At 45.4% G+C, this 144,179-nt stretch overlaps 1 non-coding gene across 1 annotated transcript; it reads left to right on the forward strand.

Moving 5' to 3' along the window:
* The first annotated feature begins 23,731 nt into the window (after positions 1 to 23,731).
* LOC131837393 (U6 spliceosomal RNA) lies at positions 23,732 to 23,838 on the forward strand. The gene has a single exon (XR_009356006.1). It is a non-coding gene; the product is annotated as a U6 spliceosomal RNA (small nuclear RNA).
* The last annotated feature ends 120,341 nt before the right edge of the window (positions 23,839 to 144,179 follow it).

Consider the following 144,179-nt stretch of genomic DNA (forward strand, 5'->3'; position numbering starts at 1 on the left):
TTTGTTTTGTGAGATTAAGAGTCACTTATGGTTTGTCTCCCTCCCAATCCCATCTTGTTTCATTTATTCTTCTTCTACCCACTTAAGCCTCCATGTTGCATCACCACTTCCTCATATCAGGGAGATCATATGATAGTTGTCTTTCTCTGCTTGACTTATTTCGCTAAGCATGATACGCTCTAGTTCCATCCATGTTGTTGCAAATGGCAAGATTTCATTTCTTTTGATGGCTGCATAGTATTCCATTGTGTATATATACCACATCTTCTTGATCCATTCATCTGTTGATGGACATCTAGGTTCTTTCCATAGTTTGGCTATTGTGGACATTGCTGCTATAAACATTCGGGTGCATGTGTCCCTTTGGATCACTACAATTGTATCTTTAGGGTAAATACCCAATAGTGCAATTGCTGGGTCATAGGGCAGTTCTATTTTCAACATTTTGAGGAACCTCCATGCTGTTTTCCAGAGTGGCTGCACCAGCTTGCATTCCCACCAACAGTGTAGGAGGGTTCCCCTTTCTCCGCATCCTCGCCAGCATCTGTCATTTCCTGACTTGTTGATTTTAGCCACTCTGACTGGTGTGAGGTGATATCTCATTGTGGTTTTGATTTGTATTTCCCTGATGCCGAGTGATATGGAGCACTTTTTCATGTGTCTGTTCGCCATCTGGATGTCTTCTTTGCAGAAATGTCTGTTCATGTCTTCTGCCCATTTCTTGATTGGATTATTTGTTCTTTGGGTGTTGAGTTTGCTAAGTTCTTTATAGATTCTGGACACTAGTCCTTTATCTGATATGTCGTTTGCAAATATCTTCTCCCATTCTGTCAGTTGTCTTTTGATTTTGTTAACTGTTTCCTTTGCTGTGCAAAAGCTTTTGATCTTGATGAAATCCCAGTAGTTCATTTTTTCCCTTGCTTCCCTTGCCTTTTGCGTTGTTCCTAGGAAGATGTTGCTGCGGCTGAGGTCAAAGAGGTTGCTGCCTGTGTTCTCCTCAAGGATTTTGATGGATTCCTTTCGTACATTGAGGTCCTTCATCCATTTTGAGTCTATTTTTGTGTGTGGTGTAAGGAAATGGTCCAATTTCATTTTTCTGCATGTGGCTGTCCAATTTTCCCAGCACCATTTATTGAAAAGGCTGTCTTTTTTCCATTGGACATTCTTTCCTGCTTTGTCGAAGATTAGTTGACCATAGAGTTGAGGGTCTATTTCTGGGCTCTCTATTCTGTTCCATTGATCTATGTGTCTGTTTTTGTGCCAGTACCATGCTGTCTTGATGATGACAGCTTTGTAATAGAGCTTGAAGTCCGGAATTGTGATGCCACCAACGTTGGCTTTCTTTTTCAATATCCCTTTGGCTATTCGAGGTCTTTTCTGGTTCCATATAAATTTTAGAATTATTTGTTCCATTTCTTTGAAAAAGATGGATGGTACTTTGATAGGAATTGCATTAAATGTGTAGATTGCTTTAGGTAGCATAGACATTTTCACAATATTTATTCTTCCAATCCAGGAGCATGGAACATTTTTCCATTTCTTTGTGTCTTCCTCAATTTCTTTCATGAGTACTTTATAGTTTTCTGAGTATAGATTCTGTGTCTCTTTGGTTAGGTTTATTCCTAGGTATCTTATGGTTTTGGATGCAATTGTAAATGGGATTGACTCCTTAATATCTCTTTCTTCTGTCTTGCTGTTGGTGTAGAGAAATGCAACTGATTTCTGTGCATTGATTTTATATCCTGACACTTTACTGAATTCCTGTATAAGTTCTAGCAGTTTTGGAGTGGAGTCTTTTGGGTTTTCCACATATAGTATCATATCATCTGCGAAGAGTGATAATTTGACTTCTTCTTTGCCGATTTGGATGCCTTTAATTTCCTTTTGTTGTCTGATTGCTGAGGCTAGGACCTCTAGTACGATGTTGAATAGCAGTGGTGATAATGGACATCCCTGCCGTGTTCCTGACCTTAGCGGAAAAGCTTTCAGTTTTTCTCCATTGAGAATGATATTTGCGGTGGGTTTTTCATAGATGGCTTTGATGATATTGAGGTATGTGCCCTCTATCCCTACACTTTGAAGAGTTTTGATCAGGAAGGGATGTTGTACTTTGTCAAATGCTTTTTCAGCATCTATTGAGAGTATCATATGGTTCTTGTTCTTTCTTTTATTGATGTGTTGTATCACATTGACTGATTTGCGGATGTTGAACCAACCTTGCAGCCCTGGAATAAATCCCACTTGGTCGTGGTGAATAATCTTTTTAATGTACTGTTGAATCCTATTGGCTAGTATTTTGTGGAGTATTTTCGCATCTGTGTTCATCAAGGATATCGGTCTATAGCTCTCTTTTTTGGTGGGATCCTTGTCTGGTTTTGGGATCAAGGTGATGCTGGCCTCATAAAATGAGTTTGGAAGTTTTCCTTCCATTTCTATTTTTTGGAACAGTTTCAGGAGAATAGGAATTAGTTCTTCTTTAAATGTTTGGTAGAATTCCCCCGGGAAGCCGTCTGGCCCTGGGCTTTTGTTTGTTTGGAGATTTTTAATGACTGTTTCAATCTCCTTACTGGTTATGGGTCTGTTCAGGCTTTCTATTTCTTCATGGTTCAGTTGTGGTAGTTTATATGTTTCTAGGAATGCATCCATTTCTTCCAGATTGTCAAATTTATTGCCGTAGAGTTGCTCATAGTATGTTCTTATAATAGTTTGTATTTCCTTGGTGTTAGTTGTGATCTCTCCTCTTTCATTCATGATTTTATTTATTTGGGTCTTTTCTCTTTTCTTTTTGATAAGTCGGGCCAGGGGTTTATCAATTTTATTAATTCTTTCAAAGAACCAGCTCCTAGTTTCGTTGATTTGTTCTATTGTTTTTTTGGTTTCTATTTCATTGATTTCTGCTCTGATCTTTATGATTTCTCTTCTCCTGCTGGGCTTAGGGTTTCTTTCTTGTTCTTTCTCCAGCTCCTTTAGGTGTAGGCTTAGGTTGTGTACCTGAGACCTTTCTTGTTTCTTGAGAAAGGCTTGTACCGCTATATATTTTCCTCTCAGGACTGCCTTTGTTGTGTCCCACAGATTTTGAACCGTTGTATTTTCATTATCATTTGTTTCCATGATTTTTTTCAATTCTTCTTTAATTTCCCGGTTGACCCATTCATTCTTTAGAAGAATACTGTTTAGTCTCCATGTATTTGGGTTCTTTCCAAACTTCCTTTTGTGGTTGAGTTCTAGCTTTAGAGCATTGTGGTCTGAAAATATGCAGGGAATGATCCCAATCTTTTGATACCGGTTGAGTCCTGATTTAGGACCGAGGATGTGATCTATTCTGGAGAATGTTCCATGTGCACTAGAGAAGAATGTGTATTCTGTTGCTTTGGGATGAAATATTCTGAATATATCTGTGATGTCCATCTGGTCCAGTGTGTCATTTAAGGCCTTTATTTCCTTGCTGATCTTTTGCTTGGATGACCTGTCCATTTCAGTGAGGGGAATGTTAAAGTCCCCTACTATTATTGTATTGTTGTTTATGTGTTTCTTTGATTTTGTTATTAATTGGTTTATATAGTTGGCTGCTCCCACGTTGGGGGCATAGATATTTAAAATTGTTAAATCTTCTTGTTGGACAGACCCTTTGAGTATGATATAGTGTCCTTCCTCATCTCTTATTACAGTCTTTGGCTTAAAATCTAATTGATCTGATATAAGGATTGCCACTCCTGCTTTCTTCTGATGTCCATTAGCATGGTAAATTCTTTTCCACCCCCTCACTTTAAATCTGGAGGTGTCTTCGGGCTTAAAATGTGTTTCTTGGAGGCAACATATAGATGGGTTTTGTTTTTTTATCCATTCTGATACCCTGTGTCTTTTGACAGGGGCATTTAGCCCATTCACATTCAGGGTAACTATTGAGAGATATGAATTTAGTGCCATTGTATTGCCTGTAAGGTAACTGTTACTGTATATGGTCTCTGTTCCTTTCTGATCTACCACTTGTAGGCTCTCTCTTTGCTTAGAGGACCCCTTTCAATATTTCCTGTAGAGCTGGTTTGGTATTTGCAAATTCTTTCAGTTGTTGTTTGTCCTGGAAGCTTTTAATCTCTCCTTCTATTTTCAATGATAGCCTAGCTGGATATAGTATTCTTGGCTGCATGTTTTTCTCGTTTAGTGCTCTGAAAATATCATGCCAGCTCTTTCTGGCCTGCCAGGTCTCTGTGGATAAGTCAGCTGCCAATCTAATATTTTTACCATTGTATGTTACAGACTTCTTTTCCCGGGCTGCTTTCAGGATTTTCTCTTTGTCATTGAGACTTGTAAATTTTACTATTATGTGACGGGGTGTGGGCCTATTCTTATTTATTTTGAGGGGCATTCTCTGAACCTCCTGAATTTTGATGCTTGTTCCCTTTGCCATATTGGGGAAATTCTCCCCAATAATTCTCTCCAGTATACCTTCTGCTCCCCTCTCACTTTCTTCTTCTTCTGGAATCCCAATTATTCTAATGTTGTTTCGTCTTATGGTGTCACTTATTTCTCGAATTCTCCCCTCGTGGTCCAGTAGCTGTTTGTCCCTCTTTTGATCAGCTTCTTTATTCTCTGTCATTTGGTCTTCTATATCACTAATTCTTTCTTCTGCCTCATTTATCCTAGCAGTGAGAGCCTCCATTTTTGATTGCACCTCATTAATAGCTTTTTTGATTTCAACTTGGTTAGATTTTAGTTCTTTTATTTCTCCAGAAAGGGCTTTTATATCTCTCGAGAGGGTTTCTCTAATATCTTCCATGCCTTTTTCGAGCCCGGCTAGAACCTTGAGAATTGTCATTCTGAACTCTAGATCTGACATATTACCGATGTCTGTATTGATTAGGTCCCTAGCCTTCGGTACTGCCTCTTGTTCTTTTTTTTGTGGTGAATTTTTACGTCTTGTCATTTTGTCCAGATAAGAGTAAATGAAGGGGCAAGTAAAATACTAAAAGGGTGGCAACAACCCCAGGAAAATATGCTTTAGCCAAATTAGAAGAGATCCAAAATCGTGAGTGGGGAGAAAGGGGATAAAAAGAGGTTCAAAAAGGAAGAAAGAAAAAAGAAAAAAAAAAAAAAAGAAAAAAGAAAAGAAAAGAAAAGATTTTTTTTTTTAAAAAGAAAACACCTAAGAAAAATGTAAAAAAATATATATATATATTAGATAAACTAGTAAAAAATCGTTAAAAAAGAAAAAGGTAACAGTTAAAAAAAAAAAAATTTTACCCGAAGGCGAGAAAAAAAAAAAATGAAAAAGAAAAAATTAAATTAACTGCAAGACTAAAAAAAAATCACAGGAAAAAAGCCATGAGTTCCGTGCTTGGCTTTCTCCTCCTCTGGAATTCTGCTGCTCTCCTTGGTATTGAAACCGCACTCCTTGGTAGGTGAACTTGGTCTCGGCTGGATTTCTTGTTGATCTTCTGGGGGAGGGGCCTGTTGTAGTGATTCTCAAGTGTCTTTGCCCCAGGCGGAATTACACCGCCCTTACCCGGGGCCGGGGTGAGTAATCCGCTCGGGTTTGCTTTCAGGAGCTTTTGTTCCCTGAGCGCTTTCCGTAGAGTTCCAGAGGACGGGAATACAAATGGCGGCCTCCTGGTCTCCGGCCCGGAGGAGCCGAGAGCCCAGGGCCCCACTCCTCAGTGCGCCCTCAGAGAACAGCGCCCAGTTACTCCCGTCTGCCCGACCTCCGGCCGCGCTCCGAGCTCACCGAGCCTGCGACCGGTTCAAGGTAACACGGAGCTGCGAGCTTACTGTCGGCTCTGTCTCTGTAGCCGGCTTTCCCGTTCCAATACCCGCAAGCTCTGCGACACTCAGACACCCCCGATCCTTCTGTGACCCTGCGGGACCTGAGGCCACGCTGACCCCGCGTGGGCTTCGCCCCGGTTTAGCCTCTGGAGCGATGTCCCTCAGCGGAACAGACTTTTAAAAGTCCTGATTTTGTGCGCGGTTGCTCCGCCGCTTGCCGGGAGCCGGCCCCTCCCCCCGGGGTCTATCTTCCCGTCGCTTTGGATTCACTTCTCCGCCGGTCCTACCTTTCAGAAAGTGGTTGTTTTTCTGTTTCCAGAATTGCTGTTCTTCTTCTCTTCGATCTGCCGATGGATTTTCAGGTGTTTGCAATCTTTAGATAAGCTATCTAGCTGATCTCCGGCTAGCTGAAGCAGTCTCAGCTTGCTACTTCTCCGCCATCTTGACTCCTCCCTCCAGGAAATGGTATTCTTGAGATTGGTCTTGAAGGAGCAATGGGAGTTCAAATGGCAGAGAATCTTATTTCTTCTCACATTCTACTGGCCATAACTCAGACATATGGCTTCAACCAACTTCAGAGGAGGCTGGAAAATGTGGTTTAGTTTTAGGCCCAAGTGGTGAGGATAGATGCTAAATTCCTTCCCGTGCAGCTCCCACGGGACGAGGGGACGCCGACGAGCCTTCCCTCGGGTGCGGAACCGCTCATCTCCCTCACAAAGTGGAAAAAGGCCCACAGCTGACTACTCTCTTGCCCTGGCCCTGTTAGTGAGAGTTAAAAGCTCTGCACTATGAAGCCACGATGCAGATACAATATTTCTAGCGTGAAATGATGTCAGACAAAAATGGAACCAGGAAGATGGTGAACGGAGAATCTCACATACACTTTGAGGCATAGGAAACTCAAGCTTGCGCTCACTCTTAATCAACCTTATTGATCGACGTTTCTTTTTGATTACTGTGGCTATGTCATAAGTCTTGAAGTCAGGTAAAGTGACTTCTCCCACTTGATTCTTCTTTTTCAAAGTTACTATAGCTGCTCCAGTTCCTTTCCATGTCAATCTCAGAATCATTTTGCCGATCTACAGAAATCATTAGTGGACTTTTTTAAAAAGATTTTATTTATTTATTTGACAGACAGAGATCACAAGTAGGCAGAGCGGCAGGCAGAGAGAGAGAAGAGGAAGCAGGCTCCCTGCTGAGCAGAGAGCCCGATGTGAGGCTCGTTCCCAGGACCCCAGGATCATGACCTGAGCTGAAGGGAGAGAGAGTCTTTAACACACTGAGCCACCCATGCGCCCCATGGTGGACTTTTGATAGGCATTATATTAAACCTCTTTGTCAATGTGGAAAGATCCTCTATCTTTGTCATACTGACTTTCCTGACATGAACACAGCATGTCTCTCCATCCACGTGACTTTCTTTGATGGCTTCCATCAGTATTTTGTAGTTTTCAGCATCTGAGCTCTGTTATTTATACCCAAATATTGTTTGAGAGTTTATAAATGGTACTTTTAAAATTTTTTATTTCCATGGGTTCTTTGCTATTATGTACAAATAAAATCATTTTTTGTATATTTATCTTGTCTCTTACAACTTTGCTGGGCTCTCTTACTTGTTTTAGGAGGATGTTTTTGCAGATTCCGTGGGATTTTCTTCAGAGACCATCATGTCACACACAGGTATACGTTTGTTTTGATCACTGCCTTCTATTTCTAGTACATGATCCTAATTTCCCATTTATAATTGTAGTCTAATGTTTCCCTTTTAAACAAGTTTATGTAGAAAAAAAAGTGAGTTGGTTTACATGAAAATAGTAAATAAATCATGGTAAAACAAGTACATACATGAGACCAAAGTTGTAATCGTTGGCACGGTGTGGGGAACGTTGCGTTCTACGGTAATGCTCACACCGGCCCTACTGCACCAGGTGGGGCCACCTGCGTACAAGGAGCACTAGGAGGGAGCAGACAGGGACAGAGGCATCATCACTGCCGGTGTTAATGGAGTTTTGCCAGAATCTGTATGGCACTACCTCAATTCTTTTAAAAGTCAGAAATCGGTCAGTTAGGTCAGCTCTGGGTAAAACTTCTGAATGAAGACTTTCCACGTTAAGTTGCATAACCCAGAGCATCTCCGCCAGCGAGTCTGGTAGACCAGGGTCCTCCTGACACACTCGCGTGAGCTCCGCTCTCCCGCCGGCTGCCCTAATTAGCTTTTGTGCAAACAGCCTCATCAGATCTAATAAAAATCTCTCCCTCCGAACAAGACGTTTCATGACATCACTCCCCTTGGGGAGGTTGGGAGGATGACCTTCCCTTTGATGAACGCGGAGGATTCGCTTTTATGGTCTGCCCCTGCTAATGTGTGTTTAGACAGAGCAGGACGATCAATACTAAGGAGAGGAGGCTGATTTGACTCACCGGAGTTGAGGAAAGGACCTTGCTTCCCCCATCCATTTTTATAAATCACTTTAAAGGCCTATCGATCTTTCCCTGGGCACCGAGGGGCACTAACTCCCTGGGCAGCAGCCTGTCAAGCCCCTTAACCCTTTCTGGTATCCCGCTCCCGGCCAGAGCCATAGGCTAGCAGACACTTGGGCTGATGCTGCCTCCCCAGGCCCAGAGTCTGGCTGAACCATTCACCAAGAGTGACTTTCCCAAGGCATTTGGGAAATAAGGAGGTGCCCTTCACCCCTATCTACGCACACAGGTGTACATGCACAAGTGCACGCACACTTGCACACCACATCTCATGCACGCCTACGGAGACCCATGCAAACCCAGCACCAAAATAAAGCAAAAGCACGAAGTGCGTATACAAGCAATAGGTCTGTACACCTCCTCTGAGCACCACAACAAAGGGGCCATTCACTGTCCCTCCTACTGTATTTTGCCTCAGTTTCGCCACTCAGGAAGGTGGGACAGCAGTGTATAATGCGCTTCCTTCTGGGCCCGAATTGCAGGGACAGCTCCGATCTGAGCCTCTCCCTTCCCCTGTTCTGAGATGTCACCCACGCGTGTGACTGATGGTTCTCATCCACAGTCCCACCACGCACAGGTGCACCATGAGTCGGCGCTTGAGATGTTCCAAGTCATTATTAAAAACAGTCACTTAAAAGAGAGTTTGGGAACATCTTCCTAACTTAGAGGAGAGCTCATCCCAGGAGGAGCAGGGTCACGACGGAGCATTTGAATCCCAGCCCGCTGCCCTATGTCTGTGACCTTCCACCCCAGTGGCTTGATGCATCTCTACTTCAGCCACTCCCCGTGGCCCCTCATCTTTGGGGGGCATTGTGTGACACTGTGCGTCGGTGGGGTTGGGGTCTGCATAGGACTGTGAAGGGATGGGGTTCAGCCAGCAGCTGGGAGCCCGTGCGGACCTCAGGGTGCAGGTGAACCATCAGAGCTATGGGTGCCGGGCCGCTTATGCAGAAGAGAGGGGCCGCCTCCAGTGTCCCGACGCCTCTGATGGGGCATCTGTTGGTGCAGGGTCCAGTGGACCCTTCTCAGGGGTCGGGGCTTAGGGCTTCCCCGGGAATAAGAAACAGGAAGTGGGCAGCACGTGGGAGGGGGAGGCCGTGCTCTGCCCTTGCACTAACCTTGAAAATGCCTTCGTCACAAAAAAGCTCCAGCTCGATTGCTTTTATGGAACTAAACCCAAAACTTCTAGCAGGGACAGGAAGCAGATATTGCCAACCGCGTAAGGAAAGAGAAGGGAGAGAAACGAACAGGGAGGGAGGGGGCCCCTCTTTCCTGATCCTGCTCCGCTCCTTACCCCTCCCCCCTGTTGCTCCTCCTGCTCCCGCCTTGGTCCCTCCAGGCCACCGTCTTCCAATCTGGCAAACAGGGTGGCCCTCCCAAGGCACCAAGAGACAGGTCACCTCCCACCTTAACCCTCCATCTCCTGCCGTGCAAAGGTTAAAATGGGATCTCTTTCTTAACGCTCAAGGTCCCGGGAGTCTGGTCGTGGGGGACTCCTTGCCGCAGACCCGGCCTGCCCGTGGCCACGAGCCCCATCCAGACCCCAGAACCTCGGGGTCTCCCCAGGATGTCCCCCACACCTGCTCTCCTTCATTCACGCTCCTACCTCATCAGCCCCAACTTCAGGTGGAGAAACTGCGGTTTGGAGACACTACGGTGTTTGCCCAAGGTCCCACGCCGGGACATGTGTAAACCTGAAGGCCATGCTCTTTGTCCCACAGGAAAAGGGTCAGACGGTGAGGCCTTGCCTCGCCCGTTTGTAGCCCAGACGGAGCAAAGGCAGCACGGCCTGCGGTTCCCGGTGACCCTGGTGTGCGGCCCAGCTTCTCCCTCCTTCCGGGGTGGTCCTTGCCTGGCCACTGAAGGTCTCAGTCTCTTACTCTGAGTGCAACGAGCCACAGCCTGAGCGGTTGACAGCGGCATCCTGGGTCTCTCATAGAAGTGCTGTGGCCTTCCGCAGGCAGAGTCCCGACTGCCCGGCTTCTCCCCACCTGGGGAAGCGGGCAAGCGTTCGGGAGAGGAGGGGGGCTTGCTTGGTGCCCCTCGAGTTTCAGGGATAACTCTGATCTGCGAGGCCCCTGGGATGTGACTGACTGACTGTCCACCCTATAGGATTAGAAAAAATGCGTGAAAACGCTGGGAACCGGGAGCTTGGAGCAAATGGGGAGATTATGGTGACCAAAGCCTGGCTGCCCGGCGGGGGTGGGGGGGGGGTGGAAAAGAGGGGGATTCGCGAAAGGGAAAGAGGCAAGGCTGGGGAGGAACTGGAAAACACTGTTCCGGGCTGCATTCCAGCAGAGAAGTGCTGGTCTGCACCACAGTTAGCTCACAGAAGACTCCATACCTTGCTGTGTGATCCTGAGTAAGTCCCCGAACTTCTCTGGACCCTTTTCCTACAGCTGTAAAATCAGAACATTGGGCTGGCCTTTTCGATCTTTCCAGGCATTAGAAATCCCACCCATGTTCCCCCAAGTCTGTGCCGTGAGGCACAGTCCCTGCCGTCCTGGGGGAGGTCATTGCTCCCATGTTCAACTGAGACTCTGAGAATCGTGTTGTTCCCAAGGTTGCAGAACGAGATGGGGGGCTGTGCCAGGAGCAGAACCGGCTCCATCTGCCTCCAGGGTGGTGCCCTCCCTCCTTGCAGGCGCTGGCCTGAACTGGCTGGCCGGCCCCCCAAGCCTCCCATGCTGGTGGGAGGCCCGCCAGGCACAGCCAGTGTGTCCTCCGCGGCGGCCCGTGCCAAGCGGCCCTGCCCAGACCGCACGAGGAGCTGGCCGTGGCCTGCCAGCCTGGTTCTCATTTAGAGCAAGCCCCGGCTGCAGCCCAGACATTCCAGAGGGGACATGCAGACGCCGATCCCGCCCATGGCTTGGGAAACCGGGCTGCAGGCAGCCTCGTGGTCAGAAAGTGCCCCAGTGTTTTCCCTTCCCTGTCGACATTTTAAAAGTTGCTTAACCCCTCAAGGAGTTTGGGCCACTGTTTCGGGGGCCCTGACCCTGGCATTCGAAGCCCGGTGGCCAGGAATACACGTGCATCTGCAGAGCAGGCCAGACTGCCCAGCCGGGAGTCCAGAGGCTTCCTGGTGGAGGGGGCCTTGAACAACACAATGCCACTAATGTTGTGTCAGCTTCTGGCTGAAGTGAGGTCCCCACCTCCTCCCAGGAAGGAGCAGGTGGGACCACTCTAACTGTCCCTGGAAGAATCCTACCCTTCACACATCCTTGAGTGAGTTAATTAGAGACTGCCTCCTAAGGATGTAAGTAGTGCTCCTGAATTCTGCCCAAGTGGCAATTTGCCGTCGACATAAGGCTGCTGCCCGTGCTGAGAGCCGGCGAGGCATCGGCACGAGGCTCGGAGCTCTTCCCGGTCGACCCCTCCACCTGCTGCCCCGGCAGCTGGATTACGCTTGCTTGGTCTGCTGGTCAAAATAAATTCTTTCTCCCGCCAGGGTGCCATTTCAGCCCCCAAAGGTAGGGTTTTGTCTTCTTTTCCCTTATCTGGTTTTTTGTTTTTTTTTTTCCCTTTCTGATTTGTAAGTCCTTGCTAATGGGACCAGAGGCTTTTCAAAATGGTTCCCACCTATGGCGTTCCTTAAAAAATTAAAAACAGAATTCTCATGTGATCTAGCAAGTCCACTTCTGGGCATAGACTCAGAAGAATTGAGAAAGGGGTCTTGAATAGATATTTGTACACTCATTCCAGCAGCATTATTCCTAACAGCCGAAGGGCGACACAACCCCAGTGTCCGTCCATGGGCGAACAGATGAATGGATAAGCCTCACGCGGTCCAGCCAGACAATGGAATATTACTGAGCCTTCAAGAGGAAGGAGATTCGGTTACCTGCTCCAACATGGATGAAGCTCGAAGACACTGTGTTGAGTGACATAAGCCAGTCACAAAACACAGATCTGAGTGATTCCACTCGGTATGAGCTCAGAACCCTAAAGACACAAGGAATGGGGGTTGCCAGGAGCTGGGGGAGGGGGGATGGAAAGTTTGTGTTTAAAGGGACAGAGTTGGCTTTTGCAGGATGAAAGGTATTCAGGGGATGGACGGACGTGAAGGTGCTCAGTGTGTCCCTCAGCGGCACACCGGAAAATGGTGAAGACGACCATTTTTATGTCATGTGTATTTTACCACAATTAAAAAAAAATGGTTAAAAAAAAAAAAAAGCAACGGAGATGCCTGGGTGACTCAGTCATTACGTGTCTGCCTTCAGCTCCGGTCATGATCCTGGGGTCCTGGGATTGAGTCCCACATGGAGTCTCACATGCTGAGCAGGGAGCCTGCTTCTCCCTTTCCCTCTGCCGTTCTTCCTGCTTGTTCTCTCTCTCTCTCTCTCTCTCTCTCTCTCTCTCTCTTTATATCTTTCTGTCAAATTAATAAATAAAATCTTTTTTAAAAAGGCCATAGCTGTCCAGGCTCCCTGATCGGTGGCCTTCAGGCTCACAGGATGGCAGGTCACTCTGATGCTGCAGAAATCAGCGTCTCTACAGGACAGAGCCTCTCACACGTGCAGAGGCCGTGCCAGCCAGGCTCAAACTGGGACCTCAGGGAGAGGGAGGGAAGTGACGGGCCCAGGGACATGCACGCTGCTGCTGCCGTGGAACCAAGCAAGACTGAGGGAGGGAACCTGGCTCTGACACCACATAGCGCTCTCTCTGCAGGACAGGAAAACGTTCTGGGTAAAGGGGGAGGCACACTCCCCTCCGGGAGACGGCCCTTTAATGAGGCAGCTGGGAAGGAAGCAAGTGCCTTTTTCTAGCACCGTTATAGCCTCTCCTGCCCCAATCCCTGGGCATGGTTTGGGGAGGAGGCCAGGCCATGGGTTATGAGCCTCCTGACCAGCTTCCTTCCACTGCCCCAGAGGCAGACCATGCTGGAAGGGCACAGGCATCTCCAGGGTCTTTGTCTAACCACCTGCTCTTCTCCTTCTCCAGCTCCCGGTTACAGGCTTGGCCGAAGACCTGCTCACCCCCAACTCCAAAGATGAACACGTGACCCAGCCTGGCCAGTCAGAACCCTGGAACCCCTACCATCAACCACAGGATATATGTGTGACCCAAATCAGAGTGGACTCCAGGACTTATTCTAAAATAATTGAGGTAAACACTGTCTCTTTCCCCAAAGATAAAGGAGGGGCTAATCTCAGAGCTGCTATAGACCATCTTTGCCACCTTACAGAACATGAAGTCAACATAAAGAAAAACAGGAAAGAGAAAGAGAGCTTGCCACCATGCCTGAGCACCTGGATCTAGCCATACCTGAGGCTTCATTCATCCCCCACATTTTAATAAATTCCCTTTTCTTCTTAAGCCATTTTGAGTGGGGTTTCTGTCCCTTGCCAACAAAAGAAAATTCTATTTGATACAGAAACAGACTCTCAGAATTAATCCCTGGCGGTTTCCACCCACAACTTTGCCCTCTCCCTGTGTGGGGCTGTGCTAGCTCCTGTAACACACAACCTGAAAACCTAAGTGGTTTAACACAGCTAAGGTTTATTTCTGACTCACCTCCCAGTTCACTGCAGAAGAAGGGAGGTTAGTGGGGGGCTGGCCTGGCTCCAGGCAGCTTTCTGGAGACCCAGGTTCCTTCCAACAAGTGGACCACTACCTTGGGCCTCGCAGTATCCACTGCGGTATGTGTCTTCCCCCCAGTGAATGAGGCGCCAGAGCATGAAGAGAGGACACAGCTGTTCTTAGCAGCCCAGTCCAGAGGGGACAGTCCCCTCTGCTCGCCCTCCACAAGTGAGAGCCTGGCCCAGAGAAAAGAGGCTGTCATGGACACACAGCACCCATGTCTGCGCTGCCCCCATATGAAGCTGTTGACCTTCACAGCTAGACTCACACTGTGTGCCCCCCCCACCTCCCACCCTCCTCGACTCACCTACGGTTCAGGGTGATGATCTAGAGGGGCTTTGCCCTCCCTGAAGGTGAGGTATGACTGACATCGCAGGGAGCCAGAGCCCCAGCCACCCTCAAAGTGTTTGTGGGGTGGACGGACAGGAGGGGGCTGGGCAGAGGCCAAGGGAAGGGTGGTTGCAAAACAATGTCCTTGGCATCTAGAATGCCAGCTGTTGCCTGATGACCTCTGTCTCTCCCTCCCCCAAACTGCCTCCATCACTCCCCAGACAGGACCCTCAAATGGAGACCCAGAGAGGACTTACAGAATGCGGCCCGAACCCAGCTCATTTTACAGATGGGTAATATGTGAGTTAGAGGGCAGAGCCCAGATGCACATCTCAGGGACTCTGTCCAGGGCTCGACCCCTGGGCCATCTCCCAAGCCCTGATCCAGGAGAGGACAGACAATAGGAAGGACCCTGCATTTCCAGATCCCCTGCTGAGTGTCCCAGCTGGTGGAAGTTGCCTTTTGTATCACTCGGGTTCTAGATCCCACAGTTAGTTCCCAATTCCACCAGACAGTAACAGGGCAGGTCCCTCGGACAGGAGGCAGTGTGCGCTCAGGAGGAGAGGAGGGCAGCCTCTCCACGGAGGAGCCAGGCTGCAGGCCGGACGGAGGGGCTCCACACTGCCTATCACTCACCTCCAGGTCCCGCCTGGCTCCCTGGAGTGGATCCCACTCAGTCCCAGCAGCCAGGGAGGCAAGCATGAGCCGGCTGGGGCAGGATGGGGACAGCAGGATGGGGACAGGGACAGGGGCAGGGGCAGGGCCAGGGCCCAAGATGGGTCCAGGGGGATATGGGACATCACACATGGGCTCAGCTGCCAAGAGGGAGGAGAAGAAGGGAGAGAGAGAGAAACATGGTCAAAACAAAGGCACTGGGAAAGAAAAGCCAAGAACAAAGCCCACTAATATTACTAGTCAAAGACCCGTTTCTCTGTAAACTTTAATTCATCCACTAAATGTCAAGCGCCGTTGGCTGGGGCACCTTCTCCACACTTCCCCTGGTTATTAATGCGTACTTAGCAGCAGCGGGAATTAGAAGCTCCGTAATAATACCCTTTCCAAAACACTGCAGATGAACATTTCTGTTTGAAATTTAAGGAGAATTCTATTACGGCTGCAACACAGGATGTGAAAGGCCAACGTTGGCGGGGTTTCGCTGCCGCCGCCCCCCCCACCCCGCCCCGCCGGGGGCTGGAGCTACCGTGCCAGGACCCAAGCTTGTGGACTGCGGCCACGCGCGGTCGGGGGCAGGGACACAGCCAACGTGGCCTGTGGAATTCTGCCCCCCGGCCCCACCCGCGAGGCCTCATCCGCCTTCCCCGGGCCATGCAGGGGGGCGGCCCGCAGGGTGTCTGGGGACTGCCAGGCTCTTGCTCCAGCCCCCATCAACCCAGTGTCCGGAGGCCCCCTGGCTCGGGAGCTCAGAGTGTGAAAAATAAAGTCTACGCTTTGTCTAAACTGACCTTCTTAATCCAAGACTGGGGGGGGCGGGGCGGGGGTCACCCCTGCATTTGTTTTCATTTCTGCCCACTCTGTGAAGGAAGATGACACGATTAGGTCCTGTTACACCTCGCTGTGCCCTTCGGGGTCTCTGTCATCCCTCAGCAGGGCGCAGAGCTGGCCGGCCTGCCTGCAGTCTCGCCCTTCCCATCCAAGTCAGGAAACTCCTAAAGCCCAGATGGCACCCTGTAGCTTCTCAGCCCATTTCCTTAGTCACGAACCTAGGATCCTGCCGAGGCCGGCCCACCCTGGCCTTCCCTGCCCCCAACTCACTCATCCGGGGTTTCACCCCTCCATGCTTTGGCAGGACTGTGTGGCTCTTTGCTCAGCAATGTGTATGCTTCCTTATACCTCAGGGCCTTTGCATATGTTATCTCTGGAAATCCCCCGCTTCCTCCACCCAGCTAACTCATCCATCCTTCAGGCAGCCCCTCCTCCAGGAAGCCTCTGCCCCGCTCCCACTGCTCCCCAGGCTGGCTCAGTGCCCTCTGTGGGCCCACAGCCCCATATAATCTCCACGTAACCTCTGCCTGGTGCTGAGCCTGTCCCTCACTATGCAGGTCCTGAGGGCAGAGACTAGGTTCCTACCATTTCTGTGTTGCCAAGCCCTGGCACTGGCCCTGGCACATAGTAGCTGCCGCTCCCCACCCCCAAAATTTGCCCAGTGAATGAAACTTGCTGAATTAGGCACAATCCCTACCCCATGTTCAGGTTCACTGGTCGAGCAGGGGGACTTTGTGATGCATGGGATTGGCTAGGCAGGGCTAAGTCTCCCAAGTTTCACTCCCTGTAGCCCTCCAGTTTGGAGCGGCCCCAGACATATCCTCACAGGATGCTTGGAGGGTGGACTGAAGTGGAAGAAGCCTCTCTTCTACTTCAAGCTCAGCACGCTGGGTGACCACTTCTGTAGCTCACACCCACTGCCCATCTCCTGGCTTGCCTCAGGGTGAAGCGAGGCTGCAACTGCCCCATCATCGCCCATGCGCTCCTTCAGCTCTCTAGCCCTGGGCCACCGTGTGTTTTGCTTCTCGTTGCAGGGCCCCAGCTCCTTCAGGCAGGACAGCCAGGAGGACACCACCAGCACTGGGGGCAGCAACGTCTGCCCCCACACACTGCAGCATGGTTTCTGATTCCACCTGATTCTTGATGTCCCCACTTCCCACTTCACATCCTGCTTCCCTTCCCAAACCTCTGCTCTAGAGACTGGGAGCTCCAGCTTCGAAAGTAAGGCCAACAGATGCACAGGGACAGCGTGCACAACTCCCACAGTGGTGTGAGGCCAGCTCCCTACAGCAGACCACGCACTTGCCAATGGTTCTGCTCCTGGCTGATGGCTAGAAGAAGATGGCCCTGCACTGGCTCAACAATCAGACTGAGACATAATGAGAAGCTCCAACATGGGAAGACAACGTGAGGCAGAGATGTCGGGGAAAGTTCCAGAGAGGAGTGGCCTCTGAGCTCAACCTTGAAGATCAAGAGTATCCAATGGAGACAGCCTACAGTTCCCAGGCTGAGGAAGGAGGCCCCATCAGAGCCAGGCCTCCATCGTGTGGGAGGATGGCCACCCAAGGGTTCTCAACTCCAGCTCCCAAGCCTGCGGGGTGATGCTAACCCAGACCGGGCTGCTTGGCCTTTCCCTGTGCCCGAGGTCCTCATGATCAGAGAATGAAGGTCCATCAATCCCAAGAGAAATCTGCTCAAGCCAAACATGAAGTTGGAGAGTTGGGTGCTGGCATTTTTTATGGAGAAAAGAGTCAAGTCTGGGGTGAGATGCAGAAGTGGAGTTTGGCCAGTCTGAGGGCAGAGTGGAGCTCTGCCTTGCTTCTAAGATAGCATGGGACATGGCAAGCCCATGGCCTTGGCCCCACCAGACATGTGCCCAGGGAAAGGGATGTGGCCACAAAGAGCTCTCAGGGACCTGAGAAGATGTTCCCGGGCCTCCCTGCTAGTGCCCCAGCAACTAGGAGAAGACTGCCAGGGAAAGGCAAGCGACATGCCCGGGACAACATGGAATAGAGAGGAGGACAAGTGATGATCACCGACGGCCCAACGTGCTCCTCTTAGAAGGTGGACTCGACCCCAGAGCGAGGGGCCCCCCTAAACTGACAAAAATACATTTCTGTCATTTGGAATTAAGCTCGGTCATAAGGCTTCAAGGAGGTCCCTGGAACCCCCACAGACAGTGGCCTGAGATTTGCACAGAAACCAATCTCCAAGTTCATATTTCAAGACGATTCCCATGAGATCACCAGCGCTGGAAAGGCGACCACCACCAGAGGGACCGACTGCCTTAGGGTGAGGATTTCCAGCAGCGGTGGAAAAAGCCAGGGCAAGATTTAAAGCTAACCAACAAAACCAATTGGAAACAGCAGGGGAATTTGCTGTGAAAGTTGGTTTCAAGCTCACCCCATCCATAATTACTCACTTTGAAAGTGTCACGATTCTCCTGCCAAAATTACGGCTTCCCTCCCCTTACTAAACCCCTTTCACACCACTCCTTCTTCACTCTGCAAAAATGGATTTCACTCAAAAAAGAAATTAGAAAAATAATTGATGTAATAACCATAACCTTGAAAATACTTCTGCCAGAATTGAAGAGCAGAAGGGAAAGGAGGCCCAAAATAAAGGCATCTCTCTGGAAATCAGAAATCTAAATTAGTTCTGAGCACCGGCTACACCCACTTCCCCGCCAACTCCTCGAAGGTGAACATGAGTGATCCTGCTCCAGTTACACAGGAGACAGGACCGTGTGTTGCCTCGGGCTGTCTGGTGCCCACCGGTCCTGCCTCCTGCTTTAACGGATGGGCAAACTGAGACACACAGCTCTGCCCGTTGTCCTTCCAGGAGCCTGACAGAATGTGGCCCCTCAGCTCCTTTGAAGTCAGGTGTGGCCCGACGACTGTCTTTGGCCAATGAAATACGAGTAGAAACAACGCGGGTCATTTCTGGTGGAAGCTCTAAGCATCTCGAGGTGACTCCCCGGTCTCCCCCTGGAGCTGTTCAGGGATCATAAAGCCCCGTGTCGTGGCAATTCTTCATCAGCCTGCACTTCTGACCAGCTGTGACCAACGGAGCCCTCCTGCTAACCAGCGTTAGACACGTAGCAAGAGCCAAAGTCCAGCTGTGTTGTTTTTAAGCCACGGCGTGTGGGGCTGTTTGTTACTGCCCCAAACCTGCCTCACACTCTGTGTTGGTGCTACCGACCCGCTGCTCTAGTTTTTCTGAGAACCGTCCCTCACGGCAGAATCCACGTTTCGTTTGACTACCTTGCAGGACCCATGAAGAAAACCTACCACGTCGCTGGGCCGAGAACGTCCGTTGAATGACAGAGTGAAGACTCCATGAGGAAGTGAGTCAAAAAATGGTGTTAAGTGGCGATCCTGAATTGGGGAGACCAATCTGACATGTGTGGATAAGAACAGTTCACCCGGGGTGCCTGGGTGGCTCAGTGCTTAAGCCGCTGCCTTCGGCTCGGGTCATGATCCCAGGGTCCTGGGATCGAGCCCCGCATCGGGCTCTCTGCTCAGCGGGGATCCTGCTTCCTCCTCTCTCTCTGCCTGCCTCTCTGCCTACTTACGATCTCTGTCTGTCAAATAAATAAATAAAATCTTTAAAAAAAAAAAAAAGAACAGTTCACCCTCTGGCGATGGAGCAACATGGCCCACAGGCTCTTAACGCTGAACCCAAAATCCACCCAAGTAACTACTAACTACTGCCTCATAAAGGCAAGGCAAAGAGTCCCAGGGCACTTAGGTGAGTCACCCAAGGTCACAGCTAGCATGCGAGCTGCCAAGCTGACTCCAAAGCCCGGAATGGTCTCCAGCCTGCCTGGGCGCTCACACTCCAGGACAGGAGCCCCAGGGGGAAGCCCATGTCCTTGCTGCTCACCTGCCACTCCCAGTCAAGCATAAGCACAGGCAGAAGCTGACATGTGAGATGAGCCATGTGCCAGACGTCAATATAACGTCAACTTCAGATGCCTTTTCCAGAATGTGGAAGCCATAGGCATCAGGTAGCCTGCAGTCAGGGAAAGCACTGAGCTGGTGCACTGAGCTGGGTGTGGGAGTCCTACACTCCAATCCGATCCTGCCAGCCGATCATCTCTTCTCTGTGCCTCAGTTTCTCCTGTAGGTACAGCAGACAGGCTGGACAAATTCACCCTTAGGACCTGTTCCAGCTCCAAAGAGCTACAGTTCCTGTAATCATACCTCTGGCTGATAAAGGAAAGAAAGTTGAACCCTTTTAAGAAAATCGCAAAAGCCCTAAAATTACGTGAAAGCCTTTGAGATCCGTGAAAGAAAGGCATTTGCTAAATCCCCTCTATTATTTCCAAAGGATATTTTCTATTATTATTATTTACCAAAGGAATTTCTGGACAGAGTTTAAGTGCCTCAGAGCCTACAAAATAATCATCTCTTCTAAACATAACAAAAGGTCCTGAATATTCTTGACTGATGACTTTTCTTTGAATCATGTTCTCCACGGAACAAAGGATTTTCTTCGTTTTCCCAATTTTTCTAAGTTTAAGTAAAACACACACACAAAACCTCATCATGATTACTAACTTAAATGCTTTTTAAGTTGGCTAAAGGACCTGAGAACACATTTATAATATCGATGATTCTCGTTCCGGGCATGCTCTGTGCGATCCACTATCCCAGGAACTGGTTATTAGGAGAAAAACAAAAATGGGATGTACTTATTGAGAATGATGAGTCAGGCTCTGTGCCAAGAGCTTCACACTCATTCTCTCATTTGAACCTCTGCATAACCCAGTGAGATGGGGAAACTGACTCTAAGAGCCATTTAGCCTAAGCTGATCTAAGATCAGGCAGCTGGTAGGCGCTGAAGTTGGGTTCAAACAGGGGTCTCACGGACTCCAGAGTCCATGCTTTTAACTGTCAGGCTATGTTCACTTCATGTAATGCCGCACTGAATCCTGACACCCAGCCTATAAGGCAAGGAGCCCCTTTATATAGACAAGGAAACTGACTTGATCTGGCCCATTGTCATCCAGATGGAGTGTCTGTCAGAGAAGCCAGGATTCAAATTCAAGTCCATCAAACTGGATGGCCCTTTGCCTGACTCTACACTATTTCCAAGTAACATAGGCCTCAAGACACATGCTCTTCTTGCCTGGGCCTACCTTGTGGTCCAACACATTGATAGTGCCAACTCCCAGAACTTCCAAGTCTTCAGTGAATGAAAGAAAAAGGGAATTCTTTGCAGTGCCAATAAACATGTGTGGCCAAAGAACTGTTAAATCTCTAGAGCCAGGGGGGAAACTCTGCACTTGGTGGGCACTGCACTACTTTTGCCCAGAGACCTGGACCCTGTCAATAATTCCACTGTAGGCAGCTGCTTGCAAAGGTTAATAACTCCAACCATAAAAATGTGCGGCGAGTTGCAACTTGGCACCAGCCGCCTCAGACTGGGAGAGAAGCTAGCGTTTGCAAAATATGGTTCAAATAATCCCGCCTCTCCTTTTTTTTTTTTCCTTCTTTAGTTTTAAGAGTGCAAGAAACATAGAAGTTTTGTGGTTTCACACTAGTCTTTTTATGGTTCGAAAGACTCCAAAACAGAGTTGATTAAAAAAATGCCTCTGCATAATGCCGACCATTGTGTGGGCATTTTCAAGGAAGCATGCCATCCGGTGCTGGGACTTTGGGGACTTGGATGTTCTTCATTGGCTTAAATGAAAGGTTTTGTTCTTAAACAAAAGGGATATCCTGACTCAACAACTGTTTGTGTTCTGACCTCTGCACCTAAATCCCAAATCTGCCCACAAGAGGCAATTTGATACAAGGGAATGAGCATGGACTTTGGATCCAGCCAGGAAAATGTGATGCCTAGCTCAGTTTCTTCCTAGCTTTAGGACTCCGAGAATCTTAGGAATCTCAGAGGATCATCTTTCCTCATCTCTGTAATGGGCACTTTTTTATATTTATTTTATACCTTATATTTTATATTTATTTTATACCTTAGGGTTCCTGAAAACCTTGAACGAGATGATGTAGGTAAAACACAAAGTAGATCCACCCATTCCTTCAAAAAATAATTGTTGAGTACCTACTAAGTGCCTGGCATTATTTTCAATACTGGAAAATCAACAGTGAACAAGTCAAACCCAGATACTGACCTGGTATATCTCACATTCTTGCTGGGGTGAGACCATAAATGAATAAAGACATAAATGAGATCATATTTGATGACAAAGGCTTAAAGAGCAGGAGGTAGTGCAGTAGAGAATGACTGGGGGTAGGGGAGCAGTGCTGGACTACTTCAGCAAGGGTAACCAGTGAGGGCCTCTCTGAGGAGTTGCCACTTGAACTGAGGCTAAGGAGTATGAAAGAGACATCGAAAGGATTAGCATGTGCAAAGGCCCTGAGGCAGAATGAGATGGCCAGGTTAGAACATGTGAGGTAGTTCGAAGTAAAGGAGAGGCTACAAGGGAACACAACTGCCAGATTAGGAGACTCCTTGAAGTTCTCAACAAGAGATTGTATTGGGCTTTATTCTAAGTTCAATGGGAAGCCATCTGTAGGTTTTAAGCAGTGAAATTGCAGGATTAATTTGCATCCTGACTCTGCTAGGTGGGGACAGAATCACAGTAAGATAGGCAGGAAAAGACAAAGACCAGTTAAGACACTTTCTCAGTCTAGCCAAAGATAATGGACTATCACAGATGCAATGGAGAGGGAGAGAAGCCTATGAATCTGGGAATACAGCTTGGTAATGAAATTAGATGGAATCTGGAGAAAAGAAGCTTAACCTTTTAGAAGCTGGATAAAGGAGTATCGGAATGGTTGCCAGTGAGATGGGAAGAAACCAGGAGAGCGCAGTGTCCTAGAAGCACTGCAGGAAAAGAATTTGGTGAAGAATGGAAAGGTCACCTGAGCCAAGAGAGCAACAGGAGGACAGAGAACAGCCTACTGGATTTGGACAGATGAAGATCACATGGGTGTCTTTGACTGATACACACCATTTCTGTGAGGGAGCTGGGAAAGCAGAGACTGAAAATAAGTTCAATACATGCAAAGTATTTTTAAAATTCCTTCCTTAGAAAGGAAATTGGGTACCTCATACCTTATCTATGGAGACTAAGACATTTCTTTGATGATATTAAAAATATCCATAATCATAACAACTCATGAGCCTCACATGTCCAATCAGTATGACAGGCTGAGCAGACAATGAAAGACTATTCACCCCACATACCCCCAGTCCGAACAAATAAAAATGTTGGATATAATGTGACAATAAACTATTTAAATACAAAATCAATTTCAAAAGTATGGAAAGGAAAATCTCCGGGAGCTCAAAATGAAGATAAAACCCAAACCAGAGTCATTGGTAAAAGCTGAAGACAAAAATCTCACAAGATACTAGAACTGGTTATAGGAGCTGAAGTCAAGGGAAGAACAAGACTTGAGGCTTAAGGGAGGACAGTGTGCCTCTGAGTCCCCTCATAAAGCCAGGAACCATGAAGCATGGCATGCCCATGAAGCTCCAAGCAGAAATGTTCTAAAACTTGTCCAGAGCTGATAAAACTCACAGGATCCTGAGTAACTTCCAATGGGAAGCTACTCAGAAGGGATTCCTCCAAAACTCAAGAGAGTAAGGCTCCTATGAAAACCTCCCCCATTCGAGTTGAGCTCACAACAAAAAATTACAATCCACAGGAGCAAAAAAATCACTCTGAGGTTTAGTAACAATCAATAGACATAGCAAATGAGATAAATTCGCCTTAAAAACCAGAAATAAAGGGAAAAAACTAGAAGAAACTTCCCATATGTAAAATCTTCAAAGAGAAATAGGGAAAAATTACATACAACAACAAGATTGAATGTAAACGCAAAGTCACATCTAAAAAAGAACTAAATGGAGATTCTAAAAATGAAAAATACAATCATTAAAGTAGAAAAGTTAAATAGGTTAAATAGAATAGATACACTGAAGCAAAAATATTGAACTCTAAAACAGACATTTGGAAATCACACAGAATGCAGAAAAAATAAGTAACTTAAGTGGATAATATGAAAGAGTAATTTAAGATCTGCATTACAGAAAGAGAGCTCCTGTGCTCACTTCAGCAGCACATAAACTAAAATTGGAATGAGACAGAGAAGATTAACATGGTCCCAACACAAGGATAACATGCAAATTCACGAAGTGTTTCATATTTTTAGTGCATGGAGCCCTGGGTGTCGTACATAAATCATGAATCTTGGATTACTGCATCAAAAACTAATGATGTATTTTATGATGACTAACATAACACAATAAAACATAAAGTAAAATGTAAATTTAAAGAAAAAAAGAATAAAGAGTAGCTCCAATATATTAAGTTGAACTCTCTTTGTAGGTCTAAAATGGTTGACTATCAGCAATTTCATACAGTTTTATCTACAAGTCTAACACAAGTGGTGGAAAGGAAAAAAATAAAGAATGAGGGAGGGGCTCCTGGATGGCTCCGTCGGTTAAACATCCCAACTCTTGGTTTCAGCTCAGGTCATTGTCTTGTGGTGTTGAGATGAAGCCCCACACCAGGCTCTGCACTGGGTGCAGAGTCTGCTTGAGACTCCCCTCCCTCTTCCATTCCATCTGCTCTTCCCCCTGATTGCACTCTTTCTCTCTCTAAAAATAAGTAAAATCTTTTTTAAACTGTGGGAAAGAGACAATGTTTAGAGAGCTGACAGTTGAGAATTTTGCAGAATTAAAAAAACCACAAGTCCTCATATTGACTCAAAACAATAGAAATTAAGTGTAGTAGATCTATCAAACATCAACCATAAAGGGGGAAATGACTAGAGAGAAAAGAAAGGAAGGATTGAATGACAGTTGAATGATAACATCTTGCCATTCTTTTACAAGTCCAGAAGACAATGATACAATCTTATAAAGACTTATAGGAAATGATAAGCCCACCACTCAAGTGAGAGCTGAAAGGACATATTCAGATATACAAGGAAAAGGACAAACACATCACCCACAGACTCTTAACTAAGAAAAGTGCTATGATGAGAAAGCAAAGTCAGAAAGAAAGAGGGGAGTGCATGAAGCAGTGTGAGTCTACAAATTGGTAAATAGTTGGAAATCCAAATAAATATCAACTGAAAAGAAGTTAGAATGACTAAAGAAGAGTAAAAATATGGTAGAACTAAAATATTAAAAATATGGTAGAACTAAAATATTAACATTCTTTAAAGAGAGGAAGAATTCAGAATTTAAAGCATTCTAAGGTCATTAAGTAGGTAGGACAGAGGATATAAAGACCTACAGGTTTTGCTAAATATACACCTTAAAATTTGAGGACAACTGCTAAAAATATAATTGTAGAATGTACTTCTCCCAAATCTGTAGTTACAAAAAATTAAATCAACCCTACAGACAGGTCTAGGCACTTATTCTATAAAGGGCCAGATAGTAAATATTTTCCAATTTGTATGGTTCCTGCCAAAACTACTCAGCTCTCACTGTAATGCAAAAACAGCCACTGACCATATGTAAGTCAATAAGCCTAGCTATATGCCAATAAAGTTTTTATTTACAAAAACAGGTGGCAGGCCAGATTTGATCTGAAAGCCATAATTTGCCAACCTACTTCCATAGAAGGCAAATGAAAGGACAAAAGAGAGTAATCAAGAAAATATATATATGTAAAAAACAAAAAACTAAGTCCATGAAGAATCACAATAAAAGTAAATGCATTAAATTTATCGATTAGAATATTCAAGCTGCACAATGACACCATGTGATGCCCCGTATATACAGGTTTGAAACACAGAACAATACCATTTACCTTTTATGGCTATGCTCATGTGTAGTAAAGGTACAGAAAGGATGTTTCCAATTCCAGAGTGTTGCCTCAGGCAGGAAGTGAGAAGAATAGATTTGGAGAAGGGTACAATAGAGAATCAATATAACTGTCCAAAGATTTTGTTTCCAAAACAAACAAAAGAGCCAAAGCCAGTTTAGCAAACATTAATATTTGTTAATTCTAGGTAGTGGGTACATGGGCATTAGTTACATTACTCTTCATATTTTTAAGTTTGAAAAGTGTCTTTTTTAAGCACTCATATCTCATTCAAACCTTAGCAATCATTAGGAGAATGGTATTTCAAACTCTGTTTCCAGATGAGGAATTTGAAGTTCCACACAGGCCAGAAACTTGGAAAAATGAGACCATAATCTTCTAACTCAATTAAATGCACTCTAGATACTGCATGATGTTTTGTGGGAACTTGAAGACCATCTATTTTGCAAACACCCTGTCTCTATGATCCCCAGGACCGCTATCTTTACCAGATACTTTTTCTCTTCCAACCAGTCCTTCTGCCTCACCCTCTTCCCACCCATCCTCTGCTCTCTAGACATTTATAGTGTGAAAATACAGCTTAAATCACACCACACTCCACCTCTTCAGTGTCAGCTGTGGGCCTGAGGATATGAAAACAAAGAAGACATGGTTCTCAGTGTGGTTTAATTTTCAACTCAACCAACCCCTACCTGGGCAAATGTGAACTTCTCTAAGTCTCCATCTCTTCATCTTTAAAATGGTCATCACTAACCCTACCATACATGCTACCTAAGGCTCTTTTTTTTTTTCCAAGAAAAAAAATGAAATCATATAGCAGATAATCTGTCCTTACAGAAAAATTCCAAACTCCTGAGCACAAGGCCTAGTAGGGTTACCCAGATCACGCAGGTCACATTTGGAAAAAAAAAAAAAAATGGTGTATTGTCCTGCACACACATGGCCATCACCAGAACACCATAAGCCAATCACACACCCTCTGTAGGCCTCTGCTTCCCAGTCATTATAGAACAGGTTGGTCCAGACAATCTCTAAGAATACTTTCAGCTCTGCCACCTTGGGTCACCCACTTGGTTCCCCTGGGACCCATGAAAGCAGAGCCTTCAAGGCTTGTCCTATGTAAACATCAGCCCCAGCCATGGTGAAGAGCATGGCATCATTAGTATTGCTCATGATAAGTGGGATGTTGAGTTCCCTAGAAATGAAAAGGCTTATTTATAGAGGTGTGGGAAGGGGAGCTAGCATTCCTGTTGCTGCTGCCCACCACACTGGCCCCTGTCAGTTCCTGATAGGTCAAGTTCCTCCCACCACTGGGCCTTTGTGCAAGCACTGTCCTCTCACCGTGGAATACTTTTCTCCACCTCTTAACCTAGTTAATGCCTACTCTGCTCTGCCACCAGGCCTCAGCTCAGTCTCTGTTTCCTCATAGAAGCCATCCCCATCTTTTGGGACTAGTCAAATTCACTGATTACATGTTCTCATGGAGATCTCTGTATCAGTCATGTATTACCATGATAATGCTGTGAAACAAAACCACCCAAAGTTTAACACAATCACTGTACATTATTTCTGTGTAAGCCTATAAATCAGCCAGACAGCTCTACCAATCTGAGCCAGGCTTAGCTGGTCTTGGATGGGTTCACACTTATATCTGGGGTCATCTGGTGAGTCAGAGTTGGAGGCTGGTTCAGCTGGTATGACACTGCCATGTTCCACATGACCTCTCAGCCACAACAAGCTCACCTAGGCATGTGCTCATTTTGGTGGCAAGAAGCATGTAAGACCTCTTGATACCTACACTTGGAATTGGTACAGCCTCACTCTCACTTCATTCCATTGGCCAAAGCATGTCACAGACCATCCCATAGGCATGGGGTGGAGAAATATCTTCCACCTCTTAATGGGAGGAACTGAAAAGTCACATTACACAGGGAAGGTGGGGAGCCAGGACTATTTTTGCAATCAGTGTATCATACTCCATCTTGAAGTACCCATCACAATCGTAATTTCCCCTTTTATTCATGTGAATGTCATCATCTCACCCACTAAACTGTGTAGTGTAAGCAACAAAGCTTGGTTGTATTAAATCATTGAGATATTAGGGCTATTTGTTATACAGCATAACTAACCTATCCTGACTGATACAAATGTCTATAGCTGCCCACAGATCCCAAAACTCCAGCTCTGTTCCTACCCTGGAAAGTCAACAGAAACACACATTCCTATGGTTGTTTGGAAGTTAACACTCTGGCCCTAATTGAGATTCTTAGCAGAATGGACACTTTTACGTGTGCTGAGCATCTGTGGTATAATTGTGTTTCTTCTGCACACAGAGGGTTCTCCCAAAACAGACAGAGGGTAGTGGAAGGGGGATCAGGACTGGGCACAAAAGAATCCTTCACTTGGTGGTTTAAGTTCCACACCAGCTATTCCTCTCCAGAACCATTAACATTCACCTTCTATTCCAGGCCTGTGTCAAACCCTAGACATAGAAAGGGGAGATGATCACTTGGTGGATAATCGAGTCCAGCCCCCTGATTAAGCAGATGGTGAGCACAAGACTTTATTCCATTTGCTGGGGCAGAAACTCATAATGGCTCTCTCAAAATATGACTAAGTTAAGGCTAACTCCACCCAGCAGCCACTGATATGCCCATCCATTCAATAACTTGAACACCTGCTATATGCTGTTCCAGATCACCCTGTTCTAGTTACTGAGGATATACTGGAGAACAAGAGGGACCAGAACCTTGCCCTGTGAAGCATTCATTCTGGTGAGGAGTGGACAGAGGTTGAGAAGGTTATCCATGGTGGCAGACATCAGAATCACCACAAATGCTTTAGGTTCCACCCTTCTTCTGAATTTGCATCCATATATGTAGGAAGTTCTCCAGAAGCTGGTCCCATAGTTGGTTTGGAGGCATTTAAGGAGTCCTGGGCACCTTTCTCAGAGGAAGAGACCAGCCTCCAAGCCAATATCAAACATGGTAGGACCCACAAGTCTCAGATGAGCTCTGAGGGGCCTTGCGCAGTCCTGCCATGAAGAAACGCTCACCGTGTATTCCCTGCCCCAGCCACATGCTAACTCAGAGGAAAGAAGAGAGAGAAGCTGGGATCCCCCATTCTTAGGGGTTCTACCCCAAGCCTTCCACATAGACCACAGTGAGAAGCAGGTTGTAACTGGTGTGCTTAGCTAGCCACTTGGCTTGAAAAAGAAATCAACAGCATCTGTTGCCAGAAAATCCACAGCAGCCAAACCCTTTTTGAGGTTTGAGGGCTGCACATGCTTGAGGCTTCCAGTCCTTGGAAACCAACAGGTTCATATTGCCAGAGGGAGGGCCTTCCAGAAACATCCATATCAGCCTTGGTTGATGCAGCACTTTGGATTACTCAGACAACATCTCAAAGGCCACCTCTCCAGCCAGAGCCTGCTCCAGTGTGCTGCCCACCCTTAGCCACCCTGCAGGCCATGAACGTGGGCTCAGGTGGGTGCAGCAGGGACATCACACTGGCAGCTCAAGCAACTCCTGGGGTTTCACTTGGTTCTGCCATGCCTTCCCTAAGTCTTAATTTCTTTATGTACAAAATAAAGATGTAATAACAACCTCCCCAGTCAAGGTAATTGTGATTTTTTTTTTAAGTGAGATACATGGATATAGCTCCGACCACAGAATCAGAATGTTTGCTGACTTATAATATTAATGCCTTCATATTACAATGGCACTGAGTTCTTGCCATGAGCCAGGCATGGGGCACAGCTGTCTCTGTGCATCACTCCATTTAATCACTTAACTATACGGGTGGGCATTTTTATTATACCTGTTTCATAAACACTGAGGCTCAGAGAGATGAACTGTGGGCATGTGGTTAGAAACAGGGCTGAAGCTCTGAGTGTGTGCAAACCTCTTACTGACTCAGGAGGCTGCAAAAATAGGCAAATGGACACATCACAGGGGCAGGCTCCACTTTCACTTTTGCCCTTGACCCTGTCTTCCCTTTTCTTGTTTCAGTAGCCTGGGCGATTCCCACACACCTTCCCTTCCCAAGTGCACCAGAAGCGTGGGCCTCAAGACAGTGGGACCCCAAATCCAACGCACCCGGGCCTGTCAAAGAAGAAACATGCAAATGTATTAAGCAGGGTGGGAATGGATTTTTATGATTCTACCAAATGTCTGATAGTGGGAACATCGCCCACGACAAGTATGTATCAGCTCAAGAGAGACAGAGAGCGTTTTAGGACACCATGTGTGCCCAGCCTGGCAGTGGCAGCTTCGGGGTGGATGACAAAGCAGCCCAGAGACCTCCTCTCATGGAAGCTGGTGCCTGACTCCGAAGGGGCTGAGAGGCCCTGGCCAGGTGTTGAGGCTGGTCTCACAGCCAGCCTTGGCCACACGCTTCCTCTGAATGTCTTCTCCCTCCCAACTCACTGCCCATCCCTGCCACCCTGCCGGAGTCAACTCCTTTAGATCCCCGAGGTACAGATATGGAAACTAAGGCTCACAGAGGCAATGGGACAGGGACACATGGTTGGGTCCAGGACTTGGCTCAGGTCACGAGCTCCAGGCATAGCCCCCCCACCTTGTCTACCTTCAACAGCCCCCATGAGGCCTGAGCAGGGAACTAGGTGATGCACAGGGGAAAGGGATGCTTCCTGCTGATGGAATTGTGACAGACCTCAAATGCTGGGCACCATGGAGCTAGGACAGTTCTGCTGCACGCACACTGTATGCCCCTGCGGCAGACATTCACCCTGGTAACTCTCTGTCCACATTTATAAGTGGAGGACCGATGAGCTCTTGGGGGCTCAAGCTGGGCCATGGTGGTAAGAAAACCCTGCAGCCTGCAGCCAATCTCAGACATCAGCCAGTGTCTGCAGAGCACGCACTGCTGGCCAGGAGCTACGGAAAACCCTCCCTTCACATGATCTCATGGTCCTTGCCTTTTTATGGCAGAAAACCAGTTCTGGAAGATCTCCAGGGGAACAGAACTACCTCCCTAGCACAAACTATTTCCTTGAAATAATATGGGTTCTAAACCCCAGAGACCAAAACACTATGTCTCACTTGTCTGTGAAACTCACCATATACCAACTCACCAGCTTCCAAAGACATTTTGAGGTGTCTTATGCTGACACACTCATACTCTAGGATATCCAACAAAATTGGAAATGCCTACCAGAATGCAAACTTCTCAGAGGGAGAGATGTCACCTACCCAAATGCCTCTTTATCCCCAGGGTTTAAATATTCCTGGTGCTTAATAGATGCTCAACAAATATTTCTTGATGAACTAATGCCTGAGCTAACAATGATGGGCATTCCAGGGCATGCTCCAAGGCATATTCCCGGGCATGGTCTTGTCCAGTCTCGGTGAAAGAGGATTGTTGGGTTCCCACTTCGCAGAGGAAGCATTGGACACTGACGGAGACCAGGAGTCTCTTCACTTGAATGGCAAATCAAACCCTCTTTGCTCACTGAGTTCCTTTACATCCACAGGGCTTAGACTTCATGCCTCCTCCTCCATGACACCTTCCCAGTCTTCCCCCTTTCCCAGAACCCTTCACCAAACCACTATCTCTTCTTCTTCGCATTCCGGTGATACCAGGACCTGCTGCGTACTACCCATCTTCCTCCTACTGCTCATGTTCTATACGTCTCACGTCCCCAGAACTAACACAATGCTCAACACACAGTAGGTCCTCAACCAAGGTGTACTAACTTCATTATGTCCTCAATAATCAACTTACAGCTGAAATGTCACAGCTAGAAACAATTTTAAAGATCATCTATAATCCCCCAATTTAGCCGTCTTGATTGTGTTATCCAGAGAGTTAGCAGCAAACGAGTCTCCTGCCTCCTAACGCAGGGCCCTTCCCAACCACCAGACTCCAACCAGCACCCAGATTTACCCTCCTTTACCAGCTCCAGTGGATTAGCAGCGGTTGCCCCTGGTTCGAGTGGATCGGGTGCCACAGTCAGTTAGCAAAGTCTGCCCCTGACACAGCTGACCGTGACCGTAGACCACACTGTTCACATCAGTTAACGTTATTGTTCACAGACAGATCTTGCAACCATGACAGAATTCAAAAGTGACCCATTCTGCAGCCTTATCAGATTTCCTGTACCCAGTCCTTCTCTCCAGCTCTGCCTGTTTTTCTCTCCAACTAGTTTGGAGTATTCTTCAAGGGCAAGTTCTGAATCTGGTTAATTTCTGCACTCCCACCACCTGCACATAATACAAGGTCCTGTGAGTGTGTGTGTTGGGCGGGGATAAGTAAATTAAACTTGGTTCAACAATGATGAGTCCAGAAGGTAAGTGGGTGGACATGCAAATGGACAGTAGACTCTCAGATAACACTTCTCTAAGTGTCCTGTCTACATCAGCCTCACCAGGCAGGGAACACAGAGAGCCCGACTCCCTGGTGTTCCTGGGTACAGGACTCTCACCCACCACTTTGTGCATGAGCTCACATTTCGGGGGTGTGGAAAGTACATGCCCATCTTTCCAGCTGTGGGTTGGCACATTAGCAAAATATCCACAAAATATAGGTTTGGGGAAATCATCTTACAAATTAGAATGAGCCATTTTCCAAAATAAAAAATTACCCAATCGTTAAAGGTTTTGTTTGGGTTTTTTTTTTTTCTAATCATTCAAATATCCATGACCTTTATTCCCAGTAGTCCTGTATCTGCTGTGTTATGGAAAAAGGAAAATGTGGATTTATTTGCATTTTATAATATCCCTACTTTCTGGATGAGGTTCACATGTCAGCTATGTGTGAAGAAATACAAATATTCCAATTCAGTTATGAAAGATGAAGATTTGGAGTTCTGAACCTCCTGATTTTAATTGTTTATAAATTCTTTCTCCATACTGTGATTTGTTCAAGGTATTTAATAAGCAAATGAGTCTGTAAAAAGACAGAAAGCATATTGTTTTTCATTAAAGATGACCCTATGATCTCAAGTCTTTAAAAATATATTCTGCTTTTGCCTTTCCTAGAAGATAGGAAACACTTCGATTTTTAGGAGGGAGGAAGGGAAAAATGAAGGTGCATAAATTATAATTTAAAAACCCAAACAGAATGAAATATTTTTTAATTAAGTCTGTTTCCATTCTAGAGAGTACTAAAAGTTGCTTCTCACGGCTCCATTTGTTCCTGTGTCTGAGAACCACAGAAATGAGGTCGTATCTCACCCTGGGATATAGAACTCCTGTGTGTTGAATGGGACACTTGTCAGGACAAAAGCTGGATGCTGCTGGGACCTCAAGGCCAGGCACTGTTTCAGGTCTTGCGATCAGCTTTATCTCATTTGGGGACATTCACATTTCCATGTTCCCTTAGGTGTGTTCAATCAAACATCTACTCCTTATTCAAAATCATGCCCACAGCACCTATTATGTGCAAGGCACTGGGCTGGGCTGTGGAAATCCAGAAGAGGATGAGATCAATTCTTGCCCTCCAGACCCTGACAGCCAAGAGCAGACGCCTCCAACTCCACAGAGTACACATCAGGGGGCTCGGTAGCAGGTTGGTAGGAGCTGGTGTTGGGAGTCAGAGGTGGTATTGTGATCTATAATAAGTATATATATTTGGTCTTTGCCCCTATTTCTGGCCAGGGCTACAAAAACCCTTGTAATTTCCTAAGTGATAAGAGCTATAAAGGTGTCTTAATATTCGTAACAAACCCCCTGCAACCACGCCTATGTTTATGTTAATGATGACTTTCAGAATTTGGGAAAGCACCTAAGAATGGGGGCTGGCTGTCAGGAGAACAAGCCATGTGACTGTAGGTTGCAGTGCCCCCCGACTCTTGACTTTCAGGGAGGAAGAGAGGAGTTGGACGTTAAATCCATTATGAATGGCCAATGATTTTTTCCATCACATCTAAGTAACAAAACCCAACCCTCCATAAAAACCCAAAAAGATGGATTTGTCGCACTTCTGAGTTGGTAATCACGTGGAGGTGTGGGGAGGGTAGGAGGCTCGGAGAGGGTAGGGAAGCGCCAAGATCCTTCCACCACTCCTAGCCTGTGCATTCTTCCATCTTGCCGTTCCTGAGTTATATCCTTTTATGATAAACTGGTAACCTATCAAGTGAAATATTTCTCTGAGTTCTGTGGGCCGAGCTAGCAAATTCATAGTGCGAGGGAGGGAGTCATCATAATCTCCAGTCAACAGCTGGTGGGTCAGAAACACAGGAGAAAACCTGGACTTAGCAATTGGTATCTGAAGTGGGGGGTGAGGCAATCTTATAGGACTGAGCCTTTCACCGGTGGGGTCTAAATGAGAGGTAGATGGTGTCAGAACTGAGTTGAATCTGGTGTCAGACAACTGCTTGGTGTGGGGAAAACCTCACATACTGTAACTGGTGATGAGAAACGTAAGGATCTGGAGACCTGGGAAACATAGACACGAAAAGTCATTTTCTTTTTCAGAGGCCTTCAAAGATTTCTTTATATAGCTGATGGTGACTTTTTTTAAATAATGGAGGCAGTCCAAGATGAGGCATTGGAAAATCCTGAACTCACCTCCTCCAGTGGAAATCCACAGCTGCAATAGGAAATAATTTCCATTGAAAAAGAACTGAGAACTAACTGAACAACTCCCTCTACAACAAGGGGATAAAGGACCAAGTCAAGATGAGTAGGAGAGTCAGAGAGGTGGCTTCACCAAAATTCCCACACACACACCCCTCAGTATGGCAGTCTACACTGGAAGGATCTCATGGGTCCAGAGCCTCTCCCAGAAGAATGAGAGGTCCATGCCCCACATTGGACATCCCACTCTTGGGACCTGCACCAGACAGATGAGATCTCAAATATGTCTGGTTTTGGAGACCAGCGGCACTTATATCCAGGGAACCTCAGAGGCTATGGGCATCTGAGATAATACTTTCCAGGGGCTCACACATAAACTTGCTAATCCTGGGATCCAACTCAAAGGCAGTAGTTTGAAAGTGGTTAGATTATATAGGGAAGATACTTTTCGCTAACCTTAAAGCATCTACTGGAAGGGAAGACTCTAGTTGAGACTTTCTTGGGTTACCAAGATGCCGACATGTACCATTTTTGCACTCTCCCTTTACCTTGCAAGCACAGACACACACAGGCAAACACAGCCTCACTAAAGCTACAGGTGTGCCTTGCCCTAGTGTTCTCCCATGGCCCCACTAAGGTCACAGAGTGTACGGCCCCCAGCACTCTCCCACAGCCTCACTAAGGCTGGCAGATGAAAGAAGTCCTCATAGGGGACACCCCTTGATCCCTTGGCCCTGGTGGCCAGAGGGGTTTGCTTTTCTGGATGGCGTGAGACTGTAACAATCAGAAAGACAGCTCCTGGAAGCCTACCACACCCAGAAGACTACACAGACAGCAGACAAAAACACACCCCAGTCTGCTGTGAGAAAAACCCATCTTTTTATCCTAGAGCTTCAACCCAAGGAACAGGCTTCGGGTTTGTCCCACATCTGAAGTTACAGAGACACTCTCCAGGAACATAGGGAAACGCCATTTCTGAGCCCTCCTTCAAGCTAAGGCGAAACTAAATGACACTTTAGACTAAACGGACTTAATAGTAATACATAGAATATCCCATCCTAAAATAGCAGAAAACACAGTCTTCTCCAAGTGCAAATGGAACATCCCCCTGAATAGATCACATGTTGGGTCACAAAACAGTCTCAGTAAAGTTCAGAGTACTAAAATCATGTAAAGGATCTTCTCCAACCACAATAGTATATAACTAGAGATCAATTACAAGAAGAAAAACTGGGGAAATGAATAAACAGTATGCTACTAAATAACCAATGGGTCAATTAAGAAATCAAAAGGGAAATTTTAAAAAGAGGAAAAAGAAACCATGATACAAAGAGAAATGGAAACACAACAGTTTAAAATCTATGAGATACAGCAAAAACAGTTCTAAGGGGGAATTTCACAGAGACACAGACCCACCTCAAGGAATAAGAAAAATCTCAAACAACAATCTAACTTTACACCTATAGGAACTAAAAAAAGAAGAACAAAAGAAGCCCAAACTTAGTAGAAGGAAGGAAAAAATAAAGATTAACAATAAATGGAATAAAGAGAAAAAAAGTAAGAAATGATCCCTGAATCTAAGAGCTTATTCTTTGAAAAGATAAATAAAATTGACAAACTTTTAACTAGATTCTGATCAGAAATAAAAGAGAAGTCACAGCTGATACCACAAAAATGCAGAGGATCATAAGAGACTACTATGAACAATTACATGGCAACAAATTACACAACATAAAAGAAGCAGATAAATTGCTAGAAACATACAATCTTCTAAGATTGAATCATGAAGAAACAGAAAATCTAAATAGATGATCACCAAGTAAGGATATTGAGTCAGTAATCAAAAACTTCTCAACAAACAAAAGTCCAGACCCAGAGAGCATCACTGGTGAATTCCACCAAACATTGAAAAATTTAATAGTTGGGACACCTGGGTGTTCAGTGGTTTAAACATCCAACTCTTTATCTTTATCTCAAGGTCTTGATCTCGGAGTCCAAGCCCTGCCTTAGGGCCTACTTTAAAAAAAAAAAATTAAAATTAAAAAAAATTAAAATTAAAAACATTTATATATGTATGTACATATCACACATATATACATATATATACACACACATATATATAAATATATACACTCAAAAATACACACACACACACACACACATTTAATACCTGTCCTTCTCAAAGTCTTCTAAATAAAGAGGAGGAAACACTTCCAAACTCATTTTAAGAGACCAGCATTACCTGATACCAAAACTAGATAAGGATACCACAATAAAAGATCACAAGAAAATATCCCTGGTGAACATAGATGCAAAAGTTCTCAGCAACAAAAATATTCACAAACCGAATTCAACAACATATTAGAAAGATCATACACCATGGTCAAGTGGGAATTTATTCCAGGAATATAAGGATGGTTCAACATCTTTAATCAATCAATGTGATACACCACATTAACAAAATGAAAGATAAAAATCATAAGATCCTCTCAATAAATGCAGGGGAAAAAAGCATTTAACATAATTTAACATCCATTCATGATAAAAATTCTCAACAAAGTTGGTAGTGAGGGAATATACCACAACATAATAAGGTCCATATGTGACAAGCCCAGAGCTAACATCATGGTCAATGGTGAAAAGCTGAAAGTTTTTCCTCTAAAATCAGGAAAATGACAGGGATGTCCACTCTTACCACTTTTATTCAACATAGTATTGGAAATCCTAGCCACATCAAATAGATGGGGAAAAAGAAGCATCCATATGGGAAAGAAACAGATTACATGATATATTACATATAGAAAAACCTAAAATACCATTAAAAAATTGTTAGAACTGATAAATGAATTGAGTAAAGTTGTAGGATTTAAAAATCAATATACAGAAATTTGTTGCATTTCTCTACACCAGTAGTGACCTACCAGGAAAGAATTAAAAAATAATCCTGGGGGAGGACGAAGATGGTGGAGGAGTAGGAGAGTTGAAGATCATCAGGTCCCGGAGTTCAGCTAGTTATCAAACCATTCTTAACAGCTACAAACTCAACAGGAGAGAGAAGAGAAGAACAACAGTTCTAGGAACAGAAAATCAACCACTTTCTGGAAGGTACAACATGAGGAGAAGTGAATCTGAAGCAACAGGAAGATAGACCATGGCAGGAGGGGCCAGCTCCCAGCAAGTGAGAGAGCAGCAGAGCACAAAATCAGAACTTGCACAAGTCTGCTCCACTGAAGGACATCTCTCCAGAGGCTAAGCAGGGGTGGAGCCCTCACAGAGACAGTGTGGTCTCAGGAACCACAGGGTCACAGAATGACCAGGGGTATCTGAGTGTGGCAGAGACCCCAGGTACTGGAGCAGGGAAGCCAACTATATAGACTGAGACAAGCAGTGAGCTCTCAGCTTAGGGTTACCTTAAACTGTAATCCAAGGCACAGTCAGGCCACTGCCCTTCAAGCAGGGACCCCACAAGTGGCAGACCTGGTGAGACTCACATTCCTCCTCCAGGATGAGTGGCGCAGGAGTACGCAGCAGGAATCTGCTATGTTTAGAGACACCAAAGGAGGCTGTACAGCAGAGATTGAAACACTTGGTCACAAGCTGGGTGAGCTTGGAACACAGCTGGAGACCAGGGAGATGAAAATGACTGTTTTTCTCTGAGGGCACAATGAAGAATGGGCCCGAGCTCTTGGATCCTAGGGGGCCAGAAATTGGGAGGCCACCATCTTCATTCTCTACCTCCAAAGCTGTACAGAAAGCATTCAGGGAACAAAAGTTCCCAAGAGCAAACCTGAGCAGATTACTTATCCTGGCCCTTGGCAAGGGCAGTGTAATTCCACCTCAGGCAAAGATAATTGAGAATTGATGCAACAGGCCCCTCACCCAGAAGATCAGCAAGAACAGCCAGCCAAGATCAAGTTCACCAACCAAGGAGGACTGCAAAACTCCAGAGCTCAGGGAAAGCAAGACATAGAATTCATGGCTTTTTTCCCCATGAACCTTTAGTCTTTCAAAGTTAATTTTTTTTTCTTATTCTACTTTTAAAATTTTTCTCTTTCCTATTTTAGCATTTTTTAACTATTTTATCTTACCAATACCTTTTTTAAAAAATCTTTTTAAATTTTCATTTTTATAGTCATATTTTATCCCTTCATTGTATTTAACCTTATTTTTTGTATACATATAGGTTTTTTTCTCTAAAATTTTGGGATACAGTTTCTTCTAATAGATAAAATATACCCTAAATCTAGCACATGGCTTTGTTCTAGTCTCCAGTCTAATCACATTCTATCCTCTTTTTATTTCTTTTTCCAATGAACTTCTTATCTTATCAATTCCTTTTTTAGAATCTTTTTTTTAATTTTCATCTTTACAGTCATATTCCATCCCTTGATCATGTTTACCCTTATTTCTACATATGTATAATTTTTTTTCTTTAAAATTTTGGGTGGTAATTTCTTCTAGCAGACCAAAATACACCCAAAATCAAGTGTGTGGCTCTGTTCTATTCACCAGTCTAATACATGTTTTTTTTCTTTCCTCCCCCTCTCTGCTTCCCCCATTTGTGGGTCTCTTCTGGTTTGGTTAGTGTATATTTTTCAGGGGTAATTACTACCCTTTTACTATTTTGTTCTCTCATTCATCTATTCTTATCTAGATAAAATGAAAAGGTGGAAAAACGCACCAAAACACACACACACACACACACACACACACACACAAGAGGCAGTACCAATGGCTAGGGACCCAATCAATATGGACATTAGCAATATGTCAAAACTAGAGTTCAAAATGACGAATATCAAGATGCTAGCTGGGCTTGAAAAAAGCATGGAAGATATTAGAGAATCTCTTTCTGGAGAAATAAAATCCCTTTATAGGGAAATAAAAGAACTAAAATCTAACAAATTTGAAATTTTTAAAAAGCTATCAATGAGATACAATAAAAAATGGAGGTGCTTACTGTTAGGATGAATGAGGCAGAAGAGAGAATTAGTGATACAGAAGACCAAATGATGGAGAATAAAGAAGCTGAGGAAAAGAGAGACAAACAACTACTGGACAATGAGGAGGGAATTTGAGAGTTAAGTGATACCCTAAGACAAAACAGTATTAGAATAATTGGGATCCCAGAAGAAGAAGAGAGAGAGAGTGGGGAAGAAGGTATATTGGAGCAAATTATAGCAGAGAATTTCCCTAATTTGGTGAAGAGAACAAGCATCAAAATCCAGGAGGCACAGAGAATCCCCCTCAAAAGTAATAAAAATAAGTCAACACCCTATCATCTACTAATAAAACTTACAAGTCTCTGTGACAAAGAGAAAATCCTGAAAGCAGTTCAGGACAAGAGGTCTGTAACACACAACAGTAGAAATATTAGATTGGTGGCAGACCTACCCACAGACACCTGGCAGGCCAGAAAGGACTGGCATGATATATTCAGAGCTCTAGGCAAGAAAAATATGCAGCCAAGAATACTATATCCAGCTTGACTGTCATTGAAAATAAAAGGAGAGATAAAAATCTTCCAGGACAAAGAAAAACTAAAAGAATTTACGAACACCAAACCTGCCCTATTGGAAATATTGAAAGGGCTCCTCTAAGCAAAGAGAGAGCCTAAAAGTAAAAGACCAGAAAAGAACTGAGACAGTATTCAGTAACAGTCACCTTACAGGCAATACAGTGGCACTAAATTCATATCTTTCCATAGGTACCTTGAATGTAAATGGGCTAAATGTCCAATCAAAAGACACGGGGTATCAGAATGGATAAAAAAAATAAGACCCATCAATATGCTGTCTACAAGAAACTCATTTTAGACCCAAAGACACCTCCAGATTTAAAGTGAAAGGGTGGAAAACAATTTATCATGCTGATGAACATCAAAAGAAAACTGATGTGGCAATCCTTCTAGCAGATAAATTAGATTTTAAGTCAAAAACCATAATAAGAGATGAGGACACTATATCATACTTAAAGGGTCTATCCAACAAGAAGATCTAACAATTATAAATATCTATGTCCCTAACATGGGAGCAGTCAATTATATAAACCAATTAATAACAAAACCAAAGAAACATATCAACAATAATACAGTAATAGTAGGGGACTTTAACACTCCCCTCACTGAAATGGACAGATCATCTAAGCAAAAGATCAACAAGGAAATAAAGGCTTTAAATGACACACTGGACGAGATGGACATCAGAGATATATTTAGAACACTCCATCCCAAAACAACAAAATACACATTCTTCTGTAATGCACATGGAACATTCACCAGAATAGATCACATCCTGGGTCACAAATCAGATCTCATCTGGTACCAAAAGATTGGGATCATTCCCTGCATATTTTCAGACCATAATACTTTGAAACTAGAAGTCAATCATAAAAGGAAAGTTGGGAAGAACACAAATACATGAAGCTAAAGAGCATCCTACTGAAGAATAAATGGGTCAACCAAGAAATTAAAGAAGAACTTTTTAAAAATTCATGGAAACAAATGAAAATGAAAACACAACTATTCAAAATCTTTGGGACACAGCAAAGGCTGTCCTGAGAGGAAAGTATATAGCCATACAAGCCTTTCTCAAGAAACAAGAAAGATCTCAAGTATGCAACCGAACCCTACACCTAAAGGAGCTGGAGGAAGAACAGCAAAGAAAGCCTAAACCCAGCAGGAGAAGAGAAACCATAAAGATCAGAGCAGAAATCAATAAAATAGAAACCAAAAGAACAGTAGAACAAATAAATGAAACTAGGAGCTGATTCTTTGAAAGAATTAATAAGATTGGTAAATCCCTGGCCAGACTTATCAAAAAGAAAAGAGAAAGGACCCAAACTAATAAAATCATGAATGAAAGAGGAGAGATCACAACCAACACCAAAGAAATACAAACAATTATAAGAACAATTATAAGCAACATTACACCAGCAAATTAGACAATCTGGAAGAAATTGATGCATTCCTAGATGTAAACTACCAAAACTGAACCAGGAAGAAATAGAAAACCTGAACAGCCCCATAACCAGGAAGGAAATTGAAGCAGTCATCAAAAATCTCCCAATAAACAAGAGCCCATAGCCAGATGGCTCCCCAGAGGAATTCTACCAAACATTTAAAGAAGAATTAATACCTATTCTCCTGAAACTGTTCCAAAAAATAGAAATGAAAAGAAAATTTCCAAACTCATTTTATGAGGCCAGCATTACCTTGATCCCAAAACTAGACAAAGACTCCATCAAAAAGGAGAATTACAGACCAATATCAACCTTGATGAACATGGATGTAAAAATTCTCACTAAAATACTAGCCAATAAGATCCAACAGTGCATTAAGAGGATTATTCATCACAACCAAGTGGGATTTATTCCTGAGCTGCAAGGTTGGTTCAAAATCTGCAAATTAATCAGTGTGATACAATACATTAATAAAAGAAAGAACAAGAACACTATGATACTCTCAATAGATGCTGAAAAAGCATTTGACAAATACAGCATCCTTTCTTGATCAAAACTCTTCAAAGTATAGAAATAGAGGGTATACTTCAGTATCATCAAAGCCATCTATGAAAAACCCACAGTGAATATAATCCTCAATGAGGAAAAACTAAGAGTGTTACCCCTTAGGTCAGGAACATGGTAGGGATGCCCACTATCAGAACTGCTATTCAACATAGTACAGGAAGTCTTAGCCTCAGCAATCAGACAACAAAAAGAAATAAAAGGCCTCTGAATTGGCCAAAAAGAAGTCAAACTCTCACTCTTTACAGATGATATGATATTTTATGTGGAAAACCCAAAAGACTCCATTCCAAAACTCCTAGAACTCATACAGGAATTCAGTAAAGTGTCAGGATATAAAAATCAATGCACAGAAATCGGTTACATTTCTACACACCAACAGCAAGACAGAAGAAAGAGATATTAAGGAGTCGATCCCATTTACAATTGTACCCAAAACCATAAGATGCCTAGGAATAAACCTAACCAAAGAGGCAAAGAATGTATACTCAGAAAATTATAAAGCACTCATAAAAGAAATTGAGGGAGACAGAAAGAAATGGAAAAACATTCCATGCTATGGACTGGAAGAACAAATATTGTATAAATGTCAATGTCACCTAAAGCAATCTATACATTTAATGCAATCTCTATCAATTTTTTTTTCAAAGAAATGGAACAAATAATCCTAAAATTTACATGGAAACAGAAAAGACCCAGAATAGCCAGAGGAATGTTGAAAAAGAAAACCAAAGTTGGTGGCATCACAATTCCAGAATTCAAGCTCTATTACAAAGCTGTAATCATCAAGACAGTATGGTACTAGTCCAAAAACAGATACATAGATCAATGGAACAGAATAGAGAGCCCATAAATAGACCCTTAACTCTATAGTCAACTAATCCTCAACAAAGCAGGAAAGAATGTCCAATGGAAAAAAATCTCTTCAAAAAATGGCATGGGAAAATTTGGACAGTCACATGCAGAAGAATAAAACTGGACCATGTCTTTACACCACACACAAAAATAGTCTCAAAATGGATGAAAGACCTCAGTGTGAGAAAGGAACCCATCAAAATCCTTGAGGAGAACACAGGCAGCAACCTCTTTGACCTCAGCTGCAGCAACTTCTTCCTAGAAATATCACCAAAAGCAAGGGAAGCAAGGGCAAAAGCGAGGTATTGGGACTTCATCCAGATCAAAACCTTTTGCACAACAAAGGAAACAGTCAACAAAACCAAAAGACAGCTGAAAGAATGGGAAAAGACATTTGCAAATGACATATCAGATAAAGGGTTAGTATCCAAAATCTAGAAAGAACTTATCACACTCAACACCCAATGAACAAATAATCCAATCAAGAAATGGGAAGAAAACATGAACATACATTTCTGCAAAGAAGATATCCAAATGGCCAAAAAACACATGAAAAAGTGCTCCATATCATTTGGCATCAAGGTAATACAAATCAAAACCACAATGAAATACCACCTCACACCAGTCAGAATAGCTAAAATTAACAAGTCAGGAAATGACAAATGCTGGCGAGGATGAGGAGGAAGGGAAGCCCTCCTACACTGTTGGTAGGAATGCAGCCACTCTGGAAAACAGTATGGAGTTTCCTCAAAAAGTTGAAAATAGAGTTACCCTATGACCCAGCAATCGCACTACTGCATATTTACCCTACAGTTACAAATATAGTGATCTGAAGGGGCACGTGCACCCAAATATTCATAGCAACAATATCCACAATAGCCAAACTATGGAAAGAACTTAGATGTCCATCAACAGATGAATAGATAAAGAATATGTGGTAGATATAGATATAGATACAGATATAGATATAGATATAGATATAGATATACACATACATACAATGGAATACTATGCAGCCATCAAAAGAAACGAAATCTTGCCATTTGCAAAGACATGGATGGAACTAGAGGGTATCATGCTAAGCAAAATAAGTCAGTCAGAGAAAGACAATTATCATATGATCTCTCTGATATGAGGAATTTGAGAGGCAGGATGGTGGGTCGTGAAGGTTAGGGAGGGCAAAAATGAAACAAGATGGGATTGGGAGGGAGACAATCCATAAGAGACTCTTAATCTCATGAAACAAACTGAGAATTGCTGGGTGGTGGGGGTCGAGGGTAGGGATAGGGTGGCTGGGTGATGGACATTAGGGAGGGTATGTGCTATGGTGAGTGCTATGAAATGTGTAAGCCTGAAGAGTCACAGACCTGTACCTCTGGGGCAAATGACACATTATATGTTAATTTTTAAAATCCTATTTACAATTATATCAAAAAGAATAAAATACCTAGGAATACATTTAACCAAGGAAATGAAGGACCTGTATTCTGAAAAATATAAGACTTTAATGAAAGAAATTAAAGATGACACAAATAAATGGAAATATATTCTGTGCTCATGGATTGGGAAGAATTAATATTGTTTAAAATGTCCATATACCCCCCCAAACAATCTACAAAATCAATGAAATCCCTATCAAAATTCCAATAGAATTTTTTACAAAAATAGATGAAACAATTCTAAAATCTGTGTGAAAAGACCCCAAGTTGTCAAAGCAATCTTGAGAAAGAAGAACAAACTGAAGATATCACACTCCCTGCTTTTAACTATACTACAAAGCTACTGTAATCAAAATAGCATAATTGACCTAAGCACAGACACAGAAATCAAGGGAACAGAAGACAGCCCAGAAATAAACCCACATATGTGGTCAACTAATTTATGACAATCAATAATGGTGTTTGGAAAATAGGACAGCCACATGCACAAGATTGAAACTAGATCATTTCTTACACCACACACAAAAATTAATTCAAAATGGATTAAAGATTTGATTGCAAGACTTGAAACCATGAAACTCCTAGAAGACACATAGGCAGTAAGCTCCATTGGTCTTGTGTTGAATTTTTGGGTCTGACTCCAAAAACAAAGGCAACAAAAGCAAAGCTATACAATGTTTGGGACCATGTCAAACTAAAAAGCTTCTTCACAGCAAAGGAAACCATCAACAACATGAAAAGGCAACCTTCCAAATGGAAGAAAATATTTGCAAATCAATCACGTATCTGCTAAGGGGTTAATACTCAAAATATATAAAGAACTCAACTAAAAAACAAAATATCTAAATTGCAGAATGGGTAGGGGTACCTGGGTGGCTCAGTCAGTCAAGCAGACGACTCTTGATTTCAGTTCAGATGGTGATCTCAGGATCCGGAGGTGGAGCCCCATGTCCGGGCCCATGCTCAGTGGGGGGTCTGCTTGCCCTTCCCCCTCTCCCTTCATCCCTTTCCTCTCTCTTGCTCTCCATCTAAAATAAATAAATAAATCTGTTCAAAACTGGGCAGAGCCTCTAGACAGACATTTTTCCAAAGAAGACTTACAAATGGTTAACAGGTACATGAAAAGATGTTCAACATTACTATCAAGGAAATGCAAATCAAAACCATAATGAGATATCACCTCAGACCTATTAGAATGGCTAATAACAAAAAGATAAGAAGTAACCAGTGTTGGAGAGAATGTGGAAAAAGAGAACCCTCGTGCACTGTTGGTGAGAATGCAAACTAGTGCAACCACTCTGGAAAACAGCATGAAGGTGCCTCAGAAAATTAAAAATAGAGCTACTGTATGATCCAGGTCCACTGCCGGATATTTATCCAAAAAAAAAAAAAAAATGACAACACTAATTCAAAGAGATCTCACCACTCTCCGTTCAAGGGCAGCATTATTTATTTATATTGGGTATTTATAATACCCAAGATAGGGAAACGACCTGTGTGTCCATCAATGGGTAAGGGATAAAGAAGACGTGGTGTGTATGTGCAATGGAGTATTACTCGACCCACTTCCAACAACATGGATGCACCTTGACAGTATTATGCTACATGTAATAAATCAGAGAGGGGAAAGCACATATCATATGATTTCACTTATATGTGGAAGCTAAAACACAAATGAATGAACAAAACAGAACTCCTACAGACAGAGGATAGATTTGTGGTCTTCAGAGGGGAAGAGTGTTGGGGGGGGGGGCACAATGAGGAAAGTAAGTCAATTGTGTGAAGACAGACGGCAACCAGACATCGTGTTGATCACTTTGTAGTGTATACAATTATCAAATTATTATGCTATACCCTTGAAACTAATATCGTGCTGTATACCAATTTTACCTTAATAAAAATATTCAGAGAGTTCAGTGACGACCCCATGGCAAGCCCCACACCGGGACTCCTCAGCTGTTAGCTCATTTTATCATTTACTCACAGGGACTGACCGTCTAGGACGTGAGTAAATTTCTCAACACCCAGAACGTGTATGCAGCCGACCAAGGTCCAGCCCAGCACTTCCAGCTCCAAACCCTGGGACGCTCTCTTCCCTGCACCACGTTCCGCCTGAAGAGATGAATCCGGGGCATCTTTGAATGCCTCACTGACATCCAGCCTTCAGATGAATCAGCCTGTCTGCAGAGTGTGTATTGGAAAGAACCCGGGAACTCGCTGAGCAGTCCAATCACTTGATCTTACAAAAGAGGAAATGGGGCCCAGAGAGGGGAACTGCCTTCCTCAGAGTCACACAGCGCGAACTGCCTTCCTCAGAGTCACACAGCGCGACAACCCAAGTCTTCCAACTCAGGGCTCCACCTGCAGCTCCGCGCCACCGGCATGCACTCCCCTGCCTCCCTCCGTCTTTAATGATGCTTGGATACCAAGTCAAGAACCATCTCAGTGGAGTCCCGGCAAATATTTTCCATTTGGTTTGCAGGTTAGCGAGATTCCTTTCCTGCCTCGTGGTTTTAGACAATTTACGCTCCCATTCTCAAAACAGATTTTTATCCTAATAAAGGCTTTTATTACTATTATCCACCTGTCATTACAAGGCATTAGACAATTACAGAGCGCAGACTGGCTCTCCCGCCACAAACCTTCCCCCCCCCACCCCCGCTTTCAGTAGGGGGAGGGGCACGCATAAACAGAACATTTCATTAAAAAAAGAGAGAGAGAGAGAGACTAATCTTTAATTTTTTTTTTTTTAAGCACTGCCAAGACTGCTACCTACGCTTTTTAAAACTTTGTTGTGAAAAGTCACTGGCGTGAATGAGAGGGGGATACAAAAACGTGTGGGCTAGAAACCGTCTCCAGCCCCATTTTGATTGCCAGACGATTGACAAAATAATTTGTACCCGTCGATGCTCATGAAGGGAATTTTTACAATGGATTTGCCAAGCAGATTTTTAATTTTAATCAGTAATGAAAAAATGACAACACGGATCACAACAAGACATCAGTTGCTGAGCGGGCTTTGCAGTCCCTGTCAGGCAGCCTCCATCAAGGACCCGCACCTCCGTGAACATCAATCACCGGTTTCAAACTCCTGTACATCTTCAGGATTTAATTAGACATTTAAGTTCTTTACCCGCAATTTGCAAAATTGTCACTTACCAAAAGTGCAAGACGCTAAAAAATGTTGTGCCTGTGTCGCGGGAGCCTGTTTACCTCCCCCCCCCCCCCGCCCCCAGGGAGGACTGCAAGGTACGGCTCGGACACTCTCTCTCTCTGAGCTGCAGCTGCTGACCCACAGCTACAGATCCTTTTCACAGAGCACACACTGAAAGGCTGATGATTGTGGTAAAGAGCAGCCAGACTACCGTGGAAGGACACGAGGGAGGAGGAATGCATGTGGCGGGGGTTGGTTGTGTGCACGGGCTGATTCTGAAACCGCCTTGGTGGTGGTGACAGGCCCTGGTATGGAAACCAGAAGACCTTCACAAGCAGGTTGGTATCCTGGCCCCATCGTGAACCAGCTGTGTGGCCGAGCCAGTCCTACACCTCTCTGAGCCTTTGCTTCCTATAAGCCCAGAAATAGACGAGTAAAAATAAATAAATATCCAGCCTTCATTAAAGAGCTGCAAGAACCTCTATGAATTTCCTGTAGTGTGCTTTATTGAGGTTAATTCCACCTTGCTTAGGGGATCAGGAAACATCCCAGCCATCGAAGAGGGGTGTACCACACAAGTCATGAGGGTGGGAGACAGATCCGCATTCCTACCTACTGTGGCCAGGAGGAAGGCTCCTGACAGCCAGCCTGGCTGGCACTGTGACCACCTGTCCAGGATCCCTGGCCAGCAGCCCTGACCAAAGACACGCATGACATAGAGTATATTTTGCCATCTGGGGCTTTCATCTTCCACCTTCAAAAGCCCCTAAAGCTGGGTTCCTTTGAAATCTTTGGAGCTTGGGGGTTTTTTCACTCTGTTTGGTTTTCTGGTCTAGATGAAATGAGTATTCTTGGTTTAATTTTTCATTGAGGAGAGAGTAGGTTGGAGGATGAGCCTCCCAAGCTTCTCCCAGGCTCTAGGCTCAGGTGCAGCGCTCGCTCAGGAAGCAGATCGGAAAATAAGCAGCGCCTTCTCCTTTAAGAGAACGTTGGCTTAGTGAAGGCGCATTATTGAAAAGAACATAAAAGGTGGATTGTGAAAGCCTATTACTCACAGATAAGAAATGCACCCCAGGCAAAGCTGAGGAGCACAAACATCTTTTCTAGCTGAAGTTTCTTTCAAGTGATGGTTGCCCCCCACCCCTGAGAGTGGAGGCACGGGAGGGATGTTCTCACCTTGCACTCCAGGCTCTGGGTACAATGGACAAGCGCCCCGAAATGCAAGTGTGAAACCAATTTGCTAGTCAAAACTGACAAAATGTGTTTTGCAATTTCGCCCCTACCAAGATTACCTGTCCTCACCTGGGCGAACCCCCACTGCTTTCCTGGAGGAGGCAGACAAGGCGCTGTCTCATTCCCCGCTAGCCATCATTGCAATCTTGTTTTCAGAGTGACCACGAGGGCCTTTCCCAGAAGGAAGCAGCCTGTCCCGTCTGGACTGCAGACTCACAGAACCCACAGCCCATGAATCAATGTTGGCAGGAACAGAGCCTTGGCAAGTCCAGGCTAGGGCTCTGAGGCCGGGGCTCTAACCCTGCTCAGGTGCCAAACTGCTATGTGACACAGGCAAGCTACTGCCCTACTCTGGGCTTCAGCTTCCCCATCCAAAAATCAAAGGTACTGTTAAGACGACCACTAAAATTCCTTCCAACCCTCAATGAGCTCTGATTCTGTGAAGACATGACCTTGGATGGGTAAACACTAATCTAAGGAGAAAAAAACAAACTAACGCAAGTTTAGAATCTGTAGGTGCACCCTCAAATTCTAACTGTGCCATGACTGTCTGCCTCTGTGCGTGCACGTGTGTGCGTGCAAGAGGAGGTGCTACTCCTCATGCACCAGAACTATGACCTCCTCCAAGAAGCCCTCCCTGATTTCTCTTCCTTAGGCTTTGTGGGGAAGGGCTTGTCTGACCCAGATCAACTTATACCCACCTCACAGCTTTGCCACAGCTCCTTCCTGTGTTAGTGGGAGCCGTGCTGGGGGCTTTCCCTGCATAATGTCATGATCTCTTGACCTGTCCATCCCTCACCAGGTCTTGGACCTTTCCATCTCTTTTATGGGACCACATCCCCGGGATCCATTTTACATTTTTGCAAGTGTCCTCCTCTGGTTCCATCACTATTGCCTCTATCAGCCTGTACTTGCAACACCCTTTAGAGGACACGTCTGGGCTACCTGAGCTGCCTCACCTGCATTCAGAAAGTCCAAGTACCCAGAAGTTCACCACCCCTTGGAAGTCCCTTGGCCAGTGCCTGGCCCAGCTCCCTGTGCTCCAGTCCTAGGAGCTAAGACATACACCTGTGCTCCAAAGCACCCCTCTGGAGTCAGGCTGAGACTGGTGTTCGCCCAAAATCCTGCTCTCACGGGGCTTCTCCCTACCTTCTTCTCATCCCTGCCCCTGTCTCTTATCAGCCTCTTCTGGGAGCACGTCCTTAACATGGGGTTCTAAGCAGCGGACCATCCCCATTGCTCGGGAAGGGTGTGGCCTACAGTAGGTGCCTCTCAACAGATGTTTGTTGAATGAATGAATGTCTATGTCCCCAGGCTCAGTAAGTGTTGGCTGGTTTCGTGAATTATTTCATAGAGATGGGAAGCCAGAAAAGGCCAGAGGAGGTCTTCCAGGAGAAATCTGCCCTGGAATGTAAGCCCCACGACAGTAGAGATTTGTATCTGGTTTCATGGATCCGCAGAGCCTGGCCCATCGTGGGCTCTCGACAAGTGTTTATTGACCGGAAGAGCGAATGTAGTCTGGCCCTTTGTGGCCGACAAGGGCCACGTCCTCCAGTTAGACACCTACTCTGTTTTAAAAGAAGCCCGGGACTCAGCTTTCCAACCCGATGCTGAACAGAGCCTGGGCCCCTCCCCGCCATCGGAGCCACAGCCTGTGACCAGGACCAAGCTGAGTGCAGAACAGCTAGTCTCATCTCGGCAAAAGCGTGTTCATGGTCCGTACCCAGAAAAGACGCTGTTGGGCAGCATCACCCCGGGTGAGCTCCCTGGCTCTGGGGGAACAATGGCTGAGCAGAGCAGTGCCGGCCGGCCATGGGCCGAGGCGGGCTGGGCGGGCAGGTTCACACACTTCAGCCGTGTTTGAGAGTGCCCTTCATAATAGGGCTTTGTCCTGGCCCCAGTGAGCCAGCGTCTGCAGAGCCCTAGGAGGGTGCAGTGGCAGCCCACAGACACAAGGCCACCTTCCAGCTCAGGGAGGCCAGTGCAGAGTCTGCAAACACGAGGACTTCCAGGGAGGAGATGAGCTGGTCCTAGGACTCCGCCTGCCAACGCTTCTCTGTGGGCCTAGAGATGTACAAGGACTTACTCCCTGGCCATTTGAAAAGAAGAACATGATGTGGCCCATAAGAAAGAGGGAGAAAACCTCCATCCATTGAGCACTTGCTGTGTACCAGGGCCTGTGCCCTGTACTTTATCTTTCTTATCTCATCCTACTGCTGTGAGTGGGGAGGGCCTTGTCACAACCGGTACACAGAGGAGCCAACTAGGCTCTGAGCAGGAAAGGGACTCGTCCACCGATACCAGGGCCCCAGGTGTCTCTGCCTCCAACGTCTGTGCTCTTGCCCTTCCCCGGCACAGACGTGCAGAGGCCTCCTCCTCCCTCCCTACACACCCGCCACCCCTCACATCAGAGCGGTCCCAGCAGGATGCGTGGTGCACATGCTCTTAGCAGGGCATCCCAAATGGGATTTCTATTTTACTGAAGTCTGGGGACTAAAATCGGAGATTCTTTATGGACAGAAGTACCCCAAGGTACTTCTTGGTACTTGGGTACCAAGGATCCCCTAGTACACCTAAGAGCATAATAACAATGGTCTTGGCATAGAACAAATACCCAGTGAAGATTTCCTATAAATACTACTATGAACTGTCATCATCTTCCTCATGTTTCAAGACCCAATTCACCACTTATTGGCTGGAGAACTTGACAGAGGGGTTAGCGTCTCTAGGTCTCAGTTTCTTCATCTACAAAATGGGAATATAAGTCTCCACCATGGAAGATCATGAGGATTAAGTGAGTTCATGTGCATTAATATTCCGATGGGGTGCTCAGTGGACACATGTGCCAGCAAACCGGACCATCAAATTCCCATCAGTTGTCATTTGGCAGATCAATTGTCTACAGCCAGTCATCAAAGATAACGACAGTTGCCAGGAGTGCACATTGTGTCCACCTCCGGAGGCATTAACGTCCTGGGGAGGTAGCTTACAGCAGGTCCCCAAATCTGACTGTGTTCCCTCATCCCATCTCAGCATTCAGTAGCATATTGGGGTGGCTTGAAATTATCTAGGTGGAAGTATCGACACCATGGAAATTGGCAAATTGTTGCAAATCAGGAATTTCCTCCCAAAAAGCTGGTGGTTACACATTAACACCACATCACACCACTGATCATTTCATTTCCTCCAACAGCCTCAAGATACCTGTAAGAACCAGAACAGCACAGACACATCCCGCTGGAGCATGCAGGAGCTGAGACAACAGCTGAAATTTCAGCCGTGGGTCCAGGAGGTCCATTTCACAAGTGAGGAAGTGCAGGACAAGACCTCACTTCTCGACACCCTCTTGAGTCCTCCCGGGAAATGACACCAGGCAATTAAGATCACAAGGACCATCGGAAGGAGCCCAGCAAGTATGCACAGATGGCCAGGTGAAGAATCACAACCCCTACACTGTCAGAGGCAGAGCCAGCATCCAGAAGACATTGTACCTCGGGAAGCGGCCAAACCCTGATCCATCCCACTGAGGCAGCCAAGGGGGACAGCTCAGTCTCCCAGTGATTGATTATCTACAGGAACTATTCACGTGCACACACCAGAAATGTAGTCACTGAGCCAAGGAAGCAGTCTTGTCCTTGGTCCGAGAAGCTGTCTACTGGCCACAGGTAGGGAAAGCGTTCTAGGAAGACCACGAATGCTCAAGGGGTAGCTCCAGCCTCTGTAGGATGTGATGCTCCTCCTGGCTTCAGCCCTGTCCGCCATTCTTCTCCATGCTAGGCCACCCCTGCTAGACACTCTGCTCTTACTGCAGCCTATCCTTTTTTCATTTTTTAAGATTTTATTTATTTTACAGAGAGAGCGAATGAGCAGAAGGGAGAGGAAGAGAGAATCTGAAGCAGACTCCTCTCTGAGTGCAGAGCCCGACTCAGGGCTTGATCCCAAAGCCCTGAGATCATGACCTGAAATGAAATCAATAGTTCGATGCTTAACAAACTGAGCCACCCAGGCACCCGAAGCCCCTCCATTTTCCTGCTTCGTGGTAGATCCTATTTATCCAACACTTGGCTACATGACGGGCCCAAAGCAAGTGCTTCCCTGCCTGCCATCGCCTCATCTTCCCAGGGCCCAGGAGGTGGGCACTGCCATGTCTTCGTTCTACAGCTGAGAAACCAAGGTTCAGAGAGTTTAAATAACTCAGCCAATGTCACTCAGCTAGGTGACCTTAATAAGGACAACTGTAGAGACTCCAGGGCCAAGGAAAAATCCAACCAGTAAATTCCTGTCAAGCAAGTGAATAAGTGACGAAAGTTATGAGTTTTTTAAATTGTGAATTTTTTAAAGCACAAATTTGATCTTGTTCCTGTCTTGTGTAAAGCCCTTCTAGACAACATGACCTCCAGACTGAGCCCAAGGTCCTCGCCTGGCATCCAGAGCTCCCATGGCTGCCCCAGGAACCTGCAGCATTTTCTCCTACTGCCCACACAGCTTTGGAGGCCCCGAGGGTGCTGCCGGCACCCTCCCAGACCACCATGCTCCCTGAGCTCCCTCAAGGTCACCCAGAGAACCCTCTCCACCAATCTGCCTTGACAATCTGCAAAACCCTGGTTGGCCATCCACTTCCACCTACTTGTGGCATCCTATGAAGGCTTCCAGACCTTTCCAAGTAGAGTCGGCAACTACTTCCCCACTTCCAAGATACCACAGTCTAGCTCCCAAGTAGATGTCCATGGCCTTCCCACCTTCTCACTGATCCTTGGGGTCCTACCATCTGGAGTTGAATTGTGTCCCCCACAAAATTCCCATGCCAGAGTCCCAACACCCAGTACCTCCGCACATGATCATAGTTGGAGAGAGATTTACAGAGTTAAAATGAAGTTTTCAAGTTGAAGTCATTAGAGTGGGCTCTGATCCAATACAATGGGTATCCTGAGAAGGGGACATTTAGACACAGACACACAGCGAGAGCACCACGTGAACATGAAGACAGCACTGACAAACCAAGGAGCGAGATCAGAACAGAGTTTTCCTCAGCCCACGGAAGGAACCAACCCTGAGGGCACTTTGATCTTGAACTTCTGGCTTCCAGAACCATGAGACAACCCCTCTGTGTTGGTTTACTCACCCAGGCTGTACTTTGTCATGGCTGCCACCAGAAACCAGCCCAGGTGGAGGCAGAACTGGCCTCTCACATTTGTGCCCAACACCCATTTCAGAGCCCCTCAGGTAAGTAAAGGAACAGGTGAGTACAATGTTGTGAGGCCAAAATAATAGATTTTTGCACCAAGTTAACTGATAACTGAGGCGTTTTTTTCTTCTGCAGTCCAGCAATTTTTAAATAATAAACCCCAGAAAAATAAATGGGGCATGAAGCAGGGTGCTTCATTCATCCAAGAGCATTTATTGAACACCTACTATATACCTAGGCTAGGATTACACATATGCCTAATTCTCTGGAGCAAACTCACTGCAGTAGAAGATTTTTTCTAGCCCACCTGTTCACATGTATGCACATACACACACACACACACCAGCTATGAGTAGAATTTTCTCAATTTCAAGCTCTTCCTGTCCTAAATTTCTCTTAAACTTTTGATTCTCTGTGCTAGTAGAAGATATCACCTATCCTACTTCAAACTATACTTAGTGTAGTTCATCATTTTAGGCTTCAAATGCCAACAGTGTTTCATGACATTCTGCAAAGTACATCACGACCCTTTCTATTTTTAACCTGACAACATCAGGAGTTTCCAAACTGCCATTAAACACATACACACACACACACACACACACACACACACACACACACATTTTGTTTGTTTTGAGGGGAGTTAGAGTTTTTATATCCATCAGCAATTCAAGAAGCATTGTCCAGTCCTACTATGTACCGGGCACACGTGAGCACTGCACACAGGACAGGTGAGGCTACTGAGAGGCGAGATCGTGTCTCCACAAAGACCGCCTGGGGCCACTGCATGTGGGGCCTGTGGAGCCACTAAGGGGAAGACAGCTTCAGGAGACAGTCCTTGTCCTGTATCTACCTGTGCCCTGCCCAGAGGGCCAGCACAGCCCCGGCTACTGGTCACTTGGCTGGTAGGTGGTCAGACCAAGCCGGGGATGAGCTTTAGCTGCTCTGTCCTGCCAAAATAGGAAATTCAAACCTCGTATGAGCACATCGGTCAGGAGTGACCAGGAAAGATCCAAAGCTGGTAAGGTCAGGGCCTATTGGTTAAGAAGACAGAAGATCCCAATCTGGGGAGACCAGAGAGGCTGCACCCATGTACCTCTAAATCCTCATGCAACTTGCACTCATTATGTGCATGTCTATCTGCCTGCTGAAGTCGTGAGCTATTTGAGAACCCTACCTGCATCCGTGACCTACCCCAGCACCAGGTGAGCCCTTGGCAAATGCTGCTGGGGATGAACTATTTCTGGCCAGAGTCACAGCAGGACAAAAAGGTGGCACCTGAGCTCACCCTGAGCTCACCCTGAGCTCTTGGGGCTCTGCCTTTCCCAGCCCAGTGCGCCGACCCGCCCAGCACAGCACCTGGTCCCTTTCCCTAAGGCCCCAAGTTGGAGGAGATGAAACCAAGAGGTCCTGAGTGAGCCCTGTCCACACACGCTCGCTGGAGGCCCCCTGTCGAGATGGCGAGATCTCACACACCTGTGTGTGCTGCTGGAACTGCAGACACACACACCGCTCTCACACGCTTCAGTCCGACTTTCCTGCTGTCCCAGGCTCCATCACTCAGCAGCCAGACAGTGGCAGTGATTACCAGGATGACAGAAAGCCTGAGATGACTCCGTGAGCCAGGCACTGCCCTCACCAACCACCCCTGAGGGAAATGTCATATACCTACTGGACAGAAGAACACACTGAGGCACAGAGAAGATGAAGAACTCGCTGGAAGTCATGAAGGTCATGAAGCTGGTAGATGGCCAGGCCAGGTCTCCCCCGCAAGGACTCTGACCCCCTCTGCAAACCTTTCATCAACACTTGCCCCCCACACCAGGTGCTGTGGGCTATTGGGAGCCAGTTCTTGCCATCTGCGAGCTGTGGGACACAGAGAACATCATGGAACCTCTCTGAGCCTCAAACCCTACAAAGAACAGAGGTGGAAATGTTTTCAAGGCTTACGTGTAATGGAAGAACATTTTCTCCCACTGTGCTGGGCAATGCGTAGGAAAGGCAAATCCTCGTAGAGCCTTCAACTCGTTCTTTTCTTCCCACTCCCGACCCTTTGATCTTCAATGGACAAGGCCTCCCGGCTCATCCGGCTGTGCTGAATCCATGGGGAGGTGACCTGAGGCAGGGCTTTCTGGGTCCCCCAGGAGTCCCACCTGCTGGGCCCTGACTTGCCCCTTGGTCTCTGGGAGGGAAGGTGAAGAAACACAGTCCCCCCCACCGCACCCCTGGCATGGGACCCTTTACCCCCCTCGAGGACCCTCCACGCAAGTCTCCAAAGACACTGTTCTTCCATTTTATGAATGAAGAAACCAAGGCTTAGGGTGTTTAAATCAACCATGGACACACCAGGCTCCAGACCTAACGCAGCAGAACCCGAACACCCAACCACGCACCCTGGGATCCACGTCCGGCCCAACCTTGTGGCCCCTGCACCGTGCGACACGCCCCGGGGCCGGAAATGAGAGGCGTTCCTCGGCTGGAAACAGGCAAGAGCCGGCCGGAGCCCTGCCAATCATCCGGCAGAACATATGCATCTCGAGGACGGAACAGTTGTATGCTCTTTTTTACCCAAACTTAATATTTTGCATGTTCCTCTCTCAAACACCACAAACCTTCCTGTCGCCATGTTGCGTAAGCCCCAGAGATATTTTCTTTCTTATGTTTTACCCCACACAGCGGCTGTCTTCTGAGAAAAGAAATCGACCAAGGGACAAAATCTTGTAAATATTCCAGCCATTCACTTATCCAGCATAATTACCATGCAAAGAGCAACATTTGGGCCTCAACTCACTAGCAGATAACCAACTGCATTATGCAATTAGCCAACACCCGGGTAGAGGGGTTTGCAACGCACTCAAGCTCATGGGGGGGGGCAGTGCAGGGTGCCAGGAGCCCCGTGCACCAGGACAGATGCAACAAAGTGCCACTTGCCTCCAGGGAGATGCCTAGAGAAGGTTCATCTGGAAAAATGAAGGTGAGCTCTGACAATTTTGGGACCCACCTCCTCCCTTCCATCCAATCTGCCTTCCGCGGGCCCCGTGACTAGCTCGGGCTGCTCCAACAATACAGACGGGATGTTCTAACTGACAGACGCTTATTTCTGTTTATTCTGGAGGCTGGGAAGCCCAAGATCAAGGAGCCAGATGACTCAGTTCCTGCCAAGGTCCCTCTTCCTAGAGACAGCCGCTTTTCCCGCTGCGTCCGCCTGTGATGGGAGAGAGAGCACTCCGATGTCTCCTTCTCCTCTTGTTAGACCACCAGCCCTCGTGACTTAGGGTCTCACCTTTATGACCCTCTTTTACCTTCTCACCTCACAGGCCCTAACTCCAAATGCAGTCACATTGGGCGATGAGGACTTCGATCTACGAATTTGGGGTGGACACAGACATCAGTCCCTTGGAGGCTGAGTCTACTCCTCACCACTTGTAAATGCGGAATGAAAGCAGAGCTATGTGGATGGACCCGTAATTGTTCCAACCAGCCCCTAAAGGAGACATTCTTCTGGCTCCCTTACAGCACGGCCTAGCGAAGCTCGGAGAGGTCGGAGGTCTTGGGTTGGGTCCTACCGGCTTCAAACCTGCAACTGAAAAGCACCGGAGCTCACTCTCCCCCACCCCTGCGGCCATGCTTCTCAAACCTCCTGCACCAAAAACACTCCGAATGACTGTTAAAAATAAAGATTCCAGGACCTACCCCAGATGGATTGAATCAGAGTCTCTGAAGCTTTGGCTAAGGAATCTGGACTTTTTTTTTTTTTTTTTTAACATGCCTCCTGAATGATGTGTATAGACAGTGAGGTTTGGGAACCCTGAACGGCATGCCACCTGCTGAGTTCGTCCAGGAAATAGTGCACCTGCCAGGTTCGCAGCACCCATTTCCCAAGCCCAGCACGTCTGCTGTCACACTGCTGGTGTTTTGTTTGCTGTTTGGGACAAAGCGCATTCACTTTGTCAAAGTGCATTCACACTTCCAAGAGCCAGCCCACACCCTTTGTCCACTTCTCCCAAAGAATCCTTTCCCTCCGGTTCTGACTGAGCGTGTCGCTCTGTTCAGAGCTGTCGTGCGGTCTTTTTCTTGATCACACCAGCAGCAATGAGGCATCTTCTATACCAAATTAATTACATCCACCACCACCAAAAGAAACCCACTTAGCCCTGTCAAACCTGGAAGGTGATGGGGAAGCCCAGGTCATCCGCACGCATCAGCAACAGAAACTGTCAGATGCCAGAGGCTCCAGGACTGGACGTCATCAGCCAAGGATGATGGACTCAGGTAAACTCAGGTTCAAGTTCTGTCTGCCTTTTGCAAGCCTGTGGCAAGCTCAGCAGGGAGTCTACTTCTCCCTCTCCCTCTGCCTGCTGCTCCCCCCACCCTGCTCGTGCACTTGCTCTCTCTCTTTTTCTCTCCCTCCCTCCTCCCTCTCTCTCTCAAATAAAATCTAAAATAAAAAAAAAAAAAAAAAAAAAAAAAAAAAAAAAAGCGGGGCTGGGGCATGGAACTAGGCCTAAACATCGCTTCCAAACACGCCAGGCAGATGCAAGCATTTGGATTTACCTTGCTCTCCAAAGTAGAGCTTCTTTGTTTTCAGAGGAAGAGGAAAAACTGTAAAGAAGGTGTGGAGAAAAGTTTAAAAACAATATACAGTCTTTCAAGGTGTATTAAAAAGTGGTAAAATACTGAGAGCAAGCAGAGAAGAGCAGAGCATTTCCCGAATCCCCACAGGCTCCTCTCACTGTGGTCTAAGGCTGACTGATTCACCGTGACCGGCAGGGTCCTGGGCATCTGCCCCTTCCCTTTCTCCACTTACCTGTGTTGGTCCTACCCGAGACCCCCAGACTCCCAGCCCCTCTCCCAGTGCTCAACACACACACCCCAGGCGAGGTCTTTGCCATGCTGTCCCCTCTGCCTGGTGCTTTTCCCACGAAGAGCTACCTGTTCATTCCCTTCTCACTCCAGGCTTTGCTCAGACCCACCACAACAGCCAGGAGCTGCTAGACCAACCCCCCACACACCCCTCATACAGGGACCGCTGTCTGGCAGCTAGTGTGCTAACCTGTGTCCTCACCAGCGTCCACTTCTGCCCCGTGAGCACCTGCACTTGTCTGTTCACATCTCTAGCAACCTGACTAGGGCCTGGATACTAGATCAATACTTGGTCCATATTGCTTCATTAATTAACCACTCACAGGTTTATCTCATCTTATCCCCATGTCCAGCCTGACAGGCAGGTGTCGTTGCACCAGTTCTGTAAATAACAAAACGAGGCTCAGAGAAACTGAGGAACTGGTGCGGCCCGTACACGGCAACCGAGTGCCAGGAATTCAAATCCAGGTTTGTCTGGACATCACACAAACACCTCACCATTTTACACACAGCCTAGAGGGGATGGTGCAGAATCAATGAGCTGTGTGTCTGAGAACACACTGGACTAATCAGAAGACCAGTGAAATCCCTTTCTGAGCTTTCGATCTGGACATAAACCACAGGGAACAAACTTGTGGCTTCATATGTCACTACTGGCATCAAGAGTGCCCTTCCCGGGGCTGTGGGATGTGAGGAACCAGATCACTCTGGGGTCTCCAGGGCTGAGCCCAGAGGTGTGCACTTGGCATGGGAGAGAGAAGGGCACTGTCTGTAAAGTTGCCAGATGAGACAGAAACCTCGCGGGTCCCCACTGAGGGTTCACGAAGATGGGGAAGCAGATCTTTGCTGAGACTCTCCTCTACGCAGGCTCACTCTGCCCCTACCTTTCCCCTCCACCCCTCTTCTTGCCCTCACAGTAGCTGTGGAAGGCAGAGGTCACTGAGATCACCAAGACTCTGTGTACACACCTCCAGGGGGTGCCGTTCACGTGGTCGATGCTGTGGGTCAATGCTCCTTGTAGTGTGTGCACCATGGTCCACCTAGATATCAGCCCATTTTAGAGACAGGGAAAGAGGGGCTCAGAGATGGTTCCTGCCTTGTCTAAGGTTCCCAGCTGAGCCACTGAGGCAGGATCCCAACCCAAGTGCACCCACCCACACAGCCCACACTTAGTCCATCACCACCACACTCTACACTCTCTCCTCAAGCATATTCTTTCACTAGGGCTTTGCCGTGACCCAGGAAAAACTGTGTTATAAAGGAGCAAATTTCCCCACAGCAAAGGACTGTGACAGGGACAGCTTCCAGCATGACTCTCAACCTAAGGAACCCAGTATTTCATCGAAATCACAGCAATCTTAAAGGAAGGTAAGACTTGCCGCAGTTTACCCTCAAACACTGTACAAGTCAGCAGCAACCCACCAGATATACCAGAACCAGGGAAAGGGAGAACCTCTAGAACAGGTAGAAATGCCCCCACCCTCACCCCACACCTTTGTCAATCAGGCTCTGAGGGATCGAGGCCACCAACACGTGGTCAGATTGCCCACCCTGGGAAGTGGAGAAATCAGAGTCAGGATTCAAGCCCTCCTGACACCCACGCCAGGCTGTCTCCCCCATACCTCCTCACCTGCTAGTGTCTCATTTATACACACAATGACCTGCCTGCCAACTCCCAGGGTATTTTCCAGAACAGCCACAGTATTTCCCATCAGAACCTTGCCTCTCCTCCATCAAGGACAGCAGTCCATGTCCCCTCCCCTTGCCCCTGGTGGTTCTGGTGAGTGTCTAACAATGGAGGACAACAGAAGTGTAGCTGCGTGACCTCTGAGGCTCAGTCATAGAAGGCAAGGCAGCCTCCTCAGGTCTCACAGACCACTCACACTGAGAACTCAGCCACCATGCCATGAGGGAGCCCGAGGCACATAGAGAGGCCATGCACAAACATTCTGGCTGATCCCAACCAGTAGCCCACAGCACCCACCCGACACATGAGTGAGGATGACTTCAGGTGGTCCAGCCACTTGACCACAGCTCCTGACACATCCTGGGTGAGAACCGCCCTGCTGAGCCCCGCCACCCCCACAAAAAAAAGAAGCAATGATGGTAAGTGAGTATCGGTTTATCCCAGTAGTGGTGTGGTTTGCTGCAGCGACAGACAAGCAGAACACTCATCTTATAAAGGAGGATCGGCCTCAGAATCATGCTGTGAAACATCCAGAGAGAGAGAGGTCAAACCACGCTGTGCGTCTGACCCTCAGCTCCTTCCCAGGAGCACGTGGAAGGAGGCAGAGGCCACTGCTTTGTCCCACCCTTCACTCGATTGTTTGTGTTCCTTCAGCTTATTAAACCACTGCGACTTCTTTTACTCAGCAAAGTAAAGGAGTTGTGTTTGCTGGCATCATTTCTACACAGTTAGATGAATACAATGTAATCATGTTCTGTAATGACTATTCAGATAAAAATTATGTTCTCTCACAAAGAGTCTCTCTCCCTTTTTTTCTCTCCCAAGTCAACCCAGACTGCAAGAACTATGAAAAGTACAGCCTCTGAGATGTTATTCAATCTGTCAGATTTGCAGCCCTTCATTATAAGCATAATCATAATAAATAAAAGATAAGCTTTAGCGTATCCAAGCACATCACTGAAAGGTGCAAACCTGCCAGCCTGTCTGCCTATGATGCCTGCCGGACCATGGGGGGGATGATGGGGGGGACAAAAAACCAACAGGAGGTGGTTAAATGCACCCCATCAGCTGGGAGACTCTGGGAGCCCACCAGAACTAGTGCAACAGCCCAGGCTGAGGCCAAGCAAATTCCATCCCACACACTCTGGTTTCTTCTCAAACTTCTCCAAGGCAACAGATTTCCACTTCCTTCTAAGATTTCCTTTTGCTCGGAGAAAGAATGACAATAGCACATACTGAGTTCTTACAATGTGAGGCACTGTGCTGGCCATGCACAGAATATCTCCAAGCTTCATAACCACCCTGGAAGGTCAGTATTAGGACAGACAGCAGGGTGTGGGCTACAGAACCCAGACAGAAATGAGTTTGAATACCCTCTCTGACTATTGGTAGTTGTACAACCTCAATACTCAATAAATGAATACTTACTTACTGGATGAAAAAGTAAAATAAAAGTCTTCCCTCCTTTCCCCCCCCTCCTCCCCCTCTCTCCAGCACACATCCCCATGTATAAGTGCACATAAAAGGTTGAGTCCTGCTTAAAGACTGAGGTCACAGTTCTCAAGGTGGGGCCAAAGCAGGCACTCCTACATTATGGACCCTCACCAAAACACAGGCTCACCATTGCCCATAAACACAACAAAACCAAGCTTCATGACCTATCTTCACAGTCCTACTTCTAGGGGAGAGCAAAAGTCACAGGTTTCACCATCCCAGCAGCCTGTGGGACCCAGCACAGTGGAAAAAGTGGGGCTGGTATCACAGCACCTTGGATATCCCTAGAAGAGTTGGATGTGTTGAGGAGTAATAGAAGATTCCAGAAGATGACAGCAGTAGACAGAATGTGGTGCACTTCTGTCACCCCAGGCAGATCTTTGAAAGAATCAGAGGACCCAATGGCCACTGCTCCCCCAGAGAGCACCACGTATTTAAGTGATGTGCCACTCAAGCCCATCATTGCATTCTAATGATATTACTTATTACTAAATATCATTGATACATTGTAATTCACACATCACATCTCACATCTTAAACGACTGCCCTAAAACAAACTTACAGTGCTAGTAAGTCAGGGCCCTGGAGTTCCAAGTAATTTATAGAAGGAAGATTATTACCAGAATCCCAAACCCCACCTCAAAAGAGATTTTATCCAGGTCCCTCCTAGTGCAAACCCCTATTACATATCAGCACGGAGTCTGGTACAAATGCACTTGGCTTGTATCTGTTCACAGAATGAATGGAGGATGCATATTACATGAAGCACTAGGTGTGGTACATAAACAATGAATTCTGAAACACTGAAAAAAATTTTAAAATTTTAAAAATTAGAAAATTAAAAATCAAAAAACAAAGAATGAATGGATTAGGCACCATCATATTTTTTCTATCATTTAAAAACGGATGCCTTTTGTTATACTCTCTGAGCCTCAGTTTCCTAGTCTATAAAATAAGAATATTACCTGGTTAATGGTGTTACAAGATTAAGTGAGATAATATACGCATCTACAACAATCAATATATGGTCAATTAAGTCCTGCAAATATTTAATCACCATCATCATTGTTATTAGCTTTCGTACATTTAGCATCTGCTAAATGCTAGAGGCTTTCTAAGCTCCCTGATTCTTATAATTATCCTTCCAGGTGGATAGTACAGTTGCCTTTATTATGTAATCTTTATGAGAGCTTAGGAAGAAAAAAAAAAAGTTAGTACAGAAAAATTCAAGAACTTCCACACTGGGAGTACAGCACATCACGTCCTCCAAGGTACCCTGTCATGTCAAAACAAGACTATCCTGAATAACAAGGGCTTCTGACACATTGTTGGGCTGGCAAGGCATATGGGGTCTCCGAATCCCCCACCCCATTGCTTCCCCAAATGTGAGCTAGACCTGAAGCTAGGATGAGCCAACAATGCACAGAGAGAAGGAGTTTCATTGCCCTGAATGTGAGCACCGATAAGAGTATTGCAATTTGCTTTCTGATCCTAGGACCAAAGTCAAGGCAGAGGAGCTGAACCTAGTGATTCCTTGCAGATCTGGGAAGCTCAAGGTAATAGAAGTGTCTCCCGGTCTTTGGTGGTCCTGAATCACAACAGAACCAGTTAGAAATCTCTGGAGGAAAGCATCCCCAGTTTAGGCCTACAAACATCCCACAGGTTAAAGATAAGCAATGACCCCACAATGAAAAGTCACAGAAACAGAAGGAGGCACGTGTCCATGAGTGGCAGTGACAACAAACGACAGATGTAAACATGCAAAGATGGCAGAGATTGAATAGTCTGATACATAACATATAACATCAAGTATGAAACGTAGGACAGAAAGGAAGGGATTACAGAGATGAACAATCAACAAAAGATTATCAGGAATGACCAAACAGGTTTGAAAGATAACCAAATAGAAGTTCTAAAAGTGAACATTTTGATTGATTTTTTAAAACCTCAAAGGATGATTATACACAACTCAAAGTAAAATTTATAAGCCCAAGAGTAAGAGTCTGATTAAACTACCAAACTGCAGTACGGAGAGACAGGGAAATAGAAAAACATAAAGGGGAATGTAGGAGATATGAAAATAGAATGAGAAGTGCTAGCATATATCTAATCAGAGTCCCAGAAGGTTAGTGCAGAGACAGGTCATATTCAAAGAGATAATAGTTAAGAACTTTCAAGAACAGATGAGAAATATAAATCCAAGATTCAGGATCACAATATATTCCAAGTAAAATTCAATATTTTAAATTCCCTCAACCTTCCTATGATGAATCTTTAAAATACCAAAGACAAAAATATTTTTAAAGCAGTCAGACAAAAAGAAGAGCTAATTTTCAAAAGAATGACAATAAGAGTGAGGGAAAAGCTTTCGGCTCTAACAATGCAGCCAGAAGGCATACGTGAGCACCTTCCACATGAGGAGGTGCATTTAGTGTCAATCTAGAATTGTGTACTTCACAAAACTGTGTACCCAGCAGGGCAATAATGAAATAAAGATATATTCAGACACGTGTGGCTAATGGTAAACCAGCAGATATTCCCTAAGGAAGGAAAGCAAATGATCACAAAAAGAGCAGTACGAGATGCAAGAGGGGACAGAAGTTGACAGACATGTATGTAAAGTGAACAAAAGTGTGGGTCTAAAACAAAAATAGTCTAATTTATAAAGTTAAAGAAAATAACAGAATTAAAATACTAGAAAACAATAATATGTAAGTCAAAAAGGTGGTGATTTAATTTTGGCTATTCCTCTTATTATTCAAAAGATGCTACAATAATGCTTTATTTCATGGGTTGTTAAGCTAAATATGCATGATTTCGTGTCCAAGATGATCAGAAAAACAATAATAAGAAAGAATACATTTCAAAGCAGTATAAGGAAAAGAAAAATGGAATAAGAAAAAAAAGCAAATGGATAACTTTTTTTTAAAACTCAAAAGGCAAGAAAGAAGAAAAGGGAATGATAGAAAAAAAAGTGGAAAAAGAGAAATCACAAAAATAATAGAAACAATAAAAAAATCAATAATCTAGATAAATATAAATGGACTAAAATGACGAACTCAAGATTATCCAAAATGTTGGTTTTTTTTTTTAACTCAAGAAACACCCAGGTGTACCTACTACCTCATTAAGAACTAAAACATTATCAGCAAAACTGACACATCTTTGTCCAAGAGTACAAACCTGATCTCAAACCTATCCTCCCACCAGAAATAAAAACAGTATCCAATTCAGAGCCTATTAAAATGATCAGTTTCATATATTTCACTACAAATGTAAATATTACTATACACACACAAACACACGCACTTTTATTTCAGCACATCTCATTTTTACTCAATATTACTTTCATGAGGTTTGCCCATTTTGATACATTAACATTAGTTCCTTAATTTTCACTGCTGTATTATTTGTAAAAGGCTATGCCACAATTGATTTATCCATTTCCCCTGTTGATTGGTATTGCTATTCTAAAAGCTGTTTACATTTGCAAAAGTTTCTCTCCAAGGTAAATATTCTTAGGTGTAGAATTTCCCAGTCATGGAATGTAAATACCTTCAATTCTCCTAGATATTGACAAATTGAAAGTAGTTGTACCAGATTGCCACATTCCTGGAAATGGCAGACTAGGTAATTAGGGCCAACTTCACCACTGTAAAACCTAGGAAATATGGATAAACTTTTAAATTAAAAATCAAATGCCTGAAGGCATTGGAGAGTTATCAAGATAGTGAAGATTTATGGCCAAGGTCCAGAAGAAGAAGGAAACTCGATGAGACAAGCTGAGCATTTGGACAGATTTTCCCCTAAAGGTGCCCACTGATTCTGGAAGGAGAGGCTGAGAGGCTGAAATTTTGACAAATCATATCACTAAAGGGACAAAAATAAAAGTTCAGCGACGATTCATAAGGGGGACTTAGTAAATCACCAACACCAAAATGGTATCTATTTTTCTTATGATATTCCTTTCTTTTTCTTTGCCTTTTATGGAAGAATTTGTCGGGTTTTGTTTTTTAACTGACTTCAGAGGGGTCCACCCTATAATATGCTATCCTTCAAAAGGAATTAGCCCAGTCTAAAACATCTCCACCCCTAATTGTATTAAGCACATCTGGCTTTGCTAGTAGCCTATGCCAGAAACCAGCATTAAACCCAGTACTCAATTTATCTCTACATTTTTCGCAGTGCATACAAGGCATATAAGGAGACAAAATTATATGGCTGAAAACAAAGAGGCACTACATAAAAGGAAATTTCCCACAAGACCTCCTGGAAATAGAAGTATCAGACCCAGAATTTTGAAATAACTAGCTTATTATGTTCTAGGAAACAAAAGATTGAGGATTACATTAGAGAACCAGAAACTATAAAAATGGACAAAATGTAAATTCTATGACTGAAAAATTGAATAACTGAAATTTAAAAATCAGTGGATAGGTTTAATAACAAGATACAGCTGAAGGAATAATCAGTAAACTGAAAGATCTGTCAGAAGGAAATATCTAAAATGATGCATGGAGAGACATGAAGATAGGGGAAAAGTGTGAGAGACATATGAGAAACCACCAAAAAGTCTAACATGTGAAACTGGAGTCCCAGAAGAACAGAAGAAAGAGTGATGAAGAATCAATACCTCAAGAGATAATAGCTGAAAATTATCAAAAAGTGGTAAATTATACTTAAAAGATTCAATGGCACTATTAACCCCCAAGCAAAATAAACACAAAGGGAACCACACTTAGATCATACTAAAGCAACTGAAAACCAAAGACAGAGAAGAATCTTACAAATCAGAGAGGAGGAAAAAAGAAGCACTACTTTCAAAAGAGCAAGAATAATATTAACATCTGACTTCTCTGCAGAACAATAAAGCCAGAAGACAATAGAACACTATATACAAAGTATTGGAAACAAAATTTGTCAACATAAAATTCCCCAGCGAAATAATATCGTTCAATAATAAAGGTAAAATAAAGACATTTTCAGACTGGGAGAAGAATATTTTCAGGCTGAGAAAATACTCACCAGCAGCCCACAAGAAAGGAAATACTGAAAGGCACTCTAGCAGAAAGCTTGGACATAATTAACAATGACAAAATGATGGAAAGTTGAATGTATGGGTAGATGCAAATGAATATCAACTGTGTGAAATACAGTAATAATGACTTGTGGGGCATGGAATAAAGAACTAAAATGTAAGTAAAATATTTATAAGTAGAGAAGGGGAAAAGTAAATAAGTTAAAGCCCTCTAAAACCCTTGCCAAGGAGCACTTGGGTGGTTCAGTGGGTTAAGCCTCTGCCTTCAGCTCAGGTCATGATCTCAGGGTCCTGGGATCGAGCCCCACATCTGGCTCTCTGCTCAGTGGGGATCCTGCTTCCCCTATCTGCCTACTTGTGATCTCTCTCTGTCAAATAAATAAAATATGTTTAAAAACTTGCCAAATAGTGGGAAAGTCCTGTTTCATATTAGACAGAAGAAAAAAAAATCAAAGACTTCCACTGTAATCTCTGGGGTAACAATTGTCAAAATGTGGTTAATAGAGCCCTAGGAGTTCTGGAGGGGTCTTCAAGGTGAAAACTATTTTCATAACAATACTTAGGCATCATTTGCCCTTTTTTATCTTGTCAGCATGTGTACTGCTATTGTAAAAGCTACAGTAGATAAAAATGTTGGTGCCTTAACACAAATCACGAGAGTGGAAAGAAACCACAACACCAGTCATTGTAGTCTACATTACAATATGCTTGCAAGGAAAATGTGGGATAGGGGAGCCAATTTTATTCAACCAGCCTTCATAGAATGGTTTTTTGAAAGCATTAATTTTTATTAAATCATGACCCTTGACCACATATTTTTAACATTCCATGTGATGAAATGGGACATGGACATAACGCACAGCTACTTCATCCTAAAATAAAATGGTTGTCTCAAGGAAGAGCACCTGTGTGATTAAGTTGCAAGGTGAACTAACCACTTTTTAATCCAACACCATTTCATTTGGAAAGAACAGCTAATAGACTATGGTTATTCCAACCTGGATATTTGGCAGTCACCCTCTGAAAAATTAACAAAGTTAACATGTTACTTAAGGAAAACAATTTACAGTGTGTATTACCCATGACATAATTTGAGTTTTCAAATTAGAAATTAAAAGTTAATATTGTGGAAAACTTGTATTAGCCACCATGAACCTAGTGGTTCCCCAAGTATATAAAGACTTTTCTGGTAAGTTTAATGCTGATATAAATAAGTATAATTTTATGTCATATATTCAAGTATGTCAACATTTGGAAAACCTGCATAACTCAAAGAAGTAATATTTTTCAAATAATCAATTTAGTGTTACAAAATTATGCAGGAGAAATGACCTATTCCAATTGCAAGAGAAACCAATGGATTTTAATGAAACAAAATATTAAAAGTTCATTGATATAGTTTCAATTCAAATTATAATTCAAATTCCAAATTATACCTAGCCTTTAAGAAAACACCATTTGTAAAAGACCTCAACATGAGACAGGAATCCATCAGAATCCTAGAGGAGAACATAAGCAGTAATCTCTTCGATATCAGCCACAGCAACTTCTTTCAATATATGTCTCCAAAGGCAAATGAAACAAAAGCAAAAATAAACTTCTGGGACTTCATCAAAATCAAAAGCTTCTGCACAGCAAAGAAAACAGTCAAAAAAAACAAAGAGGCAACCCATGGAATGGGAGAAGATATTTGCAAATGACAGTACAGACAAAAGGTTGATATCCAGGATCTATAATGAACTCCTCAAACTCAACACACACAAAACAGATAATCATACCAAAAAATGAGCAGAAGATATGAACAGACACTTCTCCAATGAAGACATACAAATGGCTATCAGACACATGAAAAAATGTTCATCATCGCTAGCCATCAGGGAGATTCAAATTAAAACCACATTGAGATATCATCTTATACCAGTTAGAATGACCAAAATTAACAAGACAGGAAACAACGTGTTGGAGGGGATGTGGAGAAAGGGGAACCCTCGTACACTGTTGGTGGGAATGCAAGTTGGTGCAGCCACTTTGGAAAACAGAGTGGAGATTCCTCAAGAAATTAAAAATAGAGCTTCCCTATGACCCTGCCATTGCACTCCTGGGTATTTACCCCAAAGATACAGATGTCGTGAAAAGAAGGGGCATCTGTACCCCAATGTTTATAGCAGCAATGGCCATGGTTGCCAAACTGTGGAAAGAAACAAGATGCCCTTCAACGGACGAATGGATAAGGAAAATGTGGTCATATACACTATGGAGTATTGTGCCTCCATCAGAAAGGATGAATACCCAACTTTTGTAGCAACATGGACGGAACTGGAAGAGATTATGCTGAGTGAAATAAGTCAAGCAGAGAGGGTCAATTATCATATGGTTTCACTTATTTGTGGAGCATAACAAATAGCCTGGAGGACATAGGGAGTTAGAGAGAAGAAGGGAGTTGTGGGAAATTGGAAGGGGAGGTGAACCATGAAGAGACTATGGACTCTGAAAAACAATCTGAGTGGTTTGAAGTGGTGGGGGGGTGGGAGGTTGGGGTACCAGGTGGTGGGTATTATGGAGGGCACAGGGTATTATGTGGGTATTATGGTGCACTGGGTGTGGTGAAAAAATAATGAATACTGTTATGCTGAAAATAAATAAAAAATAAAGTAGAAAAAAAAAGAAAACACCATTTGTGAAGTTTCAATATCAGGTAAAAGAAGAAAATAGATAATATTTTGGAAAAGCTATTAAAATACTCATCTTTTAAGGAAAAAAATAGAGTAGAAATAGACTTAAAAACAGAAAAGATCAATGAAACCATGAACTGGTTCTTTAACAAGAAAAACAAAATTGATAAATTTGAAATTGAAAAAAAATTGAAATTTGAAATTGAAAATTGCTAAAGAGCCAGACCCACCAAGAAAAAAGATAGAGAAATCAAATAAATAAAATCAGAAATAAAGGTGGAGAAATAACAACCAACACCACAAAATTACAAAGAATTAAAGAGAATACTATGAAAAATTAAATGTCAAAAAATGAGACCATCTAAAAGAAATGGAGAAATGCTTAGAAATACACAATCTTCCAAAAATGAGTCAGGAAAATATAAAAAACTTGAGCAGACCAATTATTAATAAGAAAACTGAATCAGTAATTAAAAAATAATCCCAACAAACAGAAGTCCAGGACCAGGTGGCCTCACAGGTGAATTTTACCAAATATTAAAGGAAGATTTAATACCTATTTTTCCCAAACTATTTCAAAAAATAGAAGAGGAAGGAAAACTTCCAGATTTATTCTAGAAGGCCATCATTACCCTGATACTAAACAAAGACATTACAAAAACCACAGGCCCATGTCCCTGATGAACACAGAATGTAAAAATCCTCAATAAAACATTACCAAATTGAACTCAACAATGCAGTAAAGGGGTCATTCACAGGTGCCAGGGTGGCTCAGTCAGTTAAGCATCTGCCTTTGGCTCAGGTCATGATCCAGGGGTCCTAGGATTGAGTCGCATGTCAAAGTCCCTGTTCAGTGGGGAACCTGCTTCTCCCTCTCCCTCTGTTGCTCTCCTTGGTTGTGCACTCTCTTTCTCTCAAATAAATAAATAAAATTTTTAAATAAATAAATAAATAAAATGATCATTCACCATGATCAAGTGGAATTTATTCCAGGAGTGCAAAAGTAGTTCAATATTCATAAATCAATGTGATGTGTCACATTAACAAGAGAAAAGATACAAACCATATGATTATCTCAATAGAGGCAGAAAAAAAGCATTTGACAAAATGCAACATCCACTCATGATGAAAACTCTCAACAAAGTGAGTTTAGAGGGAACATATCTCAACACAATAAAAGCCATATATGAAAGGCCTACAGCTAACTTCATTCTTAATGATGAAAAACTGAAAGCTTTTTATCTAAGATTAGGAAGAAGACAAGGATGTCTACTCCCACCACTGCAGTTCAACATAGTACTGGAAGTCCTAGCTGTAGATATTAGATAGGAGAAAAAAAAATAAAAGGCATTTAAATTGGTAAGAAAGAATTAAAACTGTCACTATTCACAGATGGCATAATATTATGCATAGAAAACCCTAAAAACACTGCCAAAAAACTATTTTAATACTAATAAATAAATTCAGTAAAGTTTCAGAATACAAAAATCAATATATGGATATCTGCTGTGTTTCTATACACTAATAATGAACTATCAGTAAGAGATATTAAGAAAATATTCCCATTTATAATTACATCAAAAGAATAAAATTCCTAGGAATAAATTTAACCAGGGAGGCAAAAGATCTGTACTCTGAAAACTACAAGACATTGATGGAAGAAACTGAAGATGATACAAACAAATGGAAAGATATACCATGTCCATGGATTGAGAAAATAAATATTGTTAAAATGCCCATACAACCCAAAGCCATCTATAGATTCAATGCAATTTTTACCAAGATACTAATAGTATTTTTCATAGAACTAGAACAAATAACCTAAAAATTTGTATGGAACCACAAAAGACCTCAAATAACTAAGCAATCCGGAGAAAGAAGAGCAAAGTTGGAGGCATCACAATCTCAGACTTTAAGATATACTACAAAGATATAGTATCAGAAAAGTCTGATACTGGCACAAAAATAGACACGTAGATAAATAGAACAAGATAGAGCCCAGAAGTAAACACAGACTTATTTGGTCACATAATCTATGGCAGAGGAGGCAAGAATATACTATGGGGAAAAGATATTCTTTCTGATAAATGATTTTGGAAAAAATGGACAATAAATGCAAAACAATGAAAATGAACCACTTTCTAACACCATACACAAAAATAAACTCAAAATGGATTGAAGACCTAAAATGTAAGACCTCAAACCATAAAATTCCTAAAATAAAACATAGGCAGGAATCTCTTAGACATCAGCCTTAGTAACATATTTATGGATGTGTCTCCTCCAGCAAAGGAAACAAAAGCAAAAATAAGCAACTGGGACTATATATACACACACAGAGAGAGAGAGAGAGAAAGAGAGAGAGAGCTTTTGCACAGTAAAGGAATCCATTAACAAAACAAAAAGGCAATCTACTAAATGGGAGAAGATATTTGCAAACTATATATACGATAAGAGGTTAATATCCGAACTACATAAAGAACTCATAAAATTTAACATCAAAACAAACAATCTGATTAAAAAATGAGCAGAAAACCTAAATAGACATTTTTCCAAAGACACAAAGTTAGGCCAAAAGACATATGAAAAGATACTCAGTATCACTAATCATCAGGGAAATGCAAATAAAAACTATAATGAGTTATCACCTCGCACCAGTCAGAATAGCTATTATCAAAAAGACAAGAATACAACTGTTGGCAAGGATGTGAAGAAAAGGGAACTCTCATACACTGTTGATGGGACATAAACTGGTAAAATCACAAGGAAAACAGTATGGAGTTTCTGCAAAAAATTAAAAATAGAACTACCATATAATCCAGTAGTTTCACTTTGAAGTATTTACCCAAAGAAAATAAAAACACTAATTTGAAAAGATATATACACCTCCATGTTTATTACAGCATCATTTACAATGCCAAGATTTGAAGTATCGATTGATAGATAAATGGATAAGGAAGAGATGGCACATATCTACATTGGAATATCACTCAGCCATAAAAAATAATGAAATCTTGCCATTTGCAGCAACATGGATGAACCTAAAGGGTATTATGCTAAGTTAAATAACTCAGAGAAGGACAAATACATATTATTTCATTTATATGTGGAACCTAAAAAAGAAAAACAAAACAAACTAATGAACAAACAAACAGACTGTTGAACGCAGAAAACAAACTGATGATTGCCAGAGGGGAAGTGGATGGGGTGGGGGTTGGGGGGAATGAGGTGAAGGAGAATAAGAGGTATAACTTCCAGTTATAAAATTAAAAATTGGGGAGCCTGGGTGGCACAATGGGTTAAAGCCTCTGCCTTTGGCTCAGGTCATGATCTCAGGGTCCTGGGATCAAGCCCCGCATCAGGCTCTCCGCTCAGCAGGGAGCCTACTTCCTCCTCTCTCTCTGCCTGCTTCTCTGCCTACTTGTGATCTCTGTCTGTCAAATAAATAAATAAAATCTTTTTAAAAAAAGATTTTTAAAATATAATAATAAAAAAGTCACAAAGATTAAAAGTACAGCATAGAGAATGTAGGCAATAATAATGTAATTATGTTATAAGGGTGACTACATTTATTGTGGTAAGCACTGAGAAATGTCCAGAATTGTGGAATCACCTGCTGTACAACAGAAAGTAATATAAAACTGTATTGTCAACTATACTTTAATTTTTAAAAAGTAAGATAAAACAAAATACTCCTATTTTTTTTCCAACTACATATCTGAATAAGGGCAGATTTTTTTCATGTATCTTCCCATCACAACAAACTATATGCAGAAGTAGATATAAAGATACAACTCTCTTCTATTAAGCTATCCATTGAAGAAATATACCAAAATGGAAGACAATGCAATCTTCTCAATTATTTGTTTCAGAAAAAACGGTTATTTTTCACAAAAATAAGTTATTCCTACTTACTAGTCTGTATTACTGTTACTTTTAAATGAATTAATAAGTATTTTAATTTTTTTCAGTTTTCAATTATAACACAATAAAATATTGATAGGTGTAATCAAGACAAATAATTTGGGGTTTCTCAACAATTTTTCAGAGTATGAAGAAGTCCTGAGATCACGCAGTTTGAGAATCATTGTTCTAGAGTAACCATTAAAAGAAGGTATAAATACTGTAAAGGGAAGGGGTAAAAAGAATTAAAAAAAAAAAAGACTCAGTGAATCTGAAAGGCAAGAAAGGAAGAAGAAACAGCACACAGAATAGACTATATCAATTCTTACATTTAAGTATAAATGGACAAAGCCTGTGAGACATGATTTAAGAAAAAGACATGGTCTAAGACATGGTCTAAGTATTTACAAGATACACATTTTAAAATATAAGGGATACAGAAATGTTAAAAGTAAAAGGAGGGTATGATATCTCAATGCAAATCCTAGGCAAGAGAAAGCTGGTCAAACTCCATTCTTATCAGACAACATAGACACCATGGAAGAAAATGTGACTAGCTATAAAGAGGGACACTTTAGGGCGCCTGGGTGGCTCAGTGGGTTAAGCCGCTGCCTTTGGCTCAGGTCATGATCTCAGGGTCCTGGGATCGAGTCCCACATCGGGCTCTCTGCTCAGCAGGGAGTCTGCTTCCTCCTCTCTCTCTCTCTGCCTGCCTCTCTGCCTACTTGTGATCTCTGTCTGTCAAATAAACAAATAAAATCTTTAAAAAAAAAAAAAAAAAAAAAAAAAAAAAAAAAAAGAGGGACACTTTATCAAGTACAAACTCCAATTTGCCAGGAAGATATACTAATTCTAAATATGCATGTACCTAACAATATAGCCTCAAAACATATAAAGCAAAAACTGATAGAGCAGAAAGGAGAAATAAACAAAATCACTATCACAGTGAGAGATTTTAGCACATTTTTCAGTAACTAATCAAACAAGTGGACCAGTTTTGAATAACATAATAACTGATTGGACTTGACATTTCTAGGACACTGCACCCCACAACTATAGAGTATACCTTGTAAACATTTACCAAAATTGACCCTATGCTGAGCCGCAAATCAAGTTTTAACACATTGGAAAGGATTAAAATCCCACAGAGCATGTTCTCTGATCAAAGTGGAATTCAAGTAAGCATGAATAGCAAATTAAGTAGGAGGTTTTGGGAAATTAAGAATTTGGGAGAATTAAGAAATACATTTCCAAGACATATTCTGAACTGAACAAAAAAAAATCACAATGGAAATTACAAAGTATCTTATGTGAATGATAATGAAACATCTTTATGAGCCATGTGAGGACATATGATGGTAATTTGTGGATTGCAGAAGAGCCATGCTTAGGGAGAAACTGGTAGCACTTTAAAAGTATATATTAGAGAGGAATAAAGGTTGAAAGGCAACAATCCAAATTTCTCTCTCAAGAACTGGGAGAGGAAAATAGGAAATTAAGCCCAAAGAGAGTGACAGAAGTGGATGCTGAACACTCTGGGGTCTGTCCTCTCCTGAGGTCTGCAGAGGGCACTGCCATGGGGAGCCTGTGTGAGGCTGGGGGGTGTGGCAGAGAGTCTGCCCAGCAAGACTGCTGACTCAGTGTCAGTTCCAGCCACCTTCTGTCTTCTGCCCATTATCCTTTTCTGCCAAATATTCTCGCTAACCTAGTACATATGGTTTTAATTTACATTTCCCTGATTTCTAAGAAGGTTGAGACTCTATTCCTAGGTTTGGAGCCTCACGTAGTTTCTCTTCTGTGAATTGAAGTTCAGATCGTTTCCCCATTTTCCTATTCATGGTCTTTCTTTTTTTTTTTTTTTTCCTTCTTTCTTCTTTCTTTTGAGAGAGGGAGTATGAGCAGGGCAGGGAGGGGCAGAAGAACGGAGTGAGAGAGAATCTTAAGCAGGCTCTACACCCAGAGCAGAGCCCAACACAGGGCTCCAACTCACATCTCCATCTCAGATGTGATCTCACATGTGAGATCAAGACCTGAGCCAAAATCAAGAATCAGAAGCTTAACCACCTGAGCCACCCATGAACCCCATTCATGGTCTTTTCTTCCTCTGATTTGTAGACGTTCTTCTATTGTAGCCTTTGTTTGTTGTATGTATTGTTGAATGTATTGCAAATACCTTCTGCTGGCTGATAGTCTATCTTTTCACTTCTTTTAGGGCACATTTCACTAAACAGAAGACTCTCATTTGGGGGTGGTTGAAGGTATGAGTATTTCCCTACAGTTTTTCTTGTGGGTTTGTTTTAAAAGTTCTTCTACCTCCCCCAAGTCATGAAGATGTTCTATCATCATTTCTTCTAAATGTGTTCAAGTTTCTCTTTTCCCATGGAGCTCATAATCCTCCTGGAAATTATTTTGGGGGTCATGCAAGGCTGATTCCATTTTTACAGTGAATGAAATGAAGGCTCACGCTGGTAAACGGACTTTGCAGGCTGTAAATGGCTGAGTCTGCGATCAATATTTGATTGACTCATGGCCTTTCTCCTCCGCCCCACTGACCCCTTCCAGAAGCCTCCAGTTGGAGCCATGCTCAGGTCCCAATCCTGACGTGGGTGCTGGGAACACAGCCTTCAGTTGGACCCAAGCCTCCCTTGGAAGAGCTCAGTGTGATGGGGTCAGGACATGTGCTCTGTCACAGGGAGCGCCTGGGTGATGGGTTCCCCAAGGCCAAGAACTGCAGAAGCAAGCACAGGGCCAGCTGAAAGCCCAGAGCTGAGGCTGGGGAAACCCTGCCCCAAAAGCCAAGACAGCACCAAGAGCTGTGCTCATTCCCTAGTTACAAGCGAGCAAAACAACCTTGAAAAATCAAAGGAACCAGCCCATAGTTACTTACATACAAGAGGAAAAGTTACTTTCATACAAGAGGAAAGGAGCAAAAGTGATACTGGAAATCAGGCCAGTGGAAATGAAGTCTGATCTGTCTTGCTCTTTTGGCAACGCTATGCAGAGAGAAAGAGGAAAGCAGCAGGGACCCCGGGCAGCAGCTGTGGGCGGCCCACCCACCCCAGCTGCTGGAACCCCATCCCCAGCTGGGGGCCTCTGCAGCCGGAACTTCTGGGTCCCACGGTGCCCTGCCACCATGCAGGAGCTCCCACCTTCCCCAGCAATGCCCAGCCACACCAGCTGCAGCCAGGTGTTTCAGCAACCCACCCCCAACATACACACACACACACACACACACACTCCCACCTGCGCACACGCATGCCCTCCCCTGATGCCTGGTGCTGGAGCCCCACCCTCCAGCAGACCTCCGCTCCAGCGCCCTGCACACTGAGCTCAAATTTCAGAATCTTTGCCCCTCAGCTCATCCTTCTACCCTACTGGAGGGGCTGCTGTGTGGCCAAGGCTGGGGGACCCCAGAGGCAGAGCAGACATGCACCCAGGGCTCTGGGGACACTCACCAAGCTTGACTTCAGGAAGCTTATCAGAATTTTGCTATCAGAAAACCTAACCAGAAGAAATTATAAATCTCACCGTCCAACTGAGTTCCGTGTCAGTATGCAAAATCAAACGTGAATTTGGATGGCACCGCGCCACGGCACTCATTCTCTGGCCTCAGCCTGGATCTCAGAAGGAGCTGCACTTGGCACTCATGGTGGCTCAGCCCACGGGGAAGTTTCCCCACCTCGATTCTGGCATGTTCTCTTTCTCTTTTTCTCTGACCCTTCCTTCCTGCCTCTCTCCTTCTCTCTCATCCCCACCCCGAGCTACACATAATCATCTCCAACCCTACAACACTTCACATTTGGCAAAAAGCACTTCAGGTTCAAAGTGATTAGAGGTTGAAGATCTGTCGTTTAAAATTTAAATTAAACCAATTAAAATTACAGGGGCGCTTCACATGTTTTAAGCAAATAATTATTTTTTACAAAATAGATCCGAGAGGTTGGGCCGAGCCAAGTATTAACAGGAGTGAGACATCGCCAGCAGCTGACCGCCAGGCCCCAAATCCCAGGCCCTGCTCAGGTGTCCCACTGCAGCTCCCCCAAATTCTGGAACAAAACAGGGCACCCCCCTCCCCTACAGCCGTACTCCTGCTCACTCCCACAAGCAGTCAGGGCTCTAGGCCTGCCCTTCAAGGTCCCCCAAACAATGGGACCCAAAGCACTTCTTTGGGACTTCCAGAACATGGAGTTGGGACCCAGCGGAGGGGAAGTAGACCTCGGGGTCACCAGAATGCAAAGAGGACCTCATGTTTATCTAGCACGTTTTTATGTGTGGACACAAGAATGAAACTGCAACATCCCTGCCCTTGAGGGGCTCAGCCCAATGGGGGAGTAAAAATTAAATGGCAGGACAGGACTCTAAGTAACACAGAAGACTGTAGGAGGTACTAGAATAAAATCAAGATGAGAGCCATTAACCTCTGGGGTCCTCTGGGCTAGCCTAACAGAGAAAGGGCTTTGTAAGCTGGGGTTTGCAGGATGAATAGGAGTTTTCAGGAAGCCAAAGAGCACAAAGACATTCAAAAGACAAACACTGCCAAGGCCCATGACATGGTGTTCCTGCTACGGCGTGATGAAATGCAGCATGAGACCCTCAAGTAACCTTCTCTTACCAAGTTGGAAACTCAGTCTGAATGGTTTGAAGCTCCTGCCTGAGGTGACACCGCTAGAAAACAGCAGCTCCCGTCCAGGGCTTACGCTAACATCTCAGGTACTTTCCTTTCCCCCTTTGTTGAGAGCTGAGGCCAGAGATCAGTGCTTTGTGCCTTTTGTTTCCTCTTCTTCTTCTTTATTTCTGGCCCAGCTGCAGCTTGGGATCAAAAACCAGCGAACCCCCCCACTCCCACCTACCCCTGCCTGGCAGCCTCGCCTCCCGCCACCCCAGGCCCACGCCCAGCCCGGGGGGAGGGGAGCTGCTTGCCGGGGGCCGGGAGGCAGCTGGAAGAAAGGACGAGAGAAAATAGTTCACGGTCTGTGTGGCAAGGGGAGACAGGCCGCCCAGCTGCGGCCGGCAGAGCCAGGAGGCCAAGCCCAGCCCAGACATTTCAAAAACAAACCTGGATCCAGCTTTCCATCTCCCCAGGCGGGCCCCGCCCTCCAGGAGGAAGGTAGCTGCCGCCGCTCAGGCTCCTCCTGTCTTTGGGAATCCTTGGTTTGTCCTTGGCCTCTCTCCTAATTAGGTTTCCGAGACCAGAACCCAGGCAGCTTCCTGTGCTCAGCCTGGTGGAAGATGTGTGGTGGGTGTTTATTTAGAAATATTCCCCAAAGGGGATAGTGGTTGGGGGCAGGCAGTGGCGGGGCGGGGGGGAGCATTTGGTAAAAAGAACTTTCCCTGGGGCTGGGGGCCAGGGGGAATGGGAAGCAATTATTCATGGTCCGAGTTTCTGCTGGAGATGTTGACGTTTTAGGAAGAGATAGCATTGCTGGTCACACAACGGTGTGACTGGATTGAGTATTACTGAATTGTGTACTGGAGAATCGTTAAAATGATCAATACGACGTTATGGATATTTTACCACGGTAACAATTAGCTCCTGGGATGTCTTGTAAATGGATGAAAAGTAAAGACAGGTAATAATTGTTTTTTTAAAAGACAGTTATCTTCGAGATAATTATTTTACTAGTGGGGACAAAGGGGGAAACACGTCTATGCTTTTGGATGGTTCTTGACTTATTGGCCTGTTGGAGAAAAGGAAGCAAGTAGCTTTTGGACAGTCTGGGGGGGTGGGGGGTGCGGCATGAAGTGATGTCGTCTCTAAAACACCTACACGCTCAGGGGACATGCGTTCAACCCGAACGTCAGCGGGGCTGTTTTCTTTCAAGGAACAGACTGATTATCTGTGTCCAGCTGGTGAGGACCTGAGCTCCTGGGCCCCTCCTTAGAGCCACGTCCCTGGCCACGGACTAGAGCAGAGGTTGTAGAAGGCTTCACTCGGTCACCGTGGCGCAGGGTGGAGAAGTGGGCACAGCCTCAGCAAATGGGAAGCCCTCATTTCAGTCCCCACCTCGTTTCGATCCCCACCACGGTCTGACCGTGCAGGACACCCTCATCTTCTGCATGTGGCCAAAATCCTTGCATGGGATGAGCCAACCCTTGTGTGTGCTTGTCCCTAACACACAGTAGTTGTCCAACACCTGCTTCTCTCTCGATGTTGCTCCTGAGAGGAACCCTGTGCCCAACTGAGTCACAGTTTATTCTTGGGGACCGACAGGGACTCTCACGGAGGTCGCAGCTGGCAGGAGTCACTGGCAGAATGGAAGCCTTGCTCTTTCCTGCCAGTGAGCTGTGTGGTTTTGCACCCAGGATGGGCTACGGATGGGAGGAGAAGGGGACATGAAATCAAGACCAAACCACTGCTGGAAAAAAAATTTGAGTAAAAATAAATAAAATAATTTTCAATTTTTTAATTAAAAAAAAAAAAAAAAGAAAAGAGCAAGTCACCACTGGGGAGCCCCTCCAGTCCTAGGTAGTGAAGGGCTGGTGCAGCTTGTCGGAGCACAGGGCTTTCAGTGAGAGTAGGGAGGTCGACCAGTAGGCCGGGAGGGCCTTTTCCTCTGTACACAGGCACTGTGGGCTCAGGAGGGTGGCAGTCTGCCCTGCCCAGTTCAGGTTATGCCAGAATCAGGGGGTCACATTATCCAAAAGACCCTCCTCTTCTGCCCTCACCCCAAAAGAAGCTAACTCCTTTGCAGGCAAGACCATTTCCCTTACTTAAAGAGAGAAGACAGGGACCATTTTGGAAGCTCACAGAGGAAACTTCTCAGACACTGTCACCCACCACCTCTGAGTAAGAGAGTTCACAGAGAGGCTACCCCCTGCACGGTGTTTCTCAGTCTCATGTAGGTTAGGAGACCTTTTATCCATGGTGTCTTGTAGGACTCATGTTCTAAGGACATATTTTGGGAACTGTGTCCTTCCTATTCCCTAAGAAGTCTACTAACTTTTTCCCATAGATGCGAGCAACCTTGAAGCTGAAGTTCTTGGAGCCTCAGTTTTAACATCTGTAAAGTGGGTATCGTGCATCATGTCCACCTAGACCACTGCTGCTGGGATAAAGGAAAATCTTCTTGGAACATGTAAGACTGGGTTGCTCATAGCTCACCGGGAAATAGCAAAGCACCACCTTTTTTTTTTCTTTTTTCCACCCATTACATACCACTCTTACTTACTTATATACACATTCAACAAACATTTACTACCTGACGGAGCGAGAAAGCTGTAATTACTGCTTTTTGTTGTCACTGCTATGACCATAAAATTGAAAACTTTATCTGTGAGGATGGACTGAGCTTGCCTGGTAGCCCACAGCAAATTGGTTCCAGAGCCAGAATCAGAACCCCGGTCCCTCTGAGCCCAAATGCTGTCTTTTCTCCACCGCCCCAGCTGGCACGGGCTCCCGCAGCTGGCTCTGCAGTGCTATGAGGAAGACAGCATGGGCGAAATCAAAGTTCCTTCTCCGAGGAAGTCACAGCTCCACGGAGACCTAGAAATCTCTGTGGGAGCCTGAGAAGGACCAACCCAGGTGGACAGGGAGGTTTGGAAGACCCAGAAGCAAAGGAGCTCCTTCAGGGACAAGAAGGTGAGTAAGCGGTGGCACCTGGGTGGCTGAGTCAGTTCAATGTCTGCCTTCAGCTGAGGTCATGATCTCAGTCCTGGGATCAAGTCCCGTGTTGGGGGTTGGTGTGGGGGGGGGGGGGTCCCTGCTCAGCGGGGAGCCTGCTTCTCCCTCTCCCTCTGCCCCTCCCCCCAGCCCCCCAGCCCCACTGGTTCTCTCTCTGTGTCTCTCTCAAATAAATAAGTAAAATCTTTTTTTCTTTTTTTAAATGTGAGTAAGGAAGGGAAGTGGGGGAAGCGCAGCCAGAAGCTCCAGCTAGTCCCTCACCACGAGGGGCAAGGGTGCGGTTGGACACGGCAGGCACCAGACTTCCTGGGTCTCTGATCCTGGTTTTCCGCATATTCTGAACGCATCTGAATACTGTGGCGAGAACAGTATGTGGAATGTTAAAATGGTGCAGCCACCTTGGAAAAGAGTCTGGTAGCTCCTGAAACGATTAAAAGGCTTGCCATACGGTCCAACAATTCCACTTCTAGGTGTATCCCCAAGAGAAAGGAAAACATACGTCCACAAAAACATGTGTACGAATGTTAATAGAAGCATTATTCATTGTAACCAGAAAGTGGAAACAACCCAATGTCCATCACCTGAAGACCGGCGAATACGATATGGTCTATCCGTACACTGGCATATTCCTCAGCCGCACAGAGGAATGGAGTTCGGACACACGGTGCAGCATGGACACACTTTGAAAACATCATGCTGAGTGAAAGAAGCCAGCCATGAAAGACTGCATATGTGACTCCATTTATACAAAAAGTCCAGAATACGGTAATCCATTAAAAGAAAGTAGATGAGTGGTTGCGTGGGGCTGGAGAAGAAAAGAGTGGGTGATCGTGGGATGAAGTGTTCTTCAGTGGATGGTGCTGATGGTTGTACTTACCTGTGAATATACTAAAAGCCATTCAGTTGAAAACTTTAGGGGCACGTGGGTGGCTCAGCGGGTTAAAGCCTCTGATTTCAGCTCAGGTCATGGTCTTAGGGTCCTGGGATCGAGCCCCACATCGGGATCTCTGCTCAGCAGAGAGCCTGCTTTCTCCTCTCTCTCTGCCTGCCTCTCTGACTACTTGTGATCTCTGTCAAATAAATAAAATCTTTTTAAAAAATTGAAAACTTAAATGGCTACCTTTATGGCGTGTGAATTACATGTCAATGAAGCTGGTTAAAAAGATCATACAGAGCCATCCAATACTTTGTACCTTAACTTAATTAAATCTGACCTGGACAAGGGGAGGTTGACTTTATTTCCCATTTTACAAATGAGAAGAAGGTTCGGAGAGGTTAAGTGACTTGACCACAGTCAGAGCTAGAAAGGCGGTCACTCCAGTCCAGCCCATGTTCCCAAGTCCCAGCTTCTCCCAGGACGTTCACTACAGTAATGGGCTATTTTATCCAGCTGGCCTCCCCAGCCCCGGAAGGCTTCACCACATGCCCCCAAATTCGTTCAGTCGCTCTGTTGACCTGAAGGCTCCATTTTCCTGCTGCTTATTCCCCCCAACCCCCACCAGCATTTCCCACTGTGGGCGACCTGTCCAGGGCGGGCTCTGCTTCTAGCCCAGTCTTTATCTTCAAAGGCAATTTCCGCTCCAAATATTTATGGCAAAATACAGAGAGCACCTTCTTTCACGGGGGCCGGTGTTTGAAGCCATTTTCCCAGCACGCACGTATTTGACAGTCAAATCTCTCTGAGGACACGTTAAGATCTTGTGGCTGCTGGCGCCCTGCCCTGCCACCCACCTACGCACACAGGTCACCAAGAGCTCCACCAACGTTCACGTGGTAGCCCTTCCAAGGTCTTCTATGATGCCATGCCCAGTGTGTTCGGGCTCTGACTCTCCGATGGGTCTGGGCGCACCACAGTAGGGTCCTAGGCAAGGTGTCCTCTCTGTGATGGACACTCATCTTTGAGTGAGACAGATTCAGGGACAGCCATTGGACATCCGGCTGTGCGACCTCGAGCAAACCACCTCCCCTCACTAAGGCCATTCCTTCAACTGGAAAGTGGGGACAACAAGAGTAACTTCAGGATTGTACAAGATCATTTTGTAAGGGGCTGAGGGCTCAGGCGAGCGCACGGTGAAAACTCAAGAAGTATTAACTAGTATTACCTCCTCCTCCTCTTTCCCTCCTTCTCCTGCCCCACCTCCTCCTTCCTTTTCTTTTCTCGACAATTAAACTCAGAATTCTGCAAATAAAAACAGCTACACAGTTTTACTACATACCCCGTCATCGGCATGAGGACCTCCACTCCTCTGAGGACCCTGCAGCTCAGGCATTTTCAGACCCTCAAGAGAGAGAGAAAACTGAGGCTCAGAGAAGGGCAGTCAATTGCTCAAGGTCACACAGCTCAACACGGTCAGCTGATTCGGAAGCCCAAGCTCTTCACTACAGCGCTGCTATGTCGCTCTCCCCAAAGGCAACCACAGGGAGTCAGACTTAAAAGTGACCGTAGTGCACAAATGATCAATCAATCTTTTGAATCTTGGAACATATTTATATTTTGAATTGCCAATGAGGGTTTGGGGGACGCTAAAATCAGGACTGTCAGCACATTCCTGCGGTGGGGAAAGTCAGCCCCCGCAGATGACACAGCTCAGCACGGCCCCACCCGGCTCCCCACCCACCTCACTCCACCAATATGGCTGGGTCAGGTCGGGCGGAGCCAGGCCAGTGCCTCAGGGGCCCCTGGAAAGAGCATCCAACCCCAAAGGATTTTTCAGGCAAGGTGGCCCCCGTCCAAGGAATTGACCAAGTGCCCCTCCCCAGCCGCTGCTCGTTCAAGATTGCATTTCTGAGGACTGGTCAGGACAAGGTTGGAGGAGCATTGCCAGTTCCCCTTGGGCTTTGGGCATGCAATGGAAAGAAAGCTCTCAGGCCCTGGAAGGCAGGGGTGGGACCTCTCACGTAGGGAGAAGATTCCCAGCACCCAGCCGGGCGGTGAGTTCTACAGGTGTGCTGTTCAGGCAGGGAGCCAGCCTGTCCTTCCACCAGGGCCAAGCCCTGAGGACAAAGGCTCAAAGGGGACAGCAGAACATCCCAGAACAGAGGTGCAGTCACGCGATTTGGAGCCAGACCCTGCTGTAAGTTTAACTCCGCTGCATGGGAAGTCTGTTAGGAACTTGACCGCTGAGCCTGGGTCCCTTCCCAGGGAGGAGGGGTCGGTGATGACCACTCCCCCTCCCACCCAGCCATCCATTCATTCAACATTCTGTCCCCGTGGCTTTACCATGGGCTGGGGATACTCCACCAAACGCTGGGAAAGTGGTTCTTACTCAGGCATTTCATCCTTGGCTTGAGAACCACACACTCTGCTCGACGCACTTGCCCTGCCACCGCAAATTCCCCTGCTCGCGCGCTCACTCGCTCAGAAAGTCACTCGTTCTCTCGTGTCCGACGTTTAATGAAGTGCCCAGGCCCGACATGATGTTCACTCCCCCTAGACTCCACTCAGCCACTCGCTCATGCGTTTACTCCTCTATCTGTTCCTTCAACAGACATATTAAATGCCCGAGTGTTTTAGGCAAAAGCATCTCTCAACCTAGAATTTCCTTATGAATGAATGAATTCCAAGCGAAGGGAAAATGGGCACTACAGTCCTTCCTACATATATCTCAGCAAATGAAACAGTAGCGGGCTGGAGGGAGTGAATTTTGAACTCGTAAATTCTACCTCTAGGAGGTCTTCTCCCCAAACACCTGCTACCACTCTGCCTCTTGACACAGTGGCCCTGACTGCTGCCTTCTCTTCCCAGACAGGGAGCCACATACGGAATTCTTCTTGAGCGGAAAACCAACATCAGAATGTCCCGTTTACGGGTACGACCGTAATGAGGACACAGAGAGGGCCGTCGCCCTCAGGAAGACATGGTTGCCCCAAAATAACTTCATGGTTGCAATGAGTGGATCTTGCAAACAAGATCCTCGTGTCTTAAAAAAGTTTTTAAATCATCATAATAATCCCATTCGCCACCTGTATCTGAGTCAGCACACCCAATTTTAAAGTCAGATGCTGTGGCCTGAAGGCCCAAGGAGCCAATTCTAAAAATACAGACAGAAGCTGCAGAGTCGAAAGGCCAGACATCCCAATCTGTCACCCTTTCCTCGCTGATAAATTATGTACAGCCCTGGGACAGATACGCCCAGAGGCCTGAGGTCCTGTCTAAGAGTCGGATCCTCACCAGTCAACCTGGGGCCCTGCTCTCCCAACCATCGGCTCCCCCCAGCACTCAGCCGGCCCCTCCCTACCTGCTGTCTCCTTTGGGCAGACCAGGTGTGCTCCGTGATGGATTGCCCAATGGGCCCCTCCATCCTGGAGGCAGATGAATCCTTGTGGCGGGAAGCACCCACCAGGTCTTTGACAGACGGCAGGCAGGTCAAAACTGGAAATGAGCCTGTCTTGGGGGGACGTGCGTTTTATTTGAGTGCAGGGGCTCCTTCCCAGCTTCTTTCCTGACCACACCCTGCTCCCCCACCCTCTCCTCCCTTCCCCCCCCCGTTCCTACCTCCTTGGGGCCCCAAGTGCATGGAGCACGTGAGTGAGAGCCACATTTTAGCCAAAGGGCAATAGAAAGGAACCAAGTTTTCTCCATTTCAGAAGACGTCTCTGTGATCTGAAGAGGAAATCGGAAGGGTGCCATGTCTCCAAGTAGCTTCTTATAATTCAGAAAGACAGTTGCAAGTCATTTAAAAGGAGACACAGGATCTTTAATAAATTTAATCCACGTCTGATTACAAAGGAAGAAAGTGTGCACTTGCTCTCTCTCTCTCATGTTACAGGACTGGAATATGGCAATAACTGTTCCATCTGATTTTTTAAAAAATAAGATTTGCTAAAGGTCAATGTATCTCCTGGCCACATACGCAGCAACATTCAAATTTCCCCAGCCCAAGAATAAAAAGATTCTGTCATTAAAAATAAAAGCGTAAGGACATCTCTCAAGCCCATGGGGGATTTTAGAAAGAGGAGACATTTCGTTATCAACGCGCAATCATGAGATTTTTAAGCGGTATCTCTAATCTGCCTCCGTACCCCCCCACCTCCTCCTCCCCTCACAACCCCCCCCCCCCCTCTTCACAGCAAGGTCTTTTTATCCTTCCAATTTTGCATCTAAAGATGAGGTGAATACCATTAGCTCAATTCAACCTCAAGTGTAGTCAGATGGGCCTGTGATTTCTGAAAAGCGTTCGCTAAGGTCACATTAAAATGTATAAGAGCATTTCGATTCCTGAGAAGGGGGCTTATTATCCACCCGTGGTGTAAAAGAGGAATGTCAGTGGCCGCAGACTTGGGTGAAAACAAAAGAGATACCAGGATTTCAGTCTTTTGTGAGCAAGCGTCTCTGGTTTCTTTTCACGGCTCTCTGGCTCTCCAGCTCTCCCGCCAGCCGAGGAGCTAGGTCTGCAGACTGCAAACTCAGAACTCTTGCAGGAAAAAAAAAGAAGAAAAGAAAAGAAAACTTTAAAAAAAAAGAAAAGAAAACAAGTTTAACTGGCTTCCCCTCTGGCCACTTTTTATTTAACCCTTCCAGCTTGAGTCAGGCAAGTCACTGGCTGTTAAGCTATAAATGAGTATTTCCTTGAAAGAAAGCATTTGGTTTGTCCTGTTCTTGTGGCCTTGTTTGTTTATTTGCTTGTGCTTTGTCTGTCCTTTCAGTACACAGAGTCTGTAGATAGTTAGAAAACCATGGATGTTGCAGTCAGACCTACCAGGGTAAGGAGCACTGTTTTGCCATCCGAAGCCATGCGACCTGGGCACCCACTTATTCAGCAGATGGCCGCTGATCATCTGCTGCATGCCAATCATGGCTCTGGGTTTTAGGAATACCCAGGCGAACCACACAGTCTGAGATTTGCACTCTCGCAGGGGCAGGACTTCCATAAGGAAAGGTAACGCAGCGAGACAGGTAGAAATGATAATGGGAAATAAACAGTGTTCCAAAAGAGGGAACTTGAGGAAGGCCAACAGTACAGCGGTCATTCAGGAGGCCCTACAAGAAAAGGGATTTGAGATGAGCTGAAAGTTCAGACCAAGCCAGCAATTCAAAAGGCATCCCTGGTGCTGGGTACCAGAAGGTAAATTGTTTCTGTCATGGACCCCTGTTATTTTGCTCAGCAAGTACCCAGACCTCCTTCTCCTCCCTCTCTTCAGCTGTGCCATCCTTCCGTGGCATACTCTTGGGAGGGGAGGGGGGCCAGCCAGGATGTCCTGACATCATCCAGCAAAGAAAAGGATATGTGACCCAAGAAATGCTGTCAGGCCCTCAGTCGGAGTCCACCCTAATGAGAAAACTACTTGGCTCTTCCTCTTCCATCCCCAAAACCTCTCTAGTTCCCATTGTTTCCAATTTTGATTCTTCAGCTTTCCTTCAGAAGCTGTGAGCTTTCTCTTGGTCTCCCATTAAATGTTCTTTTTGCTCAAGTTAGTCAGAACTTGCTATGTGATTTGAAAACAAAGAACTCTAACCATCATAAAAATCTGTAGCAGAGAATGAGTCTCTAGGAACCTCTCAGGAAAACTTAGGTCGAATGCAAGTAGCTATGTGATCACGGGGACTCAGATTTACATTCATAGTGGGAACCTGGTAACCAATGGCTCATGGAAGTGAAACAGCTGATTAGGATATCAGCATCAGGACTCTCAAAGAGAAGCCACCAGAGTGAAGGGAAAGCGTGCAATAGATTGAATTAGAAGCAGAAGTGTTGGTCTGAGTGCATAGTTTCCAATATACAAGGAAAGGTAGAAGTATAGGCATGCATTTGTGTTTGAGTGTGTCCACTGAGAGAACCTGCGAGCCATTACACCCAGGAGCAACAAGCACACGTAGTGTCAGATCTTGGTTTCTAAACACCATTCTTCACTCAAAGGAACAAGTGGTCCTTAGAGATCTGCATGATTCCGGAGGTGAGACAGTTGAAAGTAAAGAGGGACCTGGTATATCTTCTGCCATAAAGTGAGCAAGTGCTCAAGGAATGATGGGAACACGCGAGAGCAGAGACCAGCCTGAAGAGGCACATACTCACCAACTTTGCGGAATTCAAAAATTATCTTTGTTCTGATTTAACTTATATCCAACAAAATGCACCTATTTTAATTATAGTTCAATGAGCTCTGACAAATATATGCACGCGTATAATTTGTATTTCCATATAAATTTTATAATCAGTTGGTCCATTTCTTTCGGAAACCTACTGATATATTGGCTAGAATTACATTAAATCTATAAACTTACTTAGGTAAAAATGATACTGTGGCATAATGAGAAGTATATTTGGTCTCTGTTTCTGATTTCTGGCACAGAGCTTCTAAAGCCTTGGAATTTCCTGAGTGATGGAAGAGTCTTTTAGTATTTATAACAAACCCCTTTCAATCATACCTGAGCTTATGCTCATGAAGTAACTCAGGGTGGACCCCCTCGCTAGCCTCAGGATGGACCTGGTTGCCAGAAAGACCAAGTGATTATAGGGCAGGAACCTCCAGCCCAGCTTAAGAGAGGCTGGAGACTGAGCTCCATAAAAACTCTTAAACAAGGAGATTTGGAGAGCTTTCTGTTTGGTGAAAACAGCAATGTGTGAGGAAGGTGCTACACTTGGAGAGGCAGGTGGAAGTTCTGCATACCTCCCCCATACCTTACCCTATGTATCTTTTCCATTTGACTGCTTCTGAGTTGGGTCCTTTAAAATAAATCAGTAAATATAAGTAAAGTGTTTTTCCTAAATTCTGTAGGCCATTTGAGCAGATTATCACATCTCAGGAGAAATCAAGGGAATTCCTAAATTTGTAGTCAGCCAAGCAGCAATCTGAGTATCCTGGAGACCCCAACTGTGGCTGGTATCTGAGGTGGGAACATGGGACCACACATTTAACCTGTGGGGTCTGCACTAACTCCAGGAGTGGGTGTCAGAACAGAATTGAGTTGTTGAACACCCAGCTGGTATCAGAGAATTGGAGAATTGCTGTGGGGACCCACCAAACATTTAGTGTCAGAAGTGTTCAGGTAAAAACCTTTCAGGTATCGTGACAACACAGAATGTCCAATGTATCTCTCCATTATTTAATATATTTCTCCACATATTTAGCTCTCCTTCAGAAGTGTTTTGTATTTTTCAGTCAGTATTGCTTTTAATTATTCCTGTTTTGTGTTGCAAATCAATCTTGCTAGTATACAGAAAAACAATAGACTTCTGCATATTGACATTGTGTCAAACCATCTCACAAAATTATTTACTTTGTAGCATTTTTTTGCAGATTCCTTAGGATTTCCTATGCCCACAATTATATCACCTACCAATAAAGATGGGTTTATTTCTTTGTCTCCCATCTTTATGCCTTTTATTTCTTTTTCTTAATTTATTGCATTGGCTAGGACCTCAGGCTAGTGAAAAGAAATGGTGAGAATGATGATTTTTGCATTTTCCTGACCTGAGAGGAAATGCATTTAATCTTTTACTATTAAATATGGTGTCAGCTGAATAATTTTCATAGATGTTTTCTATTATTTTGAGAAAGCTTCTTTCTATTCTGAGTTTTATAGTTTTCATAATCTATGCTTGGCAATATTGTCAAATAATTTTTGTGCACCTTTGAGTTAATCATATGATTGTCCTCCTTTTTACTGGTAAGACTGTGATTTACTCTGATTATTTTTTTAATTCAAAGCAAACTTGCATATTAAAAGTATCTGATGACTATTTCTGGGTTTGACTTGATACTATGTTGTTAAGAATTTTTTTCCCTCAGTATTTGCAAAGTAAACTAGTCTGTACTTTTCTCACAGTTTCTTTGTATCATGACATCACAGCACCAGTTAAGAAATTTTAACTTTTGCTCTATTTTCTGAAAAAGTTAACATAATATTGGTATTATTATTTCTTCATCAGATGTTTGATAGAATTTACCAAACTATCTGGGCATGAAATTTCATTGTGGGAACCCAATTTTAATAGATACAGAATTATTAATATTTTCTGTTTTCTCTTGTGTCTGTCTTGATAAATTGTATCTCTCAAAGAATTTGACCACTTGATCTAAGTTATTGAAATTATTGGCATAATAATTTTCATGATAGTTCCTTATTATACTTTTAATGCCTGCAGAATCTATAGTGATACCCCTTATTTTATTTCTAATATTAGTAAGCTTTCATAGACACCCTTATTTGATCAATCAACCCACAGATTTATCAAACTATCACAGTCTGTAAAGAATAAACTTTGGGTTTCACCAATTTCTTCATTGTTTTTCCATTTGCTATCTCATTGACTGTTGCTCTTCTCTTTTTATTCCCCCCTTTCTCATTTTTTTAAAAGATTTTATTTATTTATTTGACAGACAAAGGTCACAAGTAGGCAGAGAGGAGCCACCCAGGTGCCCCATTATTTTTGGTTTTAATTGCCCTTCTTTTCCTAATTTTTTAAGATGGAACCTTATATATCACTTATTTGAAAACATTCCTGTTTCCTAATATAAGCACTTAAGATCAACATTTTCAGGATGCCTGGAGGGCTCAGTCAGTTAAGTGTCCAACTCTTGATTTCCACTCAGGTTATGATCTCAGGATTGTAAAATCAAGCCCTTAATCAGGCTCTGTACTAGGCATGGAGCCTGCTTAAGATTCTCACTCTTCCTCTCCCTCTGTGCCTCCCCATCTCAAAAAAAACAAAAATAAAAATAAACATTTTCATCTAAAAAACACGAACATCCCAAATTTTAATATGTTTATTTTCATTTTATTTCCATACAAGATATTGCCTAATTTCCCTTATGATTCTCTTTTGACCTTTGTGTTATTGTAAAGTGTGTTGTTTAATTTCCAAGTACTTAGAGATTTTCCAGATTTATTTTTATAATTGTGTTCTCATTTAATGTCATTGTGGTCAGAGAATATACTCTTTTGATTACAATCTTTTTAGACCTTATTCAGACTTATTTTACAGCCAAGCATATGGGCCATCATGATGAATGATCCACTTAAAAAGAATGTATTTTCTTTTCTCCATTTGTGTGGAGTAGTCTATAAGTGTCAATTAGGTCAAATAGGCTTATGGCATTGTTTAAGTTTTTTCTTTTCTTCTTACTGATTTATTTTTCATTCTATCAATTACTGAGAGAAGAGTGTTGAAAATCTTCAACTAAAGTTAAAGATGTGTCTATTTCTCATTTTGATTCTGTCCATTTCTCCTTTATGTACTTGGAAGTTCTAATATTAGGTCCATACACATTTAAAACTGTTACATCTTCTTGATAAGTTGGCCTTTTATAATTTACAAATGTCCCTTCTTATCTTTGGTAATATATCTCTTCTTGACGTCTAGCTTGTCTAATATTAATATAGCTCCTCCAGCTCTCATACTATTGTTCACACACATTTCACTTCTATATACCAGTCCCAGACTATATTGTTATTTTTATTTAAACAATCATCCTTTGGGGGCACCTGGATGACTCAGTTGGGTAGGCAAACAACTCGATTTCAGATCAGGTCATGATCTCATGGGTCGTGAGACTGAGCCCAGCATTGGCCTTCATGCTCAGCAGGGAGTCTGCTTGAGAGTCTCTCCCTCTGCCCTCACACTCTCAAATAAATAAATAAATAAATTTTAAATGATCAGCTTTTCTGAAAAATATAAATGAGAACAAATAAACATTCCCACATATACACATATTTGACATTTCTGACAGTTTTCATTCTTTTCTATACATTTGTGCCTCCATGTAGAATCATTTTCCTTCAAACTTAAAAACTTGATTTAATAACATCATTTTTTCAGTTTGAAGGAAGATTGTAGTACTATAGGTCTCCTGGTATCAATATTTCTCGGCTTTTGTCTGCTTAAAATTATCTTTATTTCACTTCTACTTTTGAAGGATATTTTTGCTGGATATAAAATTCTAGGTGCCAGGGTTTTTTGGGGTTTTCCTTTCAACTCTTTAAAGATATCATTATAGGGGCACCGGGCCGGCTTGGTCAGTAGAGCACGTGACCCTTGATCTCAGGGTTGTGCGTTCAAGACTTACACTTGGCATGGAGCCTACTTAAAAAGTAAAATAAGATAAATATATCATTGTTGTATCACCTTAATTATATGGTTTCTGAGAGAAGCTAGAGGCTGTTTTTTAACTCTGTTAGCTATATGTAATATATCTTTTATCTCTGCAGGCTCTTAGGATTTTTCTCTTTGTCACTGGTTTTGAGAAATTTGATTATAATATGACTTGATGTGTGTCTTTTTTTATTTATCTTGCTTGGTAGTCACTGATATTTATTGATCTATGGATTCATATTTCTCACAAAATTGGGGGAAATTTTATTCTTATTTCCACAAATAATTTTTTCTGCCCCACTATCTCTCTCTCCCTTTTCTGGGGAGATATTAGAATAGATATTACACAGATATTAGACTGTGTACTATTGTATCATGGGTCACTGACACTGTTCTTTTTTTTTCTTTTCAGTCTTTTAATTTTTTTTCTTCATTTTGGATTGTTCATATGACTCTATCTTTTGTCTTTTCTTCTAAAGTTTCCTTTTTATACTTTTAATATGATTTTTCATACATAGATTGTACTTTTGAGGTCTAGAAGATCCACTTGCTTCTTTTTTTATAGTTTCTATTTCTCTTCTCATGACGTTTATGTTACCTTTAAATTCTTTAGCATATTTATAAAAGCTATATACTCCTTGCCCCATAATTCCACTATCTACATAATTTTTAGTCTGACTTTATTAATTTTTTTTCTCTGTGTTATGGGCCACATTTTTCCTAATTTTTAACCTGGCTAGTAATTTTGAACTAGATGCTGGACATTGTGACTGTTACACTGTAGAGCAGGTGGATTTTGCTTTCTCTCATCAAAGAGTGTTGAGCTTTGTTCTGGCAGGCAAATAATTCACTTACAAATGAACATTCCCCTCTAGAAATGTGTTAGAAAAATGTGTTAGAGTAAGTCTAGAGTCAATTTAATGCAACGGTTCATATAACCATATCCTTAAGTCATGGTTTTTCTGGAATCTCTAATGGACTCCCCCAGTACTGAACAAGGTCCCTTTATTCTGGTTGGTTTTAAGTTGAATGACTCACAATTTTCTGTGAGTTGTGGTAGTTTTTTGACTTAGCACTCCACACAGGTTGTTTTTTCTTCTATGGTTTTCTTTGCACAGCCTCATCAAGTCTCACCCCGTGTATTTGTAGATCTACATTCAATCAAAGACTTGTGAAACTTCTAAAGATTTCTGGAGATCATTCTCTGTGCAGCTGTCTTTTTTCTTGTACTCTGCTCCACAAATTCTAACCATCTTAGTTCTCCATAAACTCTGACTTCTGTTGCTGTGTCTCACCAAAATCTGCTGTACTCAGCTTGAGTTCCCCTCTCATGCATCGGGGTCACAAAATTTGTCCAGGAAGAAACCTAAAGTAATAACAGGGTTTATATTGTTTGTTTCATTTCTTCTAATAATCACAGTGCTGCTCTGCCTGTTGTCAAATATCTAAACTGTTATTGTATATGCTTTGTCAAGTGTTCTGGTTGTTTATGATGAAAGAACAAACCCAGTATCAATAATACTTTGTGGAAAGACCAAATAAGAGACCATTTGAGAACCAATAAAATAATGGTGCTAACAGATTATATCCATTGAATAAAATAGAATCCATGAGTTTATTCTGCTGTAAACAAAAAATAAGTGAGGAGAAAGGAAAGCTTTTTCTTAAAGTAACATGCCAACTAATACATGTACAAAAAAGATAGAATTAGAAAATACCTATTTGGCAGCCATCAAAGTAATAATTAATTCAGCCAAGAAATATCAATAGATAACAAAACTTGTAATAAATACTTGATAAAAGTGGGACATTCACATAGTTTCCAATACTTCCCCCCAAAATACTTATTAGTTACAAAAGAAAAAAGGAAACTTTATAGTGGAAAAACTTAACAGATATCGCCAGTGAAAAAAAGTTTCAAAACCGGTAATGGGACAAATATAACTTGATAATGTGTGTTATGGACCACTGAGTGGAGAATTAAGGCAGGGAAATCAAGTAAGACTATTGCAGTTTATGGAACAAATGTTGAAGCTGGATATAATGAATTGAATTGTGTCCCCCCAAAATTCATGTTAAAGCCTACCCCCTAGTGTGACTGTATTGGGAGATAGGGCCTATAATAAGGTGATAAAAGTTAAATTAACTGATAGGGTGAAGTCCTAATCTGATAGGATTTGTGTCCTTATTAAAAAAAAAAAAAAAAAAAAGGAGGAGACATCAGAGCACTCTCTCTCTCTTAGTCTTGCTCTCTCTCCACCATGTGAGGACATGGTGAAGAGGCAATCATCTAAAACCAGAAAGAGAGCCCTCACCCAGAACCAAATTAGCCAGAACCTTGATCTTGGACTTCCAGACTCCAGAACTGTGAGATATAAATATCTCTTATTGAAACCACCCATTCTGTAATTTTTTTTATGGCAGTCCAAGCAGACTTGGTTATGCACATGCAGTATGAAACCAGATGAACAGAGTCATCATTTCTGTGACATTCCTAATAAAGAAGCATACCCTGAATTTAATCATCAGGAAACATCAGAGAGAATCAAACTAGTAGGCATTTTACAAATAATTGATCGATAATCTTCTAAAATGTCATGGTTGAAAGTCAAGGAAACACTGAGAAACTATTCCTGTCTTAAAGACACTACAGAGACATGACAAGTTTATACAACACATGATCCTATATTATTTTGCTATATAGGACATTTGGGGGACATTAACAAAATTGAATGCGGTCTATTGATGGATGGTAGTACCGTAACAGTAATAATTTTCTGATTCTGATGGTTGTATTTTGGTTATGCACAATCGTATCCTTTTTCTTTATGCACTGAAATACTCTGCAGTAAGGGGACATGATGTCAACAACCAATTCTCAAATGGCTCTTTGTGTTATCTTGCAACTTCTCTGTAAGTCTGAAATCATTTCAAAATAAAAAGATAAAAATAAATACCATATCCCTTGAAGAATTTCAATCATTAAATACTTGACAAATACAGATATGATAATCCTTATCACACCCATATTCAATTCTACTGTTTCAGTCAATGCAAAACTCTGACAAATTTGGAAAGCACAGTGGATTTAAGCATAATCAGATGATGAATCCATTTGCATCGACTATTTCTACATCTTGTCATTTTTAGAGAAAACTATTGTGGGGGGAATTCTTTATGTTTCTTATACTGTACCCTCAACTCATGTATTTATGGCTCTTTTGTTTCCTAATAAATGCACATGAAACTATTAATTTTCCTCTAAATATTACTTTATCTGCATCATCTAAGTTATTATATATAGCAATTTCACTATAATTCAAGTCTACGTATTTTAGCATTTCCCTCCTGATTTTTCTGTTTAACTCATGGATTATTTAGAACTTTGTTTTTTTATTCACTGTCTCCAAATGTATGAGAAATAATTTTATTTTTATTTATTTATTATTTTTATTTTATTTTATTCATTTATTTTTATTTGTTTTTATTGCTGATACTTCATTTTATCTCATTTTGATCAGAAGATGTGGTTTGAATCATGACTATTATTTGGAACACGTTGGAACACGTTGGAACATTAAGGAAGTCTCCTTAATGGCCTAAAATTTCATTTTCTGGCAAATATTCAATATGTGTTTGGAATTAATACATGTTCTCTGAAGAGCAAGTTTTTATATATTTTCTGCCACATCAAGATTATCTTTGCATATCTGTACTGATTGCTTGTTCATCTGATCGATCCTTTTCTGGGAACTAGGTATAAACCTTTTATCATTATCACAAGTCTTATCAATTACTCACTCCTGTATTGACAGTTGTTACTCCTTGTATTTTGAGGCTGTATAGTTAGGCGCATAAAAATTAATGATTATTGTGTCATTTTGGTGGGTTGCCCTTCTATCAATGTGAAATAAGCCTCTAATATTTCTTCTAATGTTATTCATACCAAATTCTATGCTGTCCATTAGTAAAACCACTATGCTACCTTCCTTTTGGTCAGTAAATGCCTAGTATATCTTCTCTATACCCCTTAATTTCCAAGCACCTGAATTTTTCAAGTATGTCTATTACAATCATCATATGCTTTTATGTTTTTAATCTAATCTGAAGTCTCTCTTTTAATTTTAAGTTTAACCTATGTACATTTATTGTGGTTAGTAATGCATGTGGACTTATTTCTACCTTCTTGTTTCCTTTTTTGCCTTTTTTGTTTTTTTCTCCTTTTGTTTCTTTTATTGGATTAATTAAGTTTTCTATATTTCTTTTATTTTCCACTACTGGCTCAGAAGTCATGCACTCTATCATTCTGGTGTTTGCCATTGAATTTTAGCATTGTTTATTTTGCATCGCAATCCTTCCATCTGGAATAATTTTTTCTTGTTTAAGTAATTTATTTAATAATTATGTGAGAGAACATCCACCGTATTCATTTCTATTCTATGTTCTGATTATTCTAAAAATATCTTTGTCATCCTTGCTCTTAAATTATAGTTTGGGTTGGTATAGAATTATAGGTTCATAATTATTATCTCTCGACTTCAAAGATATTCCATTTATTTCTGGCACATGATACTGTTCATGAGAATTTGGATAACAATCTGATTGTTGTTCTGTTGAAGGTAAACTGTGTTTTATTCCCTGGTGGCTTTTAGGATTTTTCTCTCTCCTTGATATTCCACAGTTTCACTATTAAGTGTCTAAGTGTGGAGCTTAATGGGTCTTCCTGCACTTCTGAAAACTTTTCAGCAATTATTGTTTTAAAATACCACTTTGCTGTCCTCTATCCCAGTCTTTCCCTCCTGCCATATGTTGGAGCTTCATTTTCTATCTTCTATGACCCTTAATTTCTCTTTCATCCTTTCTTTTTCAGTGATTTATACCCAATTAGATTAGATTTGTGTTGAAGCTTCTCCTTCTATATTCCATGTCTCTTCATTCCTCTCATAATTTCTGTTCCTTTCCCACCAGCCATCTTGCCCGTATTTTTCATTGTATAGTGCATTCCTTGCTCATCCATTGACAATCATTCTAAAATATATAATATAAAACACATACTATATAATTTGGGGTAGTTTATGATTATGGGCAAAGAAGCCATGGCAGTGATTGGCTAGATGAGCTTTAAAATCATTTCTGAATCCTGAGAACTTTATTTTCCAGCCTTCTTTGTGGTTAAGTCAGGGTCCTTTGAATACTTTTGGTCACTTAACTAGTGATGCAAAGTAAAATTGTATGTGAGAGGGAAGGAGTATGTGGAGATATTGGACTGACAGGGTACAGACAGAAGTGAACATCACTTGTTTTTGCCTTCACACCTGCCTGGCTGGCATTCATCCCCCCTTCTTATGATGACATTCTTCCAATAATGGTTTAGAAAATTACCTAATCACCATTGTATGCAATCTTGATAGAACTGTCAATCAAAGAGCATTGCATTCACCTAACTAATGCAGAACTAGCTACATAATTTGTGAGGTGTCTTGTTTTAAAAAGAGAGAGAGAAGGAAAGGAAAGGAAGGAAGGAAGGAAGAAAGGAACCTGAAGAATTTCAATATGGCAGCAGCAAAGCATGAGATCAATTACAGAGCTCTTCTAAGGGCAGGGCTCTATGGGACTGCCCAGGTTGTACACCCAGAAAAGTCACCCAACCTAAACTTAGACTCTCCCTCCCAAAAATTTAAACCTTCACCACAATGACATAGATTTGGCAAAATTAGTTCCAGACCATTAGAACAAATTAGTTCCAAACCAAACCCTTGGTTTCTACTATAATATCTCCGGAGAATTCCCGATTCCTATCTTCTCCAAATCTGTTCATTTGATTCAATTCCATCACTCCCTACTGCATTCTTCCACAATTAATTCTGGTTAATTTTTGATGGCATATCCAAGAATCCTAAATGAAATAATGAGAAATTCCATTTGAGTACACTGAACCTCAGTTTCCCATCTGTAAAATAGGAATGATGGTATAAAAATCCAAGACTTTAGCTGTAATTTTAACAGATGAATGAATGGGAAGTATACAGTACAATCCCTTGCATGTACTAAGAGCTTATTAAATACAAGTTTTCTTTCTTCACCTCCATCCCTTGCCAGAGCCAACAAAATGCCAGTCTGTCCAGTAATTCAGACAGAAGAACATTGTTCCTCTCAGACCTAAGTCTAGAAGTCAAGTTTTTCAAAGCCATCAGGTATTGTGAGAATATCTCTTGGGTGGACCAAGTGGGGACGTGGCTAGGACATTCCTAAGGAAGTGAAAAGGAGAGCCAATTGGAAGTGCAGTGGATTCCCAATATATCTAATTGCCCCATATCTAGTCCCCCTCGCTGAAAGCATCTCAGAGTTTTGGAGAAAATTATCTCTGATAGGAATTCCAGAACAAGATTCCCACTTTGGAAGCCTAGAGGATCAGATTCTGGTGCTCCCTGCCCCTGGTAAATGAGGGACTGGACACTATGACCTAAGGTTAGCCAATCGGGGCCTTCTTCCTAGGATTCGAAGCTTGAATCATCACATCAGAGGGATGTGCAGAGAGAAGGAGAGGGAAGTAGTTCATTGCAGCTGTGACAGCAAAAAAAGAAGCGGTGTTGGGTTCCTGGCCAGGCTGCTCCACTCACCAGATTGTATCTGGACTTTGTGCTTCCTGCCCCTTGTCTCTTTGAGTTCTCTTGGTTCCCTTGGTGTCTGCCCATTCCCAGTCTGGTTTCAGGGCTTCTGTCCCATTTCAGGAATTCCTCCATATCCCAATACACATACACCCCGTGATATCTTTCCACCAAATTTGCTCAGATTAACCAAGTATGTTTCTATTTCTTACAATCAAAATCCCAAACTACTCCAGGGAGTCAAACTCTATGTCCCTGGGAAAAGCCAATCTTGGGGAACCAAGATTAGGTGGAGACTCTAAAAGGATAAAGAGGGCCAGGGTCAGAGGCTGGTGGGATTAGATAAGACCTCAAGTAGAAGAAAGCCATAGCCCCAGCCAGGTCCTTGTGGAGGCAAGCTCACTGCATTGCACTGGCGTAGATATTATGATTTTTTTTTTCCAGAAAAGGAAACTAGTCCTTACAGAGTTATGGGATGTGCCAAAAGTTAGGAACACTGGGATTTGAACCCAAAACCCTATACGATGTTACTGTGCCCATTTTTATAACTGAAGGGCCCATGTTTCCAGATGAAGAGTAACTCAGATTTCCTGACTAACTGCCAAGTGTCAGGTGCTACCCTTGGGCAAGGACTTTCCATGTGTGATGTCATCTAATTCAAATACCTTAAGCTCTGCTTCTGTTTTTCTGATCATTATGATGTTGTTGTTATATTTCAAAACTACTGTTTAAATACAAGAACATACATGGCACCTGGGTGGCTCAGTGAGTTCGGCATCTACCTTCAGCTCAGGTCCTGAGTCCAGGATCCTGGGATGGAGTTCTACATCAGGCTCCCTGCTCAGCGGGGAGTCTGCTTCTCCCTCTCCCTCTGCCCCTCCCCTCCCCTCATGCTTTCTTTCTCATTCTCTCTCTCTCAGAATAAACAAATTAAATCTTTTTAAAAATAAAAAAAAAGACTAAATAAGTAAATATGAGAACATAGAGTACCGTAGGATGCCCAAAGCGAGCTCCAAGGTTTCCATGCTATTGGGAACTCACTGGCCGAATGTTTGCGTGGAATTGAATCCACTCATCGCAAGCTAGGGGCTGACAACATAACCTCCATACAGGATACAATAGATATTGAAGGAAAATATGTGATTTTGAAGCTGACAGTAATAGTTAGACTCACCATTAAATGCAGCAATTGATAAAAAGAAACAACAATAACAAAAGAATATTTCGGGGAGGAGCACTCTGTCACTGACATTGTTCGGAGTTGTCAGCGCATTGTGATCATGAAAAACCAACTCGGTCTGAGTTGGTTCTATTTGTTTGTTTAAATTCCCTGCAGACAATGTGTCCCCTCCTTGCCTGCTCCCCCAAGCCCCGCTCTCGGTACATCATTTCATTTTGCAGATAAAGAAAGTGGGCTTTGGAGAGCTTCAGCAATGTGAAGTCCCTGATACAGAGTGAAAGCAGAATTCAAAGTCAAGGCTGTAGGGATGCCAAGTTCACTTTCTTGCCACTCTGCTGGGCTGCCTACATGCCCGAAGGTGCCAACGCGGAGGCTTCTTCCTTTGTGTGGGAGAGGAACGCCTCCACCCCCTCCCTCACCCTCCCCATTTGCCTCTGAGAGACATGTTCTGTTGACACCTCCCCAGGAATGCACACTTTCCCTGAAAGAGAGATTAGCTTCAATCACCCAGGACGGAAGAGCTGGGTTCAAGCCCCAGGCCCACTGTGGATGTCTCTTCGAGGATCCCTCGCAGGAGCTCCTGCCTGCACCCCATCTCCCGTGCTGTGCCACGAGGCCACAGGTGGGAGAGCAAGTTGTGAGACGTGGCCCCGCCAGGGTCTGAGGGACCGTCCCGTCTCCAACCTGAGTGTCAGTATCCGCATCCCATGTCTCGAAGGATTCTGATGCCTGCCATCTGGAGGAAGAAAGCCGGACCCGGGGCGGCAGGCCAAGAAAAGCGTTGTTGCTGGAGCCTCCCGGGAGCCAAGCGGCACCATGTGTCTGAGCATTATCATTTACACTGAGGAACTGGGTATTTAGAAAACAGGGCTGGTACCAAGCACGCCATCTGTGGCCAAGCTTTCCCGGCCCACCGCACCATATTGTGGAAGACGCCGGCTGAAGGAAACAGCGGCCCGTGTCGCGCAGTGTTTGTTTGGTTTGGGGCTTTTGTTGTTTTTTGTTTTTTGTTTTTTCAACAAATTCAAATGTGGCTTCCTCACTTCGCAAAGCAGGCTGAATGGCCCCACAAGTCAGAGTCGCTGGAGGGAGAGAAAGATTTGACGGGGTGTGGGATTTGTACTCTGGCTCTGGGAGAGGTAAAAAAATGATCCCACAGGCACGCGCTGAGGGTTTAGTCCCTGGCGGGCCCTTAGTTAAATGTGATATATATGTATATTGGTCTACTTTATGGGTATAAATAGTTCCTTTGATCTGCCCGACAGTCTTGTGTGCTAGGTGCCGTTACCATTAATACCATGGACTTGGAAATCAGAACCCTGAGAGGTTGAGTAACTCACCCATGGCCACACAGCTAGAGAAAGGGGGAGCCCAAGCAAGGAGGCAGGTTTAGTCCACCCACATGCACCCCGGCTGGCCTCCAGGGCCTTTCTATCTCTAAGACACATGGAAGTGGCTTCCAGATCTTTCCAGCAGCTTCCATACTCCACTGCGTCACCCTCTTCCTTGGGCCCTGCTGTATTTTCTTCCGTGAGTTAATGACATCTGAAACCATCTTCCTTATGAACTGTTGCCTCTGTTCCCCTCACCAGATCTGTAGTTCCTTGCAGGTCAGGCTCCCGGCTGTGTTCATCGCCATATTCCCAGCAATGGGGCTGCAGGCGGCAGGACACCCCTCACTCCAAACATCGACTTCTTATCTATAAGCTGAGCATGCCTGGTGCTCCTCCTGTTCCACCTCCATGCCCAGCCTTCCTCATCTGTAGCGTGCAGATCGGATACCTGCCGTCAGGGTTGTGCGAGGTTTACTGGGAAAGGTTTACTGGGAAAGGTGTACAGGGCCAGGATAGGCCTTGCTTTTGCGATCCCACGGCCCCGCAGCTCAGTCTCCTGGCACGTGTCACCATGCGTCCAAGTAGTCTGTGCCCCTGGCTGTCCTTCACTCGGGCCGTCTACCTTCTCTGCGACTCTGCACGGGACAGGCACTCAAGACATTATCACTGCATGGTAAAGAGCCCTCAATGTCCCTTCTACGTTCAGCCTCAGTTTTCCCATCTGGAACATGGTCCCCTTGGCCTCTGAAGTCCTGTCCAGTTCTGACACCCATTTGGCACAACTCCTCCAGCCCTGTGAGAGCCCTGGGCCTGCATGGGAGCCCCGCATGGGGAGAAGGTGAGGAGAAGGCACAGTACACAGCTCAGCAGTGCCAGCCCCGAGGTGCTGCCTCTCCCGCACTTGCCAAGCAAGCCCCGGCCCTCGCAGCGGGCAGCCACCCTTGGGAGGAGCCGGCCCATTAAGGAGCGATTATCTCACCACTGCTAAGTGGCTGCCGGAGCAATTGGGTTTGGAGAGTAGCAGGCAGGCTCCGCTTCTGGAGCACATGGTAAAATTTGGTGCAATTAGTAGCGAAGGAACACACATTACTACTATTATTATGTTCTCTTGGCACCCTGGCCCTGTTGCGGGCTGCCTTCTTTCTTTAATTTCTTTTTTTTTTTTTTTTTAAAGAAGAAAAAAAAATTCTCTTTGGGAACTGAAGCAAAATAAAAATGCCAAGAATTAAAAATGCAAATTCATCCAAGATGTTTTCTGCCCAAGACGGCAATGGCCACATGGCTCGATAACATTTTAAATGTTAAAAAATGGGTAATTTTCAGTAAAAATCAGATTTGCCAGAGCCCGAGTCTAAACGAATCCCATACAGTACTCGGGCATCCGGCCAGCATTCACGAACAAGTCCCTTCAGAAGGTGACGCACTATTAAAATGAGGAGAAAACACAAACTTCGCGTATAGAGCGCTGGTCCTTGGGATCCAGAAAACACCGTTGGCTGGATATGGATCTGGCTCCGCCTTGGCCTTGAGCGGGCAGTTTGCCTCCCTGCACTTGGTTGCCCCATCCATAAAACGGCCATAAATAAAACCCGCCTTTGGGCTTTGATTAGTAGTAAGAGTGTTCTAAAGAACAATAAAGGTTTTCTTATTAAATATTGAACAAATGCCTTGCCCATCAGTTGGTCTTGCTAAATGGAAACATTTAAGGACAGGGACTAGGTCTGCGTTGCCCTACCCACCCCACCTCCAGACTGTCGTGGTGTCCAGCAAGGGGTCTGGCTCCTAAAAGATGCTCAGTAAGAGCTTTGGTAGTAATGGGTCTCAAGGAAGTTGGGTGCCCACCTGTGCTCAGCCGCCAGCCCCACGGTTCAAAGATGAGTAGAGGAGTCAGGGCTCAAGGACAAAAACATCTTCTCCTCCTCCACTTCTGAGTTCAGTTAGCTGCACAGGGCAGGAGGGGGTTGGCACCTGTCTTCCCACCAGACACACCTGGTCTCAAATCCCCCTTCAGCCTTACCGGCCATGAGACGTTGGATCAGGCACTAAACCTCTGCATGTCTCAGTTTTCCCATCTGCTAACGGGGATCACAGTGGACCCACTGCTGGCACTGTTGTCAAAAAATGACTCACATAAAGCTTTGAACACCTGTGTGGCCCACAGTGAGCGCCCAACGAAGGGAAGCTGTTTCAGTCATTGAGCTAATATCCTTCCCTGAAGTAGCTGTTTCCCTGGCGTCTCTTGTTCTCCAGTAAACTCTGCACCTGACCAAGGTGATCTCCCTTCACCACAAAGTAGGGACCGTGCCCGGACATCCGCCTGTCAGCCTGTCGGGACCCAGCAGGAGACACAGTGCCTCCCCACTCACCAGGATTTTTCACACCCCAGATTAGCTCACCCCTCTGCCTAGAACCCACCACCCATCATGGCAACTCATCCAGAGCCAAAACCAACCCTTACCTCAGCCTTCAAGGCCCTGTACGTTGTGCTCACTACCAGCCTCTCCCTCCTGTTAGCTCCTGACCTCATCCCCCACCAGCTTCCCAGCTCCTGCTCCGTCACCGACACCTCAGCCCACGGCCACCTCCAGGCGGTGGCCTTACATCCTTTGCTGGAAGCCATTTCCCCAGGTACCCATAGGGCTTGCCTCCGCACCGCCTCCCGGAAGGGGCTTCTCTTGCAACAGCCCCCCACGTGCTCTTGGCAACAGTTGACCTTTTATAGAACAAGACCTCCTGGATGTCTGGTTTCCTTCTCTCCCCACTAGTGTGAGCTGCAGAGGGCAGGGTCCCAGCCAGCTAAGCTTCTCTGAAGACCAAGGGTCATGGGAGAGAAAGGAAAAGTGATCAGCACCAAGAGGGACATTGGAGCCTCCAGACACGGAAGACCTGCCTCATCGCTCAGATGGCAAATGCGGGTTCGGGCACGGAAGGGACCTGTTCAAGGCCATGGGTGAGTCATGCAGAGTCTACCTACCTCCTTCCCTTCAGCTTGTCTATGAGCTGATAAATCCTGCAAGTGGGGTTCACAAGGTGTCACCTCAGGAGCTTTACTTTGCCTCCTACTGTCCCTTTAAAATGTATTCAATGGGAGAAGCTCATCCCTGGCCCTGCATGACCCTCAGAAGGCCTCGTGACTTTGCAGGTCACTCAGGCAATGAAAGCACTTTTGTCACTCTAAGTCACCAAATACTGTGTCACTTTAGCAATTAAAAGTGTCTGTGTCTTCTTGTAATCCGGACTTCAGAAGGGATTTAAGGGGAAATCGTGTCTCCCCCAGGGCAAGGCCTGGTGCCCCAGAGATCCAAGGCAGAGGTCCTGCCCTGCTGCTTCTCTCCGCCGTCTCGCGGACTCCCCCGGCACCCATCCCTGCTTCTGCCCCTCCCTGCATGATCTGGGGCTCGGGCACTGGAGAAGGTTGTAAGAGGATAAGAAATGGAGTGAAAAGTTCTCAGCTGCTGGGTACTGTTTAAGCTGGCTTCTCACGCTTGGCCTCAAAGAAGTGCTCAGCAAAATCCCTGCAGAGACCAACCCCCACCGCCCCCTACTCCCCACCCCCCGCCCCGGAGTACAGGCAGGTGCACTCTGCCTGCCAGTCGCTTCCTTTTCACATCTCCGGGAACCCTCAGCTTCTCCCTACTGAGTCTGCTTTAGCTGCCCCGTCACTGCTGGGCAGCACCTGTCCCTCGATGCAGGCTCCTCCCTGTGGGTGTGGAGGGACACACATGTACCTGCCCAGCTCTGGTCTCTGGAAGTGCAGGCCAAGGTCAGTCCAGCCAGCCTAGCTATCAGACTGCTCTGACTCCTCTCGGACAGAGTCCAGACAGGGGGTCCTGCGTGTCTTCTCTGCGAGGGACACACATGAACTGCCTCTCACTGAACTTGAGAAGGGGGGGGGGGGGGTCTCCTCGTGCTCCTCTGTGTGGTAGGGGAGAGCTGCACCCAGATCCTACCAAGGAATCTTTCCCCAAAATATCTCCCTTTATTCCCCAAACCCATCTTATACTCTCAGTGGGAGGGAAGAGTTTTTAAACCCAGATCAATTTTCTGTTAGTAATTTGCCTCTTGTTCTGGGACCTCACTGGGGAGGGTGGTGTCTATTAAATGATGATATTTCCAATTTAACAACCTGTCACGGTTTTCTGTTGGTTGGTGTGTTTCTTTGGGGGGAACGTAGCTGATGAGAATGTTTATGACACTAACAGAACAGATGATTTTTTGTGAATTTTCTGAAGTTAAATAAAATACGACACATCAGAGATGGGGTCTGGACCAAGCATCCAAGAAGCCTCTCTGGTCTCCACCGATGAAACCTTATCTTCCCTTGAGGGAGACACTACAGCCCCAGCAAGGCCCCTTCCCACCCACCCTCAACTGGAGAGCTGCCGTGAAGGAGAGGCCGTATCTTGGACACCACTGTGAGAGAGTGACTGATGGGTACACTGTCACCTTATGGGTTGCTGTCATTATTCTCATTTTGCAAATGAGGGAACTAAAATAGTAGGAACAGCTTTCTTGAGGTTGCACAACCATTTCGTGGAGGAGCTGGGACTTGAACCCACAGCTATGGAGTCCAGGAGCCTGTGCCCTTTGCCCTTCTCCAACTCTGCCTCCGGGGAGATTCCAACAGACCGAGAGCACCCTGCAGTGAGATTGCTATCATCCCGTGGGTGTATCCAGTCCTGCAGGGCCATGGGAGATGTCCCAAAGCGAGCCCTGCCCTAGAAGGAGGAGCGGGTGGGAGCAAGCACCACCCAGGTGAGCTTCCTGCCCACACCCTACTGCGGGCACCCATTCAGTCAACCAGCCCTCTTGGCCCTTTACTGGGCAGTCCCGGGCCAGGTTGTAGGAATACTGAGAAAGACAAACTGTAGTCCTGGCCTTAAGGAGCCACACGGTAATGGGATGATGAGCAAGTAAACCAACAAGGCCAGTTGGTAAGAACACTGCTATGGACACCATGGAGGCTATGGATTGGCAGGGCAGGGCAGCCTTTAGAATGAAGAGCAGGTCTGAGCTACAGTGAGCAGAAAGGAGACCAAGGCTTGCCAGATGGCAAAGGCAGGAATGGACCTTCCAGCAAGGAGTCCTTCCAGCACCTTCAAATTGACCACGAGGGCTCCTTTAATAACAGAGGAAGGCAAACCCCCAAGATCTGGGGATGTAACTCAAAGCGGGTCACCACCCCCCAGAAAGTGCCCCCAACTCCCTTCTATACCTGTGCTTGCTTTTCTGCAAAAACACAGCTTTAAATGTTCTGGGAGTCTGTATGTTGCCGGTTCCAGCCAGGCTAAGAGCATGGGAGCAGCCAGTGAGAGGTTTTCACGTTGGCACTTCAGGAAAAAGGGCCTTTTGTCCACAGTCAGTCCAGGGAGACGCTGAGACAATGAGTCAGGGAGAGCAATGAGGAGGTGGTTGCCAGGGCCTGATACAGGCTCTGGGCACGGACCTAAGGGTGAAAGCCCAGGGTGTGGCCAGGAGGAGTGGGGACAGAGAGGACCCCACCAGCTGTGTTGCCTGGGCATCTTGATATCAGAACCTGTGCCATCGCTTCTCACTCCTGCTCCTCCACCAAACCCCCAGCCCAGGCTTCACCACCAAAGGAACCTGCAGGAACTCCCACCTAGGCCAGCCCTCCTTAGTACAGACTTCCATGGTAACATGTTTCTCTGCCTCCCAGCACTGATCAGAAGACATTTCACATCTACTTCTGGGACTTCCCAGCGAAGATCTCTCCCCAACAAGGTGGTAGACTTTGCTGTTTGTTGGTTGGCTCCTTTGCTAGTTGGTTTGTTGGTTGGTAAGTTTGTTGGTAGACTGCGTGGTGACTTCAATGGTCAGCTTCTTAGTACATTGGTTGGTAGGGTGGTTGGTAGGGTGGTGGTTGGTGGGTTGGTAGGATGTTTTGTGTGTTATTGATTCATTGGTTGGTAGGGTGATTGGTAGGTAATTTGGTTGGTTGCCTGGTAGGGTAGTTGATTGGTTGGATGGTTGGTTGGTCAGTTGGTTCACTAGTTTATTGGTTTGTCGGCTGGTTGGTAGGGTAGTTGGTGTGTTGGTTGGTTGGATGGCTGGGTGGGGGCTTGGTATATTGGTTGGCTGGTTGTTTTTCTTTGAATCACCATCATTCATCACAATGTCATGTGCCTAATAAGCCCACAATAAATATCCTCTGTGTACTCTCACATCCACACTATCTCATTTGATTCTTAATATCTCAGTCCTGTTGGTAGGAGAGGAAGTGATAACCTCTAAATTACAGATGTATAGGCTGTGAACTCAGCCAGACCAGCCTGGGTTCAAAACCAGCAAGTCGGAGGCAGAGGCAGAGCCAGGCCCTGCAGAGGTCTGACTGTCATAGAACTCTTACTTCTGATGAATGAGAGAAAATCCTTCATGGTAATGTCAAGTTCAAAAATGAGGGAAAATAGCATGTTTGTTCCTTATAAGTAATCGTGTGGCCTCTGGGTTTTCTTAGTCTGCATTTTTGGTCCTCTGGCTTTACATAAGCACATTACCCTCACACCACTCTGAAAATTCTGTTAGCTGGCCCTCTCTCTTGTGTCCTTACCACACACCACTACTGTGCAGCGTGAATGACACTGAAAGGCCGTCCATTTCAAATGAGTGTGCTTCTCTCTATCCGTTGATTACCTCTTGCAACAAGGAGTTCCCTACCACCCTTGTCAGTTAGTAGGGCACCTCTCAGCCACTACCTTCCATTTATTGGGATAGAGCAAGGCTCAAAGCCTGCTGACCACTGTCTTCCCTTGGGGCTGCAATATGAAGACAGTGAGTGTTCCCAGGAGAGACCTGCAGGAAGGGGAGACCACCCCTGCTCCCACAGGAGTCCGTATCGGCTTCAGGGAACTCCAGCCTCTGCTCTTCCACCAGAAAGTCCAACAGCCTGAACAAATTATTTGATCCCCACCATCCTCATGGGATGAACCTCGGCTGCCCTTCACTGCGTCTTGTAAAGAACGCCTGGAGCCGGGCACGTAGCAGTGATATTAGCTGGCATGTACTAGGGCTGACCAGATACCAGACACCTCTCTGAGCACTCTCCGTTCATTATTCTCGGCCTTATCCATCACACAGTCCTTCCAACTTTCTGTTGTGGTTAAGGCCACCATCCCCATTTTCAGGTGAAACTGAGACACAAAGAATGAAGTAACTTGCCCAGATTTCCCAACTGGTAAGTGAAGGATCAGGCTCACGGATCCTGTTGGCCCAAAAGACAGAGGCACTGAACACAGCCACTGTTGTTACTACTACTAAGCTGGTTCACCTCCTAAGAGGTAACCCTCAGTCACGGTGAGTCTGCGTATGTTGATAGTGTTGGGCTCCATCTCCCTGAGCAGGTCAGAGTCTCTCTCTGGCACACTGCCTTGGAAGCACGATTCACAAGTGAAAGGAAAGAGAAATCTGAGCTTACAAAGTCAACCTTAAGAATACTGTTTCCCAAAGTGGAAACGATCAACAAAGACCTCCAGTGATGTGTTACTCCTGCCGCCAGGCCCTGCCAAGCCCAGCCACCCAGCGAGCGAGGAACGCACATGCTCGCACACTCCCTCGCTGTTCCGACTTGCCCTCCAGCTTCCCTCCCCTCTACCCTGTTACAGGATAGGAAAGTAATCCTCACCCCCTCCTTCCCAGCACGAGGGCTAGGAATGCCAGGGCCGCTCAAGGAGGGGAAATTCTCTAACTCAAGCCAGTTCCAAGATAAACAGAAAGCTACCGGCTACCAGTCTCCCATGGCTTGTGAAAACGAGACACACTTTCTCATTCACACCATGTTGGTGAGAATGTGTGTGCACATGTATGTGATCATCAGTGCGTAGGAGTGTGTTTGTGACCGTGGAAGTGGGTGTGAGTGTGCATTCTTAGTGTGTGATGGTGTGTGCATCTGAGTGTGAGGGGTGGGGCCTATTGGACCAGGAGCCCCCATCTGGAACATCGGTGCCAAGAATGGTGAGCTCAGGTCTACACCACACCTTCTCCGAGCGCATCCCTGGGGAAATTCCCTCTCCTCCTCTGACTTCCTTCTGTCGATCCCCGAACGCTTACAGAGGAAAATCCTGAACCCCTTCCAGCTGTTTTGTGCTAAAGGTGGGGACTGTTGATGTGCAGACATAAGGAGAATAAGTTGTCTCAATGAAGGTAAAGACAGCGCCCTAGACTGGCTGAATCCCTCCAGCAAAGGCTTTGGGTCAATCAGATCATTCAGGATCAGAGCTGGAAGGAGCTGGAGAGCCCAAGCCAACCTATCTGACAGATGAGGGGGAGAGGGAAGGAAAACCCAGCATAGCCTGGGGACCACCATCTTCCTGAACCTATGAAAGACAGTCCTTTCAGACAAGAGGCCCTGTGCAGGTGATGAAGCTAGACTCCAAGAGTCTAAGCTCCTGGCCCATGAAATCACAAGCGAAACTGAGAGGGGGCCGATGTGGAGCCAGGGTTCCTTTTGCCACATGGAAGGAGATTCTTTTTACCAAATGGAAAAATTAAAGAAGATATTATCACCGTCCAGCCTAGGAAGGGAAACAGGGGGCTGCAGGCTGCCATGTTACTCATGAGTTGAAAGAGTACAGACAATGTTTTGTTTTTAAGATTTTATTTATTTATTTATTTATTTACAAGTAGGCAGAGAGGGGGGGGGAAGCAGGCTCCCTGCTGAGCAGAGAGCCCGATGCGGGACTCGATCCCAGGACCCTGAGATCACGACCTGAGCTGAAGGCAGAGGCTTAGCCCACTGAGCCACCCAGGCGCCCCACAGACAATGGTTTTATACCCTCCTTTGTGCCTGGTGATGGCACACAGTAACAACTGATAGTGGTAACAACAAATAATCTTTTTATAAGTGAGTATCACAATGAGATTATTTTCAATTGTTATTAAAATGAATATTTAAGATTTTTTTCAATTGTTGTTTCTAAAAATCTTGTATTACACTTACTGTGTCATTTGTTGCCCTAAGCACAGGAAGGTCAAGCAATTTGCCCAGAGACACACAGCTAATGAGAAGCAGAGCTGGGATTCAAGCAGATAAATTCAAGCAGATAAAACTATCTACTACATAAAAATAGGTGAAATATATAAAACATATATCTAAGCATATATATTATTAACATATCATATATAACATACAAAAACATATATAGCATATGTGTAATATCTAACAATTGATGTTTTGTATATGATATATAATTTGCATTTTACTTATATATAACATACATAAATCTATCTGTGAGCATTTTACATGTATGTAATGCATGTGTATATAAATAATTTTATATCCACTATAAATTTATAAATATTTATATATAAAATATTTCCAGCATATAAAATTTGCAAATGAGAACGTTATAACATATAAACTGGCTAGAATATGTCCCTGACTAGCTTGAAATGTAGTAATTCCCCCATCCTGGGAAGAGTGCAAGCAGAGGCTAAAGGCTGCCCCTTGGACAAAGGAGATCCTTGTTGGGGAGAGAGAGGAGCAGAGAACTGTGTGCCGATGAACCTGATTCTCAGTCTCACTGGCTGTCCTGCTGGGTTGGCCTGGCGGGGTAGAGAGCGTCACGTGAGCACCCCCTTGACAGACAGGCAGGTGGGTCTGAGCCCTGGGAGACGGAGAAGAGCAGAGGAAATGTGAGGAGCAGCCAGCCTTGCCTTCCACTTCTCAGTCTGGCCGAGACAAGGTCCTTGAGGGATGGTCAGCTTTGCTGCCCTTCAGGAAGGAAGCAGCTAACAGTGACCCCAGATGGGGGCCCTTTCTGTCAGCTTCACCGGCACCCCCATAGCAAGCCCCCCACTCTCTAGCAGCTGCAGCAGATGAGTTCATCCCCACAGAATCGGCAGAACACTAGAGGAGAAAGGGGTATAGAAAAGAAACCCCCTCCAGCATAGAGCAAGCTCACTGGATACCAGAGCTTGTGGGAGAAGATGCCAGGAACTGCCAGTTCTCCATGGTCTGTGGGCTGATGTCCAGGACATCAGCGCCTGAAAGACTTGGTTCTACATCCCAGCCATGCACTTACTGGTCTCAGTAAGTCACTTGGCAGTGACTGTGACTTACTTTTCTCCTCTATAAAATGGGATAGTACTAGACCCTTTCTTCTAAGATTGTTGGGTACATACACTGAAATTCTGTTTATAAAGTGGCTCATTCAAAGCCTGACACCCTGCAGGTGCCCAATAAACGTGAGTTTCCTTCCCCTTTTCCTGGAGACATGTAAAATGTGTGAATATGATGGCTCTAAAAACAGACCAGAATCAGAAGACATGATTCTAATCCTAGCCCCATCTCGGTCTGCTTCACAGGGTCCTTCCAGGCCTCATTTCCACTCTGAGAAATGAAGGGCTCAGACCCCAGGGCTTTCCACGGACCACCCCATCGGATGAACCAAGGGTCTCTGGGCTTGGGAATCAGCATCTTAAAAACTGGCTTGAGGAATTAGACTCACATCAATATCTGAGATTCAGTACGCAAGATGATGCCTCATGTAATGACCTCCCTTCCTTTTCCCCACAGCCATCCTGAGAGGCCAGGGGGCTCTGGGCTTAGTCCCTGTTAAAGATAGGGAAGCAGATGGCCCCGGGGAAATTACATCCCTCCAGGTGGTAGGAACAACCTCTCTTGGCTCTAGCTCAGTGCATTCCCACTCCCTTTCCCCAGAAACATAAAATAAAATCATCATAATAAGGCCATGACTCAGACACCTCTCTCGCCTCCAGCCACAGGGGCAGGGTCACAACACCTCTCCAATCCTCTGCTCCATACCCCCATCCCAGAAGTCTTGCGGTCACAGCCCTTACTCCACTGCGGGTCCTCCTGAGAGTGACAGAGGAAGACAGAGCTCCTGTACCATAGGGTCCCCCCTCCCTTGGCACAGTCAGAAATAAAAGCCCTTACTCATTTTTTGTATGACAGAGCCAAGGCGGGGAGTCACAGTTGGGTGGGGGTGAGGATCAGCATGGTTTTTGGGGCGGTGGGGGGGGAGGGCAAGAAAGATGTAAGCGCTAAGAAACCACTCTGTGTATTTTGCTCACTCCCTATGTCTCCTCCCAAAGCAGTTCCTTATTTGGGGAGCATTTGACTATGATCACAGTTCCATTTGCATGAGAAGTTCCTGGGAGGGAAAAGGGACTTGTCACATTTCTCCCACAAGAGTGTGTTCACACCAAGAACAAGGGAGATGCCAACAGTGGCCTTTGCCGTCACCAGACGTGGCAGCTGAGTGGAAGCATTTCTTCCTCTAGGCACATTTCCCCCTGTCTCCCTAAGAACTGACTTCTCTCTAGGGAAAGTGAATCTGGCTGTCACCAGCGCAGTCTCCAGCGCGCCCTCCCCGCTCAGCACTCCGGTTAAAATCATGTCCTGTCTCTGCTACAGGTTTATGAGGCCCTGTTTCAAGGATGACAGTCTCTTCTCCGGGTGAGAACAGGAGAGCTGGGGCCAACTGTTACAAAACAGGCTTGTTGGAAGGAAGCCGGCGGGGATGGGGAGGGAGACCCACAGTCAAACTAGGACAGCATTTCCCAAGAGGAGCCAAGCAAGACTCCACATGATTTCAATCAGGGAAGGACACCCGGCCGTTAGCCACTCCACCTCCCAACCAGAGCCAGACGCATCCAGATGTCTGCACAACATCCTGTCTCCCCCAGGTGCCGAGCCTCCTTGCCCTGCTAGCCTTTCCTTGCCCCTGCGGGGCACACCTGGAATGCCCTCCGGCGCTCACTGCTCTCCAAGACCTGTCATAATTGCTCAAACCACTCACACATGGGTGTAGTTCACAGCGCAGTTTACGGCTCCCACGACGTTGGAGAAGAGGTGACGAAACTGCCCAGGGCCTGAGCTGCTCCCGGGCTGCTGCTCCTGGGGGGACATTTCAGGGTGATACACAGGAAGTGGTATGGCGGCCCCCGTCGTACTCAGCGGGGGATGTGTTTCCAGGTGGAACTCCCAGCAGGAAATGAAACCAATGCCTCTTCCCGGGGAGGCCGCGCGTGGTGGCCGCTGCCTCCCGCACGGCAGGAAGGAGTGCCCGAGGCGGAGAGATGCTGGGCCCAAGTGCTGCTGTGTGCAAAGGGCCTGGGGCGGAAAGCTGTGCCCCGGGCCGCCGCAGGCCGAGCGCCCGAGCCCAAGGCCACAGAGGGCACCCCGGGGGCCCAGAGCGGTCTCGCCAGCCCCTTGGGTGAGCCCCGAAAGGAGCCTTTGACCGAGTCCCCTGACCGCCCGGGAGCCGGTCGTGGCGGCGGCGAGTTCGGAGTTCGGGCTCCGGGAGTGCCGGCCCGCGGGGCCAGGCTCGCGACCCCCAGCGGGCGGCCCATCCCGTACTGTCCGGCCTGCCCGCCCCGACCCCGGAGCCCGCCTGACCCCAGCCGCGACCCACACGCCACGGGCGCGGCCCTCAGAGGCTCCAGCCCGGCGACCTCCGTGGCCCACGCTGGCGCCCGCCGCGGGTCCGAGAGGCTGGACGCTGCCGCTCGCGCGGGCCCTCCGCGGGGAGAGCCGGCCGCGTCCCGGCCACCGACCGCGGCCTCCACGGGAACGGCTCGCCCAGTGACACCTGGGGCTCCTGCTTCTTGTAAGAAGCCCAAGCCCCTGCCCCGCTGAGGTCAGCTCCCGCTGGGTCCGGTCTGAGACCCAGTCTCGGGGGAAAGCCCGAGGATAAAGCGAGCTGAGGCCAGCGGGGCTCGGCCTTCGTCCCCCTTTTCCACCCTCAGCCTCTCCCAGGGAGGAAGCCTCGGTTCTCTCCCGGGTCCTGCCTGCCCCACCCCCTCCGAGATCACCTTGCAGGTACAGGCCTGGTTGCTTTCCCTCCCCTCCGACATGAGATGGGCCTCCGCAGGCCAAGAGGATGTCAGCGCGGACACGGGGAGCCTGAAGCTTGCAGGCCAGAGCCCTCGGCCTAAGGACTGCGGGCAGCTTCCGAAGGGCCTGCCGTACCTGTGTGGGCTTGTGCCCGAGTCGTTTTCCTGGAGGGCTTTTGTCAAGGTCTCAAGGTGTTGTGTGGCCTAGAAAAGGCTCCAAACCAAAGTGGGAAAAGGGAGGCAGCCAACGCCAGCAGCGCCAGCAGCGCTCCTCTGAGACTCAGCCAGCCATGCGGCCGGACGCGTGCAGGGGCTGCTGGGCGCCAGGCCCGGTGCTGGACACTGGGTGTACCGTCGTGATTAAAAATTGTCCTTGTGGACTTAGAGTCTCTGGTGGGGACAAATGATCATCAAAAGCGTGCAAACGTGTAGAAAGGCAGCTCTACCAGGAAGAGGCCCACCGATGAGCCCAGGAAGTAGAGAGCAGCCTGCTGTGCTGGGGGTAGAGTTCAGGGGCCTGCAGACAGGCTGCTGCCAAGTTCCAGAGGCCCTGGAGTAGCCAGTTCAGAGCTGGCCTTCGGGCAGCTTGCTATAAGGACAGAGAGGCAGAGAGCCGGCTGGAAGGCCATGGCAGGTAACGCCGTGGGGGTAGGGATGAGAGGCTGTGTCGGACAGATGGCGGTATGGTGGGTTTAGGCAACAGATGAAGGTCGCTTGAGGTCCTATTGCTGCCTCACAAGAACCTCCATCTTCCAGAGACCCCGTAGTGGAACCTGCAGGAAAGCCCCAGACACCCTGAAAACCTTCTCCTCCAGCCAGATGTTGGGTCTGTGAGCTCCTCGGGGATGGGGCTTATCTAGCAAAGTACCAGGCACATAGTAGGCCATGGAGAGCTGCCTTCATGAAAAAAATCCATGGGGTAGGGGAAGGTGGCTGTGGTCCTGTCAGTGACTCCACAGGCCTCCTCCTCACCTGAGCGCTGGAGGTGACAGAGAAGCCCAAGGAGCAGGTTCTGTGTCTCAAAGCAAACCCAGCCCCAAAACCACAGGATGGAAAACTCAATATGGAACCAGACAAATTAATAGTCAAGGGGTGCAGAGTTAAAAACCCAGAGCTGAGCTCTCATAGCTGTTTCCAACGGGAAGAGCCTGGAAGCATTGTGTTTTTGTTCAGAAAATACGGCCCCCATCAGTTGCTGGAGAGTAATTACCCGTTAGAGCCACCAAATGCCGACGCACTGCTCTCCCCACGTGGAGCGAGGAACTTTTACGATTTGGAGAGAGGAATAAGTTGCCTTAAGTATGACACGTACAAACAGCTGTTCTCTGCCAGCATGCCCTGAAGAACCCATTTTAAATAAACACCTATAGGGGATTAGAATGGGATCCCAGGAAGGGCCTCGTCCAAGGGATTAAAGCCCAGCAGTCCGTGCTGCAAAGCTTCCTCTCCACCCTGACCCCTTCTTCCCCTTTCTCGCAGCCAACAGAGCCAGGTCGTCTGAGAAATTCAGGTCGTCCTGGAGGAATTCTCCCTCTTCCGTTCCCCCAACCTCCATCTGCTGGCACATCACCATCTCTCTGCTGGGCGGATGAGCAGGTCCTCATGGGCCTCCTCCCGCCTCTGCTCCAGCCTCCTCCAGGATCCCACTGTGAACACCTACAAATCCAGGCTAACCCTCCTGGCTCCAAGTCCACCAATGCCTCCTTAGTGCCTTCAAGACCAAGGCCACGGTACTCTGTCTAAGGCTGAACTAGTGAGAGCAGGTGGGCACTGCTTGGCTGCAGCCCCACTCCTCCAGCCTCTCATCTGAACTTCACGTAATTTACTGCTTCTTAGGCATCACCACTGAGAAGTCTCCAGACACCTCAGACTCAGTGTGGCCAGGACAAAGTGTGTTGCCTCTGTCGCACCCATCCGGGATGGCCCTCTTCTCCTGGTCCAGTAGACAGTTCCCTTCCAGCTGTGTGTGTACACACACACACGCACGCGCGCATGCATGCACGCACATACGCACATTGGAAAATTACTGTCACAAAAAAGGATGAGATCGGGCTATTTGCAACAACATGAATGGGCCTAGATGGTATTACGCTACGTAAAATAAAGTCAGCCTGAGAAAGACAAATACCATATAATCTCATATGTGGGTTCTAAAAAACCAACCAACCAACAAACAAAAAGCTGAATCAGACCTATAAATACAGAGAACAAATGGGTGGACGCCAGAGGGGAGGACGGGAGGGAATGAACAAAATGGGTGGTGGGTAGTAGGAGAGACAGGCTCCCGATCATGGAGTGAATGAGTCATGGGGATAAAGGCGCAGCATCGGGCACATGGTCAGTGGCATTGTAATCGTGCTGTGTGGTGACAGATGGGAGCTACGCTCGTGGTGAGCACAGCATGACGTGCGGAGAAGAACCACTGTGTTGTGCACCTGAGACTGATGTAGTGTTGTGTCGACTGTACTCAAGGAAAAAGAAAACGCAGTCCCCCTCCTAGCCGGTCCCGGACCCGCTGGTCTTACTCCCTGAACCTCTCCTCCTCCCTCCGTCAGTCTGAAACCTGCCTCTCTTCGTTCCTCCCACGCCACCACCTCAAATGATTTTTCTGTCCTTAACAGACCCGCTCTTCCCCCCAAGGCAATGCCAGCTGCTGTCATAACGAAAAATCCCAATTTCAAAGGTTGAACATAAAAGAATTTACTTCTCACTTATGTGAGGGTCTGATACAGGTGCTCCTGATGGCAGTGGGTACTTTTCCTGCAGGTGGTGAGTCAGAAACCGCCGTTCCTTCCGTTCTGTGTCTCTGCCAGGCCCTGAGGCCTCACGCTTCTCTGCAGACCTTGGAGGAGCTCTCGGAGGAAGAGTAGTGAGGCTTCTGTTCTGCAGACGCCCAGCTTTACCTCCAGCCTCTCACTGATGGCTTGAGAGCTAGTCATCCAGGCCCACCTGGACGCAGGGGCCTCTGGGAAATGTAGTTCTTCTGAGATCGCCTCACCTGATCCCTGACACCGCACTGTGGGAGAGGGAGCCTGAGGTGCTCGCTGGAGCACAGCCATCTCTCCGCACCACTCTCTCCGGTGAACGTACCGTCTCAAATCCTTGCAACACACCTGAGGTGTTCTCTGAACAGGTGTGGCTCAGCTCCCCAGCCTCGTCTCCTCCCACAGGTTTGCCCTGTGCTCGCAGCCAGCTGACAGCCCGGAGCTCTCTCTCTGAATGCGTCAGGCTTCTCAGCAGCCTTTGTGGCCACGTTTCCCGCCACAGGTGCCAGGGTAGAAATGGGAACCGACAGTGAGGAAAGCGCCATGAGCCTTCAGACAGCAGGCGTGGCCGTCTGAGCCCATCTTAGCCCCAAGGGAAGCTGGAGTCGGGGCATAGTGCACCAGGCTTAGGTGCGCTCCTGGCGTGACCGGGGTGGGCACAGGCCAGTGATACACCCCACTTTGCTGGAACCTTCCAGCAAGCCTGGAGGAGGGTACAGTCACCACATCCCCTTTGCAGATTAGGAAAAAGAAGCACTGGAGGACAGGGTGACAGATGTTTGCAAGGTGGCTCTGATGTGCTAGGGCTGTGAGGACACAAGGGTGGGGTGGGCACTGTTATCCTGCGCCACCACGTCAGGGCTCAGCACAGAGCCCTGATCCCAGCCAGGCCCCTTGTCCCCAGGCAGCTTTTCTGGGCTAACTTCCAGCTAACTTCCACCCTCCCCACCTCAACGGTTCCAGAAGACCTGCGTCCCCGACCTGTCCCTGAAACTCCGCGAGCTTGGGCTGCATCCTGGGGCCCCAGAGAGGAGGGAGGGCCACACACAAGTGGCCCGGAGAGAACTGGGCGGGGTGGGGAGCTGAAGAGGGGCAGGAATGAAGTGGACGTGGAGGTGTGAAGGCCAAGCAGGGAGAACCTGAGGAGAGACGGACTGAGGAAGGTGTTCTAGATGCACGAGAATGAAGAGCTCGAGGAGGGAGGCATGAAGCAGGACGATGTGGTGAGGGCCCCGGGGAGGCTGGCAGGGTAGCGGGAGGCTACGCCTCAGAGCAGTGGACACAGCAGCAGCCCCAGAGCAGGAAAAGCCTTGGGTAAGCCCGGCTATGGCCAGCGTCACCGTGCTAGATCTGGCCATGGGGCTTTGGCCAGAGCAGCAATGCGGCAGCACAACCCAGTTTGTGGACAAGAATAAAACGGGTGCTGCTGGGCCCCAGAGCCCCCAGCCCACCTGGTGCTGTTCAGTTCCCAACCCCCCAGACCTCAGGAAAGGAGCCTGGGCTTGCTTGGAACAATCCCAAATCCATAATACATCTTGATCAAATAGTGGCAAACCTTTAATTGAAACCAACCATGGATCTGCATTTCCTCCCTCCCGAAGAGCTGTGCTTTTGACGGAACAGAGGGCAGACGGCATAGTATCCCACCCGGGGAGACTGGGGTCCTGCCCCAGCCCCCCTTCCCTGCTCCCCGGCTGCAGAAGATAAGCTAGCAGGGAGGACTGTAGGCTCCCAGGTAGGGCTGGGGTGCAGAGCTGGCTGTGCTCTCTGTTCCCCCATGTGGTCCCCAGAGGGCAGAATGCTCTCGGGGGCACTCCTGATATGAGAAGAGGCTCCCTGACTGCGGGTGCTGTCCCCCCAGGCCTAGGCTGGGTGTAACTGTCTCTGTATGAATGAATGAATGAATGAATGAATATCACAGGGTCTGGACATGCTGGGAGGGCCTCCCTGTGGAGCCTGCAAGTAGCCAAGAAGTGGGGGGGGGCTGGGAACCCCAGCCTCGGGACCTCAGGCCACTGTCACCTCTTCCTCAGACCCCAGTCTTGAGCACACCACATGCCAGGGGTACAGCTCCCAGTCATCTTTCCATGAGAGGAGCGCTGGGTAGACTGAGTCTTCTACCCTTTTACTAGAGACTTTGGGAACAAGCATCCCTTTGGTCCTGGCTCTAATGAGGCCCCCGGGCCCCTGTTCCTGCCCAGTCTCAGTCCCCGGCTCACCATCCCCACCCCCACGGGGAGCCTCTTGGGGCCAGATGGGGCATGTGTAACCACATTGTGCCACTGCATGGAAATGGGTGTGCTAGGATCCTGCTAGGTGTCCTGCTCATCTAGAGCCTCCCTTAGGACCTCGGAAACTCGTCTCCACGGGGAGCCCACCTGAGCCCAAGGAGTAAAACCTATTACCCAGCACTGTGTCTCCATCCATGCTTCCGCCTTCCGTGACTTCCCAACTCCGTGTGGTACCAGCGGGACCATCATCAGTCGTGCATCCCCTTCCCCCATCCACCCCACGGGCCGGGTGTCCAGGGCCGGATAGATGGGGCAGGTGAGGCCAATCACGGGCTTGTGCCAGGCTCGATACACTTGGAGGATGTCGCTGAAAGATGCCAGCCTGTCTGACCTGCCGGATGAAGCCGAGACGTGGACAGCAGGACCAGGAGATGCGTGAGGGAGTGGGGAAATTTGCCAGCATGGCCTGAGGCCCTGGACACAGCTGTGCCTGGACGTTCGGGTGGATAGCTCACTCACCTAGAACAATAAACTCTTTTTGTTCGAACCCGTAGGAGTTGGGTTCTGGCACTGCCCTCAAAGGCTTCCTACTCAATATGCCGTTGAGGCGCTTCTCACCTGATCTTACTGGAAGCTCACGGAGGTGTGTGTGCTTCGAAGAGCCCAGGTGCTGGGCTAAGAATGACCCCACAGCCCAACGCCCATGGCAACGTCCAGCGCCAGCCATGTTGAGGGTGAGGACTGCTTTATCATGTCCAAAAACATGTCACAAAGCCCCATTAAAAAGCACCGGCACTGTCAGTATCCCTAGTAAGATGGAGAAAAAACACACAAGGAATTCAGTAAGCCCTTTTAGTGAATTTGTGTTTTCTCTCCATGAACAGGATCCACTTACATCAGAGGAAACGCATCCCACAGACACATGTGAGAAGGTTCATTCTCAATCCTGAGAAATGCCTGTGCCCACCTCAGCAGCTCCCCACCCCTCTCAGAGCGAGTCTGAAGCTAAATTTCCCAGCTCCTTCTGGGCAGGGTTGCCAAGCTCCGGGAAACTAGGGAATCATGTCACTCTTCTCCTCCTTCTGACACGGGCGCTAGCGATCACATCCATATAAGGCCTTTCTTTAGAGTTCCACACTTCAGGTGGTTTCTGAGGTGCCTTCCCCTCCCCGCTCAACACGCTCGACCCCAGTGCTGCTCTAACTTGGCATGCATCAGGTCACCTGAGAAATCACGGAAATCCAGAGTCCCAAGCTCTGTGCCACACTGGGATTCTGTGGGGTCAGGTGGAGCCCAGGAATTTGCATTCCTAACAAGCTTCTGGCGGACCGTGAGCTCTTGCGGTTCATCCCATGTCCTGGCTTCTTTGGCGCCCTGGGTGCACCCCGCAACCCCCGCAATGGGGGTGGGCGAGGGACACTGGAGGCAGAGAAAAATCACTTTCTGGTTGGAGTCTCCATGGCACAGAGGCTTCCGCGACACTTCTACATTCCCTGGGGAACGGCTTGACCTCTCCCCACCCCATATCCTGAGCCGAGGCAGCCAGGCTGTCCAGGGTCCCTCCCGCCCAACCCCCACCCCCAGGCCTCATCTCTACTCCTGTGCTCTGACATACATACTTAGCCAGGCCCAAACTCTTGCAATTCCTCTGTCAACTGGGGTGACAAATTGTTCCCCTCTTTGCTCTGGCAAGTAGGAAGACCAGAACCAAATTTTCTAGCAAGCGTAACGGGCACATGGTGGCATCTCGTGGACTAAGTTCACCCCTGCTTTTCATCATCTTTCTCCTCTTCTCTATCTTCTTATCCTGAATTCATCCTTACGAATTCTTGTCTCTTGTACCGTTTATCGCATATCCCTAGGGGCAAGCGATAAATGACCGAACAGTGACACAGCAAATATGCCAGGAGGAGGGTCGGAGTGTCCCCGCCGGAACCCCACTCTGGAGCACCTCAGCATCTCGGACATCCCTCGCCCTCGAGCAGCCTAGGACCGCAGGGATCTTCTGGACCGAACCCTGGGGAACTTTCCAAGGTCGCACCGCCCTCCTCATTTTATTTTTCTCAAACTTTGAAAATGTCTCTAAAACCTGATCAAACATTTCCCCATCCCGCACCGCACAAAAAAACAGAAACCTCCCCAGCCGTCCATTTCACCAGTTATCCGGGGAGCACGAGGGGAGCTCGGCAGAAAGGACAGGGGTGCGTTTCATTACCCGAAGAAGACGCCGAGACGGAGTAGGATTCACAGAGGTCACCGAGTTCTGACAGGCACCTTTTGCTAAACAATTACCTGTTTTGTGCATTGTCGTAAACTACGGCATCTTCCATAAAATGTCCAAATGTTACCGAGGGTGGAATTGGACCTCGGGGCCCTATTTCCTGCCACATTACCAGGCGGTAATTAACTCAGCTCCGAGGTCCTGGTCTTCCCCTGGCACCTCCACGTTTCGCCCTTTACTGCGCTCCTCTCAATAACACCTACAGATTCGGAGCTTGAGGACTTGGTCTAGAAAAGGCTCTGCACCTTTCCAAACATCGCAGCACCCGGCAGGCTGGCATACCTTAATCAACCTCCACCCGATGGGTCCCCCGCATGCCAAAGGGATGCTCAAAGGTGCCTTCAAAGGAACGCACGTTGATATTCTCGAGGAAATCCTGTTCTCCCAGCAACCTTGGGACCCTAGTTCCGGGCGCCTCTGGGAGCCAGTCAGTGGCGAGGGAGCCACTAAGCCTGAATCCCACGTCCTAGGAGAAGGGCCCAGGATCTTCCGTGACATGATTGCTTCCCCGTTCCCCATCTTCCTCCACATGCTCCCCACATCCCAGCTTCGTGTAAGAACCAGGCAGTTCTCTGAAGGTGCCGCGTCCTAGAGGTCTCTACGCCTTTTTCCTTGCCGCCCCGTCCGCTGGACAAACCCCACTCGTCCTTCATCAGTCTATTCCATCCTCAGCTCCTTCAGCATCTTCTGCAAACACGAGCCAGCTTCTTCTCTCTCTTGGCTGCTAGAGCCCCACCAAGCCGAGTCATGGCCGAAGGCAGCGAAGACCAATTGTGAGCTCCCAGCTTGCGGAAGGGGTGAGAGTGTGGCATGGTGGCAAGGGCGCTTCCCTCCCCAGTCACGTCACAGAGTTATCCTCGGCAAACACCACACACCCAGACCCACACAACGCATGTCCATCAATAAATCACACTTTTACCTGTTTAAGCTATTGGGGTTCCTTGTCAGCTTTCATTTTAAAATAATAATAATAATAAAGTTGCTTTGTGCTTTAAAAAAAAAAAAAAAAAAAAAGGTTACTCTATCAGTTTGACACTGACTTCCATGAGGCATGGGATGAAAGCAGGGACCATGCTGTGGAAGGGGTCCTGCCGGGCTGCCTGGGGGGGAATGCAAAGGGCGTTCAGAGCAGGGGGAGCAGCACGGGCAGAGGCTCCCCGCAGCCTCTCCATTCCTCTGCCAAAGGCCATCAGACGCCCCTGGCTCTCTGCCCCTTCCCCAGCTCCCAGCAATCACGCCTCCAGACCTTGCCCTCTCACCACGTGTTACCCTGCGGATCTCACCAGACCTAGCTGGTTTCATTCACCCCTAACCATGACTCTTCAACATGCTTTACTCAAACTCTCTCCAGTCACCCCCTTTTGAGTGTGTGAGCCCCTCCCCACCAGGCCCCAGACCTAGATCGCTTACAACCACGATTCATCCATCTACTCAGCCTCGAGAAAGAAAAGGATTCGAATTTGTAGCATGCCCACCCAGGGCCAGGTACTCTGTCCATGTCATCTCGTTGGATCCTTGTAAAAATTCTGTCATACAAGTGTCACCAGTCCCTTCTAGAAAGAAGTAGACTAAGGCATAGAAAGGTGGAGTATCTGGTCTGGAAAAAATAGAGCCTTTTTTCTTCCAATCTTAGAGGGATTTTTTTCTAAACACCCATCTCTCCCTGTGAAGCACCATGACTAAGAACCACCCAGCCTTCTACCTGGCTGTACCAGGAGATTCCTGAATGACGCTCACTGTATGTGACTGATGCTTATCGTAGGGGAGGGCGGTGACAAAATTTGTGGTGTTTGTGATCTGTTTTTCTTTTTGTGTTTGTCCTTTTATGTATTGCTTACATTTTTTTAAATTAATGAACACCCATCATTTATAAAAATAATGATTCTAAGAAGTTTAAAAATGGGAGTTTCTTATAGTGCACAGTAAATACATAAATACATAAGTATTTCCCTGTCACAAGAGCAGGGCTGGAACTGCAAGTGCGGTACCCAACAGCACCTGGATATCAGACATCGGTCCACCCCTCTCACTGAAACAGGCAAGTGGGCTGTGAGCATTTATCTGCATCCTACTCATAGGCAACTTCATAAAAATACTTAGGAATTAGTAATTTGTGACCTAGAAATTTGCTGGTATCACACACTACAGTCATATGACCTGCTAGTGAAAGTGTTTCTGGTCTATATTTCAGGAAGTAAGTGAATCATTATTTCCTAATAAGCCACAAAGAGCCCCATGACATCTAGAATTCCCCCAGAATATACTTGAAACCCCCTGGAGGAGGTCATGTCCAAAGTCCGATCCTTCCAGAAGCGTCCAGATTCTGTGTAATAGAGAGAGGACCTCTCAGGCTAAGTCCAATAATGGGTTGTAGGTGCCAGACATTAACCAAGGAGAATTTAAAGTTACAATCCAATTCATGGGCAAAAGAGCAGTGGTTCATCAGTCAGGTCTGCCATGGCCACGGGAGGCACTGGCACAATACAAATGCTGGAAGTTTCTCATCTGGTTCCACATCCTCAGACTCAAGAAACTTAACCAAAACATTTGTTATATTAATTCCTCCAAAGAATTAAAATTTCTCAGAATATTGCAGGATGGTATACCCTCCCCCACCCCAATTCTCCTTTCCTGCTCTCTTGTGAATGGCTGAAGTTCAGTTTAGGCATTCGTGTTTTCAATCAGGTTTAGTGATGTGTATTATGTACAATAAAATGACGTGATTATGTACAATAAAACGCACCAACGTTAAATGTACAATTTGGTAAGTCTTGACAAATACTAACAACCGCGTAACCACCATTGTGGTTGAGTTAGATGATAGAGAACCCCATCACCCCTAAAGCCCCCCTTCCCCTCCTCCTACCCTCCTATTCATCGGTCTGCTCCCTATCACTGTGACGTTGACTGTTCTAGAATTTTCCATCGACCAAAAATAATGCACACAGACTCTTTAGCTTCTTCCTCTTAGTGTCTCTCATTCAACGTACGGCAGTTGAGACTCATCCATGTTCTCGCGTGTATGAGTCGTTCACTACTTTTCAATCCTGACTCCTGTCCCGTTGTTCGCCTACCCACTCCGTCACCGGTGAACATTAGAATGCCAAGGAACACATCTGTCGAGTCCTACAGGAAGGGTGCGTTTGACTTTGTAAGAAGCTGCCAAACTCTTTGCCCAGGCTGGGGATTGCTTTTGCATAACCCCAGCAACGTGTAAGCGTTCCAGTTGATCTCCGTCCTTGTCACCGCCGTTATTATCAGTCTTTTCCCATTTTTTTAAATTAATTATAGTTAGCAGATAGTGGTATCTTGTTCTGGTTTTACTTGTATTTCCTTAATGATAATGCATTGAGCACTTTCTCCTGTTCTTACTTGACATTCATGTGTATTCTTTTTTTTTTTTTGTCTTTTTAATTTTTTATTTTTTTATTTTTTTTAATATAATTTTTTATTTTTTATAAACATATATTTTTATCCCCAGGGGTACAGGTCTGTGAATCACCAGGTTTACACACTTCACAGCACTCACCAAAGCACATACCCTCCCCAAAGTGTGTATTCTTTAGTGTAACGCTCATTCAGATATTTTGCTATTTTTATCACTGAATAGCAAGAAATCCTCTGTATTCTGGATAACAGCTCTTCGTTAGTTGTGTGTTTTGCAAATAGCATCTCCCAATCTGTGGCTTGCCTTTTCATTTCCTCGATGAGTTCTTTTGAAGAGCAAATGTTTTGCCCTGGAAGCCCCTTGACTCTTTCTTGGGTTTTTGGTGTTTTGTTTGTTTTAGTTACTGTATGTTGTGATTTATTGTTAAAATCTTTCCCTAATTAATACAAGGTCACGAAGTTTTTCTCCTACATTTTCTTTAAAGGTTTTACAATTTAAGCTCTTGCATTTACGTCTGTGAACCATTTTAAGGTAATTTTTTTGAGGTGGAAATAAAGGTGAAGTTTCTTTCTTTGCATATGCATATCCAATTGTTCATCAAGTTATCTTGGGATCATAGTCAAAACCCAAGTGAGCATGTATGTCTGGATCTATTTCTGGACTCTATGTTCTATTCCATCAATCTAAAAATCTACCTTTATGCCACTACCACCAATCTTGCTTATTATAACTTTATAGTAAGTCTTGAAATCAGGTCATGTGAATACGCTCGTTTTTTTTTAACTATCTATGCTATTCTAGATCCTTGATATTTCTACATAAACTTTAGAATAAACTTACAAATTTCTGCTTTTAAAAATCCTGCTTGGGGGGTGCCTGGGTGGCTCAGTGGTTTAAGCCTCTGCCTTCAGCTCGGGTCATGATCCCAGGGTCCTGGGATCAAGCCCCACATCGGGCTCTCTGCTCAGCCACGTCGGGCTCTCTCTCTGCCTGCCTCTCTGCCTACTTGTGATCTCTCTCTATCAAATAAATGAATAAAAAAAAATCTTAAAAATCCTGCTGGGGACCTGTACTCCTAGAGCTAATATTACATTATATGTTTATTAAACATTTTTAAAAATTATTTTTAAAAAATCTTGCTGGGGGTGGCACCTGAGTGGCTTAGTTGGTTAAGTGTCAGACTCTTGGTTTTGGCTCAGGTCATGATCTCAGGATCCTGAGGTTGAGCCCCGCATCGGCTCAGCACTCAGCGTGGAGTCTGCTTGCCCCTGTCACTCTGCTCTTCCCCCCACCCCACTCTCTCTCATTCTCTATTTTATAAATAAATGAAATCTTTCAAAAACAATGAAAAATAAAAATCCTGCTGGGATTTCAACTAAGATTGCTTTGAACACATGGATAAATTAGGGAGACTGAACACTGAGTCCTGTGATGGTAATCAAAGTGGATCTCATCCTTTATTTGAATCTTCTTTAATTCTTCTCAGTAATGTTTTGTAGTGTTCGCTATAAATATACATGTTTTTCGACCTTGTGTCCTGCAACGTTACCAAACTCACTTATCAGTTCAAAGTGGATTTTTTGTTCTTTGGGATATTGCATGTAGAAATAATGTTATCTGGGAAGAAGAACAGTTTTACATCTTTCTTTCCAATTCATATGTCTTTTTTCTTTCTTACCTTATGGCATTGTCTAGGACCTCACATAATGATACATATCACATATCACATATCACATAATGATACATACGTACGGTAAATGCAAAAATCATTGCCTTGTTTCTGACCTAAGGGGGAAGACTCAGCTTTCCACCGAGTATTATGTTAGCTGTAAACTTTTGTAGATTTAAGAAATTCCCCTCTGTCACTTGTTTGCTGAGGGTTTTTAATCAATACTAGGTGTTCAATTTTGTTAAATACATTTTCTGTACTTATTGAGATAATCATACTTTTTTCTTCTTCATCTGCTATCATGGTGAATTACATTAATTGATTTTTTAATTCCTGGAATAAAATCCATTTGGTCATGATGTGTTATCCTTTTATATACTGCTGAATTCAACTGGCTAAAAATTTGTTGAGGGTTGATATCCAAGAGAGATATTAATATGTAGTCTTCTTTTCCTGTAATATTTTTGTGTGGTTCAGACATCAGGCTAATGCTGGTCTCATTAGAGGAATTGGATTATTCCTTTCTTCTTCTATTTGCAGGAAGTTTTTGTGTACAGTTAATATTATTTCTTTCTTAAATGGTCGCTGAAATTCACCACTGGAGCCAGCTGAGTCTGGAAAGGTTTTTTTCATTTTTTTTATTTTGTGGGAAGATTTTTAGCTACAAGTTTGGTTTCTTTGATAAATATGGAGCTATTCAGGCTGTCTATTTCTTCTTGAGTAAGCTTTGATAGTAAGTGTATTTCAAAGAACCTCCATTTCATGTTAGTTATGGGATTTATTGACATAAATGTGTTCATAGCATTCTTTTATTATTATTTTAATATTAGTAGGACATGTAGTGATATCTCCTCTTTCATTCTTAATATTGGTAACTTGTGCCTTCTCTCTCTTTTCCTAATCAGTCCAGCTAGAGATTTATCAATTTTATTGAACTTTCAAAGTAGATCTTTAAATTTCCCTATAGCTTTTCTGTTTTTTTTTTTTTATTTCAGTGCTTTCTGCTCTTATCTTTAATACTCCCCCTTTTTTATTATTTTGGGTTTAGTTCACTCTATTTTTTTTTCTAGTTTCTTTAAGTGGAAGGTTAGATCACTGATTTGAGAACTTCTTTTCTAACATGAGCATTTAATTTTTCTTTAAGCACTGCTTTACTGTGTCCCACAAATTTTGATATTTTGTTTACTTGGTTTTGGGATTTTGTTTATTTGTTGCTTTAAATAGCAAATTCCTTTTTATTGATGTCTGATTAACATATTGTGTCCTATTTGTTTCAGGTGTACATCATAATGATTTGGTATTTTTGTACACCGTGAAATGATCATCACAATAAGTCTAGTTATATCTGCCACCACACAAAATTAATACAATATTATTGACTATATTCTCTAGGCTATATGTTACATCTCCATGACTTATTTGTTTTATAATTGGAAGTTTATACCCCCTAATCCCTCTGTTTTGTTCACATTTTTCATTCAGTTCCAATTTTTTTTTTTTAAATTTCCTTGTGTTTCTTCTTTGACACAGCAATCATCAAGACATGTGATACTTACTTTCCAAATATGTTGGGAACTCTCCAGGTCTCTTTTAACTTCTGGTTTAATCTTATTGTGGTCAGAGAACATATTTGTATGATTTCAAACCACTTATATTTATTAAGACTTGTTTTTATAGCCCAGATAATAGTCTGCCCTGATGAATGTTCCCTATGTTCTGTAAAAGAATGTGTATGCTGCTTCTGTTGAATAATGTGTTCTATAAATGCCAGTTAGGTCATTGTGAGTTGATAGTGTTCATTGATAATGGTATCTCCCAACATGCTTTTTCACTTGCTGTGGATTTGTTCTTCCAAGTGTCAAGAGAGGAATATTAGAATCTCCAACTGTAATTGTTTTTAATTTTATCAGATTTTTGCTGCATAGAGCTTCAAGTTCTATTATAAGTAACATAAGCATTTGGGATTATTATAGCCTAAGTATACATGAGTGTGAGTATGTAGTTGAGACTTTTCTTGGTCTTTTTTATAAGTGATTCTCAACTCTTGTCTGAAGCTCACTTATGTGGGGTAATGATCCCACAGTTCATTACTCTACCCATTCCGGTTTTCCAAAGCAATGACCAAGAAGAAAAAAAAAAGATTAATCAAATTAAAACCTAAAGATTATTCTATCGATACGACTAGATAACACTGAAAACCACATGAATTCAAGATCACATTGATAATTCACTAATAACAAAGTTTCCTTCCCTCAAATGAAGGAAATTTCAACTCCTTATCTACATATTTGATCTATAGGATTTTGTATTGGCAGGAAGTCAGACTTCCTGATGGAATGAATGGTACAGTAAAATCCTTAGTAAACTCCACTAATGCATCACTTTTAATTTATAAGGACTGTATTTGGTAACTTTTAATAATTGAATGAGTTAGTGCTAAGGGAACATCAATCACACATAACAAAAATAAATGGGATTGTGCATCATTCACCACTAAGAACTAGATTCAGAATGTGCATTTTTAATCAGCTTGTGACTACTGGGGCCTCCTTTTCCTCCCACAAGTGGGTCGTGGACAACACACTGAGAAACACAACTCCATACGAGAATCCATTAGAGAAACTCTTTTCAGATTAAAGTGCCTGGAAGCACCTGTTTCCCCTCAAGTACCATGGTTCTTTCCATACTCACATGATACTCATTGTATCCCTTTTCTCTTTGACAGCCAGGAAGCTCAGAGCCAAACTTGCAAATCCTACTCTGGAGCCCCGTGCCTTGAGTATTTTCATTCTCACGTCTTCCATTTAAACCGGCATTTGCTTTAATTGTATGATTCCTACTGTTTCAATTTATTAACATATTTCTTATCAGCCATCTCTTTTTGTCTTGTCTGTGTGTATGTAGAACAAGGAGCCGGTGTACATAAATTCATGCACAACTGAGAGTGGCTCCAGATAGTCCTACCGTCCGTGCATGTTAAATACCTGCTCATAGCTTTGCATCCCACGAGTCCGCTCAGGATCCATCCAAGGGGCTAAAAATACCGTTGTATACTTACAAGGCTGACTCTTAAATTAGAGGAGAAACAAAGTCAGCTTCCCGCCAGCCTTCCTGACATAAGAACACCTGGGGACTGCAGCCCCAGCCAGGGCCCGGTGGGCACAAGGTGAGTGAGGAAATGAGAAGCAATCCAGATGGTACCACATCACAGAAGAACCCGGCTGCCGGGAGATGTCTTGTGCATTCTACTAGAGCAGTTACCAGGGTCTGGAGTCCCGGTGAACATGACATTGTAATCTCAGTTATGTTTTATTTATGGGGAGTAGTGGCACAGCTAGGGTGTGTTAACAAACAAAGATGATTGCTTCTGAGCCACTCTCTCGTCCGGAGGTAATTAACACAAAGTAATGCACCAGTTGGGGGATTCAAAGAGCCAACAACCTTTTCCATAGGAAAATGATCTGCAACACCCAGGCCAAGAGGGCAGAATCGGGAGAAAAAAGGACGTGTTTTATCTTTGGTTAAAGGTGCATCATTAGAAGGCACTGGCATAAATTATTCTTCCTTTTAAAAAAATCCATATAACATTAAGAAAACTGCGGAGTGTAAAATGTCAGCGGCCGAGACGTGTGGATTTGCAGCTGTTAGCAAAGTGGGCCGGGGGCTCCCTGCGTATCTCGGATGGCATAAATTAAAAATATTGACTGCAACCAAAATAGCATTTGCAATCAGCTCAATGTTGCAATGTGTTATACAGACCATTTGCTTTTAAAAAAATTAAAATATGAATCAAACTTGGATGACAAAGAAGTTCAACTTCTCAGGAAAAACCAAATACATCATCAAAAGGTCACCATTCGTAGACAAATTGCTGTTAAAATTTATTACTTGTTTGCAAAATGTACTGTTGATCATTGGTAACTGCTGAATGCCTGGGTGCCTCCGACTAAATAAATAAATAAGTAACGCATCCCGCATTCATTAGGGGGAAAATATATATGAAAAGGTACGTGGAATGCCAGAGCCTAACTGAAGCAGGATAGGGAAGGTGAAGCCGATAAGGGAAGAGCTGAGGGCACAGAATCAGAAGAGAGAGAGAGAGAAATAAACACACATCAGCCAGGCTGACTCGTTAATGCTCCTTGGGAAAACTTGAGATGACAGATAAGTCATAAAGCACAAAAGCCAGAGCATCTCAACATGAACCAGCAAGGTTCCTGAACAGGCTCGGAGATCCTATGCAATTCAGCTAAGCTTTTCGAGGCCCCGCCTCTATCCTCACGCGGGCCGGATGACATCACTCCACCGGTGACATCACTCCATCCGGCTCTGGGCTCCCTGGCAGCAGAGACCAGGCTCAGGTCCGACCTGCGTCTCTGGGGCCCAGCAGAGAGCCAGACGCCGAGCTGGGCATTGGCGGTTTCTCCCCCAGCACTCCTCCCTTCCACCCTCCTGCACTGGACAGCAGCCATCCCCTGGGGAGCCGCAGCTCAGGCCTCTGGCCGGGCCAATGCTAAGCCCCCTGCCACCCTGACTGGTTTAGAAAACCAGGATGAAGCCAACTGGCTTCATGGCTTTCTTCTGGCCAAAGAATTGGTTCAGGAATGGCCATGTGGTCCGTTTCAAGGTGACGGGCTGTGAGGGAAGTTGGCTAGGGAACTCTAGGAAAGGGTCCTTCTTCCTCTCCCGAGAGAGAGAGAGAGAGAGAGGCTGGAAACCACTGTGCTCTCTCCTTCAGGACCATGTGGGGTGGGGCTGCAGGAGGCGGGGGTGGGAAATGGCTGGGAGAGAAGGAGCGGAGAGAGGAGACTGGGCACAGAGACCGAATTGGCCCGCGGCTGGGGTTAGAACCCGTCAAGCCTCCTCAGCCTCCGCTGCTGTGAGGTTGGGCCATGTCACCACTTCCTGGCCACGGGGGTTGGGACAGGGCGGTACTCACTGCTCCCACGCCTGGCCCAGGAGGACCCCTGCGTGTGGGCCTCCGGGGCCTCCCCTGCAGATGGATGTGCCGAGGATCCTGCGGAGACACGCCCCCACCCAAAGAGGCTCTTGACAGCTCAGCCCCACACAGAACTTTCTGGAGCGCTGGAAAGGTCCCGTGTCTGCGCCACACAGCACAAGAGCCATCAATCACGTGTGGCTTTCGAGGTCTTGAAAGGTGGCTAGTGTGAAGAGGAATGGAACTTTTAGTTTCATTGAGTCTTTTAATTAATTAATTAATTTAAATTTAAACGAAACTAGTCGGCAGCTACCCTGTTGGCTCCCAACGCTCTAGAAGACAGCGGAACACGCAATGGAAGGGGCTGGAGGCCCGAAGCGCCCCAGACAAAGCTGCCCACCATCCCCTTTGTGGGCCTGGGACGTCAGTGAGGGATAAATCTTTTTTTTTTTAATTTCTTTTCAGTGTAACAGAATTCATTGTTTATGCACCACACCCAGTGCTCCATGCAATATGTGCCCTCCGTAATGCCCACCACCTGGCTCCCCCAACCTCCCACCCCCCGCCCCTTCAGACCCCTCAGGTTGTTTTTCAGAGTCCATAGTCTCTCATGGTTCACCTTTATGACACCGAGCTGCTGCGGGGCTGAGACTGGGGCGGCTAAGCAGGCGTCGCCCGCTCCCCCGGCGAGGCGGTTACAGTCCTTGTCTGGGCGCCGGGCTCAGAATGTCACAGACGCGTCTTACTTAGTCATCTCAGCAGGGAAGGAGGAAGGTGCTGCCGCTATTGTCCACATGTTGCAGAGGAGGAAACAGAGGCGCGGAGCGCTCACACTAGACAAAACTCCTGATTGGGATCCTGGCCCCGGTCACTCTCCCACAAGCGCCCGTCTGAGGCTAAAAGCAAGGGATGATCTTGCAGGCACCCAAACCAAGGCAGTGGCTAGATCGGAGGTGAACCCCAGAGTTTTATCATCTGAGAGGTAGGCCCCGTGGCAAACAACGAAAGAGGCTGCCGGCTACAAGGCAAATCCCTGGGGTTCTTGCCCCGACGCTAACTCCTTCCTGGATCGCCGGTCCACTAGTGCTGGTAAGGGGGGAGCCGCGGACCCAGGGTTCTGTCGCCCCGCAGCGGGGGCTTCCCTCCACCCAGCACAGTGGCTCACCTCCTCCTTCCCCAGCCCACAGCCCTCTGGGACCCGTCATGCTAAAGGCCAGATGGGACTGGTGCAGGTACCCATGGCCTTCGAGCGCAAGAAGCCTGGGAGCTGGGCCCTTGAAGCATCGGGTTTGGCATGGGCAGGCCTGCGTGGGGCAGGCCAGGTATTCTCCCGAAGGAGCGGACCGGACAGCGTGCGGAAAGGCAGGATGCCTGGGGAGCAGGGGCTTCGTTGGAGGGAGGCTTGGCGAACGCAGAGGCAGAGGAGGGGAGTGCTACCACTTCTCTGGCTGTTTATTTAATCCATCCATCACTGTCTGATGTGTGTCTAGGGACGTAGGTCTTTGGAGGTTTTCCTCGTGCATCACCTCATCCATCTTCCCAACCACGCGGTGGGGAGGACTCGTCCAGCCCAGTTTGCTAAGGAGGAAACAGACCAAGAAGTGATGGGGAGTGTCCAAAGCGAGACCTCGGAGAGAGTGGACAGGGGACCGGGAGGCACACGCGAAGGTGGCTCGGGCAGGGGAGCGGCGGGCTCTGCAGGCCATCATTCACGTGACCCGCACGGGCCTGGAAAACCCTGCCTCTCCGTCTCTCAGGATTCGTCTTTAAAATGCTTATCCCAGGCCCTTCCCCAGATGCACAGACCCAGAGTCTCTGAGCACAGCGGACTGAGCACCTGCATTTCAACAAGCTTCGTGGACGGTTCTCTGCCAGTGACAGTGTGAGAACCACCTGACTAATAAGGTTTTGGGGCTCCACATGTTTAGGGAGACTGTAGGGCATTCCCCAGGAGCAGCTGGCCTCTGGGTAAGGCCACCATTCCCTAGGGCCCCCATCATGGCCCAGGGCGTGCGCTGCCCAGGAGGAGGCAGCGTCATGGTCCAGAGAGACGCTCACAGGGGCACCTGCACCGGGTCTCCCGTGCAGGGAGGGAGGAGCAGACGTCGGAACCATAAGGAGAGATGGGGAAGGGACTAGAAAGACAAGCCTGAGACGGAGGCAAGGGAGACTCTGAGGCAGACAGATCAAGACAGCGGAGACAGAGACGGGGAGAGAGTACCCGAGCGGGATCCGGAGACGTGAGTCGCTCCCATCTGCTGGGCAGTCCAGGCCGGATCGGCACCCCACCTCCGGAGCTGGCCCCCTCCCACATGCCAGCCACCCCCTGCCCAGCTGCCAGGCGCTCAGGGCTGTGCCAAGTGGGTGTCTGTGTGACTGTGCCAGGCAAGGCTCCCCGGAGGCGCACACATGGTGGGGGGGCGGGATCCAGCGAGCCTTCACGAGTGCGACACCCAGAGCAGCAGGAGGCAGGCGAGAAGGGCCTCTGCAGAGTGAGGGGGAGCGGGGGTGTGGGGGGGGAGGCAGTCCGCAAGAGGCTAGAGGAGGGGCGGGGGAGGGTCAGAGGCTGGCTCAGAACTTGGGACCACGACTGGAAAACAAAAGGGAGAGCGAAGGACATTTTCCTGGCCCCATGTATCAGATCCCGGGTCTACACTCGCCTGTCTGATCCTCAAAACAGCTGGGCCACGTAGAGACCGGTGCCCTCACGTTACAGGCGAGGGACGAGGCTAAGGGATTACAGACCCCAGGCACTTAGCTGATGAGAGCCGGACCTAAGTTTCCTACTCAGCCTCAAGTGTGCCTAATTCTAAAGGGTATGGATTTCTTTCCACGACACGGAAGTTTCCAAGTTGATCAGAAGACAGAAAACCACACACAAGATTTTTAAACTGTGCAATTTAGTGATACCAGACCTGCCACAAGGCAGTCATGATGGACCACAGACCAGGAGCCGTGGGGACCACAGGGAGCAGGACCAAAGGACAGCGGAGCAGATGGAGTGTCCTGGGACTGTTTCAGGGGTGAAGGGAGTTACCTGTTTAAGTTCCTGCCTTACCGCGTTCTGAAAAGTACTGTGGAGGTTACAGTAAGATCACATACACTGCCAAAATAGGAAATCAAAAACAGGGTGCTGGGTGGCTCAGTTGTTAAGCGTCTGCCTTCGGCTCGGGTCGTGATCCCAAGGTCCTGGGATCGAGCCCCTCGTCGGGCTCCCTGCTCTGCTCGACTGGAAGAGATTGTGCTAAGTGAAATAAGTCAAACAGAGAGAGTCAATTATCATATGATTTCACTTACTTGTGGAGCATAAGGAATAACACGGAGGACATAGGGAGATGGAGAGGACAAGTTAATTAGGGGAAATTGGAGGGGGAGATGAACTATGAGAGACTGTGGACTCAGAGACAAACTGAGGGTTTTGCAGGGATGGGGGGTGGGGGGTTAAGTGAGCCTGGTGGTGGGTATTGTGGAAGGCACGTACTGCATGGAGTGCTGGGTGTGGTGCATCAACAATGAACTCTGGAACACTGGAAAAATAAAATTTTAATTAATTAATTAATTAAATCCCCAGTGGATGCTTGAAACCATACTTAGTACTGAAACCTACACACACTGTTTGTTCCATACATGCACATACCTATGATAAAGTTTAATCTGTTTACAAGTTAGGCACAGTAAAGTCACCCACAATAATAATAGAACAATTGTAAAATTTACTGTAATAAAAGTTCTGCGAATGTGGTCTCTCTCTCTCAAAATATCTTACTGTGCTGTCCTCCCCCTTCTTGTGACGATGTGAGACAATAAAATGCCCACTCGGGGAGGAGTCAAGATGGCGGAGAAGTAGCAAGCTGAGACTGCTTCAGCTAGCCGGAGATCAGCTAGATAGCTTATCTAAAGATTGCAAACACCTGAAAATCCATCGGCAGATCGAAGAGAAGAAGAACAGCAATTCTGGAAACAGAAAAACAACCACTTTCTGAAAGGTAGGACCGGCGGAGAAGTGAATCCAAAGCGACGGGAAGATAGACCCCGGGGGGAGGGGCCGGCTCCCGGCAAGCGGCGGAGCAACCGCGCACAAAATCAGGACTTTTAAAAGTCTGTTCCGCGGAGGGACATCGCTCCAGAGGCTAAACCGGAGCGAAGCCCACGCGGGGTCAGCGTGGCCTCAGGTCCCGCAGGGTCACAGAAGGATCGGGGGTGTCTGAGTGTCGCAGAGCCTGCGGGTATTGGAACGGGAAAGCCGGCTACAGAGACAGAGCCGACAGTAAGCTCGCAGCTCCGTGTTACCTTGAACCGGTCGCAGGCTCGGTGAGCTCGGAGCGCGGCCGGAGGTCGGGCAGACGGGAGTAACTGGGCGCTGTTCTCTGGGGGCGCACTGAGGAGTGGGGCCCTGGGCTCTCGGCTCCTCCGGGCCGGAGACCAGGAGGCCGCCATCTGTATTCCCGTCCTCTGGAACTCTACGGAAAGCGCTCAGGGAACAAAAGCTCCTGAAAGCAAACCCGAGCGGATTACTCACCCCGGCCCCGGGTAAGGGCGGTGTAATTCCGCCTGGGGCAAAGACACTTGAAAATCACTACAACAGGCCCCTCCCCCAGAAGATCAACAAGAAATCCAGCCTAGACCAAGCTCACCTACCAAGGAGTGCGGTTTCAATACCAAGGAGAGCAGCAGAATTCCAGAGGAGGAGAAAGCCAAGCACGGAACTCATGGCTTTTTTCCTGTGATTTTTTTTAGTCTTGCAGTTAATTTAATTTTTTCTTTTTCATTTTTTTTTTTTTTTCTCGCCTTCGGGTAAAATTTTTTTTTTTTTTTAACTGTTACCTTTTTCTTTTTTAACGATTTTTTACTAGTTTATCTAATATATATATATATATTTTTACATTTTTCTTAGGTGTTTTCTTTTTTAAAAAAAAAATTCTTTTCTTTTTTTTTTTTTTTTTTTTTCTTTTTTCTTTCTTCCTTTTTGAACCTCTTTTTATCCCCTTTCTCCCCACTCACGATTTTGGATCTCTTCTAATTTGGCTAAAGCATATTTTCCTGGGGTTGTTGCCACCCTTTTAGTATTTTACTTGCCCCTTCATTTACTCTTATCTGGACAAAATGACAAGACGTAAAAATTCACCACAAAAAAAAGAACAAGAGGCAGTACCGAAGGCTAGGGACCTAATCAATACAGACATCGGTAATATGTCAGATCTAGAGTTCAGAATGACAATTCTCAAGGTTCTAGCCGGGCTCGAAAAAGGCATGGAAGATATTAGAGAAACCCTCTCGAGAGATATAAAAGCCCTTTCTGGAGAAATAAAAGAACTAAAATCTAACCAAGTTGAAATCAAAAAAGCTATTAATGAGGTGCAATCAAAAATGGAGGCTCTCACTGCTAGGATAAATGAGGCAGAAGAAAGAATTAGTGATATAGAAGACCAAATGACAGAGAATAAAGAAGCTGATCAAAAGAGGGACAAACAGCTACTGGACCACGAGGGGAGAATTCGAGAAATAAGTGACACCATAAGACGAAACAACATTAGAATAATTGGGATTCCAGAAGAAGAAGAAAGTGAGAGGGGAGCAGAAGGTATACTGGAGAGAATTATTGGGGAGAATTTCCCCAATATGGCAAAGGGAACAAGCATCAAAATTCAGGAGGTTCAGAGAATGCCCCTCAAAATAAATAAGAATAGGCCCACACCCCGTCACATAATAGTAAAATTTACAAGTCTCAATGACAAAGAGAAAATCCTGAAAGCAGCCCGGGAAAAGAAGTCTGTAACATACAATGGTAAAAATATTAGATTGGCAGCTGACTTATCCACAGAGACCTGGCAGGCCAGAAAGAGCTGGCATGATATTTTCAGAGCACTAAACGAGAAAAACATGCAGCCAAGAATACTATATCCAGCTAGGCTATCATTGAAAATAGAAGGAGAGATTAAAAGCTTCCAGGACAAACAACAACTGAAAGAATTTGCAAATACCAAACCAGCTCTACAGGAAATATTGAAAGGGGTCCTCTAAGCAAAGAGAGAGCCTACAAGTGGTAGATCAGAAAGGAACAGAGACCATATACAGTAACAGTCACCTTACAGGCAATACAATGGCACTAAATTCATATCTCTCAATAGTTACCCTGAATGTGAATGGGCTAAATGCCCCTGTCAAAAGACACAGGGTATCAGAATGGATAAAAAAACAAAACCCATCTATATGTTGCCTCCAAGAAACACATTTTAAGCCCGAAGACACCTCCAGATTTAAAGTGAGGGGGTGGAAAAGAATTTACCATGCTAATGGACATCAGAAGAAAGCAGGAGTGGCAATCCTTATATCAGATCAATTAGATTTTAAGCCAAAGACTGTAATAAGAGATGAGGAAGGACACTATATCATACTCAAAGGGTCTGTCCAACAAGAAGATTTAACAATTTTAAATATCTATGCCCCCAACGTGGGAGCAGCCAACTATATAAACCAATTAATAACAAAATCAAAGAAACACATAAACAACAATACAATAATAGTAGGGGACTTTAATATTCCCCTCACTGAAATGGACAGGTCATCCAAGCAAAAGATCAGCAAGGAAATAAAGGCCTTAAATGACACACTGGACCAGATGGACATCACAGATATATTCAGAATATTTCATCCCAAAGCAACAGAATACACATTCTTCTCTAGTGCACATGGTACATTCTCCAGAATAGATCACATCCTCGGTCCTAAATCAGGACTCAACCGGTATCAAAAGATTGGGATCATTCCCTGCATATTTTCAGACCACAATGCTCTAAAGCTAGAACTCAACCACAAAAGGAAGTTTGGAAAGAACCCAAATACATGGAGACTAAAGAGTATCCTTCTAAAGAATGAATGGGTCAACCGGGAAATTAAAGAAGAATTGAAAAAAATCATGGAAACAAATGATAATGAAAATACAACGGTTCAAAATCTGTGGGACACAACAAAGGCAGTCCTGAGAGGAAAATATATAGCGGTACAAGCCTTTCTCAAGAAACAAGAAAGGTCTCAGGTACACAACCTAACCCTACACCTAAAGGAGCTGGAGAAGGAACAAGAAAGAAACCCTAAGCCCAGCAGGAGAAGAGAAATCATAAAGATCAGAGCAGAAATCAATGAAATAGAAACCAAAAAAACAATAGAACAAATCAACGAAACTAGGAGCTGGTTCTTTGAAAGAATTAATAAAATTGATAAACCCCTGGCCCGACTTATCAAAAAGAAAAGAGAAAGGACCCAAATAAATAAAATCATGAATGAAAGAGGAGAGATCACAACTAACACCAAGGAAATACAAACTATTATAAGAACATACTATGAGCAACTCTACGGCAATAAATTTGACAATCTGGAAGAAATGGATGCATTCCTAGAAACATATAAACTACCACAACTGAACCATGAAGAAATAGAAAGCCTGAACAGACCCATAACCAGTAAGGAGATTGAAACAGTCATTAAAAATCTCCAAACAAACAAAAGCCCAGGGCCAGACGGCTTCCCGGGGGAATTCTACCAAACATTTAAAGAAGAACTAATTCCTATTCTCCTGAAACTGTTCCAAAAAATAGAAATGGAAGGAAAACTTCCAAACTCATTTTATGAGGCCAGCATCACCTTGATCCCAAAACCAGACAAGGATCCCACCAAAAAAGAGAGCTATAGACCGATATCCTTGATGAACACAGATGCGAAAATACTCAACAAAATACTAGCCAATCGGATTCAACAGTACATTAAAAAGATTATTCACCACGACCAAGTGGGATTTATTCCAGGGCTGCAAGGTTGGTTCAACATCCGCAAATCAGTCAATGTGATACAACACATCAATAAAAGTAAGAACAAGAACCATATGATACTCTCAATAGATGCTGAAAAAGCATTTGACAAAGTACAACATCCCTTCCTGATCAAAACTCTTCAAAGTGTAGGGATAGAGGGCACATACCTCAATATCATCAAAGCCATCTATGAAAAACCCACCGCAAATATCATTCTCAATGGAGAAAAACTGAAAGCTTTTCCGCTAAGGTCAGGAACACGGCAGGGATGTCCATTATCACCACTGCTATTCAACATCGTACTAGAGGTCCTAGCCTCAGCAATCAGACAACAAAAGGAAATTAAAGGCATCCAAATCGGCAAAGAAGAAGTCAAATTATCACTCTTCGCAGATGATATGATACTATATGTGGAAAACCCAAAAGACTCCACTCCAAAACTGCTAGAACTTATACAGGAATTCAGTAAAGTGTCAGGATATAAAATCAATGCACAGAAATCAGTTGCATTTCTCTACACCAACAGCAAGACAGAAGAAAGAGATATTAAGGAGTCAATCCCATTTACAATTGCATCCAAAACCATAAGATACCTAGGAATAAACCTAACCAAAGAGACACAGAATCTATACTCAGAAAACTATAAAGTACTCATGAAAGAAATTGAGGAAGACACAAAGAAATGGAAAAATGTTCCATGCTCCTGGATTGGAAGAATAAATATTGTGAAAATGTCTATGCTACCTAAAGCAATCTACACATTTAATGCAATTCCTATCAAAGTACCATCCATCTTTTTCAAAGAAATGGAACAAATAATTCTAAAATTTATATGGAACCAGAAAAGACCTCGAATAGCCAAAGGGATATTGAAAAAGAAAGCCAACGTTGGTGGCATCACAATTCCGGACTTCAAGCTCTATTACAAAGCTGTCATCATCAAGACAGCATGGTACTGGCACAAAAACAGACACATAGATCAATGGAACAGAATAGAGAGCCCAGAAATAGACCCTCAACTCTATGGTCAACTAATCTTCGACAAAGCAGGAAAGAATGTCCAATGGAAAAAAGACAGCCTTTTCAATAAATGGTGCTGGGAAAATTGGACAGCCACATGCAGAAAAATGAAATTGGACCATTTCCTTACACCACACACAAAAATAGACTCAAAATGGATGAAGGACCTCAATGTACGAAAGGAATCCATCAAAATCCTTGAGGAGAACACGGGCAGCAACCTCTTTGACCTCTGCCGCAGCAACATCTTCCTAGGAACAACGCAAAAGGCAAGGGAAGCAAGGGAAAAAATGAACTACTGGGATTTCATCAAGATCAAAAGCTTTTGCACAGCAAAGGAAACAGTTAACAAAATCAAAAGACAACTGACAGAATGGGAGAAGATATTTGCAAACGACATATCAGATAAAGGACTAGTGTCCAGAATCTATAAAGAACTTAGCAAACTCAACACCCAAAGAACAAATAATCCAATCAAGAAATGGGCAGAAGACATGAACAGACATTTCTGCAAAGAAGACATCCAGATGGCCAACAGACACATGAAAAAGTGCTCCATATCACTTGGCATCAGGGAAATACAAATCAAAACCACAATGAGATATCACCTCACACCAGTCAGAATGGCTAAAATCAACAAGTCAGGAAATGACAGATGCTGGCGAGGATGCGGAGAAAGGGGAACCCTCCTACACTGTTGGTGGGAATGCAAGCTGGTGCAGCCACTCTGGAAAACAGCATGGAGGTTCCTCAAAATGTTGAAAATAGAACTGCCCTATGACCCAGCAATTGCACTATTGGGTATTTACCCTAAAGATACAAATGTAGTGATCCAAAGGGACACATGCACCCGAATGTTTATAGCAGCAATGTCCACAATAGCCAAACTATGGAAAGAACCTAGATGTCCATCAACAGATGAATGGATCAAGAAGATGTGGTATATATACACAATGGAATACTATGCAGCCATCAAAAGAAATGAAATCTTGCCATTTGCAACAACATGGATGGAACTAGAGCGTATCATGCTTAGCGAAATAAGTCAAGCAGAGAAAGACAACTATCATATGATCTCCCTGATATGAGGAAGTGGTGATGCAACATGGAGGCTTAAGTGGGTAGAAGAATAAATGAAACAAGATGGGATTGGGAGGGAGACAAACCATAAGTGACTCTTAATCTCACAAAACAAACTGAGGGTTGCCGGGGGGAGGGGGTTGGGGAGAAGGGGGTGGGATTATGGACATTGGGGAGGGTATGTGATTTGGTGAGTGCTGTGAAGTGTGTAAACCTGGTGATTCACAGACCTGGGGATAAAAATATATGTATATAAAAAATATATGTTTATAAAAAATAAAAAATAAAAAAAAAAAAATAAAAAATAAAATAAAATGCCCACTTGAGGAGGTAAGGTTAGTGACATGGGCGCCGTGACGTGGCGGTGAGCGACCAGCGACCTCTTGACCCGACGTCAGAAGGAGGCTTATCGGCTTCTGGGCTGCAGGTCCCTGAAGGTAATTGAAACCACAGACAGCAAAACGGCTGATGACAGGGACTCTGGTACAAGATGAAACATCCTGACTTAGCAAGAGAGGTCTTTACTTGCCAATGCCAAGTCCTAGAAATCACAGAAAAGGCCTCCAGATGAATAGAACGTCACAAACGCTGATCTTATGACATGCTTACATACACACATTTATGTAACTCTATATATAACGTATGCGTGCCTAACAGTTTAATTGTATATGTAGCAATACAGTTACAAGCTGTACGACTATATGATTATAGACCTAGCGTATGTTATATAGTATTTGTATATATGTACATATAGAGTGTTATATAGATGCCTAGAGTTGTCTAGTTTTGTAATATGTAAAATACATAAATATATAATATATAGGTATAGTATATAGTTATCCATACTGTGTGTGTGTGTGTGTGTGTGTGTGTCTAAATTCAAAAGGGAATCCCTGAAAGCAAGAGAAATTGAACCCAGAGTGGTGAGAGCTGATGTCACAGCTCAAGGGTTTCAGACCCGGAAGTAGAAGATGAAGCCAGAAACAAGAGCCCGCACATCCGTGCGCAAGAGGCTGGGTGCCTGGAAGGGAGCCCCTTGCAAGTCTGGATCTTGAAGAGCAGCTGCCGTCAGCAGCAGCAGGACTAAGACATGCTACACCCACCGGGAAGCAATGAAGCATGTGGCGCTCCAGGGCCTCGGGTGGAAAGAATTGTGAGGAAAGCATGGAATCCAGAGCCGCACTCCCTTTCTAGACCAGCTGAAGACCCGGAGCTCCCACAGAAGCAGAAGTTGCTCTGAAGGATGGTTTTATAACCTGACCTCCTCAGACGCAGCTGGAGGGAAAACCCACAAAGATGAGCTCACAATCTGAAATCACAAACCACCAAGGAATCCAATCCATGAGAGTGAGTCCTGGACACAAGAGACCCCGGGATTAATGGAACTCACAGAGCAGAACCGTAAAACAGCCGAGTTCCCGGGAGGTCAGCGACACGGCGGAAAGCATCATAAACCACTTTTCTATTTGTTTCCTTTGACCATGGAGAAGAGAAGTGCCAGGTGACAGCGGTTTGTTCGTTTTGTAGCCAGCCCTAGAAACGACCCTCGGGGGCAGATGACAATGCAACACCGTGAACCTCGTTGTAAGGACTGATGTAGGTAGAGTAGGGCTCATGCAGGCGGGGGATGCTGTACCTGGAACAGGGAATGGGGCTTTCAATTCTGAGAGAACGGACGGTCCCGTGGGCTGTTTACTGACGAACATGAGCAGACCCTGCTGAGAGCACGAGACCCTGTCCTCTGAGAGAGGGGGCAGTTCTAGGGGTGCAGAGCTTTCCAGCTGGTTGGTTCACCAGATGCCGAGGCACATGCACAAATAATAATTAAGGGCATCCTCTTCCTAACTCCCTGAGGTTGCCTTGGTCAGCTCGGGGGCCATAAGGAAATCCTGTGCTGGGGGGGCTTGCATGGCCCACATTCATCTGTCACAGTCCCAGAGGCTGGGAGTCCAAGATCAAGATGCCAATGTGTAGTCTTCACCCATGGCCCCTGCTTGTGGCAGCCAGCATTGCGCTGAGTGCTCATGTGACCTTGTCTTTGTGTGCACAGGGAGAGGAACAGAGCAAGCTCTCTGGTGTCTCTCCCTCTCGGGGCCCCACCCTCGTGACCTCCTATAACCCCGATCACCTCCAAAAGGCCCTGCCTCCAAATACCATCCCACTGGGGGTGAGGAATGTGTCGGGGAGACAAAGGTTCCGTCCATAACAGGTATGGGCTATTAGTATCCCCATTTTACAGGTCAGGTACTGAGGCACAACCAGGTTAAGTGATTGGGCCAAGATCACCAGCTTGTGGGTGTCAGAGTGAGGCTGTGAACATGGCACTCTGCACCCCTAGTGTTTCTTCTTAGTATCTGTACTCTGCTGTTGGTCTCCAGATGTTTATTCCTGAATTCCCTTGACAACCTGCTGAGATAGGTATTACCAGCATTTAACTGGCAGGTACCTCTAGCTTCCAGAGAAGCTAGTTGCTGGAGAGAACCTCCTAGTTGCCAGAGAGAACCTCAAACCCCTTCCCACCTGCCCCAGGATGCCTGCTCACCTCCTCTAGGTCCGTGAGTGGCAATGAACCTGTGGCTTAGGCTGGAAACACACCGTCAACCTCGACACCTGTTATTCCTCTGCACCTACACCCGTCAATCCCTCAGCACGCCACTCTTCGGTTTCCAGAAGGACTCCTCTGCTTTTACCACCTCCACCTCTTGGGACACAAATCCAAAGGATGCTCCTCTCTCCTTCCCCAGCCGCCGCTTTCCCTGACAGTCTGCCTGCCACGTGTGGCCAGAAGGGGCTCCCTAAAATGTGATCTAGAATCAGCCACTGTGACCGTCCCCTTGCATTTCCCTCCAGCAACAGTGGTGACTCCTACATGTCTTCATAAAAGACACATGCTGTTTAAGTACCCTGTGATGTGCTTAAAATCTCGTGTCCCATCAGGGACATCATCCCAGTGCCCTTTGAAACTGCTCCACTAACATCATTTTTGAAATCTGCAGAGTATCTACTTTATTTCCAGTCTTTGCTACAGTAAATACAGCTACAGTGGACATCTTTATAGTTGAATCTGTGGCTGAATGACAGCTTGCTTGGGATGATTTTCTAGAAAAAAAAACTTTTTGATTATTTAGGGGCGTCTGGGTGGCTCAGTCGGTTAAGCATTCGTCTCTTGGATTTGGCTCAGGTCCTGACCTCATGGCTCCTGAGACAGAGTTCCGAATTGGGCTCCCCACTCAGTGGGAGTCTGCTGGGACATTCTCTCCCTCTGCCCCTCCCCCACCACCACGTGCATGTCTGCTCTCTCTCTCTCAAATAAATATGTAAATCTTAACATAGATCTTCTCGATTGCTTGATCA

Source organism: Mustela lutreola, chromosome 7, assembly GCF_030435805.1.
Source record: "Mustela lutreola isolate mMusLut2 chromosome 7, mMusLut2.pri, whole genome shotgun sequence".
Lineage (NCBI taxonomy): Eukaryota > Metazoa > Chordata > Mammalia > Carnivora > Mustelidae > Mustela > Mustela lutreola.